Source organism: Nerophis lumbriciformis, linkage group LG07 (genome assembly GCF_033978685.3).
Source record: "Nerophis lumbriciformis linkage group LG07, RoL_Nlum_v2.1, whole genome shotgun sequence".
In the NCBI taxonomy this organism is placed as follows: domain Eukaryota; kingdom Metazoa; phylum Chordata; class Actinopteri; order Syngnathiformes; family Syngnathidae; genus Nerophis; species Nerophis lumbriciformis.
This window is the reverse complement of record NC_084554.2, coordinates 30,913,460-31,057,638: the sequence shown is the minus strand read 5'-3', so window position 1 is coordinate 31,057,638 and position 144,179 is coordinate 30,913,460. Positions and strand designations below refer to the sequence as shown.

Below are 144,179 nucleotides of genomic sequence, written 5' to 3'. Positions count from 1 at the left end.
TTTAATCATCATTAATATTATTTTATAGTATTTTTTTTTAAAACAAAATGCAATTGTATTCATTTACTTAGTTTATGTTTTGCGCTATTTCAACAAATGTATCTTTTTTTAATATCTTCCCTTTAAAAACTTCAATAAAAAATAAGTAAAGGGGAAAAAAAAGATATCCATGTATACAAAATATATTAGCATTACCCTATTTAGTGACAAGATAGGTGGAAAATATGCAGTTTTACACCACTGCAAACTACAGCAGCAAAAGAAAATTGTCATTGTAAACGCGGGTGTACTTAATGTTGTGTCCGTTGTGTGTTGTTATGTATCTATTTCGATGTGTGTCCAGGACTTTGAGGCCCTCGAGATGGAGACAAAGCGCTTTGAGGACCTGGAGTTCCAGCAGCTGGAGAGAGAGAGCAGGCAGGACGAAGAGAAGGAGACGCAGACGCAGCAGCTTCTCCGGGAGATCGCCGACTACCAGCGGAGCACCGTCACTCGCAAGGTTCTGTTCATATTTTCAGTTTTGGTCTCCATGTTTTATTCATTCATAGGCTACAGCGTCCTTACAATTTGTTTCGTTTTAACACCAGGAGCGACTGTTGACCCTTAAGAAGCAGGCGGCACAGATTACCCAGCAGGCTGAGCGGGAGAAAGAAAGCTTCCTGATGGAGAGGAGCACCCTGGAATCCATGCTGCAGAGGGTACAAAGATCTCCATTTTTTATTCAAACATACTTTGTCCAAATGTTGTACTTATTTGTAATCGTTTTCCCTAGGAGAAAGAAAACCTTGCGCCGCTTGACCGAAAATATGCCGACCTCACTGGTGGCCAAAGTTACACATTAAGAGAGGTAGGTTTGATTGACACCTGACACACACCACATATTTTCCTCCATTTTCTGCTGGATGTTCTTCCTGTGCTAGGATCAGTCTTTTAGCAGCGGTTACCATGACGCCGCTGCTGCTTCTCCTCCTCCAGTCCCTTTGCGTGACCTCCCGTTCTCCCTCCTTTCCTCTCTTTTCCTCAAGAATGCCAAGGTACTATTTGTTTCTATTAAATCCATCTCTATGTGACTCACGCTATGTCTCCACGTGATACAAGGGCTACGTCACAGTCGGTGAACTCAATGAGCTATACTCACAGTTTGGGCTGGACCCTAAACCCAACCCTGAGTCCCAAATAAACCCCTCCCCTGACAACGGCGCGGAGGATGAGGTGTGTGCAATGGTAGCGCCTTTTCCCTTAGTTTCCTGTCCTCTTGACGATGTTCTTTTCCACTTTTCCAAAAGCTCTGTCACTCTTCCTCCCCTGCCTGCGACTGTCTCTCTTCCTCCTCATCTTCCTCCTCCTCCCATCTCAATCCACGCGCCTCCTCCAAAACCATCTCTGTGCACTGGCCAGAGATCATGGTGACATATCGAGAGCCTTCCCCCCAACCCGACTCTCCCCCACCTCCACTCCCTGTCAAAAAACGCCACCGCCGACACAGGCAGGTAACTTTATAGCGTGTGCGTGGACCAAAATGTGTTAAATGCTGTTTTATTATTATATTGCTTATATCGAAGTGAGCTCCCAGACCGTGTCCTATGTCGCAATAAGTTGCATTTACTATCACACTTTTACTGGTACCATTTACTTAAAGGGGACTTATTATGCAAAACCAACTTTTCTTACCTATTTGTACATGTTTTTGTGTATTCGGGATCTGCATAAGTCCCAAAAATTTGAAATCAAATCATAGAGGCATGGTGGAGATAGTAAACAATTTTCCTTTCTTTCATGCTTCCTGGAAGGTCCGTGTATGTTTTGGTATTTTAATTTTATTTTCATAAATAAAAATGAAAAAACTAGTTTTTTTTAATTACGTTTTAAAATGTAAAAAAGGAAATTGAAAAGCAAAGCGTTATTCTTTTTTTGGTTTTGAAAAGAAAAATGAAGATCCCCAGAAAACAAAAACGGAAAAACAGACCGAAACGGATGGTTGTTCGTAGTTTGACACCGGAAGTATTTGTTTCAAAGTAAATGCGGGGCCTACACAAAGAGGTCTGACGTCTGCATATACAGATATCTATAAGCACATATAATACAAAAGTAGAGGCAAAAAGAGATTTGATCGTGCATCATAGTACAGATTTTCTTACAGGACAGTCCGCGGTCCAGTCTTTAAAATCGCTACATCTGGTTCCGGTGTCAGAATATGAAAACACATTAATTTTGTTCTGCTTTTCAGTTTCATTTTTCAGAAATATCTACACACACATATCAACATAAACTGAAAAGCAAATCAAAACTCATGTGTTTTCATATTCCGACACCGAAATCGGAAGTAGTGATTTTAAAGACAAGACTGGCCTGCAAGAAAATCTGTACTATGATGCGCAATCGAATGAATCACCATTCAATTTTCTTTAAAACAATTTTCAGTTAACTTTTGTTTTGCATTTAAACTTATTAATGTGGAGCAGTAAATAGTTTAATTATTAACGTTAAGAACAATAGTGGAAGTCAGTACAACAAAAGGCAAATAAGTTCTAAAAAATGTAAAATAAAAATGGCCTAAAACTACTCTCTTGCGGCATGCCACAACAAAGAGTTTGTACATCAGAATGATTTCGGTAAGTTGCACATTAATTTTTAAACAATATTTTTGATTATTAAATGTGTATTTGTACATTACAGTATTTCATATTTACGTGTTACTGATACATTGTAATTTTAATGAAAATCTGTGGTGTTCCTGAGTACCACTACAAGGTACCTACGTAGCACCAGCGATACTTGTTCCAATTTGGGAATCAGTAAAACAAATGGTACTAAAATGTATAACTATGACTTTAGATGGAACCCAAGGAGACTTTTTAAACCATGAAATTGAACTCTGCAACTTCAATTAAAACAATGCTGATAATCTCAACGTGAGGTTTAAAGTATACAAACCTTTTTGTCATTAATGTGTGCTTGTTTGTTTTTGATCAGCATTTTCGGCTGCTGGAGGAGAGGAAGCGATCCGACAGAGATGGTACTTCCCATTTTAGCGACACGTTACCCAGAAAGAAAACAACACCCGCCATGACGCCCCAGTTTTCATGTGCGACGCTTGGACGCAGTTTCCCAACAAAGGTACACCCTCATAAATGTCTTGCATATATAAACTAGAAAAGCACTCTGAGAGCATAGACCTGCGGCAGGCGCTTTATTCCAATAGAAAATAATATTTTTTTAAAATCCTGAATCCAGATGATGATCCGGCTTCTCCCTCAAAATCTAATCACTTTCTGACATTTCCTCACCGCCTATAACTTTTTGAGCTTTGTTGCAATTGCTCTGTCGCGGAATGAAATAAGCAGAGGGACCCTCTTGTCAGTCATCCACTTGTATTTGTCTCTGTGGCTGGAAGCAGGGCCGCTAACACAACACACATAGAAGTTCAGCCTTGTAATTTAAACGTAAGGTAACATAGTAAAAAAAATTATCTGGAGCACCCCCGAAATCTCATCACTTGTTCCTTATCCCATTTCTGGCATTCCCTCACTCCCATATAAGATGAGAGCTGCTCCTTTTTTCCCACGTTTTTAAAAGGCGGTTAAAACACATTTGTTTTTGCGTGTTTTCCAGTAATATTTCTGTAATATTCCATTATTTTTTATATATTTGTAATTTTATTTGCTATGTTTCTGTTGTTTCATCATGCTACATGCTGATATTTGTTTCTACTGTTTGTATTTTAACCATGTGAAACACTTTGCGCTACATAAATAACATGTACTTATTTACTTACCTAATGCACAAAATATGTTATTACATTGTGTGGAAATACATTTGTTTGTTCACAGCCCCACCCACCATTGATACAGAGCACAAGCTGTGGCAGCATTCTTCCCAGAATGCTCTCCTTATCCAACAAGGAAACAGAATGCCGACGTCTGCAAAAAGGTACACACGCATTAATTCGCATCAACCACTATCGGTGACTACATTTAAATAGGGGTTCAGACATTTTTAGAATGTTTTCTGGAATAGTTATGGCATTTGCATGGTCCCTCAGTCCCATTTGGCCTCTTGATCTGGCTCATCAGATGGGTGTGTCTGCTGCAAGTAGCAGATGCTATCAGTTTGTGTATTTCTGTCTTCTTCCTGTACCCAGAGGCAGAGCTTGTAAATGTCGTTATTTCTCCCCCTGCTTCTGAGCATGCACACATCCTTTAGCTCATGTTCCTAAAGTAGTATTTTTTTGGTGGGAGGACTGCACTGGAATATTAGCCACAGTGGCGGGACTTATTGATGCAAAACTGAAGCCATCTGGGCAACAAAGTGTTGTCCAGGAGGGAGTGACGCAGACAGGTACTGTGCTGCATCGTATAGGCGTTGTGGTGCTGAAGCTAATACCGGTAATCTTTTTTCCTGTGGGTGTTCAGGTCAGCCCAGCTCCCGGGCATCGTCTCAGACCAACGTCTACCTCGATGCCTTTGGCTACAGTGACAACCAGGCGTTTGACACTATGAGCGTGGACAGCACTGACTCCATTGAGACCAGCATCTCTGCATGTTCTCCTGACAACGTCTCAAGGTCAGCATTTAGAAAATAAAATGTGTGTGTGGATCTGACTGCTGCTTACACTTTATTGGGGGGGTTGGATTGAATTTAAAATGTTATACATATACTTGAAGACTAATCTTTGTGTTATTGTTAACTTATTAGTTAAGAGTTACAGATATGGCCCATCATATAATTTAATGTAGCCCGCCACATTATTTAAAGCATAATTAATGTGGCCTGCGAAAGGCTGGAAATTTTTAAGCAAATTCTGGTATAAAAAAGTGCTGCATGCAATTGCATGTTTGACACTTAAATATTATTTAATCATGTACTGCAACAAAACAAAGATTTAAAAGCACTTTATCCATTGATCTGTAAAACCTATAATCCAAAATCGTTGCATGTGCAAATTGTGTAACGAGGCTATTATATGTTTATGTATATTTATATTTACTGTTACAAACGGCCCTCTGAGGGCAGCCGCAATTGCCATATGGCCCTCAATAAAAAACACATCCTTTAAATGTGGCCTGCCACATTTTCAGAGAGGGGGTTATTGGTTTATGGATAGTGTGCACTATACATTATTCATCCATCCATCCATCCATTTTTCACTGTGTGTCCTTTTTGGGGTCGTGGTGGGGCTGGAGCCTAAACCAGCTGCACTCGGGCGGAAGGCGGTGTACACCCTGGACAAGTCGCCACCTCATCACAGGGCCAACACAGACAGAAAACCATTCACACTCACATTCACACACTAGGGCCAATTTAGTGTTGCACCATATTCAGATATCAGCTACAGTAGATAAGGTTGTATTTTCACCATTCCTGTGAGAATCCTGCATGTGACTGAAGTATTGAGTGGGACTATCCAGGACTAGCTGTGGTGTGCTCAAACAACCACCTGATAGTATCTGTGAGCAGATAATCCTGTATCATCTCTTTCGGATTTACAGATCTTATCAGGTTGGTAGTGCATTCTTCTTACATTCTTAACTCATGCTTAAAGTGAAGGATGAGGTAAAAATGCAACCTTACCTGTAATTTCTGGAGTTTCTGTGATTAGCTGGCCATGTCATTTAACATGGCCTGCGAAAGGCTAGAAATAATAAAGCACTTTCTGGCTGACTGTATCTGTTCTTTCAATTTGGACATAAAATGTGCGTCATGCAATTACATATGTTCTACACTTTAATATTACTTGATCCTGCAAAAGGCATTTTGTTAGTAAAACATATAATCAAAAACCGTTGCCTATGCAAATTGTCAAACAAGTCTATTATACGTTTATTTACATATATATATACACTGTTACTAACGGCCCTCGGAGGATAGCCATAATTTCAATACAATTGAATTTGACACTCTTGATCTGGAACAACAAAAATAATCCTATACTTGTAGCTTGATATGCTAACTTCAGTGCATTTAATAGTGTTTCTCCGAACTTGACTGTTAAGGAAATGTCTCCTCAAAATTCCTGTGCTTCGTCTCATGTTGCCATTTTAAATTGGACATTTTCATAACAGCCATAGTCACGTGGGATATTAAGCACATTGGCCTTGTGTTTATTGGATTGAGAATACATTCAAATGATTTAGCCCAATTTTCATGGAAATTCCAATTTTCACTGTCCACTTTTCTTTTACTCTCAACATTTTTGTGCTCTGACAGCCAGCAAAGTTTTGATGTGCAGGTGACTCCAAAAACAAAAGTGAAACTTGAAGTGTACGCGGCAGTGAACTCTTTAGTGATGCAGTTACAGGCAATCAGCATAGCTTTCGTACGGGCACAAGCCCCGGGAAACTTGTGCTCACCCAAGCAACATATAGTGACGGGAAACTTGTGCTCACCCAAGCAACATATAGTGACGGGAAACTTGTGCTCACCCAAGCAACATATGGTGACGAAATAACCGTCCGGGGGCCCCCATGTTGAGAGTGCCTGACAAATTTGCATAATTGGCCATGGCACATTTGCATGTAATTGTAAAGGACGCTTTAGGAGAGAGGAATGACAAAAAGTCTTCTGTCGCTTCCTGTTGTCGTTTTTTTTAATGTTGCAAATGGAACCGCTTTTGAGTACTTTTTAGATGGGGTAAAGGGGCCGCAGCAGTACTGTTGTTGAGAAGGGTCAAGAGTCTCCATTCACAGACAGTCCCATTATAAGGTGTTTATGAGGTAGCGCCGAATCTATTTGTGTCAGCAGAGATAATGAACGCATGGAAAACATTGTGTCTAACACGAAACACCCTCCCTCTGTAGAGAACAGGATTTGTACAACTGTGCATGTTTTAGATTACCGTACTCTGATTGGCGTTACACAGGTCATGTTACGGAAGATGGAAAGTGTGTGTGTGTGTGTGTACCGTTCTAGTCAACCGCCTCAGGATCTGATGCACTGAACCTACCAGTATGATTGTGCATTCAGGGGTCCGGCCCCCCTATCTGAACTAAAACCATGTGTGTTTTCATTCCCTCCATTTTATTCAAACGTTCAAACTGTCCCTCCTCTTGTTTCATGATATAGTCTTTTTCCAGCACATTCTACACATTTTAACCGTTTGCCAATCTACACTTATGGATGATTGTTTTGCTGTTTCTTTTTTTACAATACACAAAAATGTGGTCTTGTAGTGTAAATTCTAAAAAAGAGAATGAGTGTGATTCCATATCATTGACTAAGGTAAGACCTTAAAGTTCTCAAAATGATTCCCATTTCTCTTTCTTGTACTGTACTTCACTCACTCTCCTCCTCTCCCCAGTTTGTTTAGACTTCGTCTTGATGTGCACCCTTTATCTTAACACTGTAATGACATCATCATTTCCCTTACGGATAAGAGAGTATTTGCACGTTTGTGTTCTTGGGACGGCAGAATTCTGCAAGAGGGCCTAATACATATAATAAATGTATATAAAACATTCATAACGTTCCTTTTGTTGTGTGTGTTCCAGTGCGAGTACTTCTAACGTGGCCAGGCTGGAGGAGATGGAGCGTTTGCTGAGAGAAGCCCATTTAGAGAAGAATCAACTCCTTGAGCACAAGGTGATAAGTCGCAAATAAAAAATACTGCATAAGGTGTCACTTTTCAGCAATTATTCTGTTATATCTATTCAGGGGACAATAAACTTGGATATACTTTGTAGTCAGTGTACAGCTTGTGTAGCAGTATAGATGTACATACTGTCTACGGTAAAGTACTCGAACTCACAGCCATATTGTCTAAATAGCTGGCAACACAAGTGAGTACCAAGATAGTTGTGTCAAGCATTGTAAGTGGTAGTATCTTGGACTGCATAAGTACTGCCAATAATAGGGAACTGTGGTTCATTGAGGGGATTGTAAGTTATATTAGGTAACACAAAAAGCCCACTATGAACAAGGAATGGGTAACAAATTTTGTATTTTTATTCATGTAAAATCAAACATTGCCATATTTTAATACCTTCGTTGGACGTGACGTCACGTTCGGTTGCAAACAAACAGACTCAAGCACTTGGCGGGGAAACAAGTAGTAAAGCGCTCAGCGCACACTCAACCGGACTGCCTCTAGATAATGTAACAAGTTTCAATGCCAACAAAACAAGAAGAAGGCGCTCAAAAGTACAGTAAGGCTCCACTTTTTAAAATGTGCTAACTTGATGCTAATTTAAGTTGGAATTGCCATAGACATGCTAAAGATTAGCATTAAGAATTTTACATGGTGATTTTAACACTTTCAAATTGGGTAATTAAATCAAAACTGCAACAAAAATGCACGTTACAAACAGCTGGTGTGTAACAAGTACAATAATTGTAGTGTAAACACTTTTTAAGACTCAACAAAAGAAAAGCACATTCAACTTAACGGCAAAGACTAATTCCTGGCAAAAGCAAGACACTGTAGTCTAGAGTTGTGCATAAAGAGAGTATTGCCAACTAAACAATAGGCGACATGACTGCTATCAAGGATGTGTGTGGCTGTGCCCGAATGCATGCAATTGCTGTCGTTTTAATGTTGCCCTCATTTTTTTCAAAATCTTCTTTGGCCTTGGACCAACAATCGTGGGGAAATTGTGACATTTGTGTGAAGTATGTCAACTGTGGTGGCTGCCATCCAATGTATTTGTAATTACTGTATTTATCACTCATTATGTATTCCTGATCTTTCTTTTTTATAACATGCTATAAGTGAGTAAGTGTACTTTTGTACTAATTTCCCCACTTTTCTGCACAATCACTCAGCTATGGTATCACTGGCGAACAGTAGAGAATATGGAGTGATTTTTCATCCTGAACATATTTTGATTAATTCATTATTGACATATTTCTTGCCACTTTGTGTTGTATATTTTTAATGAGATTTCCAGTTTCATGTATCATCTATTATTACACACACAATTTGGTGTCTTTTACTCTTTCAAAGTCTGTCTATTTATATTTGTTTATGACTTTCTCTTCTACTGTAAACAATTATTTTAGCTTTACTGAGATTCAAAGATAGTTTGTTTTTGTCAAAACATCTCTTTAATTTGTTCATGTCTTCTGTTATGACTTGTATTGGCTTCTGTGTGTTCTCTCCTGAACCTAACACAAACGATGTATGGTGTGTTTATCTGGCATAACACGCTGTAATCGGTGGCTCTCCAGTGTTGTTCGCAAACCTTCACTCCCATACTTGTCTTTTTCCGTCGTTGGAAAGCGATGTAAAAGCTTTCCACAATTATCGCAGGTGGAGGAGCCCCTCGCTGCACAACAGGGCATTTTTACACGTTGAAAAGGTAACGAGGAAGCGCCGCAAACACATAGCATCAGTTCAGAGTTGGTAGCAGTCATGGCATCCTGTAGTCAGGTGAGTGCCTTTTGACCAATTATTGAGGAGATTGCGTGAAACCGAGTTGGCCATATTCTCTTTATACACGACTCTGCTGTAGTCTATACTCTACTGCCATCTCACGTCTTGGAATTGCAACTGCATGCCAAATCTACAATATAATTCAGTCCAGTACAGTACTTGCAAATGAGTAAACGTTAAATAAAACAATTGAGAATTGTTGTCTTTTAATTAACATTTATTAGCACACACAAAAGTTTTTTGTACAGTTGAGTGTGGGATTGGTTCCCAAGTTCTTAGAATTAGTACCATATCGATTCAATTGTGATTAGTACCCATTCCTACTGTGAACATGTTCACTGTGAAGCGTACTCACTTGAGTTGCCAGCGAATGTTTGTATTTACTCATTTCAAGGTGAATCTACTGCTAAACAAGCTGTACACTGACTACTCTAAATCAAATCTGAGTCTCTTTTCTATAGTATTATCAAACTAAAATTGAGGGGTGTATTCACTTTAGTGAGATTAATTATTCAACCACCATCATCCTTTCTATAACTGATGTCTTATACCAATACCCTCGTCAAGGAGAGAGAGGTGGAAATGCGCAAACTGGCGCTGGAGGAGGAGAAGAAGAGACGGGAGGAGCTGGAGAAAATGCTCCAGGAGGAGACAAGCAGGCGTCAGAAACTCATCGACCGCGAGGTGAAACTACGAGAGAAACAGCGGGTGCAGGTATCTACTCTGTCAACTTCTCTAGACAGTGATAAACATTGCCCTGTAAGCTCATTTTGGATGATTTCCTCTAGTCCCGCCCACTTACCCGGTACCTGCCAGTGCGAAAGGATGATTTTGACTTGCGGTCTCACATTGAGTCAGCGGGCCACAGCGCAGACACGTGCTTCCACTTGTCCATCTCTGAGAAGACGTGCAGGGGCTACCTGGTCAAGATGGGGGGCAAGATCAAAACCTGGAAGAAGCGCTGGTTTGTCTTTGACCGCAACCGACGAACACTCTCCTACTTCTCAGGTTGGAACCACAAATGTAAAAAAAAATGAATGGTTATATTAGGGCTGGGTGATAAAACAATATCGATTAATATAGCAAAATACAAATTAACTGTTCTTTGATAACAAAAAGAGACAATTTTAATTAATTTGTCCACGTTCTAAAAGACGCAAGATTAGCCTGCTAAAGAGACTGCAGCACAAATATGGCTTTGAATAGTGTGAATAGAACAAATTGTATCCAACAAAATTTGAACTATCTTTAAGACATGTCAGAATTGTATTTATTGTTTGTATAAGTATGAATATTGTCTTGTTTTTAGCACAGATTAGACCAGACCTGGGCAATTATTTTGACTTGGGGGGACACATTGAGAGAAAAAATTAGCCTTGGGGTCGGTGTGTATAAAATATAAATATATGTATATACCTGTAAAAATATGCTGTACAGTATGTGGGCTTGGATCCCTTTTTTTAGGAACACAAATACACAAACTCACAATAATGTCTGATAAAATGCTAAAAACGTTATGACAGACAACCTCAAAAATCGGAATGAAATTAAAAATTTTTTACTGAATCACACACCCAGAATGTACATCACAATAAAGAATGTAGGATTTATAATGTTAACTATGATTGATAAAACACTTAATATGAACAACATACCTGCTTGGCACTCAGCATCAAGGGTTGGAATTGGGGGTTAAATCACCAAAAATGATTCCCGGGCACCACCGCTGCTGCTCACTGCTCCCCTCACCTCCCAGGGGGTGATCAAGGGTGATGGGTCAAATGCAGATAATAATTTTGCCACACCTAGTGTGTGTGTGACAATCATTGGTACTTAACTTAATATCAACATCATTCCTCTTTACTATTCAGACCACCTCCTCGGTCAATGTTTTTTACAATTAAGCAAAACTCGACAGAAATGCAAGAACACAAAGGGTTAAAAAACACCTACAATCTGAAATATCACTCTTTTGCAGAACTTTGTTGTAAAAATTTGCTTTCGCGTCTGTCCCTAACACCCGCGTGTTAGGTTGGCCGCGCTGGAAACAAACCCTGCCGACACTGCTTGGTGACTTGTCTGAGCTGCTGTGACGCAATTACCCTAATAACTTGTATGTCACTCAAAAGCCCAGATTCCAACCATTGAAATACTTTCTATAGTTCAAGACTTACGGTAATTTGAAAATAGCAATGCACATCATAATGGCGATCTACAGTTTTGATGTTAAAGGTCTAAAAAATTATTTGGAAATGTCCGGCGGGTCGGATTGAAAATCTTAACGGGCTGTAAACAGTTTGTGGGCGATAATTGGCCCAGATCTGGATTAGACGGTGCTTCTTTTTTGAAAATGGCAAAATGCTGTCACTTCCGAGTGTTTCCCCAACATATGTCATCTGTAATGCAATGTACAGTAATGTGTATATCATATCATATTTAAAATCAGAGCACACTTATATGGAGGAGAATGTTATTTGAATTGCTGCTAGACAAAATGAAACACACATTCATAAATAAATAATTTCACGTTTTGTCATTAAATAAGGTTTAAAACATGAGATAATTTTGCAAATTGCTGTTTTCGTCTCTGAAACTGTGTTTATGTACAGTATGTGCGTGTACACGCGAGAACCGTGAATGAAGCTCCTGTCTTTCACCCATGTTCATGAAACGTACACAATAAGAATAGCTTTAATAATGTTAACATACAGATAGACATAAGGAGCTAAATGGTAAAAGGGTTATACTTGAATAGCGATTTTCTACCTTCAAGGTACTCAATGCGCTTTGACACTATTTCCACATTCACACATTCACACACACACAGCTGCCATGCAAAGCCCTCAGGACAACCCATCACTACCCATCAGGAGCAAGGGTGAAGTGTCTTGCTCAAGAATATAACGGACGTAACTAGAATGGCAGAAGCCGGGGAATCGAACCAGAAACCATCAGGTTGCTGGCATGGCTGCTCTACCAACGGAGCCACTCCGTGAGCAAAACTCCATTTGTAAAAAAATATCGGCAGTGTGTGTTAATATTATACAGTATAAATACTGTACATGGCGCCTACATGTTTAACTCCTGATAAAAATATGTATTTCAAACCAAAATAACCTTCTGATGTCTTCACATCTCTTATAACATTTAAACATGACAAAAATAGAGATTTCATACATATTGTCATACATATATCGATATTGACTGATAAGGAAAAAAATACTGTGATCATTTTTTGTTCCCATATCACACAGCTTTATTACGGTGGAACGACTTGCTAAAACATGGTTGGCTGCTTTTGTCAACATCAAATTTGACACCCAAAGGAGTCATTTCCATGAAGCATAGGTCCATTATTCAAGGATTCAAGGAGCCTTATTGTCTTAATAGCACACAACCGTACCCGAGGGCCCAGATTTATCCCAACAACTTCCACGAGAAAATAGTACGTACATAATAATTTCAATAAAGTAGGATATAAATAGATTTCAAACATAATACATTGTGATCCTGTAGTGCAAATAGAACACAGGAGTAGCTGGGACTACCTCACTGTAATAGATTCCTTCCGTATTTTCTAGACAAGCATGAGGCCAAGCTGAAAGGAGTGATCTACTTCCAAGCCATAGAAGAAGTGTATTACGACCACCTGAAGAATGCACATAAGGTAAGAAGAGGGAAAGGCTTCACATGCTCATATTCTGTCAGTCTTATTTCAAATATTGACTTTTCTCCTTTAGAGCCCCAACCCCTCGCTCACATTCAGCGTCAAGACTCACGACAGGGTCTACTACATGGTGGCCCCCTCCCCTGAGGCCATGAGGATTTGGATGGATGTGATTGTTACAGGCGCTGAAGGGTACACACAGTTCATGTTGTAGTTTTAAAAAAAAAAAATTTAGTGGAATATCTATCTTCTACATGGACAAATAGCCTTGATGTACCAGTATAAGACATATATTTTTTACTTTTAACCTGCTTCATTTTGCAAGACTATACTACTACTGTCTACCTCCATTTTCACATGGCAGTAAAATACTACATTGACTTGGAAAATAGGCAATTGGTTATTAGTCTTTTTGTGAGCACAAAATCTAGGATTTTGCTAAGAACATCTTATCTTGTTATTTTTCTACTGGTACCCTCAGGTGTTAACTGTGTACAATAATGTGCGTCATGTATATATACTGTATATAGACGTGTGAATTTATGCACACATGTGCTCCAAAGTGCCTCTATGAGTGTATGCATGTGCGAATTACTGTGAGCTTCTAATGCAGCTCCAAAGGTGCTTCTTTCTAGTATTGAACAACACATGCACAGTATTCCACGAAGGATATAAAGCTCACCCTCACTTTTACTATTTTGTTATTTCTAATCATTTTAATCAACTAGGATCCTATTTGTGCCTTGTTTAACACTCATATACGTGTAACAGTATTTTTATATGCTTATATTTTTAAGTGCTATTTGTTTCTATATACTCTCTGTAGTATCGCCTGTGCTGAGAAAATAGTGGTCTATTACCAACCACTCAAAAGGCCAAACATTTAAAAAAATGATGGTACGTGTGTAATATAATATAAAAACTGGTTTGTATCTTGCTGATTATTGTGAATTTTGTTTTTGTTTTATTAGCACTAATTTAATGTTTATATCTGTGCACTATAGCAACATTTAATAGTTTCTTGCTTGTAATATTGTATTGGTGCATTCACATCAACTTTACTCATGGAGTTCTTGACCAAAGTTTATGTACGTAAATAGTGCGTGAGGTTGCTTTTAAGTGTTTTTATTGACTGCAATAGGATCCAAATATCAATTTTTACACGTTCCAAGCACATCTCAATGTTCCTGTCATTTTACCTTGTAATTGCCAACATGATTGCATGTATGTTCATTTTTATATCACGATTCAATTAATAAACATATCCATTATTCTTGTTATGATTCCAATGTTTTAAAAACCAAGTCTCTTTAAAAATGACTTGTTCACCTCTCCTGTAAAAAAATATAAAATTGGTTGATCATGTGGTTAATCAAGGTACTGTGTTGTGGTTTTTGCAATATACATGTCATATATCGTTTGGCTACTTGCATGCATAAACAAATGTTAAAATCCATCCATCCATCCATTTTCTACCGCTTATTCCCCTTTGGGTCGCGGGGGCGCTGGAGCCTATCTCAGCTACAATCGGGCGGAAGGCGGGGTACACCCTGGACAAGTCGCCACCTCATCGCAGGGCCAAATGTTAAAATGTGATTTAAAAATATCCAGACAGAAGGATTTCGACATCAGACATGCGCTGTAAGTTGTTACCTAGAGCAGTGGTCCCCAACCTTTTTGTAACTGCGGACCATTCAACGCTTGAAAATTTGTCCCGCGGACCGGTGGGGGAGAGGGGGGTCATAAAAAAATACAATTATGTGTGCTTGCAGACTGTATTGATCTATATTGATATATAATGTAGGAACCAGAAATAATAATAACAGAAAGAAACAACCCTTTTGTGCAAATTAGTGTAAATGGGGGAGGGAGGTTTTTTGGGTTGGTGTATCTTGTGTTTTTTTATGTTCATTTAATAAAAAATATATATAAATATATATTTTTTTATTTCTTGTGTGGCCCGGTACCAATCGATCCACGGACCGGTACCGGGCCGCGGCCCGGTGGTTGGGGACCACTGACCTAGAGAACTGCCATTAACTCGAGTCATGGGCGTGAGGTTAATTGCTTAAGAATTATCCACTTTGTTCAGTTACACAATAATAATAGGAAATGACATCGCAATTGAATTTAATATATTTACAAAATGTACTACATATCCGACTTCTGTGGTCATTTAACCCGGTTTGTCCAAATGCAACACAACTGCTAACAACCGGATGCTACATTCATGTTAAGCTAGATGAGGCTTCTTGGCAGTGCTTTTACTGCTTGCCAACCTCGACTAACAAATCTAACAATACAAAAATTGAGAACACCTTAATGTGAACTTTTAAATGTTACAGAGTTTCTTTGTACAACGTCACTATAACGTCCTGTAGGTCACACTGTGACACAGGTGTTTTGTATGGGCACACAATATGACGTGTTTCTCTTCCCCGCCTATGCTTTGGCGTTGTCTTAATTCTAATTTGTGCAAATTAATCGTTTTTATACGTGTTACTGAGTATGAAGTACTGCCACGTCGAGAAGAGGACTGATTAATTTGGACTGGTGAAGAACTCGACCGCGTTAAAACTATCACTACATATCCCAGAATGCATCTGCAACATCCTGTTGTCACTTCACTCTTCCTGGCTTCTCTGGTGGCAGTCACTGGTAAGTGCTCAAGTTGCTATTTTGTGTCATATTTAAGTGGCAGTTTATTGACGGTGGTGTATTGGTTGTGTTAAGACAAAAGTTAGGCGTATAATTGTTGTTAAAATACTGTTAGCTAGGTCACGTGGACAATCCCGAAAGTCCCAAAGCTCCTGGGTACGTCAGTCTTTGAGGGTCAACAGATGTAAAGCTTATATTTAAGCGTTTTTTGTAGGAGGTCCTTATAAAGAGCAGAGTGCGTTTGTCATAAAGGTACTGTAGTGATTGTTGACAAGCATTCTTATTCAGTGGCTTTTGGTCCCTAAAAAGAGCGGAGTGCTTCTGACACAAGACATTGAAACAACGTTAAGAACTTGTTGAATTAGGTACTGATGTTGAGCAAGTCAAACAACTTTGAAACATGTTTTTTATGACATTTAATCAATGCCAGGTTCTGACGTTGATTTGACCATTGCATTTTGGTCATATGTCAACTAGAGATGTCCGATATTATTGGCCGATAAATGCTTTAAAATATAATATCGGAAATTATTGGTATCGGTTTCAAGAAGTAAAATGTATGACTTTTTAAAACGCCGCTGTGTACACGGACGTAGGGAGAAGTACAGAGCGCCAATAAACCTTAAAGCCACTACCTTTGCATGCCGGCCCAATCACATATTATCTACGGCTTTTCACACACACACACACACACACACACAAGTGAATGCAAAGCATACTTGGTCAACAGCCATACAGGTCACACTGATGGTGGCCGTACAAACAACTTTAACATTGTTACAAATATGCGCCATACTGTGAACCCACACCAAACAAGAATGACAAACACATTCCGGGAGAACATCCGCACCGTAACACAACATAAACACAACAGAACAAATACCCAGAACCCCTTGCAGCACTAACTCTTCCGGGACGCTACAATATACACCCCCCCCCCCCCCCCCACCTCAACCCCGCCCCTCCCAACCCCGCCCACCTCAACCTCCTCATGCTCTCAGGGAGCACATGTCCCAAATTCCAAGCTGCTGTTTTGAGGCATGTTAAAAAAAATAATGCACTTTGTGACTTCAATAATAAATATGGCAGTGCCATGTTGGCACTTTTTTCCATAACTTGAGTTGATTTATTTTGGAAAACCTTGTTACATTGTTTAATGCATCCAGCAGGGCATCACAACAAAATTAGGCATAATAATGTGTTAATTCCACGACTATATATCGGTATCGGTTGATATCGGAATCGGTAATTAAGAGTTGGACAATATCGGAATATCTGATATCGGCAAAAAAGCCATTATCGGACATCTCTAATCTCAACCAATATTCTACAACACGAATGCAACATTGAAACAACATGCTTTTTGACAACGGTTACTTAATGTCAGGTTCTGATGTTGATTTAATCATTTAATTTTGGTTATTTCCCAACCAACAACGTTGATCCAACGTTAGACATCAATTTTACAAAGAGAACGGTTTTGCAATGTTGTTTGGAAGTTAGCTTGAAAGGCCGTGTAGGGATAATCAACATTGGTCTTTTGCCTGCTGGAGAGGCTCTTTGACTAGAGCAGGGGTCCCCAAACTACGGCAGGATACGGCCCGCCATCGTCCAAAATCCGGCCCGCGGGAAGTCCCAAGTTTAAAAATAAAAAAACATATATATATATATATATATATATATATATATATATATATATATATATATATATATATATATATATATATATATATATATATATATATATATATATATATATATTTTTTTTTTTTTTTTTTTTTTATCTGTCCTTTCTAATCCATTTTCTACCGCTTGTTACTCTCGGGGTCTAGACTCTCAGGCAAATCATATTGTCCAAAAATGCATTTTCCCATTGATAACGTGACATCGCGCTTGCGCCGCAGTGTGAGTCAATTAGTGCGCGAGGAATTTATATATACAGACCAGCCCCCGGACACATTTTTTTAACCCAATGCGTACCCCGAGTCAAAAAGTTTGGGGACCCCTAGACTAGAGTTTCTATCAGTGTGTCCTTAAAAAGAGCAGAGATTGATTTCCTATGGAGCAGGGGTGTCAAACTCCTTTTAGATCGGGGGCCACATGGAGAAAAATCTACTCCCAAGTGGGCCTGACTGGTAAAATCACGGCCCGATAACTGAAAAATAAAGACAACTTCAGATTGTTTTCTTTGTTTAAAAATAGAACAAGCACATTCTGAAATTGTACAAATCATAATGTTGTTGGGGTTTTTTTTACACTTACGTGTTACGGTTAATAGTATGTATACTTTATTTTTGTCGTTATTTATATTTTTTTAAGAAATTATGTGATAATGTTCATCAGTCAACTCATTGGTGTTAATTTTTAATGTATCAAGATAAAAAAATTATATCAAAATCAAATTACAGGATGTTATTTATGTAGTTCAGGGATGTCAAACTGGTTTTCATTGAGGGCCACATCGCAGTTATGACTGCCATCAGAGGGCCACTTGTAACAGCGAATCATGTATGAATTCGCCTCTAGATTTCATTATTAGTTACCGGTATATATATACTTTTAAGTAGACTGTTGATTTTACAGTAAAACCTAACATTTACCAAATTTACTGTAAAATATGGTGTTTTTTCTGTTTTTTTACAACATTTTACGATAAATAGAGAAACAGTACCACTGTTTTTTTGGGGGTGTTTACGGAGAAAGCTGGCAGCTTACTAGCCAGAATTTTTGTGTTAAATTTACATTGGTTTTACAACATTATATTGTTAATGGAAAAACAGTTCAAGTTCTTTTTTTATTCTGGCAACTAAGCTGCCAGTTTTTCTACCATTAAAACAAATGTACCGTCTTTCCATTTACAGTAATACACCGTTAAAAACAACAACCGTAGATTTTACAGTCAAAAACTGGCAGCTCAGTGAACAGAATTTTTATGTAAAAAACAGTAGTCATTTTTTTCAATTTACAGTAATATGCTGTAAAGAACAATGTAACATTTATTGTCATTTGTATTAATTTGATTGGTAGTTTGCTGTAAAGTGAAGTATTTATATTTATTTTTATTTAGACAAAAACATGTTTGGAAAGTATGATAATATACTGTAATATTTGTTGCAATATTGGATACTATTAAAGTTTAAAAGGTATGCAGTTTTAAGCAGTACATATATTTTTTCTGTCAAAATGAAAAAAATCTATTACATTTAGTGAGAAAATATTAAGTACCTTATTGACACATATCATTTCCAGGTGTTTGCGGGTCAGATAAAATGATGGCGCGGGCCAGATCTGGCCCCCGAGCCTTGAGTTTGACACCTCTGATGTAGTGTGATCATTTTCCTTGACTGATGTACTAACATCATGTGGTTTATTTTTTACATATGTAGCATCATCTACAAAGATACAAATAATTGCTACTGTGACACATTTAGAACAGCTATTTATATCATTAAAAAATTTCAGGTTCATTTTTATACTTAGCAAACTCATCCCGCGGGTCGGATAAAACCTGTTCGCGGATTTTGGACTTTAAAAAGTGTAGAATGCTGCTGACATAGAGTATCTTTAAAAAGTGTTTTTGTGCAGTCTATCGTTAAAAAGTGCATAGTTTTTTTTTCATATAGAGCAGTGGTTCTCAATGTAGGCGACCCTCTCGGGGATGACCTTCAGCAAAACAAAAGTGACAATAAATGTTTGCCACAGCGATCTGGTAGAAGAGCTGCTATTGCATTTCCTGGTGTGAAATTAAACAAAACAGTAAAAATGGGAAAAAATTACAGCAAAAGAAATAAAGTGAAATTACTGAAATGTTATAGATAACCAATAACTAACAATAACACAAAAATGTTATTAACCAATGAGTCTTGATGTTTGTTTTAGTTTTATCCTTACACATAGATCTGTTTTGATTCTAAAAAAACACATATTTGACTGCAAATAATGTTATTGTCTGATTATTGTCACACAGTATATATATATATATACAAACCCCGTTTCCATAGGAGTTGGGAAATTGTGTTTTGATTCTAAAAATACACATATTTGACTGCAAACCATGTTATTGTCAGATTATTGTCACACAGTATATATATATATATATATATATATATATATATATATATATATATATATATATATATATACCGGTACTGTATATACAAACCCCGTTTCCATATGAGTTGGGAAATTGTGTTAGATGTAAATATAAACGGAATACAATGATTTGCAAATCATTTTCAACCCATATTCAGTTGAATATGCTACAAAGACAACATATTTGATGTTCAAACTGATAAACTTTATTTTTTTGCAAATAATCATTAACTTTAGAATTTGATGCCAGCAACACGTGACAAAGAAGTTGAGAAAGGTGGCAATAAATACTGATAAAGTTGAGGAATGCTCATCAAACACTTATTTGGAACATCCCACAGGTGTGCAGGCTAATTGGGAACAGGTGGGTGCCATGATTGGGTATAAAAACAGCTTCCCAAAAAATGCTCAGTCTTTCACAAGAAGCGAGGTACACCCCTTTGTACACAACTGCGTTAGCAAATAGTCCACCAGTTTAAGAACAGCGTTTCTCAAAGTGCAATTGCAAGAAATTTAGGGATTTCAACATCTACGGTCCATAATATCATCAAAAGGTTCAGAGAATCTGGAGAAATCACTCCACGTAAGCGGAATGGCCGGAAACCAACATTGAATGACCGTGACCTTCGATCCCTCAGACGGCACTGTATCAAAAACCGACATCAATCTCTAAAGGATATCACCACATGGGCTCAGGAACATTTCAGAAAACCACTGTCACTAAATACAGTTTGTCACTACATATGTAAGTGCAAGTTAAAGCTCTACTATGCAAAGCGAAAGCCATTTATCAATAACATCCAGAAACGCCGCCAACTTCTCTGGGCCTGAGATCATCTAAGATGGACTCATATGCAAAGTGGAAAAGTGTTCTGTGGTCTGACGAGTCCACATTTCAAATTGTTTTTGGAAATATTCGACATCGTGTCATCCGGACTAAAGGGGAAGCGAACCATCCAGACTGTTATCGACACAAAGTTCAAAAGCCAGCATCTGTGATGGTATGGGGGTGCATTAGTGCCCAAGGCATGGGTAACTTGCACATCTGCGAAGGCACCATTAATGCTGAAAGGTACATACAGGTTTTGGAACAACATATGCTGCCATCTAAGCGTCGTCTTTTTCATGGACGCCCCTGCTTATTTCATCAAGACAATGCCAAGCGACATTTTGCACGTGTTACAACAGCGTGGCTTTGTAAAAAAAAGAGTGCGGGTACTTTCCTGGCCCGTCTGCAGTCCAGACCTGTCTCCCATCGAAAATGTGTGGCACATTATGAAGCGTAAAATACGACAGCGGAGACCCAGGACTGTTGAACGACTGAAGCTCTACATAAAACAAGAATGGGAAAGAATTCCACTTTCAAAGCTTCAACGATTAGTTTCCTGGGTTCCCAATCGTTTATTGAGTGTTGTTAAAAGAAAAGGTGATGTAACACAGTGGTGAACATGCCCTTTCCCAACTACTTTGGCACCTGTTGCAGCCATGAAATTCTAAGTTAATTATTATTTGCAAAAACAAAATAAAGTTTATGAGTTTGAACATCAAATATGTTGTCTTTGTAGTGCATTCAATTGAATATGGGTTGAAAAGGATTTGCAAATCATTGTATTCCGTTTATATTTACATCTAACACAATTCTCCAACTCTTATGGAAACGGGGTTTGTATATATATATTGTGTATATATATATAGTAGTATATATATGTATATGATGGGGGAGGGGGGCACAAAGCCATTCTAATAGGCCAAAGGGAGAACCACTGATATAGAGGATCTTTGTCTAGTGATTTTTTCAATGTGTCTCTAAAAAGAGTGAAGTCATTCTGTCATATAAGTACTGTAGTGATTGATGACACGCATTTTATGCAGTGGCTTGGTCGTTAAAAAATTGCACAGAGCTGCTCTCATGAGGCCTTTGTCCACCAAAAATTCAGGAATTTTAGGTTTCTGGAACATTTCATTCCTGGAGCTAAAGGTTCTTGTAGAAGTGTGTGGTTTGTGTTTTTACCACATTTCACAATTCAGGGTAGTTTATATAAATCAGGCTAAGGACGTATGGAGTGATACAATATGTTTATACACAGATACTATGTAAAATAAACACTTAAACAGACAATATTAGGCCATAATTATTTGTACTTAAATGTAATAAGTAAATGAAATACAAAGCAATAAGATACAAAACTACATGGTTTTAAAAACAGTGTACCGGTTTTACATAAGATGTCAGGCTTTAATCGTCTTGGCAGTCAGAAAGTAGTCCTCTCAGTAAATGATGAATTAATGAGAGTTAGGCGTGTCCTTATGGTCCATTTATAACCATTTATAAAGAATTGATGTCAGTGTTTATCTCACGGCAACAACATAAATGCACCAGTTTTTGCGTCAGTCTGTCAGCATTAGGTTCACTTGGGTTGAGACGATTAACAACACAAATGGCGTGTCACTGACTACTTTTACAGAATGTAACTAAGTAAATAGTGAATATTTGATGTTATTTAACTTTGTTCCATTCGTCCTTCATTTCACATTTCTCTTTCAAACTACGAGGTCGGAGTCCCAGCTCACAGCTCGCCTCGTTGCTTCAAAATCCGGCTGAATATTTTATATTCCTTTGTAAATACATTTAAAAGAGTCCATCCACTTCACGTAGGTTTGTGTATTGAAATGGCATTGATAAAAGTTCTTGAACAACAATAAACTGCATAGTTTTAAGACTAAGGCTAAGTGAAAACACTGCAAGATAGTTCCAGAAGAATGCTGATTAGCAGCATTCTTCAGCACATAGATGCTCCACAAAAGTTCCTGCAATCGAAAGTTCCTTTCGTTCTGCTTTCTATCCTTTGTCAAGTATGTTGTAAAAGAAATAGAAAAGAAATAAGACATAAACAAGTTGTCCTCGCATACTGTAATGGCGAATAAAACTTTGTGTAATAAGTTTTAGAAACGGCCCAACTGTGTTCAACCATCAGCGTTTCTAGGGTTCCTGGGAACTCTCGAAAGTCCCACCTCGCTATTAGGAACTAAAAATTGTTCCTAAAGAACTAAAGGGACACATACTGACTGGGACTTCACGTGTAGGTGCGAAAATACTGAAAACCGAACAGCATTCTTCAGCACATAGATGCTCCACAAAAGTTCCTGCAATCGAAAGTTCCTTTCGTTCTGCTTTCTATCCTTTGTCAAGTATGTTGTAAAAGAAATAGAAAAGAAATAAGACATAAACAAGTTGTCCTCGCATACTGTAATGGCGAATAAAACTTTGTGTAATAAGTTTTAGAAACGGCCCAACTGTGTTCAACCATCAGCGTTTCTAGGGTTCCTGGGAACTCTCGAAAGTCCCACCTCGCTATTAGGAACTAAAAATTGTTCCTAAAGAACTAAAGGGACACATACTGACTGGGACTTCACGTGTAGGTGCGAAAATACTGAAAACCGAACTATTTGAGTAATCAGACTAATTTAGTGTCACCTGAGAAAACACTTGGCTCTCCAACATTGTTCCCTCTAAGGTGCACGCCTGTGCAATTGCGCACTGCTCAAGCGTCCTCTGCGCACGGCAAATCTATGCCACGCACAAAATCAAATAAAAAGATAAGCGCATAACAATTTTTGACACGACACGGACACGACAGAGAAAACAGTTTTCGTCATCATTGTTCAAATATTGTAACGTCTGTCGAGACGCTTTGAGGACATGAATTCAATCGATCACTTTACTGAACAAAACTCTTTATTGTCGGCCATAAACACATCACCAAAACATTAGTAAAAAAAAATTATATCTAGCAAAACTGGTCATTTTCTGCAGTACAAACCAGACCAAAACCAACTTTGTTATATCAACAGCAGCCGTTCGCTCTTTCTCACTTGCGCCAACACATGCACATACAGTATGGCACTTAGCCAGTGATGCGTTTACAGCCACACAAAAAGTCGGACAACTCCAACACCACACATCCATCCATCCATCCATTTTCTACCGCTTATTCCCTTTGGGGTCGCGGGGGGCGCTGGAGCCTATCTCAGCTACAATCGGGCAGAAGGCGGGGTACACCCTGGACAAGTCGCCACCTCATCACAGGGCCCCAACACCACACATAAAGTGTAATTCCAGGTTGTTACACTATGATTTACCAATCAAATGTGTGCTTATTCTAGTGTCATTTATTAGGAATCTTAATTTATAAATATTAATCATGAAATGCTGTTAGTATATTAAATAAATACTAATAAAAATATATTTGTTTACAAACAGGAAGTTGCAGGAATGTACACATGATCCTCTGCTTACATCTCATTGTGCAACATGTGAATGTTTTAATGGGAACTAAATGCAATGTCTGAAAGGGGTACAAATTATTTCCAAAGGAGGACCTCCACCCAGACAAACAATACAAGTACACAGTTCATGAAAAACAATATTTATTGTTATTGTCATTGTAAGTGGGCATAAACACTTATATTAGAAAATAACCTCATGGAAATGACTGCTGTCATTTGATTATAATAATAAGAGAATGTTGTCTGTCTATCTCCCCACCATCTACCATCCTAGTCATGTCCGTTGTGTCCTTGGGCAAGACACTTCACCCTTGCTTCTGATGGGTGCTGGTTAGCGCCTTGCATGGCAGCTCCCGCCATCAGGGTGTGAATGTGTGTGTGAATGGGTGAATGTGGAAATACTGTCAAAGCACTTTGAGTACCTTGAAGGTAGAAAAGCGCTATACAAGTATAACCCATTTATCATTTATTTATTATCTGTGTTGGCCATGCAATGAGGCGGGGACTTGTCCAGGGTGTACCCTGCTTTTCGCCCGAATGCAGCTGAGATAGGCTCCAGCACCCCCCGCCACCCCGAAAGGGACAAGCGGTAGAAAATGGATGGATGGAGATTTAACTTGTTATTTAGTCAGGTTTGGGACAGGTGTGCTCACATGGGCTCCACTGAATGCTCAGGGAGTTTTTGCGTTTGCTCACACACATGAAAAATTAGAGGGAACATTGCTCTCCAAGTACCGTGATAATGACCAACAATAACATACAGTAGTGTAGTAGCCCTTAAGTATTCATTAACAACAAGGCAGAGGTTTTTAATTTAACAAGTATATTTAATATGTGCAGCACGGTGTGGTAGAGTGGTTAGTGCGTCTGCTTCACAATACGAAGGTCCTGGGTTCGATCCTGTGCTCGGGATCTTTCTGTGTGGAGTTTGTATGTTCTCCCCGTGACTGCGTGGATTCCCTCTGGGTACTCCGGCTTCCTCCCACCTCCAAAGACATGCACCTGGGGATAGGTTGATTGGCAACACAAAATTGGCCCTAGTGTGTGAATGTTGTCTGTCTGTGTTGGCCCTGTGATGAGGTGGCAACTTGTCCAGGGTGTACACTGCCTTCCGCCCGAATGCAGCTGAGATAGGCTCCAGCGACCCCGAAAGGGACAAGCGGTAGAAAATGGATGGATGGATGGATGTTTGGCCACTTTAACTTTACATCATCAACAATGATACTTCATATACAGTTCATATTTACAGGCTTCTTTGGCGTACCACTAGATAGAGCTTGCGTGCAGTTTGAGAATCACTGATTTCAAGGGTCTTTGACTAGTGTTTTACAGTAGATCATGCCTAAAATGACCCAAACTATATAGAGGATCTTTGACAAGCATATTTTTGAATTTGGTGTCATAAGTAGGATCTTTGATTATCTTTTTTTTTTTTTTTTTTTTTGCAGTAGGTACAAAGGAACTCCTGTAATATAGAGGATCCTTGCTAGTAAAGAGAATAAAAATGAGACATATATGAATGAAACTAGATAGAGTTGTGTTTGTATGACCTTAAGTGCTTCCTATTGAGAGCAGTGGGCCATGTTTTTGTTAGAAGTTAAAAAGGGGTTTCTATAAATAGTGAGGTTCCTGGATCCATGTTGCTTTAAGAACGCTGTTGTAACTTGAGCTCCATGAAGCATAGGCCAAGAGGCGGGGCCTAAACAGCAACAGACCAATCACAGTCACGCCCCGTGAAGAAAAAAAATCGTTCCTGTAACCTCTGCAAATATGTATGTTAGCAGTCTGCAAGGTTTGTGGATAGACACAACCGGGCTGCAACAGGCGGGGATCTCCAGGCCCGCCGCCTTTTAGCTAGTGTGTGTTGTTGTTGTTGTTGTTTACCTAGCATGGACCGACATGATGGCCGTGGTTGTGTCACGGAGCATGCACCTCTGCAGCCAGCCGTGGGAGCCTTAAGAAGAAGCTGAGGGAGCCCCCAAAAATAAGGCAGGGCGTCTTCATGAAAGTCGTAAGGTGAGTAAACGTTTCTTCAAGGTGTTCCAACACACGGTGGTGATGGTGCGTGAGTGATGCATGGCGGCGCGCGCGCTCGCTTTGTCGAATACAAAGTGAAAGCAGCCCCGCTGCAGGTGAGACATGGATGGGTGTATGCTTGCAGGAATTCCATGTATAAAAGGCGAAGTTCTGTTTGGGGGCGGGGGGCATAGTTGCCCCTCGACACGTCTTACGCAAGCGCCTTTTTGGCCCAACATGCATCCTGTTCCTTCTGCCCGAAGCAAGAAAAATGGCATTTGTTTTTACTTAATCAACAGCCATAACTTTAGGTGTACCGTGCCTGCTCAATCTAATACAGACGTGGGGTTGCTCAGCATCAACCATCACAAATTTAGATTTAACTCTTGTCTTGAATCTAGTTAAACTGTACACATAGCATTCTCCTAAAGCTGGCTTTGAAACAGCAGCATTCAGTGAAAGAGTCCCCATTCCACTAAAATTACTATTAAACAGTAACAATGAATGGGCATGATAATTTAACGTATTCTTTAAAAAATAGAGTCCAAATTGATATTAGCAGCATTAAATTCCGACTTTACAACAGGAGTTTAGAACATTCAGTGATAGGTTTCCCAACCTTTTGAAACTAATAGTACATGGTAACAATGGCTGGACATGATAATCAATGATTGATAGTTAAAATTGTGTGGAATTGATACAGGCTTTAAAACAGGAGTTCACAACATTCAGTGATAGATTCACACATGCTGTTCAAAATGATATAAACAATGAGTCGTTGACTGTTAATTTTCATCACATATGCACTTGTCTGTTCATAAACCAACAAAATGTCAGTGGGACATCTCTGTATAAACAAAGGTCTTTAATCTGTTTAAAACCAGAGGTAGACATGTCTTCTAATAGTAAATGTGTTGTTTTTCTGTATATTGTGTCATTTTATGGTGTTATAGAATGACAAAATAGGATAAGAAAACATTTGATTACCTGCAATGACACTTTTGTTTTGTTTTCTTAACATGTTAAATCCGTCAATCAATTGAGGTTGTAATTAATTGTCAACCTTTTTTTCTTTTTTTTTATCTGTCCAATAGGTCAGGGTTCCCCAACCTTTTTTCCACTAGGGACCTGTTTAATGTATGCATTATTTTCACAGACCGGCTTTCAATCAATCAATCAATCAATCAATGTTTATTTATATAGCCCTAAATCACAAGTGTCTCAAAGGGCTGCACAAGCCACAACAACATCCTCGGTTCAGATCCCACATACATTTCTACGTTAGGCAGATAAAAACAGCAAATGAGCCTTTGGCTACAATCTGGCACATTAACATTTGATATGTCCATTAATGTGCATTATCCCATGTATTATAACAAATGAGTTGTAATATACATCTGTTAACAAGCTTATTGGTGTGTATAGCGGGACATGCGAGAGTTAAGTCACAGAAAATGCGGTAGTTTATAAATTAATTATTGTTTCTGTGCAGCCCGGTAGCGAATGCGTTACGGATCGGTTGTTGGGGACCACTGCAATAGGTGACCACTTGTCCTTGGTAACATGATCCTTGCCAACCATGTGTGTGTGCGCCTAAAACAAACCTTCACACCCTCTCAATCCTTAAAAGCACAACTGAAGACATTTGTGTAGAAATCCTGAGGGTCTTTTCCAAAATATCCCTGCTCTCCATTAAATACAATTTCCAGTTCCCACTAATGCTTGCTAAAGGAGACTTTGTGTCTAATACTATAACAAAGGCAGGTATAAAATCACCACTGGTGCCACCCCCAGGGAGTGTGTTTGTGTATGCTTTTAACATATATACACAGCAGGCCCTTTGCCCTTTGGATTGTAAAACAACATTCTTTCTTTACTGGCAGAGCCAAGCCTGTCCAATAAACCAATGCATGTTTTTCTTGAGATAACAAAAATAATTTGTGTTGTATTGCATGGACACATAAACCTTAGCTGTCGATTGGAAATAATGCAAGTGTGGTAAAAATCAGTCCTGCCATACAATGTACTGGCTGGAGTCTAGCCTTGTTGTGGTTCTTGCTTGTTTCACAGAAATTGATCCAAATATAGACACAATTGATAGTTTTTTTGTACCATGGGGAAGGGATCGATCTCTGCTTCAGAAGCTAACATGTTAAAATTCGCTCAACAAATCGCAGCTCTTCAGTGCTGACGGCACTCTGGCAGCCCCAGACCATGACACTACCACCACCATGCTTGACTGTAGGCAATTATCTACATTAAGTTGATCCACTTACATCGACAACTATGGATATAACAATTATTAATGATTACTTTTACCAATAATAACTCCTGATGGTTAGTGTTACAGTTTAAGATTACATTTAGCATGAAACAGCAATTGATAACTCCACAGTTAGTTAGTTCTTAGTTGTTATTTCTTAATTTTGTCTCAAAATAATGCTAACAATATTGTTTATCAACAATAGTTTGTGGGACAATATGTCCAGCATTATTTTTCATCGGCCCAGGCCTTGTTTGGGTCTGTGTGTTAATGTAGCTTGTCATTCCATTGCAATACAGTAAATGGCATTGTAACTCTGCATTGTAACACACTTCATACGCACCTCGTCTACCAGAGAATACAAAGACATAGCAAGTGGGATCAATGTTGCTGACTTAGCGAGTCGTCTTAACGGCCTTTTTTAGAGACTTACCGTAAACGCATGTAGTGTTCTTCTCAACAACAGCTAATCCTGCTATGCCCCACCCCTTTCCCCAAATAAAAACACTCTGTCTTGCTTCTGAGACAGAAGAAAGTTTATTTGTGTTTTGCTTTTTGTGTTTTTCTGCTCACTTATTGTCACCCTCAGCATCCATAAATAACGCTTCTGTCAACATAAAATTTGAGACCCCAAGAGGTTGTTGTAAAAAAACTGAAAAAAAGCATGGCACTCAAACCTGGATTCTACCACAGCAGTAGACAAAGGTGGGCGAATCGGTACAAATATCACCAAATATAATATAATTTTATTGTCAATACTACAGTGGTTAGATCGTTATTCTTATCATCAAAAAGTATTTTGTTGTTTTTGTTATTATTTACAAACTCAGGAAAAAAGTCCTTAGACACAGGGGAGCTTTAAGGACAATAGCCATGGGGTTTCAATCAGATCCAATAGTAGGAAATCATTTAAATATTGAATTGATGTTATTACACCACCATTCTGTGTTTTCGTCCGATTATTATTGTGATCAAAAATGTAATCATATAATGATCTTGAACATTTGAAGTATCACTATCAGCATTGGTAGGACCAATACTGCCCCTGTAACTACTTGGTATTGGATTGATACCAAAATTTGTAGTATAACCCAAATCCATTATCAAGTATCCAAACAACAGAATAGGATTTGGTTATTACATTTTAACAGCATTGCAAATAGAAATGTTACCACAGAAAGTAACCATATAGTAAAAGTAAATTAGCAAGGCGATTAATAGTAGTTTTGAGGGAATAATACAACTAAAAATGACGCAATACGTCTGCAGCCAAATACATGCCTTTTTAAGCCATTTTGAAATGGTTCTATTTATATACTGAATAATACTGTTTATCTTTATATATATTGTTATCGCAGGAGGCTGCAATATTTATCGCAATATAAATTATAGGCCTTACCGCCCATTCCTACTTCATGCTATTGTTCAGTGTTGTTCCTGCTGCCGAGTCAACGGAATAACAGGTGAACAGCAGGTCCAATGTGGCGCTTTCACAACCCAGCAGACAATGTGTGAAGACAAGACAGGCTGTTCCGTCCCCACATTGTCCTAATCCAACTATATCTAGACCCGATGATAGTCAGACATGCTTCTTCTGGCTTCCACAGTGGGCTCGGGCGGCCATGGACCCATTCAGCCAGCTCATCCTCACCATCTCGGTGACCAGCTTCTTCACCTTTCAGTGGCTCTTCCACAAAGTCAGCCCCTGGGTGTCGGTGCGTGTCAGCCTGGGCTTCCTGGGTCTCAGTGACAAGCAGAAGGTGGAATGGAATTCGAGGTAAGCGACATGCTCGTAGTATAAAAAAACCCACAATGCGTGAATCAACAGGGCCATGATTACTTAACGGGATTCAACAGCCAAATATGTCGTCATCCTGTTATGAGAACATTGCAGAGAGGAGCGTACGTCTTGTGCCGAGATCTTTAGTAACGTCGCAGAGCAGATTGGTGGGCAGATACGATTCTTGCCAGCGTGCATGAGTCATTTTCATTTTCACTCATTCTTGCTTTATTACTCATGAGAGCACTTGTGAAATTGAAATAGTGGCATGGTTTATGAGGGGCAAATGGAATGCAATGATGAGTGCTTATGGATCCAGGGCAGTGGTTCTTAACCTGGGTTCGATCGAACCCCAGCAGTTCGGTGAGTCGGCCTCAGGGGTTCGGCGGAGCCTCCACCACGGAGGTCAAGACACACCCGACTCATCGTGTAAATAAAAACTTCTCCCTATCGGCGATTTATGGATACCCTCAAACAATGTTCCCTCTAATTTTCCACATGCGTGAGCAAACGCAAATACTCCATGAGCATACAGCGAAGCACATGTGAGCGACGTCAGACGTGCAAATGTACTGTGGCCACACCAGCAGCACACCTGTCCCAAACCTGACTAAATAAAAAATTAAATGTTTTATTATTATAATCAAATGACAGCTGATTGATAATTATTTTCTAATATAAGTGTTTTGGCCCACTTACAATAACAATAACAACAAATATTGTTTTTCTTGAGCTGTGTACTAGTATTGTATGTCTTTGGAAATCATTTGTACCCCTTTCAGATATCGCATTTAGTTCCCACTAAAACATTCACATGTTGCACAATAAGATGTAAAATCATGTGTACATTCCTGTAAATTTCTGTTTGTAAAATATATATTTATTAGTATTTCTTTAATATAATAACATCATTTCATGATTACGGTTCGAGTTTGGTGAATGCGCATATGAAACTAGTGGGTTTCGGTACCTCCAACAAGGATAAGAACCACTGATCCAAGGACATCAGGGCCTCCCATGACTTTGCAATAAGCGACATCGCTGCTATGTTGAAGCTCGCTATTTTAATTGCTCTGGATCTGCGCAGATCTGATATATTAGACTTTAAACCCACGTAGCAGCAGCAGCAGTAAAATCCACTTAATGTCACAATTATTGCATTGTCTTGTTAATTTTTAAGGACGGTGTCAACTCTTCACGCATTGGTGGTTGGAATCTTCTGTCTCTACATTTTGTTCTTCGACGATGCCGTCAATGAAGATCCAGTCTGGTGAGAAGCTCTTTTATGTTCAATATTCAGTGGTACCTCGGGATACAAGTTTAGTTGGCGCTGTGACACAGCTCCTATCTTGAAAAATGTGTGTTGCCAGTGAAAGGAATTCAAATTAGGGCTGTCAAAGTTAATCCCATAACGAGTTAACAAAAGTTTCCTTTAACAGCGTTATTTTGTTTTTTAATTGCGAGATTAGTCCATACAGTAGCGGTTGCAAAGCAGTGGCATTCTAGCTGATGGTGAGTCACAGCAGCGAATAGAGAGAAAAAATGTGTATATAGGGATGAAACAATAAAAACATTTCATATCACGATTATCATGACCGAAATATTAAGGTTATCATCATTATTGTGGTATCGATGTAGCTCAAAAAGGTTGAAATATTTTGGCCAAGTTATTAAGACAGACAGACAGAAAACCCACTATTGTTTTGTTTTATTTTTCTTATGCTTCACTGATAATGTTTTAGTCTTTTTATTTCATCTGTTTAAATGTCTAAGCTTTTATTGTTTTAAATAGTGGTTTGTACTACACCACATTCAGGTTTATTTACAAAACCCAAAACCAGTGAAGTTTGCACGTTGTGTAAATCGTAAATAACAGAATACAATAATTTACAAATTCTGTTCAACTTATATTCAATTGAATACACTGCATATTTAATGTTGGAACTGAGAAACGTACATTTTTTTGCAAATAATCATTAACTTAGAATTTAATGGCAGCAAGAAAAATAACAAAGTTAACCAGTTCGAACGTTAAGTATCTTGTCTTTGCAGTGTATTCTGTTGGACTGTTATGTGACTTAAAGCATAACAATTAGCCGCAACTTAAATCATAATATAAGGTTTCCGCAAGTCATTAAGTAGTATTAAATCATTAAATGTATTTTGAGAGAATTAAGGCTTTAAATGGCATTAAAAACCATTAGAGTCAATGTGTATAAGGCGTTGACCGATAATAATAGTCAATAATGTAATTAATGGAGCAATAAATAAAAATGAACTTGGAAAATTTGCAGTCATTGATAAATTGCTACGTCTGTGTGTTTCTCTCTCTCTCCGTCTCTGGCTTTCAAACTGGATAAAAGAGGTCTCACTCTGTGCATCGCCCTTAGCACTTTTATTCGACAGTGGAATTAGATGAACAGAGTAAGCCTCTTGTCAGCTATCCACAATCTTTGTTTCGGTATGAGCAGGCAGGACTTACTTGTAATTCTCTTCCACTTTTTTTTTTGTGTGTAGTAGTGGTAGCAACACTCACTTTAATGTTGGAGCTGGAACTAATCAATTGAATACAAAAGTCATGTTTAATGTGCACATTGCTTCAAAACCTTAGGAGAAGATGTTCGCGAAGGTGGGCTGTGTGAACCCTGGAAATGATGTCGTAACAAGCTGACCAATCACAGCTCTTTTTTTCACCCTAACTTTATTTCAACAATAGTGAAGTGAATTACATTTACCGTATTTTCCGCACTATAAGGCGCACCGGATTATTAGCCGCACCTTCTATGAATTACATATTTCATAATTTTGTCCACCAATAAGCCGCCCCGGACTATAAGCCGCGCCTACGCTGCGCTAAAGTGAATGTCAAAAAAACGCTGCGCTAAAGTGAATGTCAAAAAAACAGTCAGATAGTTCAGTCAAACTTTAATAATATATTGAAAACCAGCGTTCTAACAACTCTGTCCCAAAATGTACGCAAATGTGCAATCACAAACATAGTAAAATTCAAAATGGTGTAGAGCAATAAATAGCAACATAATGTTGCTCGAACGTTAATGTCACAACACACAAAATAAACATAGCGCTCACCTTCTGAAGTTATTCTTCATTCGTAAATCCTTCGAATTCTTCGTCTTCGGTGTCCGAATTGAAAAGTTGCGCAAGCGTGGGATCCAAAAATGGCCGGCTCCGCCTCGTCGAAGTCATCGGATTCAGTGTCGCTGTTGTTGTGCAGCAGTTCTGTGAATCCTGCCTTCCGGAAAGCTCGGACCACAGTTGTGACCGAAACTATCTGCCCAGGCATTTACGATCCACTGGCAGATGTTGGCGTATGTCGACCGGCGCTATCTGCCCGTCTTAGTGAAGGTGTGTTCGCCTTCGGAGCTGTGTGAAAAAAGCCACCCGGCCTCTTCGCGTAAACTTCCCTTAACCACTCGCTCATCTTTTCTTCATCCATCCATCCCTTCGAGTTAGCTTTTATGATGACGCCGGCTGGAAAGGTCTCTTTTGGCAAGGTCTTCCTTTTGAATATCATCATGGGTGGAAGTTAGCATGGCAAGCTAGAACCACAGTGAAGGATGACTTCTCATTCCCTGTGGTGCGAATATTCACCGTACGTGCTCCCGTTCCACAGTGCGGTTCACAGGAATATCAGCTGTGAAATACGGTAGTAATCCGTGTGCGGATGGAGAGATTGCGTCTTTTTATGAACCGGATCGCTTAGTAGGAGCCATTTTGTGGTCTTTACAGATGTAAACAGGAAATGAAACGTACGGTGATATCCGCGCGTTTTTTCTTCTTCTTCCGGGGGCGGGTGAAGCGCTTCCTGTTCTATGGAGGCGGGTGCTTTCCTTGGCGGTTGCTTGCGTAGAAGAAGAAGCGCTTCCTGTTCTACCGGGAAAAAAGATGGCGGCTGTTTACCGAAGTTGCGAGACCGAAACTTTATGAAAATGAATCGTAATAAAGCGCACCGGGTTATAAGGCGCACTGTCAGCTTTTGAGAAAAATTGTGGTTTTTAGGTGCGCCTTATAGTGCGGAAAATACGGTATATAGCGCTTTTCTCAGGTGACTCAAAGCGCTTTACATTGTGAAACCTAATATCTAAGTTACATTTTTAAACCAGTGTGGGTGACACTGGGAGCAGGTGGATAAAGTGTCTTGCCCAAGGACACAACGGCAGTGACTAGGATGGCGGAAGCGGGGATCGAACCTGCAACCCTGAAGTTGCTGGCACGGCCGCTCTACCAACCGAGCTATACCGCCCCCCATATGAAATATGAAACACAAAATTTAAATACTTACATACATATTAAACTTTTTTTGTGTCTTTGATTTAAATGGTCTTTATAATGTCTTTTAGGATGTGGGAAATTTTAATGTCATCATTAGTGAACGCTGGTTAAAGCCTGTCGATGGTAAACCCAGAAAGGTGTTCTGCAATGTGGGCAAAAAGACCTCCACACTTTGCTCATTGGGCATGAACGTGGTGAAATCACACATGCTATTAGCTAAACACAAGTCGGCGATTAAAGGCAGGCAGCAGTTAAGTGTAAACATTTTTGGGGGTGACCAACAAAGCAACTTCTGCTGTATAAAATAAAAAAATATATAAAAAAACACTCATATTAAACAGTCTTGTGAGCCAATTCTAATTTGCTAGATAGTAGCAGTTAATGTAAACTTTTAAACTATTCAATATTATCATTGTGAAATGCTTACAATTGTGTCTATACAGACAGTTGTAAGCTTTCGACTGTATATAATAACTATCCGCATTAGGACATGGGCATTACATTTATTTTAAGTGGAATTAAAAAAGGCATTAAAAATCATTAAATTAGCCTTGTTGATACCTGCACAAAACTTGTAACAATCCCCCAAAAGACAGCTCGTATCCCAAAAAACATGTACGCTGGGGCACTCGTAACCCGAGATACTACTATAATTTACACTTATTTGTTACAATCTATCTGCAATGAGGTGGCGACTTGTCCAGGGTGTACCCCGCCTTTCGCCCGAATGTAGCTGGGATAGGCTCCAGCACCCCCGTGACCCCGAGAGGGACAAGCGGTAGAAAATGGATGGATGGATGGACATATATTAAACACTGTTCAATCTCATAAATGCTTGAAATGTCCTCCTTCAACATTAGAACATTCTTTTTAATTCCAATTTGCACTTTTAGCCCAGCCTGTATTTAATTATAACTTTTTCATAATTGTCTTATTATCCATTATTATTATTGTCTTTCTGATTACATCACTGATTGGCTGGGATACAACCCACCTTATACAGACAGGCCTCCATTACGATTAATCTTACCTTTTATGGGTAATAGTATTGTCAAGATCCCTTTCTTGTTTTCCTTCCTTTCATATAAGGCCACAAGTTATTGGACTTCAGCTGAAGTAACTTAAAACTAGGTTCAGGGAGAAAGAGGGAAAACATTGTGGTTCATACTTGGACCTACCGTGCATACCTTCAACATTAATAATCGTAGTAATCATACAGTTGTGAAATGTTCAAATGCAATATAACCTCTTATGTGCATGATCTGTTTTCCCAACAGGGGAGATCCAACATTAGTAAAGACTAATGTTGCCATCACAACAGGCTACCTCATATCTGGTAAGCCAAACATGACTTGTAATAATTAATGAAAAGAACACACCTAATTTTATTTTACATTTCTTTAACCGAAACATTTCTCTCCCTTTTTTCCAGACCTGCTGCTAATATTTTACTATTGGAGGGCAATAGGAGACAAGTTTTTTGTAGTACACCATCTGGCAGCGTTGTATGCTTACTACTATGTACTGGTGAGTTCCCTATTGTCCAATAGCAGAACGTGCAGGCAAGATGGGAAGGAGACGACCATCAAGTGTGAACAGCAGTGCTCTGGAGGATAATGTCTTTGGTCAGTCCCAATATGATACAGATAAGTCTATTATAGTCCCTATTGAAACAAACAATACTATTGTTTAGCATAAAGGCAATTATTGCTTGTAAAATGTAACTTCAAAAACAATGTAAACGTGTAAGGGCCATTGTGTTAGTTCAATTACTGCCTAATTAGCCAATGTGTGTTTAAAAGGTACTATAATGTATTTTTTCTGAAGGTGCCGTTAACGCACCAATAAAGAAAAATAACTTCAAATGTATTTTTGCTGTCAGTTAGTTAAACCAGGATGTCATGCACTTATTTGCATTGGAAAATGTCTTGTTAGATGTTTTTTTTAAATCAACTTCAGGTTCTGATGCAAACGTAATATTAAGGGGCAAATGGGACACAATTAAGCTAATAAATACATTTTTAAATATTGACTTAGAAGTGTTTTAATTAATTAAATAAAACACTAAATGATTAAATTGTGAAATAATTAATTCATGAAAATAATGAAACCAATTAATAAAATCATATGATAATTAAATTTAATTTTACATTAAATAAATTAATGACGCATTTATTAAAAACACATCAATTATAATTAACTGTCAAGTAATTATTTAACGGTGTACAGTGTTTATTAATTTCATTTAGTTCTATTTGGCCGTCCATAGTATCTTTCCTTAGTTATGTCAGTGGATATATCCATATACGGTAATGGTTTATCCAAAGAGCTTTGCGGGAGTCTGCCATTTTTATTCATTGTAGTCCATAAGTTATTTATTTTTCTCTATCCTCTTGTGGGGCAGACTGGCTCATACATGCACATGCATCCTCAAATCCCCCGCTGTTACGTACAGTTCCAACTTAAATCTGTCTGTAGACTCTATAGGGAAGCGCTAAAAACTACACCATGGCTCGAGGAGTGGAGACGCAGTCAAAGAGGGTTGGCCTGGAGGAGGACATGTAAATAAGACCACCCACATAAAGGCGCATCTGAAAGAGACAGTCAGAAAGCGGCTTGAAGATTAACTGTAAAACATAATCCATGCAAAATTTGGACCAAAACACCACCATTACATGTTCTGCAGACCACAAGGAAGTCTTGTAAATGTAGAAAAAAAAACATCATATGACACCTTTAAGTGTTTGCGTGAAAAGAAAACTCCTGCCTACAGAGTGTGTATAATACTTTTTTTAGGGCCATTGTGCTGTTTAGTGTCTTCCATAATGACTTGTTTACTTCTGCAGCCTGTCACTACCGCATCAACTGCATATTTACAAATTACTTTGACAAACCGCCTGAAATGCGTTGCCAGAAACGACATTGAGATGTGTTAATCTCGTTGAATAGGCTTATTTGATTGATTATGATGATGGATTAATCCGCATTAACTGGTTGATTTTGATAGGCCTAGTTATCATGAGATCATCCTCACGCCCTCACTAAGACCTTTGAGCCTTTTAGGACATTTGCTGTTCACTCTTGGTTTGTTCTCTCTCACGTAATTATCATTGCTAGGTAAATGACGACTATGGGTATTTTTTGCATGGAATGCGCAACAACGGTACTGGCTGTTGAACCTCCCTCCCTCTCCCCTCCCCTCTCTCGCTCTTCTAGTTCCTGTTCTTTCTGTTGACCTCTCCCCCATCCTACCTCTCTCTCTTTCTCGATGTTGTAGCGTTAACACCTGCCGTGCATGCTGACGGCCCCTCATAGGGTTTTAACAACTGGCTGCCTATCTGTAACACCCTTTTGCCATTTGTTTTTGTGCCTGAGTCTAGTGTTGCCCCTTTTCTCTCTCGCTCTCTCTCACTCTCTACCCTGAGATTTCTCTGTAAAGGGAAAACTGTCAGCACCACTTGGACGCAAAAGCATATTCTCACATTAACTTGACTGTTTTTCATGTTAATTTTAGCTGTAGTTTTTTGTTGTTGTTTAAGGCTATACAGTGTGCATTGCTCTGCCTTCAGTCTTTTTGGATGAAGTTCCTTCCTAAATGACATTGTTTAACCAATGTAGTGTGATGCACACAATAGTCTCATCTATTTTGTTGCCTTTGTTTACAACATGTTCTTCTAGGGCATGTGCTTGCATGCTGGTTAGGCTGTGATTTCACCTGTAGCCACTTGGGGGCGGTAGAAACACCCTGGCGTAATCTATTTGTTTATTCAAACCAGCAGGCTTTGAGATCCACTTGCATACAAACAAGTTTCAGAACATAAATGGAAGGGTTGCGTAATGCAATTTTAATACATTATTACCCAATCTTTGTCATTTTAAATTCACCTTAGGTCTTATTTCGGGAAAGCAGAACAAGCACCTGTATCAAAGGAGGCCATCCATACTGTCACTGGACACTCATGACTGTAATGTGAAATACCTTAAAAACAACCAAAGTTGGCCAAAATGTTTATTTCATGTGAGCCAATTGAGGCATTTTTTTAGTGTGCGTGTTTGTGTGTGTTCATGTCATCTCATTTACCTTTAATGAACACCAACATTTGTTTTTATTTGAGTGTCAAAATGTTTGTAATGCATTGTTTGAGTTAGTTTTCATTAAGAGTGTTTTTAACCTGCGTAAATGACAAATAATATTGAATAATCCTCCTACGTGACTTTTTAGATGCATGCCTGATTCCACAGTGTTGTCGCTTCATATTTGCTTCCTGTGTGTATTTTTCTTCTAATCTTTCCGTCCGTCTCTGTGTGTCTTCTGCTCACGTTTAACACTTTACTTGCCCCGACTTCAAAAACCACCAAGTATGCTGGTTTCAGCAAACTTCATGCAAAAACTACCAAAAAAAAGGTTTTTACTGTATGTGTCAATTATGGACTCAGATGACTATTTTTTTTAACTATTATTATTTGTATTATTATTATTATTTAATTCCTGTCTTGTCTGCTGTTATTGCTGTTTGGTTGCACTGAACAGATGTGATGCCCAGTCACAGTATGGACTTACCAGTTCCTAGAGGTACGAGCATTTGCATGCTAAGTGGGAAGTACACTGAATTTACACTGCAATGTGTTTTTTGCATCGCTTAGTAAGTACCTTTTTTAATCAGCAGCTTTTATTACAGCGCTGCAGGTAAGTTTCCTTTCTTAAGGCAGTGTTTTGAAAGTCAGCCCACAAGTCTTAATGCAACCACGAGACACAACATTTGGTACACATGTAAAATGTAAATGGACGCAATACTGATTTTTTTTTTTTGCATCCTCCTGAGGTGGTTCGAGTTTTCCTTTTAGCTCAATATAGAAACAAATATAAAAACCCAGTATGAAGCTGTGCAGTACTGCAAATGCGGTGTCATTCATAACAGCAATATCTGATTTTTTTTGTACCTAATATTGTGAACATTGAGTTAAACATCATAGCTTCGGTCTGTGCGCTTGAAATTACGTTTCTCAGCTGGTTATTTTTGCTTGGATAAAGCATTTTATGATTTAAAAAATACACTCAAGGATTAGAATTTGGCTTCTGAAAATGACAAATCATCATATTTAAAAAAAAAATGTCTGCATGGCTTTGATTGCCCCTGTGACAGAATGTATAGGTGTGTAAAAAACCTGTGTCCATATTTGCTGGCAGCCTTGCTGCAGTTCAGTCTTCGGCCACTTGAGGGCAGCAGAAACCTATTGCTGCTTGTCTGCTGACAGATGACAGCAGCTGTCAGAATTCGGTGTTTCAATCTCATTTTTGTTTAAATGTAGTTCTGTGGGTTGTTTGTGTACCTTTTTATGCCTTGTTGTTGTTGTCCCCCCCCCACTTTCCTCTGCAGGGCCATGGCATGTTGCCTTACTTTGCTAACTTCCGTCTACTCGCCGAGTTTTCTACTCCATGTGTGAATCAGCGGTATGTACCACCATATTGACAGTACTAACGATCATTTTATTCCAGAACAACTAAAGCACATGTGTCAAACTCAAGGCCTATTAAAATTGACCTGCCACATGTATTTATTTTGGTTTATGGACAGTGTGCACAATACATTTACAAGGAATCGATGGGTTTGCCAGCTTTAGCTTTTAGCTAATTTTCATCTGTACGTCACCTCATTTATTGTGGCCTGCCACTTTTTAGTTATTTTTAGTGCTTTATGGACTGTGTGTATATAAATTATTTGCAAGGAATCAATGGGTGCACCAGATTTAGCTAACAGCTCATTGCCATCTATTGTCCACAGATTAAAAGTGGCCTGTCACATTATTTAATTTGGCCCACTACATTCTTAAATGGCCCACCACCTCATTTTATATGGCCATCCTCATCATTTTTTTGGCCTGCAACTTTTTTTTTATTGGTTCATGCACAAAAACATTATTCACAATGATTCAATGTGTGCACCACGTTTAGCTATGAGCTCATTTCCATTTATAGTCCACATCATTTAGCCACATTATTTCATTTGGTCCGCCACATCATTTCAAATCGGCCTGCGACTTTCTTTTTTGTACATGGACTGTGTGCACGATACATTACTCACAGGGAATTGATAGGTGACCAAGATTTATCGTGGCCCGCCAGTTTTTTATTTACTATATTGCTTTACGGACATTATGTACAAACCCCGTTTCCATATGAGTTGGGAAATTGTGTTAGATGTAAATACAAACGGAATACAATGATTTGCAAATCCTTTTCAACCCATATTCAATTGAATGCACTACAAAGACAAGATATTTGATGTTCAAACTCATAAACTTTATTTTTTTTTGCAAATGATAATTAACTTAGAATTTCATGGCTGCAACACGTGCCAAAGTAGTTGGGAAAGGGCATGTTCACCACTGTGTTACATCACCTTTTCTTTTAACAACACTCAATAATTGATTTGGAACTGAGGAAAGTAATTGTTGAAGCTTTGAAAGTGGAATTCTTTCCCATTCTTGTTTTATGTAGAGCTTCCGTCGTTCAACAGTCCGGGGTCTCCGCTGTCGTATTTTACACTTCATAATGCGCCACACATTTTCGGTGGTGCAGGCGGACCAGGAAAGTACCCGCACTCTTTTTTTTACAAAGCCACGCTGTTGTAGCACGTGCTGAATGTGGCTTGGCATTGTCTTGCTGAAATAAGCAGGCACTTAGATGGCAGCATATGTTGTTCCAAAACCTGTATGTACCTTTCAGAATTAATGGTACCTTCACAGATGTGCAAGTTACCCATGCCTTGGGCACTAATGCACCCCCATACCATCACAGATGCTGGCTTTCGAACTTTGCGTCGATAACAGTCTGGATGGTTCGCTTCCCCTTTGGTCCGGATGACACAATGTCGAATATTTCCAAAAACAATTTGAAATGTGGACTCGTCAGACCACAGAACACTTTTCCTCTTTGCATGAGTCCATCTTAGATGATCTCGGGCCCAGAGAAGCCAGCGGCGTTTCTGGATGTTGTTGATAAATGGCTTTCGCTTTGCATAGTAGATCTTTAACTTGCACTTACTGATGTAGTGACCAACTGTATTTAGTGACAGTGGTTTTCTGAAGTGTTCCTGAGCCCATGTGGTGATATCCTTTAGAGATTGATGTCGGTTTTTGATACAGTGCCGTCTGAGGGATCGAAGGTCCCGGTCATTCAATGTTGGTTTCCGTGCAGTGATTTCTCCAGATTCTGTCAACCTTTTGATGATATTATGGACCGTAGATGTTGAAATCCCTACATTTCTTGCAATTGCACTTTGAGAAACGTTGTTCTTAAACTGTTTGACTATTTGCTCACACAGTTGTGGACAAAGGGGTGTACCTCGCCCCATCCTTTCTTGTGAAAGACTGAGCATTTTTTGGGAAGCTGTTTTTATACCCAATCATGGCACCCACCTGTTCCCAATTAGCCTGCACACCTGTGGGATGTTCCAAATAAGTGTTTGATGAGCATTCCTCAACTTTATATCAGTATTTATTGCCACCTTTCCCAACTTCTTTGTCACGTGTTGCTGGCATCAAATTCTAAAGTTAATGATTATTTGCAAAAAAAAAAAGTTTATCAGTTTGAACATCAAATATGTTGTCTTTGTAGCATATTCAACTGAATATGGGTTGAAAATGATTTGCAAATCATTGTATTGCGTTTATATTTACATCTAACACAATTTCCCAACTCATATGGAAACAGGGTTTGTAGAAAAATCATTCACAAGGAATCAATGGGTGCACCAAATTTAGCGATCAGCTTATTTCTATATATAGTCCACTTAGATTTAAACATAATTTAAAATGGCCTGCGAAATGCTTAAGTAATTTAGTGCGAAATGTATTTGTTCTTTAAATCTTGACAAAAATGTGCTTCACACAATTGCATATGTTCTAAACTTTAATTCTTTCTGATCATGCGATTAACATTTTTTTTAAGTCATTGAAAATAATTACTTAAATATCTTCTTGCCACTTTGACTTATGATTTCAAAGCAAGTTATCCAATGATCTGTTAGGCAACAGTTTTTGATTATCATGTTTTACTGTGTACATTGAGGCTATTATACGATCATATTTATAAATATCCTGTTACGAACGGCCTCTGAGGGCAGCCACAATTGTGACGTGGCCCTCCATAAAAACGAGTTTGACGCCCTTGAACCAGAGTTATATTTACATGCTTGTAAATGCATGTACGTTGTAAAAATAAATAAAAATAAAACACTGATATTTACACCAGGCCACTATTTGGTAAACACTACTCATCTTTTGAATACCCTTTATCAGTGTATAAGATAATACTATAGTGTATTTCCTTAGTGGTTGCCATCACTTCATAACAACACCTGGGGCCGTATTTATCAAGCGTCTTAGAGTGCCATTTTACACTTAAGTCCTGAGAATTTGCGAAATTTAGTCCTACTCTCAAACTTAAGAATAAAAGCTATCTATCAACTTTCTTAAGTCTAAGAATCACTCCTACTCTCCACGATATTTAAGAGACCTTCAGAAGTGTCCTAAGTGGTTAGGAGTTGCCAGCGGGGGATGGCAGTAAGGAGAGAGACGTGCGCGAACATTCAGGGAGCGGAAGGATGTCCTGGCTTTGTTTGATGACGAGCAGCTGATCAAACGGTATCGTTTAGAGTAGACAGAGCGGGTATTATTTTTGTCACAGATTTAATAAGGGGCGTCATCTCATCAGCAACATCACGCAGCAGAGCTTTCACAGCAGAACTAAAGGTCATCACAATGCTTCGATATCTCGCCACTGGGAAAATGAATTGGAAAGAAAAGGAAACATTTATTTTTGATTCATTGCCAATATTGTTTGTTTTGTATTATTTTGTAGTTTATTGTCAAAATATACACTCCCATTGTCCACTTAAATAATTCTAAGATATTTCTTTATTCTTAGACAAGGGATTACCTTCCGTGATTGGTCATTTCTATGGACACAGAAATGACGTCACCTAAAATTCCGTTTACGGCACATAGTAATGTCGTAATTCAGCTCTGAGTGTGGAACTGAAGATTCAGTCCTACACTTCGCTAAAAGTGTGAGTAAGACGCTTGATAACTAACTTTTAAGTGCGGCTTTCAGCGAAGAATTTCTTTACTCATAAGTCAACTCTTAGCAGACTTCCATCCATCCATTTCCTACCGCTTATTCCCTTTTGGGGTCACGGGGGGCGCTGGAGTCTATCTCAGCTACAATCGGGCGGAAGGCGGGGTACACACTGGACAAGTCGCCACCTCATCGCAGGGCCAACACAGATAGACAGACAACATTCACACTCACATTCACACACTAGGGCCAATTTAGTGTTGCCAATCAACCTATCCCCAGGTGCATGTCTTTGGAGGTGGGAGGAAGCCGGAGTAGCCGGAGGGAACCCACGCAGTCACGGGAAGGACATGCAAACTCCACACAGAAAGATCCCGAGCCCGGGATTGAACCCAAGACTACTCAGGACCTTCGTATTGTGAGGCAGATGCACTAACCCCTCTGCCACCGTGCTGCCTCTTAGCAGACTTCTTAGGAATAATTCTAAGACGCTTGATAAATACGGCCCCTGGTGTTTATTAGTATTATACAAGGTGGCATTAATTGGTAACAACCTTTTTTCTTCCATGATTGAATGTGTCTGTAATAATGTTGTTTGCAGCTGGTTCTTCGAGGTTCTAGGCTACCCCAAGACCTCGCGGCCCAACATGGCGAACGGCGTGGCCATGGCGGTCGTGTTCTTCGCTGTGCGTGTGGCCGTCATGCCCGTCTACTACGCACGCATGTATGCCGTGTACGGCACCGAGGCCTTCTACTTGGTGCCGTACGGCGGGCGCATGACGTGGATCTGCTCCAGCATCTGCTTGGACGTCATGAACATCATGTGGATGCACAAGATCGGCCGCGGATGCTACAAGGTGCTGCAGTCGGCGCGCAGGAGCAAAGCGACTCAGGAGAACGGGAAGTCCAACTAACGCGGGGGAGGACCCTAACTTGTCCAAGGGGCACCGATACAGGAGAGAATGTACTTTTGAAAGTGGGCACAGTAGCTGAAATATGATGGACCATCTGACGGACCATCGTTAAGTGTGTGTCCATGGCCTATTTCTTTTTTAATAAGCGACTGCTTGGATGGACAATTTGAGCCAAAACCGAAACATTTAATGGTTTATTTCCACACATACACTGGTCAAACTGACTGCTGGCTGATGAAAAAGAAGAGGAGTACCTCACCGATGGTCAGTGCCATTAAATCCTTGGAGAGAAGGTCAGCCATATTTTTTTACATGACTACAGGGCCAAGAAGAAGAAAAATGCTAAGATAACTTACATTTCACAACTTCATTGGAGTATTTATACATGATGGCTGATGGGGTTTTTTGGAGGAGAAAGCAGTACCTTTAAAAATGCTGAAAGGGGAAACTGAATGTCAATGCTTGGTCTTACTATGAGGAATTTGATGACAACAAACACGCACAGGTTCACCAGTGAATTTATTCAAGCATCAGAGCAGGGGTGTCCAATAAAATAGTTTGTGTATTAATAAGCTAAAACCAACCAAGTGTCATTGAAGATATGCCAAGATTCTAAAACCTTTAAACCTAGGTAGATACATTTGAATTCAATTTGAACACATTGTTAGTTCATGCATTCATTTTAAAACTAATTGGGGCTATAGATTTCATGTAGATATTTGTGATTGAATTTTATTGGTGGGCGCCAGTGTACAGTGGTATTTTGTCACTCATGACACTTGTATTTGAAATCTCCCACTGAAATAAATCAAATTTATCTGTGCTTGGCTCCCCAAATCAGCACTATTTTAACATGTAACATGCCTTTTAAAAATACAACATTTTTAGGCTAGAAATATGGTAACAAAACAGTATAATAAAATGCAGTTTAAACAACTGCAGTAGTTTTAGGAATTACTCTAATAATGTACAGCATTTTACATTAGCGAGTGCACGAGGGTATCTTTGAGCTGCTTGTCCGTCAAACACACTATCAGCAGCTTTTCCTTATTTTCATGGACAAATGTTTTCCGTTTAGATATTATTTTAACATTCTTGGCTGCCGTTAAAATCATTCTGCATAAATGTGGTGCAGAGTAGCGGTGCTACACTTGAAGTCGGCGACACGCTCGGTCATGTTTCTGATTATTTCTTTAATCCTCTGAATCTGATCCACTACTACTCAGCGCTGTCCTTTGCACTCATTTTCTTCCTTCCCATAGTTGAAAAAATAAAAGTAAGTCAATCCCTAGCTATAAGCTAATGCTAGCAAGTAAGACCGGATGTTGGGATCTTACAGGGTTCACTGTGACATTTGCTACTCCAACTTAAAACTATCTGGTGCAACTGGAGTCTATGTGCAGTTCAGTATATTTAAATAAAAACAGCCTCCGTGTCATCTTTTTCTCATTGTATACTACTTTTTATAATTCTGTAGGCCGATAAAAAAATAAGTATGTTTGGACACCCCTGATTATGACAGGAAAAAACCCTAACATTTACTTAAAAGCACTTCCCTCCTGTACTGAGCTGCATTGTTTATTTCTAAATTATGATATGGGAAAATTATACAGTATTTAGTCACAAGGACGCACACAGTGATATTTATTTTTTTATTCATTTGTGTTGCCTTTTCTGAAACATTTTTAATTGCACATTTTCTTTCCCAGATGACTGTCAGCTTATTTTCGGCCTTTCTCCGTTTTGTTTTCTTTACCAAAAACAAGTACCGTATTTTTCGGAGTATAAGTCGCACCGGAGTATAAGTCGCACCTGCCGAAAATGCATAATAAAGAAGGAAAAAAACATATATAAATCGCACTGGAGCCCGGCCAAACTATGAAAAAAACTGCGACTTATAGTCCGAAAAATACGGTAGTCTTTGTTACTTTTAACCTGTGGTAATTTTTGCTCGGCAGCAAGTTGCATCCACAGCGTCGTGTCTATTATGTGTGACGGGGGCTCACCTGAAGAGCATCAAAAGTTACCAGTTGGTGAGTAGTATTATTGGATCTACAAGGGGAAATATACTACCGGTAGTCCTTCTGCATGTACGCATGAAGATACAAAGCATTCTACATTCTCATCGCCATAGCACATGTACACAATGTTTACCTGTAAAGTGTCATATCCAGCACAGAAATACTTGAAAGAATCAGCACAGTTTATGAGAACAATCTGGGCAGTTGCAAATACCAAACCCTCTTTCTGGAATTGTATTATGTGTTTTTAAATAATTATGCTGCCCTCGGTTGGTATATTGTGTCGAGAAGAGAAGTGGGAGCGGTTATGTGACATTCTGTGAATGTGTAAGAGCAAATATTGACCATTACATTTTTGTTTGTTCCTTAATAATAAATGCCAAATAAACTGATGTGATGCCTTTTCATTCCTTAACCTCCTTTATCCCACTTTCTCTCTCTTCCATGTGTGGGTCTGTGGTTGCCAAGGTAGTTAAATCGCTCCTTGGTGGCAGGGCACCGGGGGTGGATGAGATCCGCCCAGAGTTCCTTAAGGCTCTGTATGCTGTGGGTCTGTCTTGGGTGACAAGACTCTGCAAAATTGCCTACACGTCAGGGGCGGTGCCTCTGAATTGGCAGATCCAGGTCTTGGCTTCTCTCCTTAAGAAGGGGAACCGGAGGATGTGTTCCAACTTTCGTGGGATCACACTCCTCAGCCTTCCCGGTAGGATCCATTAAGGTGTGTACTGGAGAGGAGGCTACGTCGGGTTGTCGAACGTCGGATTCAGGAGGAGCAGTGTGGTTTTCGTCCTGGGCGTGGAATTGTGGACCAACTCTATACTCTCGGCAGGGTCCTTAAGGATGCATGGGAGTTTGGCCAACCAGTCTACATGTGCTTTGTGGACTTGGAGAAGGCATTTGACCGTGTCCCTCGGGAGTTCCTATGGGGAGTGCTCAGAGAGTATGAGGTATCGGCCTGTCTGATTGTCCTTTTCGATCGGTGTCAGAGCTTGGTTTGCATTGCCGGCAGTAAGTCGGACTCGTTTCTAGTGAGGGTTGGACTCTGACCGGGCTGCCCTTTGTCCCCAATTATGTTCATACCTTTTATGGACAGAATTTCTAGGCGCAGTCAGGGCGTTGAGGGGACCCGGTTTGGTGGCTGTAGGATTATGTCTCTGCTTTTTGCAGATTATGTGGTCCTGATGGCTTCATCTAGCCAGGATCTTCAGCATCCACTATTCCGAGTCTATGGTTCTTGCCCGGTAAAGGGTGAAGGGCCATCTCCGGGTTGGGAAAAGATTTTTCCCCAAGTGGAGGAGTTCAAGTACCTCGGAGTCTTGTTTACGAGTGAGGGAAGAGTGGATTGTGAGGGTCGGTGCGGCATCTGCAGTAATACAGACTCGGTATCGATCCGTTGGTTGTGGTGAAGAAGGAGCTGAGCTGAAAAGCAAAGCTCTCAATTTACCGGTCGATATACGTTCCCATCCTCACCTATGGTCATGAGCTTTGGGTTATGACCGAAAGAACAAGATCACGGGTACAAGCGGCGAACATGAGTTTTCTCTGTCAAATGACGGGGCTCTCCCTTAGAGATAGGGTGAGAAGCTTTGTCATTCGGGAGGAGTTCAAAGTAAAGCCGCTGCTCCTCCACATCGAGAGGAGCCAGATGAGGTGGTTCGACCATCTCGTTAGGATGGTCCCCGGATGCCTCCCTGGGCAGGTGTTTAGCAAACGTCCAATTGATAGGAGGCCACATAGAAGACCCAGGACACGTTGGGAAGTCTATGTCTCCCAGCTGGCCTGGGAATGCCTCGGGCGGGAGGAGCTGGACAAAGTGGCTGGGGAGAGGGAAGTCTGGGCTTCTCTGCTTAGGATGCTGCCCCCGCGACCCGACTTCAGATAAGCAGAAGAAGATGGATGGATGGATGGATGGGCAACAACAGCGCACAGTATCATGACATCACAAATAGGCAACCGTACCGTAAGGAGATGAGGGTTTGAGAGTCTAGGCTGCAGCAAAGCCACAAAAGACAGAGTAACGAGAAACACGAAGATAGCATTTATCGGCTGATTTTATTGGTTAATTTTTCATTATCGGAATTATCAATGTGACGTCATAATTGCCATTGTCGGGCTGTCGATAATATTGTGCATCCAGCGATGTCGCATAAAAATGTAATGTACAATAATAAACAACATATTTGCAACATGTCAGAACACGCCTAAAACAATGCGGTAGGAATACATTCTAATATTCAATATTCAAATTAAGAACTGAAGAAGGTGAAACATCAAAAAACTAGAGTCCAGTTGTTTCGATTCAACCTTTTGCAGGTTACCATGACCTTAATCACTGAGAATCTACACTCACAAATGTTTGGGGTGCAGGTTAACACACAACGACACTAAGTGACAGTAACACCTTCCTGTTCCCGTTCCGTCACAGAGGTCTACAATTGCAATGGGTGAGTAGTTTTTGCTTTAAAAGAAAATACTCCAATTAATTCCCTACAATTTGACTACTCCTTTCGTCGACAAGTGTCAGTGGTTTACAAAAGCAAATTAATAACTTCATTTGAAATATTATGAGTGATCGCATTACCCAATATTTTTATCTACCTCTAAACGCGCTTTAAAATAGTGGTTGTGTGGACACTCATGCATTGCTTCAAGACACTAATGAAACCGCATATTGCAAATAATTCTGACGTAATAATGCATGTTCTGAAAGTAGACTATAATCTGTGAGGGCAACGTACACTTTTATGACAGCATGCTTAGACCCAACATGGGATTAAGTGTCAAAGATCAGTAGAAGTTAATGGTTATGTAAGATTTAAATTTACATTTTCATGCCGTTTAGAGGAGCTCTATGTCAATGTGAGGAAGTCAACTGACCTTTCTAATAATCTCCAGACAAACCGATTGCCTGTTGTCCAAATATAACTGCAGCGTGTCGAAGGCTTTCTGTCTTATGTTACACCTATTTCAGCACATAGTCTTGTTAATCAACAATCAGCCTTTACCTTTTAGGACAACATGTTTTACATATCATTCTTTTGACGTTCATTTTAGCCCTTTTTAGCTTTATTTAAAGGAGGCAAATTGTTATTGTAAAATATTTGTCCATCAGATGGCGATTCTTTTTTGCCATTCAAAGCATGTAGGAAAATGTGATTTTTTTTTTTATTATTGTTTTTCTGCAAGCATTTCTTGCTCCTAAATTGATAAGTATGTGACTGTGTTACTATTGATGTTGGATAATGGTCTGTAATGCAAAAATTAAATACATTTAAAATTGTTATTTAAACACAGTACTGCCATTTAACACTCTGGGGACATTCAATTTTAAATATCCTCAAAGCCAAAAAGATGTACAACTGGTAAATTCTGAAATCACCAGACTTTGGGGATGTTAATTCAATTGTGTCATTGTGTAGGAAAAAAAAGCAGATAACAGACATGACGCATAAGTATAGTCATTTCAAATTGCATCTTTCTGGCTTTAGGAAACACTAAAATAAATCAAGCAAATATATTGTGTTTCTTTTTTAGATCAAGCAGAGTGAAACAATTATGGAAGTGCTCAATTCTGAGGAAAACATTGTGTAATCATGAAAAACAAACAAAAAAACACAACACTCATATGTTGTTGCCCAACCTCTGGCTTTTATAACCATTTGCCGTCTCTGAGGCATGTTTTTAAGGCGTGACGAACAATACTCTTTACCATTGTTGCTCCAACTTTCTCTGATTGCTGTGGTCAGATCAGCTTTGCAGGTTGGAACAGTTGTTTTTTGAGATTCCTTGTTTTATTTATCAATAAAAAAAACTTGTAAACAAACAAAAATATAATGAATATTTGATATGCATATTTCAGGCTGAAGTAGTTTTAAAAGTGTTTTAAAAAAAAATGATAACACTTTGAGAAGCTGCCATTTTTAGGGGCTACATTAGTATCGATATTCAAGGATTTCTTAATTCGTAGTTTTCTGTGTGAACTGAGACAGCAGAGTTAAAAGTAAGAGTTAAGTATTACATCTTTTGTAAAGAATGGAACACACTGTATCTTGTGTGAGGCTGCCAACGAGCACACGCATGAACCGTATTTAGTTTTGGAGGGTATCAAGTGTCTTTCCTACACGCCTTCCAGGACATCTGTGTTAGATTTAATGGTCTCCTAGTCCAACTGTGCACTTGCACACAGCCAAGCATGAAAAATATGCAGAATCTTGCTGTGTATGCCTTTTAAAGTTTACGTCTGAATTTTTGTTGTGTTGTGTTTTTGTGCAACCGGTATCTATACAGCACAGTGAAATAAATGCCATGTTACAGGAAAAAAATAGCTTTTATAACAGCCTCCAGAACAAGGGTGACTAAACTTTTTCCACTGATGGCCACAGGGCCATTTTGGTAGTTTTTACCTTCAAAACCAGTACAATTTGTCTTCCCAAAAACTAGAAAATGCACTTTTGTTAGAAATTTTGCACGAATGTTGAAAAGCCAAAGCCTGACAGGCTAACAGCTAGCAAACTGGCCAGATAGCGTCAAGTAACAAAAAATATGAGCAAAATGAGCTTAAAAAAAAACACTAAAATGCTAACCGTACTATGTTAACAATGCTAACAATAGCATGCTTGCAGTTGACATTAGTAAAATACCAAAATATTTGACACTGAGATGTATACCTGATAAATTAGCTAAACAAATCTAGCATGCTAATGTGCAAAATATGACTGAGGTGTATACCTACAAAATTAGCTGAAAAGACGCTACAAGATACTAATATTCGCATGCTAACAGGTATCATTCGTCAAGTAACAAAATATTTGACACTGAGGTGTATACCTGATAAATTAGCTAAACAAATCTAGCATGCTAATTGATTGATTGATTGAAACTTTTATTAGTAGATTGCACAGTACAGTACATATTCCGTACAATTGACCACGAAATGGTAACACCCGAATAAGTTTTTCAACTTGTTTAAAAGCCTACTGAAATGCGATTTTCTTATTTAAACGGAGATAGCAGGTCCATTCTATGTATCATACTTGATAATTTTGCGATATTGCCATATTTTTGCTGAAAGGATTTAGTAGATAACATCGACGATAAAGTTTGTAACTTTTGGTCGCTGATAAAAAAGCCTTGCCTGTACCGGAAGTAGCAGACGATATGCGCGTGACGTCACAGGTTGTGGAGCTCCTCACATCCGCACATTGTTTACAATCATGGCCACCAGCAGCGAGAGCGATTCAGACCAAGAAAACGACGATTTCCCCATTAATTTGAACGAGGATGAAAGATTTGTGGATGAGGAAAGTGAGAGTGAAGGACTAGATTGCAGTGGGAGCGATTCAGATAGGGAAGATGCTGTGAGAGACGGGTGGGACCTGATATTCAGCTGGGAATTACTAAAACAGTAAATAAACACAAAACATATATATACTCTATTAGCCACAACACAACCAGGCTTATATTTAATATGCCACAAATTAATCCCGCATAACAAACACCTCCCCCCTCCCGTCCATATAACCCGCCAATACAACTCAAACACCTGCACAACACACTCAATCCCACAGCCCAAAGTACCGTTCACCTCCCCAAAGTTCATACAGCACATATATTTCCCCAAAGTTACGTACGTGACATGCACATAGCGGCACGCACGTACGGGCAAGCGATCAAATGTTTGGAAGCCGCAGCTGCATGCTTACTCACGGTACCGCGTCTGTGTATCCAACTCAAAGTCCTCCTGGTAAGAGTCTTTGTTGTCCCGGTTCTCCACAGGCCAATGGTAAAGCTTGACTGTCATCTTTCGGGAATGTAAACAATGAAACACCGGCTGTGTTATCCGGTGCAACACCTGCCCCAATACACCGCTTCCCACCTACAGCTTTCTTCTTTGCTGTCTCCATTGTTCATTGAACAAATTGCAAAAGTTTCACCAACACAGATGTCCAGAATACTGTGGAATTTTGCGATGAAAACAGACGACTTAATAGCTGGCCACCATGCTGTCCCAAAATGTCCTCTACAATCCGTGACGTCACGTGCCAGCGTCATTATACCGAGACGTTTTCAGCAGGATATTTTGCGCGAAATTTAAAATTGCACTTTAGTAAGCTAACATGGCCGTATTGGCATGTGTTGCGATGTTAAGATTTCATCATTGATATATAAACTATCAGACTGCGTGGTCGGTAGTAGTGGGTTTCATTAGGCCTTTAAGTCGGGGTCTACGTTAATCAATTCATGGTACAAATATATACTATCAGCATAATACAGTCATCACACTTAGATTTAGACTTAGACAAACTTTAATGATCCACAAGGGAAATTGTTCAAATTTCACAAGTTAATCATCAGAGTATATACATTGAATTATTTACATTATTTACAATCCGGGGGGTGGGATGTGGAGGGGGCGGTTGGGGCGGGGGGGTGTTGGGTTTAGGTTTGGTTGATATCAGCACTTCAGTCATCAACAATTGCATCATCTGAGAAATGGACATTGAAACAGTATAGGTCTGACTTCGTAGGATATGTACAGCGAGCAGTGGACACCGTGAGTTCAGAAAGCATAAGAAAAAGTATATACATTTGATTATTTACATTTGATTATTTATAATCCGGGGAGGTGAGATGTGGAGGGGGGAGGGTGTTGTCGAGGGTTGAGGTGGGATGTGGAGGGGGGAGGGTGTTAATCCAGGGTTGAAGTTGTAATGTGCAAAATATGACTGAGGTGTATACCTACAAAATTAGCTCATAAGACGCTATAGCATACTAATGTTCGCAGGCTAACAGGTATCATTCGTTGAGTAACAAAATATTTGACGCTGAGGTGTATACCTGCAAAATTAGCATAAAAGCTAGCATGCTAATATTAAAATGCTAACGATTGTGCCGCAGGCCATTAAAAAGAATAGCTACGAGCCTCACTTTGAATACCCCTGCTCTGGAAAATACATATAAACTAATAGTTAGAAGGGATTATTTAAACCAGTTGACTTTCGTGGCAGGAGATTATCATAGTGCTTATTTTTCTTCCATGCAGCCGTCTTTTTTAAGACAATGACTTAAAGGCCTACTGAAACCCACTACTACCGACCACGCAGTCTGATAGTTTAGATATCAATGATGAAATCTTAACATTGCAACACATACCAATACGGGTTAGCTTACTAAAGTGCAATTTTAAATTTTGCGCGAAATATCCTGCTGAAAACGTCTCGGTATGATGACGCCAGCGCGTGACGTCACGGATTGTAGAGGACATTTTGGGACAGCATGGTGGCCAGCTATTAAGTCGTCTGTTTTCATCGCAAAATTCCACAGTATTCTGGACATCTGTGTTGGTGAATCTTTTGCAATTTGTTCAATGAACAATGAAGACAGCAAAGAAGAAAGCTGTAGGTGGGAATCTGTGTATTGCGGGCGGCTGCAGCAACACAAACACAGCCGGTGTTTCATTGTTTACATTCCCGAAAGATGACAGTCAAGCTTTACCATTGGCCTGTGGAGAACTGGGACAACAGAGACTCTTACCAGGAGGACTTTGAGTTGGACGCGCAGACGCGGTACCGTGAGTACGCATGCAGCTGTGGCTTCCAAACATTTGTTCGCTTGCCCGTACGTGCGTGCCGCTATGTGCATGTCACGTACGTAACTTTGGGGAAATATATGTGCTGTATGAACTTTGGGGAGGTGAACGGTACTTTGGGCTGTGGGATTGAGTGTGTTGTGCAGGTGTTTGAGTTGTATTGGCGGGTTATATGGACGGAAGGGAGGAGGTGTTTGTTATGCGGGATTCATTTGTGGCATATTAAATACAAGCCTGGTTGTGTTGTGGCTAATAGAGTATATATATATGTCTTGTGTTTATTTACTGTTTTAGTCATTCCCACCTGAATATCAGGTCCCACCCGCCTCTCACAGCATCTTCCCTATCTGAATCGCTCCCACTGCCCTCTAGTCCTTCACTCTCACTTTCCTCATCCACAAATCTTTCATCCTCGCTCAAATTAATGGGGAAATCGTCGCTTTCTCGGTCCGAATCGCTCTCGCTGCTGGTGGCCATGATTGTAAACAATGTGCAGATGTGAGGAGCTCCACAACCTGTGACGTCACGCTACTCGTCTGCTACTTCCGGTACAGGCAAGGCTTTTTTATCAGCGACCAAAAGTTGCGAACTTTATCGTCAATGTTCTCTACTAAATCCTTTCAGGAAAAATATGGCAATATCGCGAAATGATCAAGTATGACACATAGAATGGACCTGCTATCCCCGTTTAAATAAGAAAATCGCATTTCAGTAGGCCTTTAACAATATACCAATATGTTCCAAATACCCGTATGCGTTTATGCAATCTTTACTATCTACTCCTAAACCGCTGCATACAAATAAGTGAAACCTTGCCAAAACATGCCCAAACACTATGTTGCCTGTGCTATTATTTTAATGATATACACACTACATGGCGGTGCTAAACTTGTGTCAGTTGACTTAAAATGTATACACAGCTCAAGAACGCTGTACAAACCAGCTCAGTGGCCTTGTGGTTAAAGTGTCCGCCCTGAGACTGAGAAGTTGTGAGTTCCGAGTCATACCAAAGACTACAAAAAAAATGGGATTCATTGCGTCCCTGCTTAGCACTCAGCATCAAGTGTTGGAATTGGGGGTTAAATCACCAAATGATTCCCGAGCGTGGCCACTGCTGCTGCTCACTGCTCCCCTCACCTCCCAGGGCGTGAACATGGGGATGGGTCAAATGCAGAGGACACATTTCACCACACCTAGTGTGTGTGTGACTATCGTTGGGACTTTAACTTTAACTTTAAAACACCCACAGTAACCTACGGTATTCACCGCAACATTTGATACACACCTTTTGGGCAGTGAAAAGCACATAAGTGTAAAGGCCATGAAGGAAACATTAGAAACTAATCGCCTATCTACTGATTATAGAACAGTGGTTCTTAACCTGGGTTCGGTCGAACCCTAGGGGTTCGGTGAGTCGGCCTCAGGGGTTCGGCAGAGCCTCCGCCGCAGCGGTCAAGACACACCAGAGTCATGAATTGATTAATGTGGACCCCGACTTAATTAAACAAGTTGAAAAACTTATTCGGGTGTTACCATTTAGTGGTCAATAGTACAGAATATGTACTGTACTGTGCAATCTACTAATAAAAGTTTCATTCAATCAATCAATCGTGTAAATAAAAACTTCTCCCTATCGGCGTATCTGTACTGTAAAGTTAAAATTTCAATGACAATAAAAAAGAAGTCTAAGTATTATGGATACCCCCAAACAATGTTCCCTCAATTTTCCATCTGCTTTGCAAGTGTGTAATTTGTTGTGAGTTCATGCACTGTGTTGGTTTTGTTCTTTGAACAAGGTGATGTTCATGCACGGTTCATTTTGTGCACTAGTAAAAAAAACATATAACTTTGTCTTGAATTTGAAAAAAAAATTATATATTTTTTTATCTCTAAAGAAGGGTTCGGTGAATGTGCATAGGAAACGGGTGGGGTTCGGTACCTCCAACAAGGTTAAGAATCACTGTTATAGAACTTTGATGTTACATGTATGTAATCAGGCTGAAGGGCTAGTTTCCGACAGTCAGTGAAGGCGCCTCACTGAAGTCCGTGAACGTGTGTGAGAGTGAGAGTGAGAGTGTGCGTGTGTGTGTGCGTGTGCGTGTGCGTGTGCGTGTGCGTGTGCGTGTGTGTGTCAAAATGAAAACGCAACAGGCTCAACTGTCATTTGTGTCTGCGACTTACCGTGAAAAGACTCCACATCTCTTCTCTCTCTGTCACGTCCATTTCCCCCACGACCGGTAAAAAACAAACCAACAAAAAACTCGTTTATCGACACGCGTTTCCGCTGAGTTTGACAGTTTCTCCTTTATTGTTTTTTGTTGTTGTTTTTTTAAGGTGACTACAACAACGCCGACAAGATGTCTCAGAAGGCATTGGACGTGCTGTCTAGCCGGGGGAAGGTGCTGACTTTGGACACCATGAACCCGAATGTGAAGAAGGTGGAATATGCGGTCCGGGGGCCCATCGTTCAGCGCGCGATGCAGCTGGAGAAGGAGATCAAAGCGGTAATTAACAGTCACGTGAACGCTCGCCATTTCGATACATTGTGTGATTAAACCAGTGTTTTTCAAACCACTGTGCCGCGGCACACTAGTGCGCCGTGAGATACAGTCTGATGGGCCGTGGGAGATGATGTCATTTCACCTATATGGGTTGAAAATATTTTTTGCAAACCAGTAATTATAATCCGCAAATAATGTGCCGTTGTTGAGTGTCAGTGCCGTCGAGAGCAGTGTTTTTCAACCTTTTTTGTGCCAAGTCACTTTTTTTAATCAAGAAAATATGAAGGCACACCACCAGCAGAAAACGTTAAAAAATGAAACTCCACCAGGTTGTCGTGCCTTATTTTGAGTTTGTTGTTGTTTTCCCGTGTGTAGTGCTTTAGTTCCTGTCTTGCGCTGTTATTTTGGTGTCTTTTCCTGTTTTGTTTGGGTTTTCCCGTAGCAGCTTCATGCCTTCCTTTGAGTGCAATTGCCTGACCTGCTTTATATTGGCAAACAAGACTATTTCAGTCACGCTTTCCTTCTTTGTGGGGACATTGTTGATTGTCATGTCCTGTACGGATGTACTTTGTGGACGCCATTTCTGCTCCACACGCTGTAAGTCTTTGCTGTCGTCCAGCATTCTGTTTTTGTTTACTTTGTAGCCAGTTCAGTTGTACTTTCGTTTTGCATAGCCATCTCTATGCTTCATTGCCTTTTCCTTTTCGTTTTGTTCATTTTTGGTTTAAGCGTTACATACCTTTTTACCTGCACGCCGTCTCCCGCTGTGCTCTGCATATTGGGATCACGACAAACCATCCTCGACGCGTTCCGACTTCTACAAAGCAATTAACTACCTGCTGTCACCTACTGATATGGAGTATTACATGGTTACCCTGCCGAGCTCTATACAGCACAGACACTCAACAACGGCACATTTGCAGATTCTAATTATTGATTTGCAAAAAAAATTTTTTTGACCAATTAGGTGAAGTTGCATCATTTACCACGGCACACCAGACAATATCTCACGGCACACTCGTTGAAAAACACTGGTCTAGAGCTTGGCAGAATAACCGTGTTATTCTCTTCCATATAAGTAGGTGGCAGCAGGTAGCTTATTGCTTTGTAGATGTCGGGAACATGGTTTTTCATGATCACATTATGAAGACGACAGCGGGAGGCAGCGTGCAGGTAAAAAGGTATCTAATGCTTAAACCAAAAATAAACAAAAGGTGAGTGCCCCTAAGAAAAGGCATTTAAGCTTAGGGATGGCTACGCAGAACGAAACTACAACTGAACTGGCTACAAAGTGAAGAAAAACAGAATGCTGGACGACAGCAAAGACTTACAGCGTGTGGAGCAGCAGACGGCATCCACAAAGTGCATCCGTACGTGACATGACAATCAACAATGTCCACACAAAGACGGATAGCAACAACTGAAATAGTCTTGATTGCTAAAACAAAGCAGGTGTGGGGAATAGCACTCAAACGAAGACATTAAACTGCTACAGGAAAATACCAACAAAACAGGAAAAGCCACCAAAATAGGAGCGCAAGACAAGATCTAAAACATTACGCAAAGGCAAACGCCAACAAACTCAAAATAAGTCACGGCGTGATGTGACAGGTCGTGACAGTACACCTACTTTGAGACAATAGCTATAGTGATGCATGGTTGGTTATGGTTTAAATTCATTTCCAACAACTGCAACAACGACTTTTTATTGTCTACTGAGTTTCATTTTGTAATGATTTCTGCTGGTGGTGTGCCTCCGGATTTTTTCAATGAAAAAAATGCGCCTTGGCTCAAAAAAGGTTGAAAAACACTGCATTAAACCACATAACTTTCATTTTTTCTAATCATAATTGATTCTTGCCACACATAAGCTGTGGTTTAAAAATAGTTATTTCCTATTCTTATGGTGAATGCTATTATAGGAATAATGCAAATGTTAACGTTAACAATGTTAAATTAGCTTGCTCGCTACATCATCTTATCAATGCAAATACATCCCGAGTGGCTGTAACAGCACTCGTACGATTATTTTGGACAACAATTTCACTATATGTACAATTATTATTTTAAATTTTTTTTATAATGTAAGATCATTTAAATGGCTGTTAACAAACATCTTTTTGATGTTGTGTCCATGCCTCTTTGTAACCAGGTGGATCGCTGTTCTGCCATTAGCTCCTTCTTCACAACTGTGAAGCTTTTGTACGTAAAGGTAACATTTTAAAAATGTATTTAAAGGAAATAATAATTTTCATCAAAGTACAATAATTTCAAGCTTCAGTTTTTCTAAGTCCGAAGTGAAGTTGTTTTTCCTGCAGTGCAAACATCTCACATTACTTTGTGCTGTGGTTATATTGATCCGCTGTACTTTGCAAAGTAGGCGTCACAGCGAGACTGTAATGCATTCTTTCGTCCTCTTCTTCACTGCACACAGCAGCGATGGCCCCTTAGTACTTTATCCTGATTTGACTGCCGGGTGTGTGTACCTTGGATAGTTATTACATAAGGAGTGTGGGGAGCACTCGCTGTACTCTTTTGTCTCGCTCTCCTCCCCGCAGTGGACACAACCCTACTGGCAATGAGGCCCATACTTTTCTCTGCACGGAGTACTGAAATAGCACTATTTAACATAGTTCAGCATATCATGGCAATTTCTTTTAAAAATGTTTTTTTACATTTTTGTTTTATTTTTTTGTATTAATAATGTAACTTTTTAATCATTTATCTATATATTTTGTTTTTGAGAGGTCATGAAGGTTTACACTCATCCACTGAGAGGAGTGCTTCCTGACTGGAACACCTTTACTGGCAGCGCAGCAGATTTGAGTGTGATGGTGACCCATAAATGTGTCTGCGCTGCACTAATACACACACTTGGACGCCCCGTTATCTGTGGACATTTTTAAGAGGAGCGGTGTGGAAAGTGCTTGATAGTCAAATGTAAATGAAGCGGTGTTGTTTTCTGCTTCACAGGTCTACGTTGTGCAATCAGTGCCTGGTGGCTCCTGTACTTTTTTCTTTTTTTCTTTTCTTTTCTTTTTTTTACTGTGAACAGCAGCCTCTTTGTTGCACGGCTGAAGAACTAAAGAGGAAATGCGATGCGTCCATTCAGTTTAATTGCAAACTCCTTTTAGGAGAAACTGTTCATCAAGAGCTGTAGTATTCAGCCTGACTCAATCATTCAAACAATGCTTAATTCCCATAGAAAACGTAGAAGAAGAAGCATATGAGTCATTTTGATGAACAGCAACAGTCCCACTTCTGGAGTTTTCTTCTTGTACTGAGAAAACAAGCCACATGTGATTTGAGGTCAGCCGAGGCCAGCATCACTTCCTGCTGAGACGCAGCTGAGAAGTACATTGTTACCTCAGCTCTACACCGTCTTCCTTAGAATTACCCGGTGGTATAAAATGCACAGCAAAACAAATGAACTACAAATGGGCGGAAAGTGGAGCCGCAGTCCGTAATCAAACTGTAAGAAAGCACCTATAGAAAATGGGATTTAAATACAGAAAAGCTAAACGAAAGCCGTCAACACTGTTAAAACTAAGGTAACAATGGGCTATGGTAGTGTTTTTCAACCACTGTGCCGCGGCACACCAGTGTGCCGTGAGATACAGCCCAATGTGCCATGGGAGATTATCTAATTTCACCTATTTGGGTTAAAAATATTTTTTGCAAAGCAGTAATTATAGTCTGCAAATGATGTGTTGTTGTTGCGTGTCGGTGCTGTCTAGAGCTCGGCAGCGTTAACCATGTTATACCATACCAAATCAGTAGGTGGAAGTCGGTAGGTAATTGCTTTGTAGATGTTGGGAACACGTCGTGTGAAACGACAATGGTTTGTCGTGATCGCAATATACAGGCGACAGCGGGAGGCAGTGTGCAGGTAAAAAGGTGTCTAATGCCTAAACCAAAAATAAACAAAAGGTGAGTGCCCCTAAGAAAAGGCATTGAAGCTTAGGGAAGGCTATGCAGAACAAATCTAAAACTGAACTGGCTACAAAGTAAGCAAAAACAGAATGCTGGACAACAGCAAAAACTTACTGTGGAGCAGAGACGGCGTCCACAAAGTACATCCAAACATGACATGACAATCAACAATGTCCACACAAAGAAGGATAAAAACAACTGAAATATTCTTGATTGCTAAAACAAAGCAGGTGCGGGGAATATCGCTCAAAGGAAGACATGAAACTGCTACAGGAAAATACCAAAAAAAGAGGAAAAGCCACCAAAATAGGAGCGCAAGACAAGAACTAAAACACTACACACAGGAAAACAGCAAAAAAGTCCAAATAAGTCAGGGTGTGATGTGACAGGTGGGGACAGTACACCTACTTTGAGACAAGAGCTATAGTGATGCATGCTTGGTTATGCTTTAAAGTCATATCCAAAAATTGCGACAACGACTTCTTACTGTCAACTGAGTTTCGTTTTTTAATGATTTCTGCTGGTGGTGTGCCTCCGGATTTTTTCAATGAAAAAAATGCGCCTTGGCTCAAAAAAGGTTGAAAAACACTGGGCTAAGGAACAGCAATTGTCCACTATGACTGACTGGATGATATTCAGTGATGAATCGCGAATCTGCATTGGGCAAGGTGATGATGCTGGAACTTTTATTGGTTTCAATTAGATTTATGAAGACTACTGCCTAAAGAGAGCATGCAAATTTCCACAGTCATTAATGCCAGGTAAGGACACTGGGAAGATGGCTCTCATTACATTTTCAATAAATGTTTTCATCAATATCATTAAGAAACATTTTATACACTTTTTTTTTCCACCAATCTAAAGTATGTTTGGAGATGATGACATCATTTTGCAAGATAATGGATCTTGCCATAGAGCAGTCCTTCTCAAATAATGGGGCGGTTTCCCTTGGAAAAGGGACGCGGTGCGATGCCAGAATATGTAGAGTATGTAGTACTTGGCTTCACTTGAACCACGGTGGAAGACGAGGAAAGACCGGTGTGTTGTTTACTTTAATATTAATAAACTTACAATGTTATGCACAAGTATGGTTATAACAATTTTATTGACAAATTATACTATTTATACTTCTATATTTTCTACTTCTTAGGGGGGCGTAACAGAAAATAATTTAGGAAGCACCGCCATAGAGCAAAAACTGTAAAAACTTTCCTTGCAGAATGATACATACGGTCAACTTCATGGCCTGCAAATAGTCCAGCTGTCAATCCAGTTGAAAGTCTGTGGTGGAAAGTGAATAAAATGGTACATGACAAGACTACAACCTGCAAAGCTGATCTGACAACAGCAATCAGAGAAAGTTGGAGCAAGAATGAGAGAAAAAATAATTTGCCAGGGATTGTATAGCTGTTGATAGAAGCTGTTCATTAATATAGTCACGTGGTTAAAACGTGATTTACAAGTGTGGACCAGCCTCACCCAGACTCTATCGCCAGCGGCCCCCAGGTTTGAGACCCTGATTTAGAGGGGTCTGATTACTCTAAGTCTTGCTACGTCTTCTTATTCTTCTGGCCGACCATGTGCATATGAGGTGTGTCAAAAAGTGGAATTCCGATGCACCTGCTGTAAAGAGTTTTAACGACAGGTTACTTTTACAGGCAGCCCTGTTATAATGTGTTCATCAGCAAGGGGGAACATATGGCACCAAATCTAATGTATGGGAAACAATGTCAACACATTGTGTGCCTGCTTAACAATCAATAGAACTCAAAACACAGCACTGTAAAAGCTTGACACAAAGAAGCAAGACCTTAATGGCTTCTTGTACTTCTAAAAAAATAAACCGTCTGCCATCGTTGTCCGCAAGACAAACATACATTGCCGTGATCTTGACAAGTGTTTATGTTCACTATAATAACCGTATACGTGTCAGAAGTAAGCTGCCCAGTCTATTGTCACATTGTGTCATCTGATAAACGACGACAGCTGCAACACGTTGCAAACCATAAGCAGACAAGCAGGAACCAAAGCAGAGCTTGCCTGCGCTAATCAGGTCGGCAAGGACAATAAATGAATAACAGTGGGCTCAAGATCAATGCTAAGTGGCTGGAAATTGTTTGGATGGGGAGGAAAATGAAACCATAAAGGATTATTTGATTTGGTTCACCACAAGGCTTTGTTTTTAAAACCAAAACTGCAGCTGTGCTTGAAACTGTGCCAAACAGACGCTGCCGCCGAGGTCTTAAGAATCCCTAATGGCGCCATTGAAAGAAGATACATGCACGTGATTTAGATGAACTGTGTCTGGTTGCTTTGGCGCAGTGGGCCAGTTTCTGTGTTTTGCTTGTTTCACTGACAAAGTGCAGCTGTCGCAACATTAGCCATTAGCGCTAAGTGCCTCCGCTGCAATGACCTTCACGATTTGGAGCTCCATCCTCCAAAAGCCATTTTGGAAGATTGCGGGCAATGTCAGGAATCACATTAATTTGATTTAACAGTGGCCTCCGTTTTAACAAAGAGACCACCCATCCTTTTGAATAACCGCATCATCTGATGTGTTGTGATAGACATAATTCCTACAGCACACAACATGGCATCTGTAAAGCTGAAACTTACAGTGGCGTTTAAAGAGAAAGGGTTCCGATCCAGAGCAAAAGTTTCATCCATCCATCTATTTTCTACCGCTTTTTTTGGAAAAATATATCATTTAGTTGAATTAAATTGAGGACAAACCCAAACATAAAAAACATATTTATCTAGTTTTATGACAATTATTTTAATATAGTTTTTAACCCAACATATATATTTAATATAATGATAATTACACATATTTTATTTTATTTATATAATTAAATGTAATCAAACAAAGCAATAACATCATTCAATTTAAAAAGTAATACAAAAAAGATATTTCGGAAAAGAGGAGTAAATATAAACTAATTTGAGTTTGTAATTTATTTATCCAAACTATATTAGATGACATAAGTGGGTTTAGTCTTGTGACTATATATGTAAATTAATTTAAATATAGTTATACTGTAAATATACTTAACATTGTTAAATAGCAGGTGATTATATTGTGTTAATGATTAAGAGTCAGATTACCTGAGGGATTGGGCAGTACAATATAAGCTTTTGCTTTCTCCTGCTCCATTTTGGACACACTCCATGTTTCTCTGTTTTGTTTTGTTTTCTTTCATTTTTACTATTTTTTTTTGCATATTGAGATATTGTATTGGAGATGCCTTTTTTCTTTGAATTGTGTAGAAAATGTGTTGCGTTGCAAATAAATTGGGGAACTGAACTATAATTTAGTGGTGTCCCGATCACATATTGCGTATCATTCCAATATGAGTATTCGTCAGCGTGCATCTTAAAAGGTCCGATATAAGCATTCCTGCAGCGTGTTTACTGGTGCAAAGCTGGACAGCCAGTTAACATCTAAATGTCCTCCAGTAAGCACACAAATCTGTTCTTTTCTTGTATTTAACTGAAGACATTTACAAGAGGTAAACTTGGTTACTAGGAGCTAGCAGCTACACAACAGCTAAGCACACAATACGTAAAAAGTGTCCTTAATTGAACTATATTGGAGTCCAAAGCACTAAATTGTTCAATATAAACAAGTATCAAATAATTATAGTTGAATGTTACTTGCATATACAAAGTCTCCTAGACGGAATTGTATTAAAAAGTATCCTATAACAAACGTGTCCGCATCACTCATTTTTAATGCGACATGAGCTGAAATGAATAATTATTGTGGCCACTACATGTTGACAGAAAACAATTAGCACTCCACTTCAACTTAAAGACAGCATAAGTCCATTGCAGACAGTTAATAATACATTGATTTAGTCTTTTTAATACTGATCATTGTTCTCGGTTTGAGTAATTTCACTTGATCAAGCCTTTTTTAACATTCCACACCACACAATAAAAATATGTATGAATTGTGCTGATGTATCGTGTATCAGAAGTGGAAAATGTCCCTAGTAATAATCAATGTATTTTTACATCTTAAGGTTTCTGTTGTGTCTCTGCATTTAAGGAAAATAATGCAGATCCAGTTTTTTCCCTCCACTATGTACTTTTAGTGTTTACTGAGTAAGTGTGTAATTATTTGTGTGTTGTCATGTCAGCAAAGTAACAAATTATTCTGAGGCTCTGTTCCTACAAGCATGTCATACGTCTTCATTCCCAAGGTTTCTCAGCAAGACACCAACAGTTTGGCACAGGGAGGATATTTTTACCCTGTCTTTGTTGCAGTTAAGGCATTTCTTATCTTAATTCAACCCTATGTGTTTTTGATGCAGGGTGTCAAGAAACCTTTCACTGAAGTCATCAAGGCCAACATAGGGGACGCCCATGCAATGGGCCAGACACCAATTACATTTTTCAGACAGGTTGGACAACTATGCATAACATATAGTAGGCACATATTTTTAAAACTGCAGGGCTTAAAACAGAGCGTTTAATGTTTTCTTTGAGGTTCTGGCCCTGTGTGCTTACCCTGAGCTCCTAAAGGACAATGTATTTCCAGAGGATGCCAAGCAAAGGGCACGGCGCATTCTGGAGGCCTGTGGAGGCCACAGTTTAGGTCAGACAACTCCCCCCTCACTCAGCCAATCATTTGCTTCAACACACACAGACCCTTTGTAACCATTTGCCCTCTCATTAATAATTTATGAAGACACGGGACATTGTGCTCACTGAATAAACACGATTTTTCTTTCAAGGGGCCTACAGTGCCAGCCAAGGTATCGAGTGCATCCGTCACGATGTGGCACGCTACATCGAGAAAAGAGATGGCGGAATTCCATCCAACCCGGACAATATCTTCCTCTCCACCGGTGCCAGCGATGCCATTGTGGTATGAAGTCGTGTGGCTTTCAAAATGCTCATAATAATATTGTATGGGCGCTGATGTTGCCGCGGTTCACATTTGGCCCTGTTTTCAATTCAAGTTCCGTTAATGAAACACTCTACTGTACTTTGCACCACACTCAAGAAGAATTATCCTGTACTGTAATCCCATCTGGCTACTAAATTACTACTACACAAAGGATGTAAATTTTTTTTTTAAAAATTAAGTTTTCAGTTAAAAATATAATTTATCATTGTTGTCTCTTCACCTGTTGATCCCAGACCATGCTGAAGTTGATGGTGTGCGGGGAAGGCCGAACCCGCACGGGAGTCATGATCTCCATTCCCCAGTACCCTCTGTACTCGGCCGCCATCGCGGACCTGGGTGCTGTGCAGGTCAGCTACTACCTGGACGAGGACAAGTGTTGGAGCCTGGATGTGGCGGAGCTTCGCAGGGCCCTGGTCGCAGCCAGGGAGCACTGCACTCCTCGGGTGCTCTGCATCATCAACCCAGGAAACCCCACTGGTATGGTTAATTTCTTACGTGTATGCACAAATTAACACCTCGCTGCAGGTGCGGTGGCCTACAAAAGAAGATAACCAGCAGGCTCTCTAATAAAACATTGGCATTAGCTAGTGTGGCTGTAGTCTACCATCTCATTTTTATTAACTCCACAAAATGGCAGCAGTTGCCAGCAGCCTCGAAGTGTTGGGCTAAAAGGGGATGTTGTACCAGAGCCCCAAGCACAGTAGGGCGATAGTTGTTTTTTTTGCCGTTTTATTCTGCCATTTAAATGTGTAATTTATGTAAAAAAAAAAAAAAAAAAAAAAAAAAAAAAAGACATCATAAGTGTTAATATAAAATTAATATAGCTGTAAAAGTTCAAAATAAAGTTGTTTGAATCAAATTAAGAATGTCTAAGATTACCTACACCCCATGTACGAGTTTCACCTTTGCAACTCATTGCACATAACTGTGGTGAGTTCAAAGACCTTCGATTAAAGTTAGAAGAAGTATGGACCGGAAAGAAAAAAAACTTGATTTCCCGGCAAAAACGGGAAGGTCAACAGGTTTGGCGATAACTGAAACAGTGAAGAAGTACCGCACGATCGACGTCATGTTTGTTTGAGCTCAGACGGAAGTTTGCAGCAGGCTGTTTACAGCACGGCATGTTTAAAAAAAGGAGTGTTTTATTTGCTCATTCTGCACTTACAGCACAGTACGGGTAATCTCGACTCATTGGAGAGTTGTTTTTATCGGTTGTCAGTTATTTTTCAATTCACGTCACAATTCCTCATATCGGCTTGATATTAATCATGCACCTTTAATATATACTTTTTGATTTCAGTTTTATGTTCCTAATATCTGAAACAGTCTTCCAGAAGATGTGAGACAGGCCCCGATGTTGGCAAATGTTAAATCCAGGTGGAAAACTATTTTTATTTAACTGCATATGACAACTGAGAGTATTTTATCTACACTCTTTAATGTTGATTGAATGAATTCTGATTATTTTTATGATGATTTTATTTTTCTCATTAATTTATTTAGTTTCATCTTTTTCAACTTAGACTTGCCTTGCATATGAATTGTGCTCTAAAAATTAACTTGCCTTGCCTTGATAAAATCGTGTGTGGTCGAAGAGAGCTTTCCAGTTTCTCGTGCACACCAAATCAGTAAAGTTAAAAGAAAATGTATATAATGCTACATATTATTAGCTTTCAAATTATGGAAATATCCTTTTCTTTTTGGCTGCGTCCAAATAACGCCCATCCTCTGTTAGGGTCTAGGTCCTAAATAGAGCATTTAAAAAATATTTATTGTGTTATTTGTGGGTCATTTTTGATCTAGTGTATTTCAACGCATTGGTTATTCTGTGTTGTAGGTCAGGTCCAGAGCAGGCAGTGTATTGAAGACGTGATCCGTTTTGCGAAAGAGGAGCATCTCTTCCTTATGGCCGATGAAGTAAGCCATTGAGTCATTGTTGAATGATGAGTAGAGTGTGTGTGTTTTCAATGTTTGTCCCCCCAGGTCTACCAAGACAATGTGTACGCAAAAGGCTGTCAGTTTCACTCCTTTAAGAAGGTACTTTTTGAGATGGGACCAGAGTACTCGAGTACAGTCGAGATGGCCTCCTTCCATTCCACCTCCAAATGCTACATGGGGGAGTGAGTACACACTTTAGCTTTTTCTTTACATTCCATCAAAGCTCATGTTACAGCACTTGCTTTTTAGTTGTGTTGCTTCCATTCACCATTGTTGTCTCTGTGCTTTTCAGGTGCGGCTTCCGTGGGGGATATATGGAAATAATTAACATCGATCCGGAAGTGAAGGCCCAACTCATCAAACTGGTTTCAGTGCGCTTGTGCCCACCCGTCCCCGGACAGGCTCTACTCGACTTGGTGGTGAATCCCCCGCAGCCTGACGAGCCTTCCTACACCACCTTTATGAAGGTACAATGTTCAGTAAGATGCGTACCCCCTGCCAGCATGCAAACATTACATTCGCTTACACAAATACCAGCACCAGCACTATCCGCTCTTCCAGCTTTTAACCTGGCTTCTGAAAGGAAGCCGTTATCCATGTCTGAGTGCATCAAATCAATAGTAATTTGTGTGTCCATTAGTCCAAAGATGTGTCCGAGGCATTTTCCAGCTTCGAGTCGAATCCTCAATACTGTTCATAGTTAGTGTACAAGTCAATAATCATGTAAATGTCTACTTTATTTGGTGTGCCTTTTAAAGCAGGGTTTTTAACTTAATTGTTTTGAGGGCAGCATTTCTGGAAGGCTAAGGGCTAATAGTGAAGTGGCCAATAATGTTGTCACTATTAGTCTTATTTTGTAGATTTCATATAATCAGTGTACTCTACAGTAGTATTTGATTTTGGTCTATTTATTTTGTCAGCGTTGCAGTAGCGCAAACTGCACCTATTTTGGGAATTTTGCCTATCATTCACAATCCCTATGTGGGACAAACACACCTTTTTCTTTTTTTATGCATTCTAACGTGTAAATAAACACTATCAAGAGTCAGCTAAAAATGTAGGTACGTAATGGGATTCGCTCTCTTCTGCCTATAAAGCGCTCTAAAAACACATTCAAAAACCTCCAAATTTTTATATACACACTGTAGGTATAAATGTAATGTCGTTACAGGCAAATTCATAATAACATTTAATATTTCCTTATTTTGCTAATTTTAAGCATACAGCGGTGCGTTAATTTCCCAGATGCAACACGTTTGCCATTTCCTTCAACAACAACAACTGATACGACTAATTATTATTATGGCAGACTTCAGTGGAGCCAACAATGACCACTTTGGGACAAAGGATGATCCAGAACCTGAATATACAGAGGATGAGCTACAAGTTTTAGAAGCTGTGGGATAAGCAGATCCAGCAAGTGGCTTTATAGCTAAATGTTAAACAGGAAATACAAAGAACGAACATATTAAAACAATCACTTACTGTACAATGTCTGCGCTCATGGGGATGCTGACTGATGGGATGTTCATATCTTCCAGAATGAATCATAATCCTTACGCATACAAGCGTCTTTTTGTGTCTTTCTCGCAATCTCCAGATCCAAATTGAGTGTCAAAGTTGACCAATTTCTCAATTCATAGACACAGCCTTCTACTATCCAGGGAGAGGCATGATTTATTATCTTGAATTAACTTTTATGAACTGTGAGGTGATGCAGCAGCTCACTAGCTCAATATCTCAATAGTTGCATAGCACTTTGTGATCACGGCGCGGCTAAAAGTAATTAAATTGCGTGCGAGCTGATAATAACAATGTCGCTAATACTTCAGTGACGTGCGGTGAGGTTCATGACTGGTGAGGCACTGACTTCATCACAGTCAGATTTACAAACCCTAAAGAGTATCTTATTCACCATTTGATTGGCAGCAGTTAACGGGTTATGTTTAAAAGCTCATACCAGCATTCTTCCCTGCTTGGCACTCAGCATCAAGGGTTGGAATTGGGGGTTAAATCACCAACAATTATTCCCGGGCGCGGCGCCGCTGCTGCCCACTGCTCCCCTCACATCCCAGGGGGTGATCAAGGGGATGGGTCAAATGCAGAGGACATATTTCACCACACCTAGTGTGTGTGACAATCATTGGTACTTTAACTCATTGGCGTTGTTAGGCCTATTTTAGGGGGGCTCAAGCCCCCCTAAAATATTCTTAACCCCCCCTAAATAATTTGGTGTTTTTTTGTTTTTTTTTACAAATAAATGCCGACATATTCATTATAAAGTGGCCCAAATATGAGTTTAAATAAATAATCATATAACCTGTTATTATTCACTCAGTTTCCCCCCACTTTGTAGCATAAGGTAGAGAGCCCCTTTCGTGCATCGGTATCCAATCCATTCCACTTGTTCATATAGAAAATGCCCACATCACTCAAATTCCAGCCCGCATTTTCTCTGCGACCTTGCTTGCGGTCTAAAATATTCTTAAGCCCCCCTAAATAATTTGGTGTTTTTTTGTTTTTTTTTACAAATAAATGCCGACATATTCATTATAAAGTGGCCCAAATATGAGTTTAAATAAATAATCATATAACCTGTTATTATTCACTCAGTTTCCCCCCACTTTGTAGCATAAGGTAGAGAGCCCCTTTCGTGCATCGGTATCCAATCCATTCCACTTGTTCATATAGAAAATGCCCACATCACTCAAATTCCAGCCCGCATTTTCTCTGCGACCTTGCTTGCGGTCCTGCAGGTGTACGAAGCACATTATCTTCCTTTACAATGAGTGAAGCTGCACAAAACCTTGTGTGTGCAATTGTAAATCATTTATTTTTTAAGTTTTGTGTTTCTTGTAGAATCTATATAAAGTAATATACATAAGCCTATTGTTAAAATAATGAAAAAAACATCATTAAATATATTTGTTTTATTGTATTGTTACATTAATAGCTGTTTTATTATTATAGGATGGCTTGTTAAACATTTAATAGGATTTTCAGAGGGAGGAAAAACCAAGACATTTAATATAAAATGTAAAATGAATAAATACATAAAAAGAAAAAGAAAATATATGGTTAAAAGCCATCATCCCGGGGAGCATTTCATTTCGTCCCGTGCATTTTTTTAAAATAATAATAATAACAATGAATAATTTCTAAGTCTTTGTTAGCCATTTGTGAAGTTTTGTGCTCGTGCGTAACATTCGCTCGCATCCTGTGCATCTCCTGGGGGCAAAGCCCCCCCTGTCCTTAAAAGCTAGTGACGCCCCTGCTTTAACTTAACTTTAACTTTACACATACAAACTGTAGCACACAAAAAAGCACATTTAATAAAAAAAACTTTATTATGGTCTTACCTTTACTTATAAGTGCGGGTACAGTGGTGTTCGGTGTGGAGGAGTTGTGAATGAATGAAATATGAAATCCGTGCTGCAGTCTGCAGGTGTACCTAATGTAGTGTCCTTGCAGTCGTTCACGGCTCCTCCGGCGCGAGCAATGTTGTTTTTGCACTTTTTGGTTTCTTGTTAAGTGACTTTTTTTGGGTGGATTCGGTCTTGCACGTGGAGGGTTTGGGTGTGGGCTTTGGTTGGTGTGGCGTTCCCGTCGGTGGGTGCAGTCTGCGGCGAACGTGTCTTAAGCACCAGGAGGCGTGGTTACGCGTGCCTCAGCCAGTGCGTCTTCGCAGCAGTTTTATGATCGCTCAGCACAAGAAATACTTTACACACATACAGTTGTTGACAAAATACACTGTACATTATATCCCTCAGCTAACTAAACTATGGAAATGTATAATATAGTTCATATAGCAATACAGTCTCACTGCACAGCAGACCAGCAGTTAGCCTAGTCCGTCCATGTTGAGGCACTGAGTGACGCGCCTCGACTGGCTGCTGTTCACCGCACCGTCTCTTCTCAGTATTTGAACGGCAAATGTGAAAATTCAGCGATTTTGAATAAAAATAATCTAAAACTGGTGAAGTTAAATGGAAAATAACTTTATAGTATAATCACTGGATACATATAACAATTTAATAATTTTTTTTTCTTTTTACATTTTTTTCTTTCCATGATGGCAGGTGAGGCCCCGCCTCACCTGCCTCTAGTGACCGCACGTCACTGTAATACTTGGTTAATATTCAGGTCACGACATGTAAATGAGTATTGTTGCCGAGGTTTTTTTATGTTTTGAGGGCTTTATGACCGCAATGGGTGACTCCCATTACTGCATTGTTAGCATCTCGTACTTGCCATATATTACATATTAAAATGCATAAAAAAAGACAAACTTATGTCTTCTTATTTTACATAGGGTTTGTGAATGATAGACAAAACTAGTATAACTAAAGAAGTCGAAAAAATTACTACAGACTGCATCTGAAGTAAACCTTAGTTACATAATTCACAATAGGAAAACTAATTGGAAATGCTTAAAAGGAGAGGACTCAAAGGGGTGCCTCAGTTATTATGCATTTGAGTTTGTCACAAAATTGTTCTTAGAATCTTCTGAAAACATGTTTGGAGAAACAAAAAGCCAAAGAAGCTAGATGGCTAAATTTAACTGTACTAATGGATATTAGTAAATTATATGTGGAAAATGTGCTTTTGTAAGCTTTGCAAGCACTGCATTTGAGCACTGTAGTGTCTTTAGGAATGAACTGCTAAAATGTTTGTCTCCCAAGTTTTAAAACTTTTACTACATACACAAAAGACCTATTCCTTTCAAATATTGTTCACAAATCTATCTAAATCGATGTTAGGGAGGATTTCTTCTTTGCCAAGGTAATCCAACCCACCTCACAGGTGTGGCATATCAAGATGCTGATCATGATTATTGCACAGATGTGCCTTAGGTTACCTCTACGGCTAAGGTTATACAGGGTATAACCCACCTAACCTTATCCCTTATGCCATCGTTTAAGCTTTGGTTTAAGAACCCCACACCCCTCCATTTGCGGGCGCAACACGACCTAGTAGGCATGCGCGGAAAATGGCAGATGCGCATATAATACGTCATAGTCACCTCTGACCTGGAAGTGTATCCTTACCCGGCATATAAACATTGAAGAGATGGAAGCAAGATGTTAATTTCGATTTATCTGCGACTTGTTGTGCGAAGATACCGAAAATGGCTGTGAGTGTAACCCAGAAGAGGGATTTCTTTGTCTGGACCGACAACGAGGTGGAGTTGTTACTGAAAGTAACAAACGATTACAAAACCTCCATGGCGGCAAAAAAACATTGAATGGGAGTTCTCGCCATTGAAGTATGGGGACTTTTTGTCACGATTTCTGGAGTGCTACCCTCGCCGTTGGAGGCCAGCTCACAGACCAAATATTTTCCCCACCAAAAGGAGGAAATAACTAAAGGTATATTTTTGTAACAAGGTTATGCTGGCTTAATTTAACCACAATACAAAGTACACGCTACCTTTTTTTATCACATCCACGGGAGCCTGCATTCTTGTTGTGTCCCTTTTGACAAACGGACAAAGTTTTTCGCTAAGTAAAATCACAGCTGACCTGGACATTCGAAAGTTCTGTTGCCATTCCTATGGCACAACACACTCGTTGACAAACATATCCCACCAGGCTGCCGTTCTTCCAGGCCTAATCCAAAACCAACTTTGCTATGTTGCCGTCTGAGATGTGGTGTGTCCGAAATAGCTGCAATCGCGCGTTTTAAGGTACTCGTGTGATTTCTACAAGGGCCTGTACATGTAGAAGAAGGAGAAACACAGGCATGTCTGGATGATTCGCCTCCATTTTTCTAGTGTTTACCTCTGAGTGGAAACCGGTTGTTATGAAGCTGGCCGTGGCGCGTTGTTTCTGACGTCACTTCCTCTCCGAACTCAGTTTATAAATGATCATTGAGTCTATACCGAGCTAAGAGCCAGAGAGTCAAGGAATAGACGGCGCACTTACCCGTGTAAAAAAATTCCCAAGGAGGGGAACCTTTAACAATGGCTGACACGGGGTTTAGGCTAAATAGTTATTTGTTTAAGGAGTTATCCGGCTAAATATAGACAGGGTCTTAGGCTACCCACAATAAAAGTCCGCTCTGAAATGTGCAGTTTTATCACACGTCACAATGCCACAGTTGTCGCAAGTTTTGAGTGAGCGTGCAGTTGTAATGCTGACTGCAGGAATGTCACCAGAGCAGTTGCCCTTGAATTGAATGTCCATTTCTCTACCATAAATCGTCTCCAAAGGCGTTTCAGAGAATTTGGCAGTACATCCAACCGGCTTTTACAACCGCAGACCATGTGTAACCACATCCATCCAGGACCTCCACATCCAGCAGGTGCACCTCAATGACCGTCTGAGACCAGTCACCCAGACAGCTGCTTGGTTTGCATAACCAAAGAATTTCTGCACAAACTGGGGAAGCTCATCTGCATGCCCGTCGTCCTCATCGAGGTCTCGACCTGACTACAGTTCATCATCGTAACCGACGTCCGTGGGCAAATGCTCACATTCGATGGTGTCTAGCATGTTGGAGAGGTGTTCTCTTCATGGATGAATCTGGGTTTTCACTGTTCAGGGCAGATGGCAGACAGCGTGTGTGGCAGAGCGGTTTGCTGATGTCAACGTTGTGGACCAAGTGGCCCATGGTGGGGGTGGGGTTATGGTATGGGCAGGCGTCGGATATTGTCAACAAACGCAAGTGCATTTTATTAATGGCATTTTGAATGCACAGAGATACCGTGACAAGATTCTGAGACATTGTTGTGCCATTCACCCAAGACCATCACCTCATGTTGCAGCAAGACAATGCATGGTCCCATGTTGCAAAGATCTGTACACAATTCCTGGAAGTTGAAAACATCCCAGTTCTTGCATGGCCTGCATACTCAACGGTAGTGATGGGTTGATGAGGCGTCATGAAGCGTTTCGACACATTGCAAAACTGTATTGATACTGTGTCACTAAATACTGACATCTGCTGGACATTAAAAATCCCTACAGGCAACCGACAAACCGACTCAACTGACACTGATGTTATGACCTAGTATATACAATAATATAAACCAAGTCATTGTATTTCATTCAGGATTATTTCATATCTTCATTTAAATAAAAATATATTTTTATCTTTTAGATACAGTCAATAAATAATGTGAACATGTATCATAACATAGAAATCTAAGAGAACGTGTTGTGAATGAGGATGCTTGTGGACTGGGAATTTAATTTTTTTTTTTTTACACATTTTTATTTAAAAAAAAAACAGTTTTTCCAACGTATTAAATTTTAGACGATTTCTCTTCTTAGTTATTATTTCTCCGGCTGTAAAAAAGACCCGCTCACAGGGCACAGAGGAGGCGTCAGTGCGACACAGTTCGCGTATCGGTCACGTGACCAAAACAGCTCATGATCGGTCACGTGACTATCTAAAAGCGGTACGAGCACCGACACAGGGTTTTGCTCTATGAGCTCGACGCATGCGCCGATGCATCGGTGTTGCCGGACCCATCACTACTCAACGGACATGTCACCCATTGAGCATGTTTGGGATGGTGTGGATTGGTGTATACCACAGTGTGTTCCAGTTCCTGCCAATATCCAGCAACTTGGCACAGGCCACAATCAACAACCTGTAGTCATGCCCCCCCCCCCAAAAAAGGAGGGAGGGGGCGTGCGTAGTACAGTACAGTGCTAGTGATGGGATCGGCAGTTCTTTTGACTGTACTGAATCACTAGAATCAGTTCCTTAAATGTATTCTTTCAAAAAATTCGTTCACCGAATCACCCCCCCCCCCCCCCCAAAAAAAAAAGGGAGGGAGGGGGCGTGCGTAGTACAGTACAGTGCTAGTGATGGGATCGGCAGTTCTTTTGACTACTGAATTACTAGAATCAGTTCCTTAAATTTATTCTTTCAAAAAAATTCGTTCACCGAATCACCCCCCCCCCCCCCCCCAAAAGGAGGGGGGGGGGACGTGCGTAGTACAGTACAGTGCAGACATTCGCGGGAGAAGCAGCAAAAAGGGTGAACGCGAGTCCCTACACAGCTCTGTGCATGCAGTACACCAGGCAGTGAGTGACACAGTCAGCACAGTTCAGTACGTGAACGTGAATCACTTCTGCAGCAGCAGTTCTGTGCGCAGGTCGGCGAATCACCGAATCACCTGTGCAGTACCAGTTCTGTGCGCAGGTCGGCGAATCACCGAATCACTTGTGCAGTAGCAGCTACAGTTCTGTGGGCCAGAGGGCGACAGACGTGAATCGCTCTCTGCCCTGACAGACTCCCCTTGACGTTCGCAAATTAACAGACATTGCAGCTGTAGAGATTCCGTTACTTTTAAAAACACTGTGCGTTTCCGGCCTGTCCAATAAACAAAATGTGACTAAATGTCTTGGTTGTTAAATATGTTTTATTGCACTGAAATGAAAATAAGAAATAAATAAAAGTGGGAAATAAAAAAAATAGTAATAGCCTACTAAAATGCTTGCAATCAACAGTTAAATAAATAGGCCTCGTTTGTTTAGTGCAAAAACAAATATTAAATTATGAAACGCTTAACAAATGCCAACATAAAAACTAAATGTTCTGTAGCAAAGAAAATGTAAACTTAAATATGCAAACAAAAAGAAAATAAATACCTTCAAAATAAAACAAATAAATTAAGAGCCAGAAATGCCAACATAAAAACTAAATGTTCTGTAGCCTACGTTTAAAAATATAACAAAGAAAATATTAACTTAAATGTGCAAACAAAAAGAAAATAAATAGGCTACCTTAAATAACACAAAACAAATATTAAACCAAGTGCCAGAAAAGCCAACATTAAAACAAAAATTTCTGTAGCTTACATTTAAAAATATAAAAATGGAAATATCAACTTAAATATGCAATAAAAAAGAAAATAAATAGCTTAAATAATATAAAAATCAAGATAAATAATAGCCCATGTATATGTACATACATTAGTTATTATTTTTATTTTAAATCTTCTCAAACAGCCTGCCCTACACTTTACCCCCCGCCCCTCCCCCTCGCGTCGCTGCTGCTCAGCCTTGCCCTGCACTGACTTTCTTTCTGTCTCCTCTACTCTCATAACTTTATGTGTTGAGATAATGTGTGTGTTTGTTTTCATGTGGCTTGAGTCAACATTAGCCGTTAGCTTGGAGAATGAATGGAGAGCGGATGCCAATGGCATGAAACATATCCCCGCAACGGGAGGAGAATCACCCGCGGCATTGGGGCAAGCAGAGCAGAGAGCGAGAGCGTTGTCGTTCACTGAGTGATTCATGTCGTTAATCCGCGGTGAAAGAATCGTTCGCTCAGTCCCTCCCCCCGCCCCCATGATGAGTAGCTGGCTGCGTCGTTCGCCGACGTCACAGAATGCGCCAGTTCCACTCATACCGGCATGGTCGCGGCGGAGCTCAACTGAACGGAGAAAGGAACTAATCAGTTCATGAAGTGATTCGGTTCAGTACGTTCACTCAAAAGATTCGTTCGTTCGAACGACACAACATTAACAACCTGATCAACTCTGTGTGAAGGAGATGTGTTGCACTGCGTGAGGCAAACGGTGGTCACACCAGATACTGACTGCTTTTCTGACCCCTCTACACCCCAAATAAAGCAAAACTGCACATTTCAGAGTGGCCTTTTATTGTGGGCAGCCTAAGACACACCTGTGCAATAATCATGCCGTTTGATCAGCATCTTGATATGCCACACCTGTGAGGTGGGATGGATTATCTTGGCAAAGAAGAAGTCCCCACTAACAAGATTAAGACAGATTTTTGAACAATATTTGAGAGGAATAGGTATTTTTTGTATACAGTAGAAATTTTAGATCTCTGAGTTCAACTCATGAAAAATGGGAGCAAAAACAAAAGTTGCGTTTATATTTTTGTTCAGTATATTTATTCATGAAATTAATTATCCTCCCTCCTCAGGAACGGACGGCAGTGTTGGACACTTTGGCAGATAAGGCAAGGCTGACTGAGCAGATCTTCAACACGGTACCTGGCATCACCTGCAACCCCGTGCAGGGTGCCATGTACACCTTCCCCCGCATCACTCTACCGCAGAAGGCCATCGACAAGGCCAAGGTCTGTGTCCGCTATACTCCATCTTCATTTCTGTCTCTTTGAGATGAATTGGTATGTGGATGACAGGAGGAAGGCCAGGTTCCTGACATGTATTACTGCATGAGGCTGTTGGAAGAAGAGGGCATCTGCCTTGTGCCAGGCAGCGGCTTTGGGCAAAGAGAGGGAACGTATCACTTCAGGTTGGTACAATCACTTTTTATGTTGATTGGTTGGCATTAAAAGTGCCATATTATCGTATTGAGAACCGTCTTGTCGGTCACACAATTGTGTTTTACAAGTGTGTTGGCCAAAAGTTACACAGTTTAAAAGTGCTTTTTATTAATGGGAACACTCAGTTTTGTGTGTCTGTACCTTTTTAGTGCTGATGAGCTGCATTTCTAACTCCTGTTATTTGTCCACCCATGCGATTGCGCACTTTATCTACATTTTACATATACATTTCTAAGAATGTTCTCATTCATCCAGGTCATTGTAATCTTAGGGCATTCAATCGATCGCAAATGGACTTCTTGGTTTGTCTAAGAAGATGTTTCCCCTCTCATCCAAGTAGGCTTCATCAGTTCATGCTCATAGACTTAAATTGGTTAAGTTAAAGTTAAAGTACCAATGATTGTCACACACACTAGGTGTGGTGAAATGTGTCCTCTGCATTTGACCCATCCCCTTGTTCACCCCCTGGGAGGTGAGGGGAGCAGTGGGCAGCAGCAGTGCCGCGCCCGGGAATCATTTTTGGTGATTTAACCCACAATTCCAACCCTTGATGCTGAGTGCCAAGCAGGGAGGTAATGGGTCCCATTTTTATAGTCTTTGGAATGACTCGGCTGAGGTTTGAACTCACAACCTAGCGATCTCAGGGCGGACACTCTAACTACTAGGCCACTGAGTAGGTCAGATCTAGTCTAGCGGCTGGTGGTAAAACCTAAAATATTTATAGTCCAAAAAACAGGAGGTTGTGCCTGGGCAAGGATGGTTTTGCCCTATTGCAGTGAGGAAAACAACGGTTTTGATACAAATGAGTAATCCTACTGTCAAAGCCAACAACAGTCATTGAAGTGTAATTTCCCCTCGTTAGCATTGAGGTATTGTGTAGGAGAACGTTTGATGTGTATCGATTACTACCAGTCCAAAATAGTTGGAATCCCTTACGTTAGCATTCCATTCAGTTGTAAACAAATGGCACAAATGGCATTCTGGTCACAGAATCTAACTCCTGTTATTTATTGAAGGCTAAATTGCAGAGTATTTTAGGAATGGTTGAAAGGACAGTGTTGTATGTGGGAGATAGGTTGTGTTGCAGACCATCTCCTCTGTTCAGGGATGGTTTTTCAACTTTGACATAGATGGCTTCCCTCACTCCGCTTTCTTACCATCCGTCCTCCCTGTCCAGAATCTGTACATATGTGTTCTCAAAGGAGTGCTGTTTCTCCCTGAGGTGCAGGTAGACAGCTGAGTCTTGGCCTGAAGAGTTTGCCCGTCTATGCTGTGCCATGCGTTGACTTAGTGGTCGTTTTGTTTCCCCAATATAATAATCAATGCATTCATCATTACACTGGATAGCATACACCAGATTGTTTTTGTGGATGTGGGGTATCCGGTCTTTAGGATGTATTCGTCTCTGTCTCAGGGTGTTGCCTGGTTTGCAGTGTACTGGGATGTTGTGTTGGTTAAAAATTCTTCTGAGTTTCTAAGATAGACCTGATACATATGGAATGACAATATTTTTGCATCTGTCGCCTTTTTCCCCCTCATCCACTCGGTTCTTGTTATTTCTGGAAACGACCAGCTGGGGTGACCACAGGTTTTGAGGGCTTCCCTCAAATGCCTATGTTCTTTCTCTTTGGCCTTTGGGCTGGCAGGGATATTATCAGATCTGTGTTGTAAGGTTCTGATAACGCCCAGTCTGTGTTCCAGTGGGTGGTGTGAGTCAAAAAGTAGGTATTGATCGGTAGGTGTGGGTTTTCGGTAAATCTCGACATGTAGGCCCCTGTTTTCGCCAATGTGGACATCACAGTCCAAAAAGGGCAACTTACTGTCTTTGACACCTTCACATGTGAACTTGTGAAAGACAATAAGTTGCCTTTTTTGGACTGTGATGACAGATGCAAAAATATTGTCATTCCATATGTATCAGGTCTATCTGAGAAACTCAAAATATATTTTTAACCAACTAAACATCCCAGTACAAGTCAAACCATGCAAAACCCTGAGACAGATACTAGTGCATCCTACACCCCACACCCACAAAAACAATCTGGTGTATGCTATCCAGTGTAATGATGAATGCGCTGATTCATATATTGGGGGAAACAACCACTAAGCCAACACAGGCCAAGACTCAGCTGTCACCTCAGGGTGAAACAGCACTCCTTTGAGAACAAACATGTACCGATTCCGGACAGAGAGGACAGATGGTACCAAAGAGGAGTGAGGGAAGCCATCTATGTCAAGGTTGAAAAACCATCCCTGAATAGAGGAGATGGTCTGCGACACCACCTGTCTCCCACATACAAAACTATCATTTCAACCATCCTAAAAGCTTCTACAATTTAGCCTCCAACAAATAACAGGAGTTAGAAACATTCTGGTTACAGAAAGTGACCAGACTACCATTTGTTTACAACTGAATGGAATGCTAACGTGGGGTGGTTCTGACTATTTTGGACTGGTAGTAGTCGATCCACAGCGATCGTTCTGATACAATACCTCAATGATAACGAGGAGAAATTACACTTCAACGACTGTTGTTGGCTTTGACAGTAGGATTGCTGGTTTGCATCAAAACAGTTGTTTTTCTCACTACAATAGAGCAAAACCATCCTTGCCCAGGCACACCCTCCTGGTTTTTGGAGTATACATATTTGGGGTTTTGGCACCAGCCGCTAGACTAGATCTGACTAATCTAACTTTATGAGCATGAACTGATGAAGCAAAGTGAGAGGCGAAACGTCTTCTAAGACAAAGTAAACAGTCCAGTTGCGATCGATTGAATGCCCTGAGATTACATATACATTGTTACTCCTCACTTGTCCAACATAATACTGCAGATGTAACATTTAGGAGAAGTAGAGGACATGAGTAACATAAGCATAGTTATACTTTGAGCTAAAGTGCTAACAGTAGTCACATTTCAACAGCAACATCATGCTCGGTTAGCCTATTTACTGGGAAAAGATTAAAAAAAGAGTGTTTCCACATCTTTAGCTGACTGAATGCTACTGGCATTGCAACTACTGGTTAAATTGGGTCTCTAAGCCTAATTTTATTTGCAGGGATACGATTTTTATACAAACTTAAACCTGAATTTATTTTTGATGCAAGTTTTGTACTAAAATTAGTACATTTTTACAATGTAACTGAAACAAAAATTTCAAACCTCACAACTCTGTTCACGGATTCAAACCCAGTTTGACTAGTACCTCATATGGCCAGCATTAATGTTGTACACCAGTGAGAATGTATGGGGAAATTTTATCAGCGACAGAACAGGAAGGGGCTCGGAATAAGTTTAAAATGTTAAAAAAATTATTTGATACAAATATTTTGTGCTTCTTTACACAAAAGGGGTCTCACACGGATTGTTGGGCCCTACACATGCAAGATCTACTATAAGCATTTTATTTATGTATTTTTTAGTCCTGTCCAGCTTCTCAGGCAAATCATATAGTTGATGTAGATGCCCATATCAGCTGTACAGATTTACTTTACAAAAGAGAAGTGTAGAATACTTCTCTTGTTGCCTTATTTGTATTTGACTTTATTAAATGTATTTATATTATCATTTGGTGCAGCCGGGCCGGAGCAGGAGGGGATAGAAAGAGGGAAAAAAAGGAAGACAGAGGGGGAAATTGTGGGGACAAGAGGGAGATAAGACAGAGAGACAAAAACAACAACAGCAAACACAACAACAACAATAGAGCAATATCAGCAAATAGGATATGTACAAATATGATGGTAAAAGTGATAGCAAAGAAGCAGTCAGTGAAATAAATAATACAGAAATGACAATGAGTATTATTACACTACAGCAATACAAATACCAATAGAAATAGCACTATTGATAATGAATACTAATACTATAAGCATTTTAAAGATATGTAGCAAAGCCTGCTTCTTCTTTTTTTCAAAACAAAGCTCTTCTCAGTTAAGTGGTGGATGTACACACACGGAGGGTTAATCTCTTATCAGAGGTGTGTCCATGAATACAAGAGATCAGGCGTAATTTTGATCATGTCCTTCTCTGTCCAGGATGACGATCTTACCGCCCACAGAGAAGTTGAAGGTGGTGCTGCAAAAGATCAGCGCCTTCCACCAGAACTTCACTAACGAGTTTTCTTAACCGTCAACCGACACAGCGCTCGCTTCTGTAAAAGTGCCTTTTGATATGAAATTAGCAACTTTTTAGTCGCATGTTTTTTAAAGCATGGCATGTAATGATTCAGTGAATGATGCACTTTGCTGGCCAGATTTTAGTACTAATCTAACCGTCCTACTTACTAACGCTGCTATAAAAGCTCATACAGATGAAACTCATAAAATGTGAATATAGTGCTAATATTCATTCTTGTCAGCAATTCAACTTCAAATGTGATAATCTTATTACGTGAGATAAAGCAAGCCTGTTATAATTTTGATGATCATGCCTTAGGATAGGTTGATTGGCAACACTAAATTGGCCCTAGTGTGTGAATGTTGTCTGTGTTGGCACTGCGATGAGGTGGCGACTTGTCCAGGGTGTACCCCGCCTTCCGCCCAAATGCAGCTGAGATAGGCTCCAGCACCACCCACCACCCCAAAAGGGCCAAGCGTTAGAAGATGAATGGATGCCTATAGTTTTTGAAAAACCCAACATTTCTTGAGATTTTCATAAGCTGTAAGCCATAATAATCAAAAGGCTGGAATTATCTGGAGTTGCATGTTATGAGTCATGCCATATTAGTTTCAACTCGTAAACGTAATTGCTGGAGTATAACCTTTTTGTGCAATATTCAAATGTTGGGTTTCCACCTGTATACATCTTCCTGCTAATAGGCTAAGTACACAGACACTTCTTTAGTCAAACACAGCTGGTTGACTCCAACTTACAAAATAATGTCAAGCACTTTAAATTGTTGCCATTAAAAAGCATACATGTTCAATATTTTAAGTGTGAAAGTTCAACCGTTTAATACCAGGAGGTAACAGGATGGAGTTTACAGAGCAATACTGTCACCTACTGGCACTTTATTGTATTGCTTGCATTGATGCTGTTTATTGCACTTTACCATCAGTGACATCACTTAACAAATCAAAGAAAAACACTAAACACACTGAGCTTCAGTCTCACAAAATGGACCGTACTGTACTAAGATTTGTTTTGACAGCCATATTTTTTATCCAGAATTGTTAAACTTTGGTGGTTGAACTGTAGAAAAATGTAATGACCAGACTGTTTTATGTTGCCAATGAAACTTTTCTAAATGTGATTAAAGCACTTCTTGAAATATCCCACAATAAGTGTCACAATAGAGCGTTGACCCACAGAGCCGTCATTTTGTTTTATTTAAAAACCAACACAGCTCACATGCTTTTTGGAAGCACAAAGTAGGATATCTCTTCTTGGAATGAACGCAAACTAAAACGGTTGAACTCTGTCATCGTCAGTAACTAAATCTTTGTAGGCTGGATTGCTTCCCTTCACTTTCTCAGACTCTTCCCCAGCCCAGTTTAAGTTCTTTAGTGCCAGTGGGGGTTTTTTCCTCCATTTTTTTCAAAGCTCGTCTCTTTCGTGTGACAACTTTGTGGCGTGCTCTTCCACAAACTTACTAAAGCCGTCTACAGTCCTGTCCCCTCCTTCGAATTTGACCGGCTTATGTTTGCTGTTGCTGGGAGCAAAGTATATTGTAGGGAATCCTTCCACTCTGTAGTTGTCGTCCAGCACGTCGTTGGCGGTGGAGTCCATCTTGGCGATCACCAGGTTCTTCTCACTCTTATACTTCTTGCCTAGGGCCAAATAATCAGGCTCTAGTTTTTTACAGTGTCCGCACCAAGGAGCGTAAAACTCAATGAGGACGTCTTTTTCGGTATCCATGACGATATCCTCAAAGGTCTTTCCCACAACAACCTTTACTGGGCCTTTGTTGTTCTTTGGCACTGGCTGGGACTTAATGACAGGTTTCAGCTTTCCTGTGGATGATCATACACCTGATTACATTGTAATTCTTATATACTCTATATTTGCATTGCTTCGAAACTTGGGTTAGATATTTATTTCGTACATGCATATATTTAAAATATGGTTCATCACATATTTACCATTTTAACATGGCCGAAAAAGAGTAGAAAGAGGCAGAATTTATTTTCCATTACTTAGCAATCAACACATTTGTTGAATTCCTGTACTCAATATATAAACAAACAATAAGTAAACAATTCAATAAGGTTAACAATTAAATAGTGTTCATTCATAGAATGTAATTTACATAATTTGCTGACTATTTAATAGATCATTGGGTCTTAATGGATTTCAAGATGTGTGTGAGGATTCTTAACTACAAGCAATCACTACTTAAATTCCCAACTAAAAGTTTGTACATATTTAAAATAAATGATTTACAATGTGAGGGATTTAATTTGAAGTGCAATTACATCTCAAATATTTCTAATAAAAGTACGGGTTAACAAAAATAGCATTTAATCATTTCTATTACATACAAGTTTAAAATAGTTATAGTAAATTAGAAAGGCAGTTTTAATACATAAGTTAATACTTTATATAAATTACAGATATTGAATAATTTCTATTTAGTATAATTATGAAATTATATGTAAATTACACCCAAAAGATTTTATGTACTACATGAAATTATTTAAAAATTATATTAAATTGTTAGTTTTTTTTTCAAAAAATTAGGCAACATGTTAATACTTAAATATTTAAAATTCCTTGTATTTGACGTTGAAGTCGCTATTCTTACAAGCGTAACAAAAATTTACTAAATTGTTAAATATTGAGAAAACAATGGCATAAAGAAAATATTTAATGCATGTGTATAATAAGGCTGGCAAAGTTATAGCGATGCCATTGAACACAAAAAATAAATGCAATAATCATGTATTACATGCAGATTAATCACCCAATTTCTTTAGACCGCACATGCTCCTTTACCTTAACGGCGGATGGTTACCTGAAGTACGGCATGGGTTGTTAGTGATCAGATCAATGCAACGTTTGCAAATTTCACTTCAAAATAAATCTTACCCGGTACTTTAGATAAGTGTTTTGTGCAAATTGAGTATTGATTTTATTTTAAAGAATGACACATTCTGACAATAAAATTGCTTTTGTGTCAAAAAATGTTGGGATGTTTTTAAAAATGTATTTCAATTTGGCGAGCAAGTAATTTACTACAAATCAAAATTCAAGTGTGATTAATCAGATTTTTAAAAATGACATGTAAAATGGTAATATACCATATACTGCATAACAAAACCAAACCATCCTTTAAAATGTTGAGACATTTGTAAAAAAACATTGAACTCACCCTTTTTAAAAGCCGTGACAAAGTCCCTCAGCACGTCAGCATCCAACTCCTCGGGCTCCATGGCAAACTTTTTGCCACCTTCTGCCAGAATTCCCACGTTGACTTCCTCCCCGCTCTCGCTCAGGCCCAGACTTTTCAGCTCTTCGGCGTAGTCTTCCTCGTCGGCGATGGCGAACGTGTACTCTGGGAAGTCATGGGCCACTTCCAGCACCTTGGACCTCCAGAACTGCGTTGCTGTAAAAATAAAACTTGTCATGTTTGTTTGTGCCTGACGAGACCACGACGACTTTACCTTTCCTGTAGTCAAAGCTAAAATCTACTCCATAATACACGACCACCAGCGGCCTCTTGGTGTAGCGTTTGGCGTCGTTGCTCGGCTTCCTGTGGCCCACCAGTGGGATGGCGTGCTTTTTGAAGAACTCCTGCACATCGGACACTGACGTAGAGACCTGGAAGGTATATACACGATTAATTGTACAACTCATTTGATAATAGATTAATAAAAAAAATAAATTACCTTGACTGCAAGTGTGCGTGATGCTGGTTCGTATTTGGAGCGGAACTTTTCAGGCTGACTGATGATAACATGCCCGGGCGATGCTTTGAGCAGCTTGGCCACCTCGGAGCTGAAGGTGTGGCGGAAGGCGAAGTCCTCCCTGAGCGAGTTACCTGCCACACAAGTAAGAGTCAACGCCACTTTCAAAAAAGGTAAATACAAACCTCCATAGAGTCCTGCTTACAAGCCTCAATGTAGGTCTCATAGGCCGCATCCTCGCTGGAGAAGACGCCAACGATGACCGCATCGTCACCGTCCTTTAGGAGCTCTTGCACTTGTTTGACAGCCTGGACCTGTTTGGACGGAGGTCCCGCCTGCTCGTTCATGTAGTCCACAATGCCTGGAGGACGCAAGTACATTTCTTAAAAAACTATTCATCTTAAAAAGACCAAAGCAGCACAGGCGGCGTACCAAACTTCTCTCTGGGCCCGTTGTAGTCAAACATTTTGCCCCTCCTGAAGATCTTGAGGGTGGGGTAGCCGGAGACCTCGAAACGGGAGGCAATGTCGTTTTCCACAGTGGCGTCCACCTTGGCCAGAGGGATGGGAGGAGAGCGCTGGCTGAGCTCCTGGGCCGCCTTCTCGTATTCGGGAGCCAGACTCTTACAGTGGCCACACCTGGGGGTAAAATGACGATAGGTAAATTTTGTGCTGCGGACACGACCATGTATCCCAGAGAGCATTAGGGTATGTGTAGGTTAAGGAAGACAAATTAAACACTTGTTTTTAATTCCACTTGGATTTTAAAGATAAATGCTTGGAAGATGCAGCTAATAGGAGTCACCTTTGTAGCCTTCAAAGCCCTCTAAAACATCTTCCAAACCTTCCATCAACGTTTTTTTATACACACTGCAAGTCTATATACAATGTAGTAACAGACGTGTTCAAAATAAGATGTATTTTGTACAATATTTACCGCATTTGTTACTTTTTGCATTGCCGGAACTGGATTTCCTCACCGCATTTATTCCTGTTTCCATAGCAACACACTTCTGACTACCCGCAACAAATGTGTTCCTACTTCCGGAAACAAACGCAAGAGTGTTCTAACCATGGCAGATTTAGTAACAGACATCGAAGACAACTATTTTTGGACAAATAAGGAGTCACAACCTTATCTTTTTGAACCTGAATAAGGTTAAAAAGGATGAAGTGCTGGTTATAGAAGAGAGCACAAAGAGAGGCTGAAACGTTGGAGCAGACGGAAGCCAAGAGAGTGACATTGGTGTGACTTTGACAATGTAAATGTGGAACTTGGAGCCAAGCTATTTTGACATAAATGGAGTTATTACCCAAAATAAACCAGAAAAACGTCCCCGGCCTGCTGGACCAAACAACTGTCAATCGACTGAGTCACTAAATTACTGATCATGATACACGCAGCACATAATGTGTTTTATTACAACTACATACGCTGTCGAGCTGGCTGTGTACAAACTAACATGAAATGTGAGCTCACACTTTACAGATACCGGTACTATAATACGGGAGCGGGGGAGTTCCTCCGTGTTTGATCATTCAATAACTATGTCAATACAGTTTGGTTATTATTAGGGATGTCCGATAATGGCTTTTTGCCGATATCCGATGTTGTCCAACTCTTTAATTACCGATACCGATATCAACCGATATATACAGTCGTGGAATTAACACATTATTATGCCTAATTTGGACAACCAGGTATGGTGAAGATAAGGTACTTTAAAAAAAAATTAAGATAAGATAAATAAATTAAAAACATTTTCTTGAATAAAAAAGAAAGTAAAACAATATAAAAACAGTTACATAGAAACTAGTAATTAATGAAAATTAGTAAAATTAACTGTTAAAGATTAGTACTATTAGTGGACAAGCAGCACACACAATCATGTGTGCTTACGGACTGTATCCCTTGCAGACTGTATTGATATATAATGTAGGAACCAGAATATTAATAACAGAAAGAAACAACCCTTTTGTGTGAATGAGTGTAAATGGGGGAGGGAGGTTTTTTTGGGTTGGTGCACTAATTGTAAGTGTATCTTGTGTTTATGTTGATTTAATAAAAAAAAAAAATAAAAAAAAAAAACGAGACCGATACCGATAATAAAAAAAACCATACCAATAATTTTCGATATTACATTTTAACGCATTTATCGGCCGATAATATCGGCAGGCCGATATTATCGGACATCTCTAGTTAATATACAAATTAAGGAAGGTAAACACAGTATCGTTGGCAGTTTTAGAATGCATTTTAAAGTGATTTAGATGTAGAATTGATTGATCCCTTTAGCTGCATTAATAGCCACCTAAAACAAGCCGTTTTTTACAAGTTAGACTGCAAAAAAAAAAACTTTTCTCTTCTTGCCTCATAAGGATTGTGAATAGGCAAAATTCCCCCAAAAATGCAGTTTCTCTTTAAGAGTATATTGGTGACTTACCTGCGGTATTTTCCACTTGTTTATGATGCTATAGACGACAATGAAGGACAAGTCCACACCCAAACATACTGTATATATACCATGGTCCTTAAAAACTCGGCCTTTCAAAAAAAAATCTGGCTTCAGCGTGCCTGTGTGGATTGTGTGCTGTGTAAAACTGAGCTTTTTAGTTTGTCATAAATGTGACCTAATATTTTTAAAACCTGATTTAACAACATATTAAGTTATTTACTTGAGCGTGTGGTTTGTTTGTCCAACAATAGATGCGCGACTGCACACAAAAGGTGCCAAAAAAAACTTCAAAAGTTTCCTGGGCTTTACGTGTGCACATATTTTAAAGATAATGTACTGTCATTGTACTTTAATGTGTTACTATATGAATGACTAGAGACATTATGATTCGAGATGTTCTGATCATGGTGTTATGCTGCTCATTCTGATCGTCCATGAGCGAGATCTGCCGATACAATCACATATATTAACTGTAAATGTTTCAATGTATTTATGGTGAGTGCTGTTGACAGTGTGACACAATATTTGAACTATTTGCTTATTCTCTGTTAATACATACAATTGTTTGATCAAAACAAAGTCAATAGTACACAATCAGAACATTTTGAAATGAGCCGATTATGATAATTGCTGTCCAGTTGTGATCTTGTTTCATTATGACATTTCTGAGTCTCAATTACAGTTGCAAGTCCAAGATGTTCATATGGCAGTAGTGTATAGTTATTGGTGTGTTGACTAGTCGGTTCAGTATTTGCTGTCCTAAAAAGTGTTAATACTGTAAGTATTGTGCTTGGTACACCGCAGCTGTTTGATTTTAAAGTGCATCTAAGTTGTAATTTACATTGACAAATTTGGAGGTTTTGAAATCGCCATTGGAGTAGAGCAGCCGTGCCAGCAACTTGAGGGTTCCAGGTTAGATTCCAGCTTCTGCCATCCAAGTCATGTGTCCTTGGGCCAGACACTTTACCCTTGATGGGTCGTGGTTAGCGCCTTGCATGGCAGCTTCAGTCATCAGTGTGTGAATGGGATGTGTAATGTAAAAGCGCTTTGGATATCATTCCAGGTATAGTAAAGCCTTATATAAATATAAACCATTTACCATGTAAAATTGCTAATGCTTATCAGTAGCATGTTCATAGCAAAGCCATTTTTTTATTTTTCCATCAAGCTGGGGCATTTTTGGGAAAGTAGAACTTACTTTACTTACATTGGAGCATTTTTTTTTATCAATTACTTTGATGGCATTGAAAATTACAACATTACCTAGAGCTAGTTTGGCGCAGTCCAAGTGCGAAAAACCGAACAAGAAAATGGCACCGTTGGAGTTTACGTGTTTCGGTGCCCAGTAAGACCGGCGGGATTTGGTCGATGCCAAAAAAGTATCAGTTTTTGTACTGATCCCTACCTACTACTCTTAGATTTTTGCCCTCAAAGTCCTGTGTTCCAGAAATTATTCCCTGAGTTTGTACATAACTACAAAACATTTTGAGAAACTGAACAAAAATTGACCTATTCACTCTAGTATCAATCATATCAACACCACCAATTTGTGGATCAATCCATCTTCCACTACTGACACACCAACAGTTATAATACAGTCTCTCTAGACTCTTACTAACTTTTTGTTAATAGTTGCTTACTTTGTTGAACACCATTCCTTCTACACTTCTTAAACTTTACCAAGAACTAATTAGTGTTAAAAGCTAGCTTAGCAGTTGCCTTAGCTATTAGCATGCCTGCTCCTCACTTTCTCTCAGTGTGTAACATGTTTTGCCTTGTCCCTCAATGATAATTAAGATACTAAGAAATAGTTTATTTGTAGTAATGAAGGTGACTATTAGCTTAGGGTGTATGCAGACACATTAGCCGGGGGAATAAAAATAGTTTCAGCCAGAAGGGATTGACGTTTGTGATTGTGATTAATCGACAATGTCGATCACGTACTTACTTATAGGAAAAATCAGCCAATACTGAACGACCGGCACATCCCTAGTTATGATTCAACCAAGTCAGCTGGGCTTTAGGCCATGTCCACACGAACACGGAACACTAGATAAACGCATCCTTAAATCTGCGTTTATGTCTCTTGTCCACACGCAAACGCATACTACAGTCCTTAAAAAGGCATACTCTTGCAAGCGCTGGCCAAAGTGTATGCGTGTACACGGCACAAACGGAGACTTGTACTCCTGATGATGTCATTTCCAAAGCTCAACAACACTGCCTTGCTGCCTTTAAACACACTTTAAGAGAACTTACTGTACGTTTGAACGTAAACATGCTTCTATTTTCACTCTACATAGGCAAAAAAAGACTCATCAAAACAAGCTTTGCGACAATCCCACCAGTGACAATGACAGTCCGCTGTTTTGGATACGATTGCTGTCGGACCTCCATCTGATGGGACGACTTTGATAAACAAGACGTTTTGCTCTGTGTCATAAGAAAGATGCAACATTTTTTTAGTCCTTATTTAACAACATAATGAAGTTAACTTACGTGTGTTTGTGTATAGGAGCCGGGCCTGAGCGATTAAAAAAACGTGTATCTTCTTCCTTGTCAATGTTAAAAAGAATGTACCGGTACACCTATGCACATGTATCTCTATATTTACCAGTAAAGGCTTAATAATTCCAAAAGAGTTTTGCAGTGGCACACGCACGTCCTTGCGCTTCAGGCACTTAAACATGCGAAAGGGTTTCCTTGACTTGTTAGTGCGTGCTGATTTTAGAAATAATGTACCCTTCACTGTACATACCATATATCATTGTTGCTGAATAAACATGTTATAACTCCATGAGTGTTGGGTTTCAGCAACACAAAAACGCTTTAAACAAAAACAAATACATAATGTTCCCAGGGCTCTGTAAGTACAGGCTGATTTTAAAAATGGTGTACATATCATTGTACGACTAGTAGGGCTGGGCGATATATCGAGTTTGTAAGATATATCGATATATTTTTAAACAAGATATGAATTAATAAAATATCGATATAATTTTTTTCACGTTAAAATGACCAAACGCCGCTTATTTGTTGTGTTCCTTGTTCTCCCTCGCAAAACTCCATGGGCTACTAAACCTCTCCCTTTCCTCCTTCCAAGAGTGCTTGCACGTATAAGAACATCCATGATTGGTTGGTTGTTTACTATGATGAGTCACGATTGGTTGAGATTATGGCAAAACATTAGGTACAGGCCAATCAGAGGCAAGATAGGGCGGGTCATGGAACCAGGAAGGAAAATCACAACAGACATCCCAAATGACGACGAGAGAGTTGTAGAAAAGAAACAAGGAAATATTCAAGCGGGCGATTTATATACAAAAAAAAAACTAGTGGTAGATTGCAGAGGGATTTCTCTTCTTTACATTTTCTTTTAGCGATGTAGACAACGCCCAGGAAACCCACAATGCGTCTACTTGGCCACATTTGGACAAATGTATGCATCTGGATAAAACATTAATTTGAGTTGTTTACCATGTAAGCCCAAATCAAAGCTGTTCTTGAGTTGCCAAGCCGGGCATATTTCACACGAGAAATGCTGCAAAAAATGTATGCCGAAATGAGGAAGATCATAGCCGCACAATTAAGTAAAGTTACTTCCTTGGCGCTGACCAGAACCGTACGTGTGTGACAGTCAATTACATCGTCGACTGGGAATTAAAAAGTGCCTGCCTGCACATTTTTTGATACATTTTGTATTATTTGCACAGCTATGTTATTTATTTTACGTAGAAAGAATATTTGTCAATGTTATTTATGTTATGTAATTATGTGCTACTTAAACCGTTTCTTTTCTGTGCTGTTAATACCCATCTTGACTAACTGGGTTAATAAAAGTGCCACTGACTGTTTACAGTACAGTTGTCATTCACTCCAATTTCAGTGAATCTCGCTCAAAAAGGAATATCTTTATATGTTTACTGAGATAGATACATATCGAATTTAAGTAAAAATATATCGAGATACTTTTTCGTCCATATCGCCCAGTCCTAACGACCAGTATATCAAAATAAACATAACAGATGTGTAATGCCACCAAGTCAGCTGTGTCTGCTTTTCCAGGCTTCTGATTGAACCAAATGTGCACGACAGCAGGTGTATGCATTTGAGTGTAGATAAACAGTTTTGAAACTACACTTGTGTGGATGGAGATTGTCAAATATGGGTTTTTGTAAGAAACTGTGTTCGTGTGGACATGGCCTTAGATTGGACAAAATAAGCAGGACAGCCTTTGTTTACGTGTGGACAGATATTGTTTTTGAAAATATCCGTGTTCATATGGACAAGCCCAGACTCACCAAGGGGCGTAGAACTCTACCAGGATGATGTCCGCGTTGTTGACTGTCTCGTCAAAGTTGTCCTTGGTGAGCACCAGCGTGGCCTCGGGAGGCGGCTTCCAGTCAGGTTGAGCGACCTCTTTGACGCGAGCCACAATGGCTGCACAGGACAAACACGTCACCACCGATCCAACTCTTTTGGGTATTTCCAAACAAATACACAGAGTGTCCCTACCTTGTTCTGTCCTGTCGCCATCATAGGCCACTGGTTCGCCTTTTTTCAAGATCTTAATGGTGGGATAGCCAGACACGTCAAATCTGCTGGCCACGTCTTTGGCAACTGTGGCGTCCACTTTAGCCACCGGGATCGGAGGATCGTTCTCCATTAGGGTCTGTGCAATCTTTTCATACTCTGGAGCAAACTGTTTGCAGTGGCCACACCTACCAAACAAAAGCACCATCCTATTAAAAAAAGTAACAAACACACAAAAGTTTTAAAAAGATATGAAAAGTACCATGGAGCATAAAACTCAACGAGCACTGTGTCTTTGCCCTCCATGAAGGACTCAAAGTTGGCGTCTGTGAGAACCATCACTCCATTCTCCTCTTTGACTTCTGTGTCGTCATCTTCATCCTCCATGACGTCATCGCTCTCCTCTTCCTCAGGCTCGTCGTTTTCCTCTGGAAGAAGCAGGAAAACAAACAAAAAAAGGTACTTCCGGTACATCGAGGAAACATGGAATGTGCTCTTTAAAGTACGACTATCGACACTAATACCGCTTAAAAGCTACAATTTACATCAACACCTATATTGTGTGACTTGTGCTAGCTGTTAGCTAGCTAGCAAGTTTTAGTAACACCAACATTCGTCTAACTCAAGTCACCTAAGCTTTTAAACTATTCAAATAATGACTTGTATCAATAATGTGTTAGTAATGAGGCTCGCACTTACCATCTTCACACCTGCAAATATTAGCAAAGTGTGCAACGCCGAGCAGCACAATTAGCAGCAATGCAATCTTCCTCATTGTCCACAGATGACCTGCTCCCTGCTTAATAATAGCTAGTAAACCTAACAATTCAAGCGTCTTTTTGTCATTCAAATCGGTGTGAGCGGTAGCAAATTATTGTGTTCAGCTGGGAGCTAATAATCACTTGCTTTAATCACAGCGATCAACACAACAGTCACCACCGCCTTCTTGTCTGCTCTGCAACTTGTCTGACTTGCCACGTTCTGATTGGTCTGAGCCCTCGGCTGTCGTCCAATGGGAAGCCGCCACTCAGCGAACGAGGAAGGAACGTAGAAGCTTGTGATTGGTCGGTTTTGTTTGGCGTCCTCATGGATGCTGCTTGTGTTGCAAAGGAAAAGTGTAACTTTATTAAGACGTATGCAAAGACAAAGGTTGTTTTTTTATTATTAAACTGCATTTTTTAGGATTTGTGAACGTTAAAAATGTATAGTCACTACATAATTTGATGGGATCAAGTAAGCTGCATGTATTCCTTAATCAGAATCGGCTATATTGGCCAAGTATGTTTGACACAGAAGGCATTAGACTTGGTAAACTGTACTATCTTGTTCAATGTAGACAATAAATATTAACGATTATCCAAAAATACAAACAGGTACTTTAATTACTAATATGTGCAAGGCTATAAATATTAGTGCATTGGTGACTAGAAAAAGCAAAAAGATGATGACGTGAACATGAGTTGGTACATTCACAGTACAGATTAGATCCAGAGGTATTTCACAGGGTTCATCAGATTGATAACCTGAGGAAATAAACTGTTCTTGTGATGGGTTGTAACACCTGCCGGAATGGAGGAGTTTGAAAGTGATACTAAAGTATCCGTTATACTAGCATTAACTTTTTTTTAATGTACTTTCTATTTCCATCCATCCATTTTCTACCACTTTGCAGAGAGGCTGGTGCCTATCCCAGCTGCACTCGGCTGGGAGTCGCCACCTATGTTATCGAAAATGCATTCCTATTTAACTTGTTATATTTCTACTTCCACTTTTGACTACATTTTAACATATTTATTCCTTCCTTTTCCTTACCACTGCTCAAACTTCTTAACTTATTTGTTTTTTTATATTTTTTTCAAAAACCTTCCTTTCCCTCTGTAGACATGATATTAACTACATTCAAAGGACAAAGCCTAAGCAAATGATATGTAAAATAGTAGACATGGGAGTTAGATTTTTTTTTTTAATTCTTCTTTCTGCTCCTTTTTAGACGTGTGCAAAATGGAAACCACGTGATGCTCCTTTTAAAACAAATAAACCACACCATATCATTACAAAAAGGTTGATTCAGACTTGCTAACATATCACTACTTGACGCAGTGATGCGGCAGTGTGATAAAAATCAAGAAAAACATATTTTGCAAACCTACAGTTATGTTTCTGTTTAAATTCAGTAGAAAGTATTCAACTGGCGGCCCAGGGGCAAAAAGACAGCTGAAGAATGACATACCGACCACCCTGGGTTCAGCTCAATGCTTGTGAGACAAACTTTTTTGCAGCAAATTCCCAAAACCACCAGAGCGCTCCTGTTGTATAGATGAACTTTGCAGATCTTTGCTTTGACATTTTAGCCTTGATAGCAAACAGAACACCGGGGTCCAAACTTGTGATTTACAAAACTAAGGCATCCCTTTAAGTCCTCTCCTTTTTGGCAGTTACACATTTTTTTCATCATGTGATTTATGTAACCAAGGCCTTGGCCACTGCAGGTCAATTACGATTTTGTTTGCCCATATTAAAGTTAAAGTAGCAATGATTGTCACACACACACTAGGTGTGGCGAAATTATTCTCTACATTTGACCCATCACCCTTGATCACCCCCTGGGAGGTGAGGGGAGCAGTGAGCAGCAGCGGTGGCCGCGCCCGGGAATCATTTTTGGTGATTTAACCCCCAATTCCAACCCTTGATGCTGAGTGTCAAGCACGGAGGTAATGGGTCCCATTTTTATAGTCATTGGTATGACTCAGCCGGGGTTTGAACTCACAACCGATCTCAGGGCGGACACTCTAACCACTAGGATATGTGACCTGTATCGGATTTTTTCATGTCAATGTGAACAGTGCAATTCCACTTTTTTAAATCCAACCCAGGCCTCTTTTTGTATGTGGATATTAATCAGATATGTATCAGATGCAACTGCAGTCTGAACATTCAGAATGGTAAGTGTCACGATTATTCGCCAAAATAGACAGTTGCAAAATAAATAGTTTAAAAATGAGCAGAAAACAGGTAAAAATAGTGTTTTAAGAACTTATGTCAATGTTCCACCACTCCTGTCTGCGACTGCTTACCCACACGCTCTTTGGAACAGACGTTGAAGCAAATGTCCCACATACTGCAAGAGCCCAAACGCTTATTCTCCTCCTTTTTAATCTTCTACACGATATTATTTAATTCAGAAAATCTTGACTTTGATTGCATGAAATCCTTCAAATTGGCACTAATGCAGACCTACTAGAATCGAAGCCATGTTTTCTTTTGTAAACACTGCAGCACGTGTGACGTTATGACGTCACATGTCTGCATGCGGGTCAGATTGCGTTCACGTTAGAGATTGCATTTTTTTTTTTTTGTAATGTGAACAACTACATAAAAAGATCGGATTTGACAAAGAAGTCGGAATTGGACATCCTACCCTGCAGTGTGAACATAGCCTATTCAGGCCTACTCAGTGGCCTAGTGGTTCGAGTGTCCGCCCTGAGATTGGTAGGTTGTGAGTTCAAACCCCAGCCGAGTCATACCAAGACTATAAAAATGGGACCTATTACCTCCCTTGGAATTGGGGGTTAAATCACCAAAAATTATTCCCGGGCGCAGCCATCGCTGCTGCCCACTGGTCCCCTCACCTCCCAGGGGGTGATCAACGGTGATATGTCAAATGCAGAGAATAACACACCTAGTGTGTGTGTGACAATCATTGGTACTTTAACTTTAACTTTATAGCCAAAGGTGTTGTACCTTAATTGTTTACTTCAGATGCAGTGAGTTAGTTAGTTAGTTGTACTGGTGTTCCTGAAGGTTCCGTTTTAGGTCCTCTCTTTCTCATCAATGAGGCAGATGAACTGGTGGCCGCCTAGTTCAGTTCAAAAGACCTCGCTTTTTTTGCAGAGTATTCTTAAAAATACTAGAGTGCTATCGTAGTGATGATCATCGACTAGCTTTATTGCAGAAGGTCCTTAAAACGAAGAACTCTGACAGAATAAATATACCAAAATCAAATGTCTACTGTCAAGGATGCTGGTTCTTTGTAATACACAAAATAAAACAAATTGTATAGGCAAAAGTCCTTAGATTTCGTTGGGAAGGCCCCAACATGTCTGAGGGAAATCTCACTTTGCCCCATTGATTTGTGATCAAATACCTACTAAAAAATGCCTACAAAGGCTCTTGATGGATCAGAACTTCAACCAGCAACTCTCTATGTGTATCCTGAGTAGTTGTCCCGCTTTTCTTTGTATGTCCTGTGCCAGTGGATTGACTAGATTGTCTTTTCAAAGTACCACTTATGACTGACTGACACGCCTTGACCGGAGGGGGCAGTGTGCAGTGCAGGTTGTTGAGTTTGAACAGCAGCTCATCCACTAAACATTCACACTCCTCCAAGTAGTACGTCTGAAAACACAACACAATAGGCAAGATGGTAAAGACGCGAGTCAGTTTTTTTCTTTCCTTACCTTGCTCTCCACAGCAGACGTTGCTTCTCTCTTGCAAACTCTCCGTCTAATGTAGCTATGTAATTCGGCTAAGGTACACGCTTCCTTCCTACATTGGCGCCTTTTACAGCCTGACGAGATAGCCGTCATCTAAAAGAATAGAAGGTGTTGGAACATAGCAGTCATCTATGGACATGATAATGGGGCATGTGTACCACAACAGAGAAGAACAGGCAGAGGGCTCTGCAGTTGAGGAAAGATCCAAGATGGAGGGGACCATCGATGGCCTTGTGGTTCCCGATAGGAAGGTAGCATGCAACCACCAGCAGGATAAAACATGACATCTAGGAAATGAAAAAGGAAATAGATGCCGAAAATCACTTTATATGCACGTTCTACGGACCCTTTTTATATTTTAGTATACATATACATTTTTTTCCTGTTATTTTATTTACAAAAATCATACAGAATACTATTCAATCCATCCATCCATTCATCCATCTTCTACCGCTTGTCCCCTTCGGGGTCGCAGGGGGTGCTGGAGCCTATCTCAGCTGCACTCGGGCGGAAGGCAGGGTCACCCTCATCACAGGGCCAACACAGCTAAACAGACAACATTCACACACTAGGGCCAATTCAGTGTTGCCAATCAACCTATCCCCAGGTGCATGTCTTTATTCAATCCAATAAAAGAAAAAAAGCAACCTGAACTCAACACAATCCCAGCTTTAAAATACCTAGAAATGTACAAAGCAATTGAGAAATCATACAACTATACTAAATGCAAAATGAGGAAAACCAAAAATTAATAACAGCAACGGTATCAATATGAATAATATCAATAATAGAGATTAAAAACATTAAACAACAACAAACTCATTGAGTTTCTAGTAATTTCTACAGCTCTTATTTTTTGTGATAGAGTGATTGGAGCAAAAAAAATTCATGAGGTTTGGTTATTTTATGAATTTATTATGAGTCTACTGAAAATGTGACCAAATCTGCTGGGTCAAAAGTATACATATAGCAACATACATTATCAATTTTGGGGATGTAGAAAAGTTACAATCAAATCAAACTGGCTTCATGGCATGGCCTCCTAACTTCATGTAAGTGATTATGATTGACGACACCTGTTGACTTCTCTGAGCCCATTTAAATAGGGCTCATGTGATGCAGTATTTAGACTTGGTTACAAACGCGACAATGGGAAAGTCAAAGGAACTCAGCACAGATCTGAAAAACGAATCATTGACTTGAACAAGTCAGGAAAGTCACTTAGAGCCATTTCAAAGCAACTTAAGGTCCCAAGAGCATCTGTGCAGACAATTGTTCGTAAGTATAAAGTGCATGGCACAGTTTTGTCACTGCCACGTTTAGGAAGAAAACGCAAGCTTTCACCTGCTGCTGAGAGAAAATTGGTCAGGATGATCGAGAGTCAACCGAGAACCACCAAAACGCAGGTCTGCAATGAATTGGAAGCTGCTGGAACACGTGTCAGTGTCCACAGTCAAGCGTGTTTTGCATCGCCATGGACTGAGTGGCTACCATGCAAGAATGAAGATCTTGCTCCAGAAGCGAAACCGTAAGGCTCGTCTAAAGTTTGCTGCTGATCACATGGACAAAGATAAGACCTTCTGGAGGAAAGTTATGTGGTCAGATGAAACAAAAATTGAGCTGTTTGGCCACAATACCCAGCAATATGTTTGGAGGAGAAAAGGTGAAGCCTTTAATCCCAGAAACACCATGCCTACCGTCAAGCATGGTGGTGGTAGTGTTAGTGAGGGTTGGACTCCGCCAAGGCTGCCCTTTGTCACCAATTCTGTTCATAACTTTTATGGACAGAATTTCTAGGCGCAGTCAGGGTGTTTAGAGGCTTCATCCTGCCAGGACCTTCAGCTCTCACTGGATCGGTTCGCAGCCGAGTGTGAAGCGACTGGGATGAGAATCAGCATCTCCAACTCAGAGTCCATGGTTCTCGCCCGGAACTGTGTGGAGTGCCATCTCCGGATTGGGGAGGAGATCTTTCCCCAAGCGTCTTGTTCACAAGTGAGGGAAGAGTGAATCGTGAGATGTACAGGCGGATCGGTGCGGCGTATGCAGTAATGCGGACACTGTATTGATCGGTCGTGGTGAAGAAGGAGCTGAGCCGGAAGGCAAAGCTCTCAATTAACTGGTTGATCTACCTTCCCATTCTCACCTATGGTCATGAGGTTTGGGTTATGACCAAAAGTACAAGATCACGGGTACAAGCGGCCGAAATGAGTTTCCTCCGTCGAGTGGCGAGGCTCTCCCTTAGAGATAGGGTGAGAAGCTCTGTCATTTGGGAGGAGCTTAAAGTAAAGCCGTTGCTCCTCCACATTGAGAAGAGCTAGATGAGGTGGTTTGGGCATCTGGTCGGGATGCCCCCCGAACGCCTACCTGGGGAGGTGTTTAGGGCACGTCCGATTGGAAGGAGGCCACGGGGAAGACCCAGGACACTGACTATGTCTCCCGGCTGGCCTGGGAACGCTTCGGGATCCCCCGGAAGGAGCTGGACGAAGTAGCTGGGGAGAGGGAAGTCTGGGCTTCTCTGTTTAGGCTGCTGCCCCCGCGACCTGACCTCGGGTCAGCGGAAGAAGATGGATGGATGGATGGATGGATGGATGGATTTTTTATTTTATTTTTATTTTTTTAAGTAAATACAATGTAGTGGTTTTAGTTCAAAGTGGAAGACCTGAGTACAGCGGTAAAGAACTCACTTTATTTTAATTAAATTTTTTTTTTTTTATTTGACTGGAATATTTTCCTAGCTCTAAAGAACCCTGAACAAGATAAGTCTTATAGAAAACTGAAGGATGGTGTTTAATTTTATGGCAGTTTAGTGTAGTTAGTTTTTTTCCATAATTATATTTATTAATTTGTTAAACATTTTCTTAGCACACCTAGCACAACACAAATAACCAAAACAGAGAAGAAAATAAAAAGAAAACAAGTATTTTCTGTTCATTTTAGTTTGGTTAGTTAAGTTTATTTTACTGTATTTTAGTTGTATTCAATAATTACAAATATGTATTTTTCTAACATAGGAAAAACCTGAATTTTTTTTTTAGTTTCATTATATTATAATATTTTTTTAATAATTCTAATAAAAACATTTTAATTATGTGTGTATTTACCATAGGCAAGAATAAGTTTGGGAGTGTGCAGGATGAGATCGCTGCAGACTTCTTGTTCACCCTCAGCATGGTGCTACACTTTACGATGAGAAGGAAGACAATAACCCCAAGCAAGGAGCGAATGTTCTGCAAAGATACTGATTATCAGTACGATGTTTTTGCACACACAAAAATAATCACTTCTTCTTCTCTCACTTGTTCTGTAGCCGCCAGGAGCCGGACATCCACATGTGCCTTGCCGTTCTGGACAAGCTCCGCCACCTCCATGACCACCGCAGAGCGGTAAATATCATGATAATAATACACGAAGATCACAATCTGGAGTGTTATCTATTGGGAGGACACATTACTATGCATATCATCAGGAGTGTTTTTTATGTTACAAGGTTGCAGTACCCTGTTAGCCAGGTCACTGTGATCTGGTGTGTACATAAGAGTAGAATTCAAAGGTTGCATGTAAAATTCAAAGTTACACAATATTACTTGTGACTTACGTCCAGCCAGTTGCATGCTGCCGTGCAGTATCCCATCATGCCTTGCTGCCATGCAGTGCAGACTTGGAAACAAAGATTCAGCAGAGACAAGCTGAGGAATAGGAGCTGGATTTTTTTTTAAAGAAGATATATTTTATTACATTTTTATGAATATTCTTAGTTATATTTTTTTAATTACCTGGCAAAGAGCAGTGACATAATTCCAGATAGAAGGTGTGTTGTACACCTTCACTGAGTGGACTTCAGCAGAGGACCGCATGGGGTTGTTTTCAGGAAGCAGGGTCACGGTGGTGAACAGGTCAGGTGCAGGACTATAGAAGGTGAACTGGAGCTGCAGAGCCACGCAGCCGTTGGCCTGCAAGGCCATCAGTCTGTCGGTGGCGTCATACCTAAGAAAAACTTGCACTTAGGGAAATAACCAGAGGTGGGACCAACTCATTGTTTTGCAAGTCATAAGTAAGTCTCAAGTCTTTGCCCTCAAGTCCCGAGTCAAGTCCAGAGTCAAAACAGGCAAGTCCAAAGTCAAGACTGGAAAGTCTCAAGTCAAGTCCCAAGTCCTGCATTTTGAGTTTCGAGTCCTTTCAAGTCCGTTTAACCACAGACTAATATATTTACACAAATTGTGTATGCTTTTAAAACGCTGTATTTATTTATTAAAACAAGTGCATTTGAAATTGCAGGAAAAAAAATACCGCTGATATTGCACTTCATAATAGCACTATTAACCAGTCATTTTAAACATTTAACTAATTCCTTTATAGAATAAACACATTTGAGAAAACAAGTGCAACTGTACTTATTTGCACATAAGTGTTAACATTGTATTTCCATGGCATATTGCATTTTAACTAGTTCCACAGCAGTTTCTATCCCGTTCCTACCTTATTTCATTGATCTCATCTCATACTGTATGTGTGTTGATGTGTGCGTACACATGAAAAACATAACGAATACATGAACATAACAATGAACAGAGTTGTACTTTTTAGATGTCAGGGCCCTATGCAATATGTACACATATTCTTAATATAGTATACATTTTAACTGACCTTTATTTGACTATGTTTGTCTTTCTTGTAGGTGGCTAAAATATGCGGTGCTGCTGACCGCCGTCTAACGTTACGTTACTGTGTGTGATACATTGACTAACGTAACGTTATGTGTAGGTACTTCATGCAACCCTGCTTAAAAAAAATCACTTGACAAAAAGTATGAATAAGGTAGCGAACTGCAGTGGACGCAACAGATTGCCGTGTTTGCAATGACGTTATAACCATAGACATCTTATAGGTAGACGCAGCATTGGCTGCTGTGACGCGAGAAATTCGTCCGTCATCTTGAAATCGTGATGAGGAGCCGGCGAGCAGCCTAAACTGACAGTTGACAGGTAGGAAACAAAGATGCCGTGCTGGTGTTCAGCGTTTTTCTGCTCAAATGAGCGGACTGTTGAAAATAGGAATTGGGGGATTACTTTTCACAAGTAAGATTTAACATTAACTTACTATTAGTTGTATTTTGTGAAAAGAATATTACCACAGCGTTGAGAAGGAGCAAAGATCTTCAATATTTGTATGTGAAAATCACAAAGAAATATTCTGGGGTAAGATGACCCCCCTACAGGGGTTTGGTTTACAAACTTTCAGCCCCACCTAGAACAAAATTCACCAGCCACCACTGATTATGATGCATTCTCATTTTAGGCAAAGTATAAGATAATACTTTCTTAACAGTATAATTGTAACCAGGAATAAGTCTTCAAGTAACAATATTCAAATACTAACATTGTTGGGTAAGACAGAATTTTGTTTTATTCTGAATCCAGTGAAACAGATTGGTGATTTTAGCTGATATAAAGACTTTCAGGTGTTAATATATGTTTATGTTTAAGTATTTGGCAGACGCTTTTATCTAAATACATAAAAAATAGATAAAAAACAATCACTGTAAACATCATGGGCTTCACGGTGGCAGAGGGGTTAGTGCATCTGCCTCACAATACGAAGGTCCTGAGTAGTCTTGGGTTCAATCCCGGGCTCGGGATCTTTCTGTGTGGAGTTTGCATGTTCTCCCCGTGACTGCGTGGGTTCCCTCCGGGTACTCCGGCTTCCTCCCACCTCCAAAGACATGCACCTGGGGATAGGTTGATTGGCAACACTAAATTGGCCCTAGTGTGTGGATGTGAGTGTGAATGTTGTCTGTCTATCTGTGTTGGCCCTGCGATGAGGTGGCGACTTGTCCAGGGTGTACCCCGCCTTCCGCCCGATTGTAGCTGAGATAGGCTCCAGCGCCCCCCGCGACCCCAAAAGGGAATAAGCGGTAGAAAATGGATGGATGGATGTAAACATCATTATCATTATCAAGGGAAGAATGTAATACAAAATATCAATACAAAGTGTCAAGACAGAATAAATTCTCTGCTGCTGCAGCAACAGAGATACAGTCTATAGGTCCCTAAGATATATAGATATCTAATGCATTCATACATTGTTTATGTAGGATATATGCATGTATATATAACCTAATCATATTTTTTCTTGAATTTAGAAATAGCTGACCGTTTTTTCCCCCCTTCTCTGGGATTATATTCCCAGTTTTGATCTGGTCTGGTCACTTATAGCATATAAGAATATTATATTACTGTTGAGCAAACCATGAATAATAATACACGCCAAAACATGTGTCCTTTATCATAGCTGCACGTATGACAAAAAAAACGAGTGAAAATCAGTGGTCTTCAGTGAGGTAAATGATAAATGGTAAATGATAAATGGGTTGTACTTGTATAGCGCTTTTCTACCTTCAAGGTACTCAAAGCGCTTTGACACTACTTCCACATTTACCCATTCACACACACATTCACACACTGATGGAGGGAGCTGCCATGCAAGGCGCTAACCAACACCCATCAGGAGCAAGGGTGAAGTGTCTTGCTCAGGACACAACGGACATGACAAGGTTGGTACTAGGTGGGGATTGAACCAGGGACCCTCGGGTTGCGCACGGCCACTCTTCCACTGCGCCACGCCGTAAGTTGTAAGATGAATTAAATGCACTGACAGTTCATTGCTCCTGCCAAATGAATTTGCACTGAGTGGAGCGGATCACCACTCCAAGATGGCGGCCCTGCATCTCGTCAGCGCCAGTAGCCAGTAGTGCTCGATGCTGCCTACTCTAATTAGATGTCTATGGTTATAACGTTAGCAGTGAGTTTACAGCCTCACTGATTTAACTACACAGCAAATAAAAGTCACATTACTTAGCCAATAAACGTTAGCTTACATTCAAAACTTATCGTTCTTTGTACAACTTCAAATGTTGAACGAAGTTGGAAGTTGTTGCATCTCCGTCTGCAATCTTCGACCCGCATGTTTTGCATACTGCAATTCATTTTTTGTTGACCAACTCGTAGTTTTAATACCGGAACAAAACTATTTGTTCCTTAAGGCTCTGGATGCTGTAGGGCTGTCTTGGTTGACAAGACTCTGCAGCATCGCGTGGACATCGGGGGCAGTACCTCTGGATTGGCAGACCGGGGTGGTGGTTCCTCTCTTTAAAAAGGGGAACCGGAGGGTGTGTTCTAACTATCGTGGGATCACACTCCTCAGCCTTCCCGGTAAGGTCTATTCAGGTGTACTGGAGAGGAGGCTACGCCGGATAGTCGAACCTCGGATTCAGGAGGAACAGTGTGGTTTTCGTCCTGGTCGTGGAACTGTGGACCAGCTCTATACTCTCGGCAGGGTCCTTGAGGGTGCATGGGAGTTTGCCCAACCAGTCTACATGTGCTTTGTGGACTTGGAGAAGGCATTCGACCGTGTCCCTCGGGAAGTCCTGTGGGGAGTGCTCAGAGAGTATGGGGTTTCGGACTGTCTGATTGTGGCGGTCCGCTCCCTGTATGATCAGTGTCAGAGCTTGGTTCGCATTGCCGGCAGTAAGTCGGACACGTTTCCGGTGAGGGTTGGACTCCGCCAAGGCTGCCCTTTGTCACCGATTCTGTTCATAACTTTTATGGACAGAATTTCTAGGCGCAGTCAAGGCGTTGAGGGGATCCGGTTTGGTGGCTGCAGGATTAGGTCCCTGCTTTTTGCAGATGATTTGGTCCTGATGGCTTCATCTGGCCAGGATCTTCAGCTCTCGTGTGAAGCGACTGGGAGTGTGAAGCGACTGGGATGAGAATCAGCACCTCCAAGTCCGAGTCCATGGTTCTCGCCCGGAAAAGGGTGGAGTGCCATCTCCGGGTTGGGGAGGAGATCTTGCCCCAAGTGGAGGAGTTCAAGTACCTCGGAGTCTTGTTCACGAGTGAGGGAAGAGTGGATCGTGAGATCGACAGGCGGATCGGTGCGGCGTCTTCAGTAATGCGGACGCTGTATCGATCCGTTGTGGTGAAGAAGGAGCTGAGCCGGAAGGCAAAGCTCTCAATTTACCGGTCGATCTACGTTCCCATCCTCACCTATGGTCATGAGATTTGGGTTATGACCGAAAGGACAAGATCACGGGTACAAGCGGCCGAAATGAGTTTCCTCCGCCGGGTGGCGGGGCTCTCCCTTAGAGATAGGGTGAGAAGCTCTGCCATCCGGGGGGAGCTCAAAGTAAAGCCGCTGCTCCTCCACATCGAGAGGAGCCAGATGAGGTGGTTCGGGCATCTGGTCAGGATGCCACCCGAGCGCCTCCCTAAGGAGGTGTTTAGGGCATGTCCGACCGGTAGGAGGCCACGAGGAAGACCCAGGACACGTTGGGAAGACTATGTCTCCCGGCTGGCCTGGGAACGCCTCGGGATCCCCCGGGAGGAGCTGGACGAAGTGGCTGGGGAGAGGGAAGTCTGGGCTTCCCTGCTTAGGCTGCTGCCCCCGCGACCCGACCTCGGATAAGCGGAAGAAGATGGATGGATGGATGGAATTCATTTTTTGTTGACCAACTCGTAGTTTTAATACCGGAACAAAACTATTTTTGGCATAATTTTTCCTCACTGCCGCGTTGTTTGACAGCTCTTCTTCGTTGGTTGTCCTGCAATTTGATTGGATGAATGCTGTGGGATAAAAACAACGTGGATCTAATTTGATTGGATGTTGTACTGACAGGCAGCACACACACTGACAGACACACACGTACACAATGAAAGATACAGAGCGCTCCTGAATAAGGTTCTAATCTTTCGGTTTTGGGGAAAGTGGCAAGTCTTGTTAAGTCAAAAGGCTGAAGTCCAAGTGAAGTCACCAGTCATTGATGTTAAAGTCTAAGTCGAGTTGCAAGTCTCTTTACATTTTGTCAAGTCGAGTCTAAAGTCATCAAATTCATGACTCGAGTCTGACTCGAGTCCACACCTCTGGAAATAACTACATTACTTTTTTGTAATAGTGGGATCACGTGTTTCATGCTTACTTCGTGTGACCCAGTCCAGCTGCAGCACTGCAACACAGTGAAGAAGAGGATGCTCCCACCTGAAATAATAAAACATTTTTAAAACATTTTTGTTAATGCCTCAATCTTATACAAACATCACTTCATTTTTAGTGTATCGAATTCTAAATCTAATCTGACCTCTAAATTTTTTAATTCATTAGTCTGCAATGAAATAATGCATCTAAAGAATAACAGAATAATCTAACATTATATTTTTAAAGAATTCTAATATATATATTTCACATTTCAAATAATTCTAATCAATTTAGTTGGCTTTATGTTTATTTATTTGTGGGTAAAAGCATGCAAGTAAGGTCTATTTTTCTGTTAAACAGTACCCTCTATTGGTCATAAGAAATATGTAATTCATTGAAAATGTATATGTAACACCTGGAAATTATGTGAACAAATATTTTTGGGTTGCCATATCACCAAAAATAAAGTTTTTTTTATAATTACAATAGTACTACTGTTAAGAAATTATGCAATTCATTCTACTTACACTGCGGATCTCTTTCAGCCACACAATCGGCTCCCCAATCAACATGTGTGACTGTGGAATGATATCAGACTATTGAGATTAGAATGAGAGCCAACATCACATATGATTGCCATTTCTAACGTACAAAAAATTAGTTGTCTCTAAATTCACCTTTTTGGCAGCATTCCCATAGATTAAATTAAGCACACTGCTCTGTGTCCACTCCCACCAGTCTTCATTTGTCCGTAAGGACATGACACTGAAATAAAAACAAAATTATTGGAAAGGTGTGTTTTGCTGAGCATCAACAGTGTGTGTGTGTGTGTGTGTGTGTGTGTGTGTGTGTGTGTGTGTGTGTGTGTGTGTGTGTGTGTGTGTGTGTGTGTGTGTGTGTGTGTGTGTGTGTGTGTGTGTGTGTGTGTGTGTGTGTGCATTTATTACCCTGTAAAGCGTTGCCTGACAGCTTTATTGAAGCGGTAGTAGTCACTAAATGACCTGCCACTTGAAATACACATCATCAGGAGGAGCATAGCGACAAGGACACACAAATCCCTGGATGACAACGATACATTGTATTTAGTACAAAAATCCATACTTTATTAAATTTGGAATCATGATATTGAATATTGCAATGGAAATCAAAACATCATTGGAAAATGTAACAATTGTATTATCATCTCATATTCCTTTTTTATAATGCTAAACATACGTGAAAGCGTAAACATCCGGTTTTATTATGATAGAGAGGCCTCAACAGGAAGTGGCGAATCGGCGGTGGCTTTCTTCAGGTGTGGTGGGCGACTTGAACTACAAAACTGTCCGACATGTCTAAGTCACACATAACGTTTATAGTATTTGCTAGATAGTCCTGTATTAACACAATGGACACATTATTTGTGAGTATGGATAGTAAACACTGAGTTTTCTGTGTTTTTACTGCATTTTTAGCGTCAGTTAGCATTAGCCAATTAAATTAAATGGGCATTGTTAGCCATGGTATGGTTGACACTGTTATACATACTGTACTGCGTTTGGACAAATACGTCAAGCAGGTATCATACTTTGCTTTTAAATTACTTTTTATTCCATCTTTTTCATTACTGAACATCAAAATGACAATTTATTGAAGTCACCAGAGGTGTGGACTCGAGTCACATGACTTGGACTCGAGTCAGACTCAAGTCATGAATTTGATGACTTTAGACTCGACTTGACAAAATGTAAAAAGACTTGCAACTCGACTTAGACTTTAACATCAATGACTTGTGACTTCACTTGGACTTGAGCCTTTTGAATTGACATGACTTGACATGACTTGCTATTTTCCCCAAAACCCAAAGATGAAAAAGTTATTCGGGAGCGCTCCGTATTTTTCATTGTGTACTTGTCTATCAGCGTTGCGTGTGTCAGCTGGCGTGGTCTCAGTACAACAGCCAATCAAATTAAATCTACTTTGTTTTCATCACACAGCATTCATCCAATCAAATTGCAGGACAACCAACGAAGAAGACATGTCCAAACCACACGCCAGTGAACAAAAAATGATACCTAAAATAATTTTGTTTGGGCATAAAAATTACGAGGTGGTCAACACAAAACGGTTTGCAGTATGCAACACATGCGGTTCGAAAATTACTGATGGAGAGGCAACAACTTCCAACTTCGTCCGGCATTTGAAGTTGCACAAAGAACGGTAAGTTTTGAATGTAAGATAACGTTTATTGGCTAAGTAACGTGACTTTTATTTGCTGTGTAGTTAAATCAGTGAGGCTGTAAACTCACTGCTAACGTTATAACGTTATTGCAAACACGGGAATCTGTTGCAGTTCACTACCTTATTCATACTTTTTGTTCAGTGATTTTTTTTAAGCAGGGTTACGTTAGTCAATATATCACACGTAACGTTAGACGGCGGTCAGCAGCACCGCGTATTTTAGCCACCTAAAAAAAGACAAAAATAGTAAAATAAAGGTCAGTTAAAATGTATACTATATTATGAATATGTGTACCGTTTTAGCTAGCTTTCTGACATACTGTTGGTTGTTTACCTCAGTGGTCCCCAACCACCAGGCCGCGGCCCGGTACTGGTCCGTGGATCGATTGGTATCGGGCCGCACAAGAATTTTTTTTTTTTTTTTTTTTTTTTTAATTAAATCAACATAAAAAACACAAGATACACTTACAAGTAGTGCACCAACCCAAAACAACTCCCTCCCCCCTTTTGTTCTGGGCATTGAACATGAAGACTCTTCCTTCACTGTTCCAAGTGGCCATGAGAGTCTTGGCAGTGCCTGCCTCCAGTGCTCCAGTGGAGCGAGTTTTCAGCCATGGTGGCATCATACTACGCCCCCATCGTGCACAAATGACTGACAGACTCTTGGCTAATTTGGTCTTTTGCAAATGCAATGCAGCATAGGGCCCTGACATATAAAAAGTACAACTTTTTTGTTATGTTCACGTATATGTCATGTTTTTTCAATGTTAACACTTTTGTACAAATAAGTACATTTGCACTTTATTTTTCAATGAGTTAATGTTTAAAATGACTGGTTAATAGTGCTATTATAAAGTGCAATGTCAGCACAATTTTCTTTCCTGCAATTTAAAATGCACTTGTTTTAATAAATAAATACAGCGTTTGAAAAGCATACACAATGTGACGACCGGGGCGCATGGTGATGCGGGGTTCGTTCTCTCAGGAATGCAGACGGGCGTCAGACACAGCGTGCAGGTAAGAAAGTATTTATTTAATAATTAACTTATACTGGAATAAAGAAAAGGGTGCTCATAGCACATAAGGCAAAAACTAAAAGAGCTAGCATGGGAGCTAGAAGGTAAAAAAAGGAGTTTAGCGTGGAAGCTAACAGCTACAGAGCCAGAACAAAAAGTCGTCAACTGTTGCATGAAAACAAACTACGAAGCCAGAACGAATGACAGGGAGGACAGACTTAAATAATAATGTCAGTGATGACAAACAGGTGCGTGTAGGGAACAAACGCGGCAGGTGAAAATAATAAGCAGCCATGGCAACAAACTCAGGTGTACAAAACAGGTACTCAAGGAGTCCAAAACTAACCACAAACAAGTATCTTGAAAACGTAAATGAAAAATATGATCCGGGCAGCGGATCACAACAGTACCCCCCCCCCCCTTAAGGGACAGATTCCAGATGTCCCCTTGAAAAGCTAAAACCCCCCCAACTATAACAAAGTTCAAGAGTCCAGGGAGGGTGGAGGGAGGATTTGGCGGAGGGTCGCCAGGTCACATGTCCCCGAATCCACCGGGGACGAGTCAGGTGGCGGCGGCGAATGGAACGCCGCTGCCGGAGGCGAGGCGGGCGACCACGGAAAGGCCACATTTGTGGCTGCCGAGAAGGTGGGCGTGAGTGGCGCCAGAAGTTCAGCAGCCGGAGAGTTCTGCGACTACGTCTCGGGTGTCGCTGCTGTTTGCGCCACTGGCGTCCATACTCTAACCTCCGAGAGCGCCGCTTGCGCCGCCAGAACACCCGAGGTCGCTGAGACGACGAGGAGAGAGCAGACCTCGCCGTGGAAGCAGGAGGAAGCGTCGTCGTCGCCGTGGAAACAGGAGGAAGCGTCGTCGTCGCCGTAGAAACAGGAGGAAGCGTCGTCGTCGCCGTGGAAACAGGAAGCATCGTCGTCGCCGTGGAAACGGGAAGCGTCGTCGTCGCCGTGGAAGCAGGAAGCGTCGTCGTCGCCGTGGAAGCAGGAAGCGTCGTCGTCGCCGTGGAAGCAGGAAGCGTCGTCGTCGGCGTGGAAGCAGGAAGCGTCGTCGCCGTGGAAACAGGAAGCGTCGTCGCCGTGGAAACAGGAAGCGTCGTCGCCGTGGAAACAGGAAGCGTCGTCGCCGTGGAAACAGGAAGCGTCGTCGCCGTGGAAACCGGAAGCGTCGTCGCCGTGGAAACAGGAAGCGTCGTCGCCGTGGAAACAGGAAGCGTCGTCGCCGTGGAAACAGAAGGCGTCGTCGCCGTGGAAACAGGAAACGTCGTCGGCGTGGAAACAGGAAGCGTCGTCGCCGTGGAAACAGAAGGCGTCGTCGCCGTGGAAACAGGAAGCGTCGTCGCCGTGGAAACAGAAGGCGTCGTCGCCGTGGAAACAGAAGGCGTCGTCGCCGTGGAAACAGAAGGCGTCGTCGCCGTGGAAACAGAAGGCGTCGTCTCTGTCGGCGTGGGCGGAGCCAGAGGCGGAGCAGGCGGCTCTTCTGTCGGCGTGGGCGGAGCCAGAGGCGGAGCAAGCGGCTCGTCTGTCGGCGTGGGCGGAGCCAGAGGCGGAGCAAGCGGCTCGTCTGTCGGCGTGGGCGGAGCCAGAGGCGGAGCAAGCGGCTCGTCTGTCGGCGTGGGCGGAGCCAGAGGCGGAGCAGGCAACGGAGTATCTGCGAGTGGTGGATGTCTCAGCTGGGCTGCTGGGTTGGCCGTAGGGGAAATCATCACCTGCAGCGCGGTGAGAATACTTCCCAGCTGTCTCTCCAAAGCGTCAAGGCGGGCGTCTTGGCGTTCCGCCATGGCGTTGACGCAAGCCCCAAGAACGCCAAACTGTTCCTCCTGTTGTCCAAGTTGTTTGGCCTGTTGGTGCAATGCCCTTTTTACTTGGTCGGTCACTGCGGGGTCTCGTGTGCCCTGCAGCGATGGAGCAGGAGGTGGAGAGGATGGTGTTTGCAGGACCACCAGGGTTGATGGTGGCGTCAGAGTGGCAGGCGTCCGGGCTGTCGTTGTTGTTGCCGTGGAAACAGGTGCTGGTGCGGAAACCAGACTTGGAGTCGGTGCTGGTGTGGAAACCAGACTTGGATTCGGTGCTGGTGCGAGAACCAGCCTTGGAGCAGGTGCTGGGCGTGACTTTGGCGGAGGTGGCCTGGCCGGGGGTTGCAGCTTAGCATGCCGAAGGTCTGGTGGCGGAGGCCGGCATGGAGATTTGGGCTTGGCTGGGCGCAGCTGTGCCCGCCCACTAGCAAAGCACCCAGTACTAGCCCCCCCCTCAAGAAGCGGATCCCAGACGCGTCTTGTGCAGTCTGGAAAAGTCTTTAGGGGTGGGAGGGAGGAGGTGAGGAGGTGGGTAGGCTCCTCCCCTTTTGATTGTCCAAATTGACTATTCTGCTCTTCAATAGTGGACTGTAGGGACGACCAGGAGGGAGAAAACAGAGGAGTGGGCGGAGCTTGAGCCATAGGGGGTGGGGCTTGAAAACCAGAATGTGACTGGTACTGAATAGACTTATAATTAACAAAAATGTCCTGATAGTATTTAATTGTTGAATTAAAGTCATTTGGAGGCGGCTGACAGAAAGAGGTGACTGAATTTAAAAAAAAATGTCTTCGTCTATGACGTCATCACAAGTGGACGGGATGACGTCATCCACGCGGGTCTCCTGCTGACTGACAGCCCAATCAGTGAACTGTTTGGCAAAGTGAGTGATGGGATTACCAAACATCGGCGGGGGGGAATCCTGAACTGCTTGGCTGTGTTCTGGAGGGAAGAATTGCGGGGGTGGCGCGTCTCTGTCGCGAGCTGAAGCCGTCTTGTGCGACTTCCGCCTTCGCCGACGCGTGCGAGCGGGCTGGGAGCGGACCTCCCCGGGCCAGATGGAGTCGATCGGGACCAGAACACCTCCAGGTCCCCATATCATCTCCTCATCTGGATTGCAGCGGAGCGTCTCTGCCTCCATCGCTCGGAGGACCATCCACGCACCTTCTTCATCCACCTCCGTCAGGTCCGATGCGAAAGAACTCTTAGCTGGCTTCGTACTGTGACGACCGGGGCGCATGGTGATGCGGGGTTCGTTCTCTCAGGAATGCAGACGGGCGTCAGACACAGCGTGCAGGTAAGAAAGTATTTATTTAATAATTAACTTATACTGGAATAAAGAAAAGGGTGCTCATAGCACATAAGGCAAAAACTAAAAGAGCTAGCATGGGAGCTAGAAGGTAAAAAAAGGAGTTTAGCGTGGAAGCTAACAGGTACAGAGCCAGAACAAAAAGTCGTCAACTGTTGCATGAAAACAAACTACGAAGCCAGAACGAATGACAGGGAGGACAGACTTAAATAATAATGTCAGTGATGACAAACAGGTGCGTGTAGGGAACAAACGCGGCAGGTGAAAATAATAAGCAGCCATGGCAACAAACTCAGGTGTACAAAACAGGTACTCAAGGAGTCCAAAACTAACCACAAACAAGTATCTTGAAAACGTAAATGAAAAATATGATCCGGGCAGCGGATCACAACACACAATCTGTGTTAATATATTAGTCTGTGGTTAAAAGGACTTGAAAGGACTCGAAACTCAAAATGCAGGACTTAGGACTTGACTTGAGACTTTCCAGTCTTGACTTTGGACTTGACTCGGGGCTTGCCTGTCTTGACTCGGGACTTGACTCGGACTTGAGGGCAAAGACTTGAGACTTACTTGTGACTTGCAAAACAATGACTTGGTCCCACCTCTGGAAGTCACCCCATTTTTTTTACACAGTGTTCCTTTAATTCCTAGTCCAAACAGTATGTGTTGGGGTTGCCATGGCAATGACAGAGCTGTTGTCATTACAAGCCAATTATTGGTAATGACGATTCTGTTATTTTAAGGTCAAAGGACCCCGGATTGTTGGTTTAACACTCACCTGATGGTTTTATGCACTAATGCCTCTCGTCTGCTTTGTCCTCGAGCACGCCTCAGCTCTGCAGCAGTTGGTGGGCATACAAGACGAAGAAACCTGGCTCGCTGACGCTCCTCCAGAAGCTGGAAGTCAAAACAATGACCCTGTTTCAGACGTAGACCAGAGCAGGTGAGATGCGCAGGCTGTTTTCATCACCGTTGTCAGGTTTGAGGCGGACATTTTCTGCTGTTTGGCTTTCAATCGATCAAACGTTGTTATTCTGGCACGAATGAGAAAGTTTGCACTTCTTCTGTTCCAAAGTGAGGCAATCCCAGCAAACGCAAATATCTGCAACAGCAAACCGTTTTGTTGGAATATATTCTTTTGTATCAAGTCAGAATGGGGTGGAAAAAAAGCTATGTTACCACAATGGGCTGGATCAGGAAGATACATGACAACAAGGAGAAGAAAAGAGAATGCATCCAAAGTTGCACCTTGCTTCCATTGAACCTGACAACAGTGACAAAAAGACAAACACTGGTCAATAGGTACACCTACTCATAATAGTGAAGCAGCATGGAACCAAATGTGACACAACCTACTAGTTTTGTGTGTATTTCATAATACCTGAGTCCCAACACTGCAGAGAACAGCAGAAACACAAGGGACAAGAGAAGACACAGTATCCAGGCCACATAGTAACACCATACTCTCCTCCCGCTCAGCTTGTCAAAAACACAGAGACTCCTAAAGGCTGCCTGGTTATCTTTGGAAATACCTTCTTTTTTAACATTGTGTTTGTTCCTGTTGTTCTCTGCACCCTGCAAAGCATGAAGACCGAATGCTCAGAACAGAAGAGGAAGAAAAGAAAGAACGTGATCTGTTGGGAGATGCGACCTGATTGTTCTTAAAGGCCGCAGAGTCATCCGCTACGAAGTGAAGAACGGTGATTAGAACACAAATAAGTGTAAATTACTTTCTCTAGTCAATAAACTTCACCTTCACAATGCTCTTTGCCAGGTCGCGTGCCTTCCTCCTCCATGAACAGCTTTCCCTTGCGAAACAGGAACGTTATCAGTGTCGCTATGGGCAGCGCCATCACTGCACCGAATACCCCAGTTGTCACAGAAACCGCCGATTCAGCGTTTACCGCATGCTGTAAACAAAGAACCTGTACGATATTGATAAAAGTCATGCACAAGTATGTGTTTATTTAACAGACCGTGTTATCCATGTGTGATATTTTTAGTGCGTTGACACATGCATACGACGTGAAGAGCAGCAGGCACACGCTAAGTCTTTGAGCGTGCATGAAAGAGTGAGGCCAGGGGCAGCTGAACACGGACATCCACATATGGAAGTCAGCCATGTAATCACACAGCGTCAGACCTAACATCTGCAAGCACAGGTAGAATGTATGTCGGGAAATAGAATCATATTTTGATGATGTTATTTTGGTGACCGTGTACCTGAGTGAGGCCTATTGACTGGGTACAAACGTGTAGCATTCTCTCCACCTGGCCGTCACCTTTGCTCACTGACAGCCAGCATTGGCTGACGAAGAGCCATGTATGCTCCTCCACGTCAGCTTGGCTCACCTGTAGTCACACAATAATCAAAACAAAGCATAGTCTAGCACAGGGGTGTCCAAGGTGCAGCCCACTCACCATTTGTGGCCTGCGGCACATTATAGAAAAACAATACAGCTATCCCGAGCTGATATTTATATTGGATATCGGTCCGATACCAGCAACAATCAAGAATTGGATGATACCGGCTTTCATCTAAAATCTCCAATATAAGCAGTCATGCAGCGTGTTTGTTTATTTGTGCAAAAAAGCTGTACAGCCAGTTAACTTAAAAATGTCCTCCAATAAACACACAAGATTAGCCTTTTCTTGTGTATTAGTAGTCATTTACCAAAGGTAAACATGGTAGGCTACTAGCAGCAAAACAACAGCTGAGCACACAATCTAGTATGATGTAATAAATGTCTCCAATTAAACAATATTGCTGTCTAAAAGACATTTGTCAGTATAAAAAAGTATCAAATAATTATACTTGCATACTTAGTTTCCAAGGCAGAAGAGTATTTTAGGTGTCAAAAAACAAATGATCACTCCTCTTTGGAAGCATATATCTGTCATAAGGTTAGTGTATTTCGTACATGCTATTAAATAGTTTCACTTGCTCTAGCCTTCTCTAACATTCCACACTACAAAATAATAAAAGGTTGTACTCTGAAGTGTGCTGATATCATATCGGATCAATATCAGTATCGGCCAATACTCTAGGTTCCAATATACTAGTCCACCGTGCAACAGAGTATTCTGCAAGATAATTTATACACCCCTGGTCTAGCATACAGGTATATGAACCTTCTAAACAGTAACTTCCTTACCTCAGATACTTGCACTAGTGTGAGGTACAAGTGCGGTGAAGGTCCTGTGTTGTCATGCCAGATGTGGACCCCCCACACAGGACCCAGACTATCTGCTGCACTGTGGTGTCAGATTGCTACATCTTAAATTGTTGTTTTGTTGAAACTGGTGTTTGGAGAAGCTGACCTGAGTATGAAGGTATCTTGAGAGTTCCTTCTGAACAGAAAGCATCCTGGGACTTGTAGTTCTCGTGTTTGCGAGGCGCCGTCTTCCCCATGCAGCGCTATGTAAACCTGGATAACATTTGGTTTGTTACATCGGAAACCCCACTCCGAATTGACCTTGCCCTTGTTTACTCGGGATGCACAAAAAATCAGATCACATCCGAATCGCGATTCTTTTTCACCCAGATTCTAAATCGATTAATAATTTTCAAAAAAAGATTTTTAAAAATAAATAAATAACATTTTTAGAATTTTTTTTATTTTTTATAAATCAACCTTTTAGGTCATATCTATGCAACCAGAATGAGCTTTTCTAACCTGTAACCTGTTTTGAAAAAGTTTCATTATAATTATACCACATAATACATTGCAAGAATCGGTTTGAATCAAAAATGTATTCTGAATCAATTTGTCACCCCAGGAAGATTGAATCGATAGGTGCCCAAAGATTTACACCCCTATTGTTTACCTTTGCACTCAGCCTGTGGGTGGAGCAGAGGCCGGTGTGAATGGTGACCGCATAAAAGTGTGTGTCCTGTGGACAGTTGTCCCTCAGGTAGTGGACCCTGCGATTCAGCTCAGAAATGATGTCGGCTTTTCTGCATTGCACAAATGCTGGTACGTACAGACACACACACAGCGCCAGGACAACCAGGACAGTCGCATTAATAGATTCCCTGAAAGTAAAGGTGACAATTAGTCTCATGAAATGTTCTTTTCAAACCAACAGGGATGTCACCTGATGAACGGGTCCAGGTGGTCTGTGTCATGGCTGCTCTGGATCTGCTGTTGTACAACTGTCAGCGCCCTCAACTGGTGACAACTGAGGAATCAAAAAGCAAGTGATGCCTCCTTGTACATACGCATACACACACGTCGCCTCACACTCACCTGCAGTTCACCTTTCGGTCTGCTTGGTGCGTAATGCAGCCAAGACTCGTCCAGGCTCGCTTTTGGCGGTCCAAGGACAAACACTGGCTGGTGTCCACCGCCAGGTTGTAGTTGATGTGGCTGCTCAGGTGCTTGAGTCTGACTGGTTTTCCAAAGTCTGCATTTAAAAGCGCCAAGTAGCCAACTCCAGGAGCTACATTTGAATTCTCAATTAGTTTAGTTGACAGCAAAGGAACTGACAGCTGGACTTAAAACCTACAATTGAGGTAGGATGGCGGCAGGGTGATGCGTGTGGTGTTTGTCTCCCAAAGGTGAATCCTCTGCAGGTGATGCATGCTGGGAGTTGGCTTGGCAAACATCCTGCCACAACAAAGAGTCCTTATGTAGGTTTTCTCCCCAGCTACAAACAAACAAAACACTGCAAGGATACCTGAATAGCAGCATGATAGGGAATGTCGTGTTGGGTGGCAGCGTGAACACAACACTCAGTTGGATGGCCCGCTGCAAGTGCTCATGGGTAATGTTGAAGCTATGATAGTTGATGTGAGTACGCAGGAGGATGTAATGTCTGGAAGACACCTTGGAATGAGGCACATGTTGGTAGAAAAAAAAAGATTTTAGCAGGGATTAAGCATATGTCATTATAGTGGGACCTCGATTTTTAAAAAACAAACAAAAAAGTTTGCCCTGTTTTTGCCAAAAGTTTCTACCAAAACTTTCCGCCTTGTTTTTGTGTACCGTCTCTGCTATCGTACGGCCAAACATTGCATAAAAGAAACTTGTCCATTTCCCTAGAATTGAGCGCCAAAACAAAGAATCCTACACATCTCTGATTCTGTACTTTTTGTATTGGCCATGGGGCCAAAAACATTTTGAATACCAGTATTTCGATAAAGAAGGTGATAAACACTATTGAATTCGAGCAAAGTACAAATGGCAAAAATGAGGTCTTCCCCTCCCAACTTCCCTCTCCGCTCTCGCCAAAAAGAGTTTTCAACAAAGTTGGAAGTGATGTTAAATTATCCATTTCATTCATCATTTCAATATATTTATATTTTTTTCTGCATGTAATGCATGCTGCATTAAATATTCTTTATAAAAAATGATTTGTGTTTATATTTTCAAGTGTCTGGAACATATTAGTTGGATTTACATGATCTTTTTTAGGAAAGAATGCTGTGGTTCGTACAAATTTGAAACAACCGCAATGCTAATTTTTCTTAGCCTGTCAATGGGGTTATTCTTTGCATGTTAGCATTAGCGACATAAGAGTCAACCTTTATTCTGTATTGTTGCATTGCTTTATTTCAGGTTATACAAAACTAGGGATGTAATGATATACGGTAATAACCGTGGTAAAACTACCAATGGTTAGTATTACCATTTTGAATTAAAATGATCGAAAAACCATGTTTGATAACTGCACTTTGATAAACTCACAGACTGACTGGCGCCAGCTCGCTATCTTAAATGCTAACATGAAAACAAGAGGCATAAATGTATTTCCCCATTAACAAACAACCTATATCCTGTATTGCTGCATTGCTTTTTTTACTACCAAACTGTATAGTTGATTTAACATGATTATTACATGTATGTGCATTTAATGTGTATATTAATTTAAAAAAAGACATGTAGTAATCAATTATGCATTTTGATGCTGCGCCCCCACCGCCACAAATTGATTGCCAGTTGCATACTTTGTGTTGCCTTGTTTTTAGTTCAGTGATGATCGGGTGAACAAGAGATCGAAGAGAGATCTTTCTCCTCATGCTGCATTTATACAGAGTCAAGTCCACTATGGGTGCACTTATCTGGAAAACAGCAAATTAGAATGAGTCTTTTAAGTCCTCGCGAGGCGTAAACAACGGTTACTCACCCTGCCAGGATGGTGGTCCAGGGTCCAAGGGGAGTGTGTGAGTTCAGCAATAAGGTACAGCACACACTCTCCTTTGAGAGACTGGAGCAGGGCTCCCGGTGTGTAAAAGACAGCCGAGCCGCTGTTGATGACTGATGAGTTTTGGTGTGTTACATAGAGAGACATGAGGCCAACATGGATTCTGTACTCTTGGATGTTGTCAAAGAATATGTGCTTCTAGGAAACAGAAACAACACTATCAACAAATACAGTTAGATTTGTTTATTAAAGTTATCGCCTACCAGAATCAGGTCAGAAGCAGTCTGCAAAATATTGTCCACAAGCTGCTCCACTGTCCTGTTTTTGGTTAGAATATCATCACTGGAGTAGTCCGCTTGAAGGTCTGATTCCAACTTGTGTGTAACATCAGAGGTGAGAGCTGCCTCTAGGCTGTAAGCTAGCACAGTAACCAAGGTGTCCACCATCCTCGCATCTAGTGGGTGCCTCTTGTGTGCATCAGGATTAGAGAGCTGCTTGCACATAACCCCAACATGTGCAGCTACTAGTCTCACGCTCGCTAGTGTTACCTAAAAAGCATAAAGTGCTTATCAAAGCCCAAATGTATTCATGAGTAAGTTTGTGGAATGGCAAACTTACCTGCCTGGTAACTTGTAAAAGATCTTTGAGAATGCATACGGTGTCTGCCATCGAGTCCTGCTGTTGAGTAACACGATATTAGAATGCTTTAAAAGGGAGAGATTTGTGTACTCAAGTGCATCTCAATAAATTAGAATATGCAAGTTATTTCGGTACCAGGAGTTACATTCAGACTCAGAAACCAAGTAAACATTCAGGAAGTTTTCACAGTTGATTTGCTGATTAGAGTTTTAATTAGGGGTGTCCTGTTTACAAATGTTTCGCTTCACGACAGGGATATTGGACCCTTGAGTATTCGTTGATACCGATACTAATCTGATACAATATTAGCTCTAACCCATAATACAGTAAATACTTTTTATAATTTTGTAAAGTGGAATGTTTGAAAATGGTATGTATGAAAAACACTAACCTTATGGCAGAGGTATGCGTTTGAAGTGGAGTGTTAATTTTTTTTTGGCGACACCGAGTAGTCACAATAAGTCATTAAAATGAGTTTATGACGCAGTAAGTTGTATGATGCGGACCGAATACTTTGTAATACGTTTCAACCGTGGAAACTTTGTATTTATTTATATGTATATTTATGAATTCATCAAAATTAAAAGATTGTTTGATGTAAATAGATGATCCTTGAATACAGGTAAAACTAAATTTATACATTTTTGCAGTAGTAGGAAAGTGTGGATGCTTAGTTAGGTGTCAAAGGAGTTGAGATTCAAAGAACACAAGACATCAAATTTTTGGGTGTTATGATTGATGAACATTTGTCACGGAAATCACATATAAGTGACATATAAGCATCTAAAACTATTATTATTTTACACAAAGTGAAGGAATTCCTAAATCAAAAAGCATTGTATATTTTGTATAACTCACTGATAGTTCCATATCTAACATACTGCATTGAAGTGTGGGGTAGTGCCTGTAAAACATATTTAAATACAAACTTCCTTCTGCAGAAAAGAGCCGTACGAATCATTGCTGGAAATGCATACAGGGAACCCACAAACCCAATATTCAAACAGTTAAATTCATTAAAATTTCATGAACTGGTAGAGTATAATATCTTAAACATCATGTACAAAGCACACGCAACAATTCTACCAAACAACATTCAAAACAGATTTGTAAAAAGAGAAAATAAGTATAATTGAAAGGAACTGAGATCTTTAATACATCTACATTTAGAACAGTCACAATGTAAAGATGTATATCAATTAGAGGTGTTAGTTTATGGAACAAACTCGATAGTGGAATAAAACAATGTAAATCTCTTTCTGTATTAAAAACATTTTTAAAATCATGATGATGAAAAGATTTGACCATCATGTACGATAATTTGAGCCCTTAAATACATGACTATTAGCAAACACAAACCGGATAGATCCTGCACTCCACCTGATATTTGTGCATTGTCTCACAACGTCAGACATGTGTGGGCGATGTTCCCTACAATGTGGTTAGTTTATTTGAAGGTAAAACTGCATTATAAACTATAATATACATAGTCTGTGGAATTTTTGTCTTCAAAATACAGTTCTCCGGTACGATAATTTGTTTATTTTCAACCTGGCAACACTGGATTCTATAGAACAGTGGTTCGCAAATTGTTACCATTGTTTACCAAGTAACACCTCCAGATATAAAATGTAAAATACAGTAGCGTAGTAGGTCTAAATATTCATTAAAATAAGCCAGATGTTTTATTTAACAAGTACATTTAATATTTTTGGCCACTGTAACATTACACACAGTTTGATCGGTAACACTGTGTTTGAATATATATTTAATCAAGTGATTTTTGGCATACCACTAGGAGTAACACAGTTTGAGAATTACTCGAATAGAAGCACTGAACCACTGAAATAAACAAAATTTTTAAATATATACTAATGTATTGAGATGCAGGAAAACTGTGCTATCCATAAGTCGCTTTGTTGTTTTAGTGGTGTGTCCAACTTTTTCTGTTGTTTAGTATGTGATGGTGTGTCTGTGTACCTGCACACTTCTCTCCAGCTCGCACATTGTGCAAATGAGCACACTGCGCATGTGTCTCTGCCAGTGCTCGTCAGCCTGGCTGTCCAAGCTCAGTCTATTCAGAATGCTTGACAACAGACTGATGTAATTTCGTATTTCTGCACTGTTCCCACAAAGGACTAGCGCTGAGAGGTTCTTCAGACCTGACTGGCACCTGGAAACAAAAAGAAAAATATATTTTTTAAGAGGCTTTTCAGCAACATAACTCTTATTTCTGCCTACAGCTCCACATCAGGATTGTGAAAGGAAACGTCTCTGAAGAAGCTGGGCAGGACTTGAACAGTCGCTGGGCAAACTCTGGTGGAGGACCCGTACGTGCTGCTTCTGATTTTTGTGTAAATAGTTACTAAAGGAACAATACACCGTTAATCAATGGAAAAATGATGGATTCTAAACAATGACATTTATGTTTCACCTTTGTAGTCATCAACATTGTTTCCAGAAGGAAGGCTGAAGTAATACTGGAAGTTTCTGCCCTGGTACAACATCCTAGGTGGGTTTCTGCCAATAGTAAAGCTGTGCTCATACAGTAAGTCCTTCAGTAACATAAAAATAGCGTATTAGATGAACACAAAGATAATTAAACGATAGTAGATTATCATACCTCTCTACCTGAGGTGCAGAAGATGCTGAAGTGTGTGTACAACTCCATCCCTTTACTTGGTTGCACCTGGCATGTCATTCCTTTAGGAACAGGCTTTGTTCTCAAGAATAGTTGAGTCCGGCCCAAAACGCTACCCTGAGATTCTTACATAAAGTATACAGATGTCAACGTCTTGATGTTTTAGTAAAAAACTGATGAATATAAGACTCACTGGCGATGACTTCCAGCATGTATCTACTCCCTGCTCTCAGACTGAAAGGTCTGAAGTTGAGCGACGGGGAAGAAACTCCTGTAAAAGTGTGACCGTGTGATGACCGGAGCAATAAGAGGACATTTTCTGCGCCTTGTGTGTACCTGTGTCGGTGTAGGACGCAAACAACCCCGCCTCCACCGGGCCTCGAGGGAGATCAAGCAGGGTCATCTCCCGATTCGCTCGCCGACTGGAACTGGACTCCACTAGATTACTCCCTTCTGTGTCATGTGACCCTGGGTTCAAGTCATCTCCTGGACTCAATGTCTGACCATCCACACCTGTGAGAACACTATTAGTTAACACACTAATAGCTCCGTTTTTATTCCAAAAGGTTTGACGAAAATCAAATCGTATAAAAATTTAAGCAATCTTTCTTTCTATAAGAAATAATGAAAAAAACTTAGTCTGGCAGTTAGTAATAGACCCGTGCCGATAATATATGTTGCTGGACCATATTTTGTCCTACATATTTTTGCAGATAAACGATTGCAGCATCATTTTTTGTCACCAAATTGAGCACTAATGTAATCATCATGTATCAGTGACGTGTGGTGAGGTTCATGGCTGGTGAGGCACTGACTTCATCACAGTCAGATTTACAAACATATGAACCCTAAAGAGTATCTTATTCACCATTTGATTGGCAGCAGTTAACGGGTTATGTTTAAAAGCTCATACCAGCATTCTTCCCTGCTTGGCACTCAGCATCAAGGGTTGGAATTGGGGGTTAAATCACCAAAAATGATTCCCAGGCGCGGCGCCGCTGCTGCCCACTGCTCCCCTCACCTCCCAGGGGGTGATCAAGGGGATGAGTCAAATGCAGAGGACAAATTTCATTACACCTAGTGTGTGTGTGACAATCATTGGTACTTTAACTTAACTTTAACTTTACACATACAAACTGTAGCACACAAAAAAGCACATTTAATAAAAAAAACGTTATTATGGTCTTACCTTTACTTAGAAATTAAGTCCATGCGCCGCAACTAAAGCCCTCACTTAAACTTTCCACGTGCAAGATTGAATCTATTTAAAAAAGTGTAACCGAGGGTTTATAAATGTCGCCTATACTGTATGAAACTACAAAATAACAAACACGGAGGCTCCAGTTTACACGAGGACCACTTTATTTACCTTCTTTCGAAAACCTCCGCAACGTGACATCACTTCCGCTTTTAGCGCCTTCAAAATAAGAGCTCAAGGCATATACTGTATAACAGCGCATAACAGGAACTTAACATCACAAAGAGGAAAGCCCATGAAAATAGGTTACAAAAGTTATTTAATAAGAAGCCAAAAAGTGCAAAAACAATAATGTTCGTGTTGGAGGAGTTATGAATTAGGTACACCTGCAGTCTGCATGTGTATCTAATGTTGTGTCCCTGCAGTCATTCACAACTCCTCCAACACCAACATTATTGTTTTTGCACTTTTTGGCTTCTTATGAAATAATTTTTTAAAATAGATTCAATCTTGCACGTGGAAAGTTTAAGTGTGGGCTTTAGTTGATATAACAATTCTACGGCGGGGGTGCTGGAGGCGAGCCTCAGCCAGTGCGTCTTTTGCAGCCGTTTTATGATCGCTCAGCACAAGAAATACTTTACACACATACAGTTGTTGACAAAATACACTGTACATTATATACCTCAGCTAACTAAACTATGGAAATGTATAATATAGTTCATATAGCAATACAGTCTCACTGCACAGCAGGCCAGCAGTTAGCCGAGTCATTGCGCAATCCATGTTGCGGCACTGAGTGACGTGCCTCAACTGGCTGCTGTTCACCGCACCGTCTCTTCTCAGTATTTGAACGGCAAATGTGAAAATTCAGCGATTTTGAATAAAAATAATCTAAAACTGGTGAAGTTAAATGGAAAATAACTTTATAGTATAATCACTGGATACATATAACAATTTATTTTGTTATTTTCTTTTTACATTGTTTTTCTTTCCATGATGGCCTCTAGTGACTGCACGTCACTGTCATGTATAATAATAATAATGCAAGTATTCCTTTCAAACACAATAAACTTTGATTTCTCAGTACTTTTTTTATAACAAGGTAAAACAACTTTTAACTGTAGTAAGTATATAATAAATAAACAATAAATATAAAATTGACTCTCGATCTGTTAGCAAAAAAATACACTCAATAAATATTAAAAATTCTGAAGTGCAGTTTTTTTCCCCAGTTGGAAAAACTGGGTCTGGTGGTTTGTTTACTTTGTTTTGGTGCCATCACTTTCCAAAATATTCGGCATCTGGCTTGTTTTGTCTGTGTTGATTGGCTCATCTTTCTCATTTGGTTGAAAGAAAACATTCTCACAGAGGGACGTTTGGTTACATTTTTGTTACTTTGCGGTACTTTTTACTAGCGATAAAAGTAATGTTAACATCACTTTTACCTTTATTGAAAACGCTTGCTGGCAAAGACGGCGATGAATTATGAGGGGAAAAAGGTAGGAAGTACTATTACTCACAGTATACATACTTTTGTACTTTTCTTCAAGATCTTTCTTGAATTCAATAGTGTTTCTCACTTCTTCTTTTTTTAATCAAAGTGCTGGTACTTGTAACTTTTTTTGGCCCTGTGGTGGACCGTACTCAATAAAAAAAATTACAGAGACCTAATCACCAACCCATGCATTACTTTTTTCGGCACTAAATTCCCTGGAATGATAAGCAGGCAAATTGGCTAGTTTGTCACAAGCAATATTTGATTTCGGCAAGATTTTCGTGAGGGTTAGAGTGGGGTGGGTTAGGGTGCACAAAATGCGAGGTATTAGCCACAATATTAGCTACTTGTACCTGTGGGTCTTCCCGCTGAGGTTCCTGGGTCTCCTTCTTCTGCCATTTGGAAGGGTACATTATAATCTGTAGAAGAATATTGGCGAGTCTTAATATCTGACTCTCAGATAACAGTGATGGCGGCGCCTTGAAGGTACCTTGTCCGACAGTCTCAACAGCGGGAAACTCCCAGTCAGCAGAGGAGTCGTAATCTATAGGAGGCTTCCTTTCAAAATCAAAATGGATGCTACCATCATTCAGGACAAACTGAAGCTGTTCAGAAGAGTACGAAAATTCACTCAGGCTGAGCTCCTCTCCTACAAGTAAAAAGTATCAGCTGTTAAATAATTCATACAAAATCACCACTTCCATTCGGCCTGTGTGTAGTAATAATAATATACTGTATAAATCACTACCATTGTTAGATAATGTCTCTGTGAGAGATCATGTAGATGGTGAGTACCGTATTTTCCGGACTATAGAGCGTGCTGGTATATAAGCCTCACCTACTAACTTTTAGAGGTAAAAATATTGTTCATGTATTAGCTGCACAGTACGTGATATATACGTTGTGAAGTTAGTTATTTACGCAGAAAGCTTTTTGGAAATATGTATTTACATACCGGTACCTTAATTGTTTCCAAACAGTGCCTGTAACACGGCAGTAAAACAGCTGATGAAACAAAATAGAAGTCATCTTCATGGACCCACTAGCTGCAGAAGCTACCTGTAGCTCTCCAATCAGTTAAACAGACTCAATAACTCCACAGTAAAATATTTGTGAATTTACTGAGGAATTCGTGAAACTGAAACAATACAAAAGCATTCTGTTGTTAGTTAATGTTAACACAGACACTCGCAAACATGTTAGCATAATAGCTAATGCTAAGGACGCTTGCTTGATTACATTATGATAGCACGTACAAATATGCATGAGAACGCTCCTAAAGACGTCACACATTGGACGGTTTAGTCAGTATGAATAGTTTTAGTTAAACTGTAAGACTCATAAACGTTGCTTGGAATGATGAATGAAGAAACCATATGAGTAGAAATGCTATGGACGACTAGAAGACAGAATGGCACTTGTACTTTCGATTCACGGCACTGAACTGAAATAGTGTAGATGTTCAAGCCACAACACCTGCAGTGAACAAACTCGTCCAAAGGATGGCGCCATAGTACAAACAATAACAATCCTTTTCAGTGTCTCTGCTTGTGTTTTATGAAAATTATTTGTTGAATACAAAACATTATGGCCAATTCGCGAATCAAAATCCATAAATTAGTCCAAAACGTAGGAAAACAGTATTGGCTTATAGTCCGGAAAATATAGTACTTCTGTGGAGCTTACCAGATCTTCCTGGGTTAATGCTGGCAGTTCTGCCAAACCTTCATCAGGAGTGGACTTTATATGATCAGCATTGTATAAAATGTTTACCTACCAGCAATGTGAACCATGCTTTTGGTCTTTCTTGCCGGACGAAGAGGTGAGGATGTGTTCTCTTTCATAGTGGATGGAGCACTGAGATCCACCGTAGAACAAAACAGGACTAGGGGATAACACACAATAAAAGAAGTTAGTTTAATTAAAATAACCTTAACCCTTTCCTTAAGAGGATGAATGTATTTTACACTCTTCCACGGGTTTGGAGGACGCATTGATCAAGTACAGAGTCCAAGAGTATTGGATCTGGTCTGTGGGAACCTCACAGTCTTCACACAAGGCTTTGATGGCGAAAGACTCATCCCAGTTGATTTGGTCTCCTTCGCATTGAAGGCACGACACTGTTACCTTGCTGGAGTGGAAACATTCACATAATTGTGGCGACCAGGATTAACGTGCAATCAGTTCACAGTAATTGGTGTCATTTGCCGCCATTTACCCGATGACATTCGGCATTAACGTGACAAAGGTGTCTGATGAAGCTGATTGCTCCCCACTGTAAACGGTGAGTGTGAATCGATACTGATCAAAGTTGTATTTCAGGAAGCTCACTGGAAAGGTGAGCACAGCGGAAGAAGTAACGACATGATGGTCAAAGCAGGAACTCTTGATGGAGCTGACTGGTTCACACATCCACTTAAAGCTATGATTCAATTAGAAATTAGCAGAAATAAGCATTTAAATGTGTATATGATCATACTTGAAGGGTTGAAAAGTTACTCCACCTGATTTGATTCATGGGGAAGTCAGGATTGTATGATTTCCGCCCATCCAGCGTCACCATGGTGACGTTACTGTTGTTGATGAAGAAGTTGGTGCCACCGTGGATGGCGGCCACAGGAGCGCTGGGCATCACTTCAACTCTCACACTGTAGTTACTGTACACCACACTGCCAACAACCTGGACCTGCTCACCATCAGCATCATAGTTGAATCAGAAAAATGCATGTTCCCACAGTTTTGTCCTAAATTGGGATTGTAATGTGTGTATTTGCAAAATGGATATGCTGATATTATAAATATGATAAATGATAAACGTCAGACTTGAACGTGTTTAGTTGACCAAATACAAACCCTGTTTCCATATGAGTTGGGAAATTGTGTTAGATGGAATACAATGATTTGCAAATCATTTTCAACCCATATTCAGTTGAATATGCTACAAAGACAACATAGTTGATGTTCAAACTGATAAACTTTTTTTTTTTTGCAAATAATCATTAACTTTAGAATTTGATGCCAGCAACACGTGACAAAGAAGTTGGGAAAGGTGGCAATAAATACTGATAAAGTTGAAGAATGCTCATCAAACACTTATTTGGAACATCCCACAGGTGTGCAGGCTAACTGGGAACAGGTGGGTGCCATGATTGGGTATAAAAACAGCTTCCCAAAAAATGCTCAGTTTTTCACAAGAAAGGATGGGGCGAGGTACACCCCTTTGTCCACAACTGCGTGAGCAAATAGTCAAACAGTTTAAGAACAACGCTTCTCAAAATGCAATTGCAAGAAACTTAGGGATTTCAACATATACGGTCCATAATATCATCAAAAGGTTCAGAGAATCTGGAGAAATCACTCCACGTAAGCGGCATGGCCGGAAACCAACATTGAATGACTGTGACCTTCGATCCCTCAGACGGAACTGTATCAAAAACCAACATCAATCTCTAAAGGATATCACCACATGGGCTCAGGAACACTTCAGAAAACCACTGTCACTAAATACAGTTTGTCGCTACATCTGTATATGCAAGTTAAAGCTCTACTATGCAAAGCGAAAGCCATTTATCAACAACATCCGGAAATGCCGCCGGCTTCTCTGGGCCCGAGATCATCTAAGATGGACTCATGCAATGTGGAAAAGTGTTCTGTGGTCTGACGAGTCCACATTTCAAATTGTTTTTGGAAATATTCGACATCGTGTCATCCGGACCAAAGGGGAAGCGAACCATCCAGACTGTTATCGACGCAAAGTTCAAAAGCCAGCATCGGTGATGGTATGGGGGTGCATTAGTGCCCAAGGCATGGGTAACTTACACATCTGTGAAGGCACCATTAATGCTGAAAGGTACATACAGGTTTTGGAACAACATATGCTGCCATCTAAGCGCTGTCTTTTTCATGGACGCCCCTGCTTATTTCAGCAAGACAATGCCAAGCCACATTCAGCACGTGTTACAACAGCGTGGCTTCGTAAAAAAAGAGTGCGGGTACTTTCCTGGCCCGCCTGCAGTCCAGACCTGTCTCCCATCGAAAATGTGTGGTGCATTATGAAGCGTAAAATACGACAGCGGAGACCCCGGACTGTTGAACGACTGAAGCTCTACATAAAACAAGAATGTGAAAGAATTCCACTTTCAAAGCTTCAACAATTTGTTTCCTCAGTTCCCAATCGTTTATTGAGTGTTTTTAAAAGAAAAGGTGATGTAACACAGTGATGAACATGCCCTTTCCCAACTACTTTGGCACGTGTTGCAGCCATGAAATTCTAAGTTAATTATTATTTGCAAAAAAAAAATAAAGTTTATGAGTTTGAACATCAAATATCTTGTCTTTGTAGTGCATTTAATTGAATATGGGTTGAAAAGTATTTGCAAATCATTGTATTCCGTTTATATTTACATCTAACACAATTTCCCAACTCATATGGAAACGGGGTTTGTATATATTTGCTTTGTGAATGTAAATAAAATCTTAAAATGTGAATAATTTTAAATTATCCATCCATCCATCCATTTTCAACCGCTTGTCCCGTTCGGGGTCGCGGGGGTGCTGGAGCCTATCTCAGCTGCATTCGGGCGGAAGGCGGGGTACACCCTGGACAAGTCTCCACCTCATCGCAGGGCCAACACAGATAGACAGACAACATTCACACTCACATTCCCACACTAAGGCCAATTTTTAGTGTTGCCAATCAACCTATCCCCAGGTGCATGTCTTTGGAAGTGGGAGGAAGCCGGAGTACCCGGAGGAAACCCACGCAGTCACGGGGAGAACATGCAAACTCCACACAGAAAGATCCCGAGTGCAGGATCGAACCCAGGACCTTCGTATTGTGAGGCAGACGCACTAACCCCTCATCCACCGTGCTGCCCACAATATAAATGGGTTATACTTGTATAGCACTTTTCTACCTTCAAGGTACTCAAAGCGCTTTGACAGTATTTCCACATTTACCCATTCACACACACATTCACACACTGATGGCGGGAGCTGCCATGCAAAGCGCTAACCAGCAGCCATCAGGAGCAAGGGGTGAAGTGTCTTGCCCAAGGACACAACGGACGTGACTAGGATGGTAGAAAGTGGGGATTGAACCCCAGTAACCAGCAACCCTCCGATTGCTGGCACGGCCACTCTACCAACTTCGCCACGCCGTCCCTAATATAAATTATATAATATTCCAAAAAAAACTTTACTCCATTGTGACTACAAAGAAACGTCAGACTTGAAATAGCCCTATTGTTTAATTTAGTAAAGATGTTTGCTTTATTAATGTGGGTTTTTTTATTTTTATAAATGACAAATGTGAATAAAAACGACATAATATGGTAAAAAAAAATTAAAACATTAGTTTTTTTGTGACCATTCATCTATCCATCTTCTACTGCTTGTCACTCTCGGGGTGGCGGGGGGGCGGGCTGGAGCCTATCCTGGCTGCACTCGGGCGGAAGCCGGGGTACGCCCTGGACAAGTTGCCAACTCATCACAGGGCCAACATTCACACTCACATTGTGACCAATCTGCATTACGCAACAATTTTCACGCTATTGCGCATGCTCCAAGATACATCGCTGGAAAATTGGAAACAGGAAATTCGAAAACGGGCGGGAACCGACAGACTAACAGTCCGTCAACATTTTTGCTTATTTATCTTCATTAAGTAAAAATGAATACTAACAAATATCAACCACTAGTGCACGGAGAAGCGTCAAAGCATTGCTGGAAATGTGGACTCTGAAAATCTCAAGTTTACCGAGGTAAGTCATTACCGCTTCTAATGGCGGCACCTGTTGACGTTTGTGTTTCATTACCCTCGAAATAATTCCTTTCAAAATGGAATAGTCGAGTTTAACCTGTCAAAAATGTAGCTTTACAACTCACTTCATTTGGGTGAATATTTTAATTCGTCGGCGTGAGAAAAAAATACAGGAAGGAAAGTCCAGGTTTTGTGTTTCAAGCATGTCGGCGTATGTGACGTTCGCGAACGTGTCGAGACTTTTGAACGGTTCTTTTAAGTGAACGATGAGAACCGATTCCGAGTGGTTAGCCCTTTCTTTTGCGCGCCATTTCTATATAAACGTTGCCAACAACAAATTTCCCCCTCGAAGAAAGGTAGTGTTATCAAAATCTTGTCTGTTGCGAGCCATTTTTTTAAATCCTGGAATAGTTTTTTTTAATCTGTAAAGTGGCCACTATGTCAAAATTAGCTGCAATGATACATGATGTTGCTAGATGTAGTGTCAGTGGTTATGTGTCTACTTTTAATTTGTAACACATTTTTTAGCGTCATTATTTGTGACGACCAATTTTTTTCATGTTACTATTAAACAATAAAAGTGTAGTGTTTGTGGAAAAGGTTAATAACACCATGTGGAGTGTTTTAAATCATTGTGTAAATCATTAAGTAAATGTTCCCTACTTTACAAAAATTAATCTACCACAGGGCTCTGGATAGCACTTAACTCTTGCGATAATCGAGGGAACAGTTTTCCGTATGCTCGTTTAGGAAATGTTACATTTTTCTGCATGGATCCTGCAAGATTATCTGCTATATTTTATTATCATATATTTGTTGATTAATTACACATTAAAGTATATATAATTGAATTAATCGAATCCTGCATTTTATTAAATATTTTTTTTGTTTCATTATGAAATGTAAAAAGTAAAAAATGTTTTGATTTTAATTATACAATAAAATATATTTGTAAATTTATGCAGCTGAGATAGGCTCCAGCACCCCTCGCGACCCCGAGAGGGACAAGCGGTAGAAAATGGGTGGATGAATGAATATATATATATATATATATATATATATATATATATATACACACAGCATAAATGTCACGATTAGGGCTGCAACTAACGATTAATTTGATAATCGATTAGTAATCGGATAAAAGAGACAAAATAAATTTCTCTCCTTTCCAGTATTTTATTGAAATAAAACAGCATACTGGCACCATATTTATTTTGACTATTGTTTCTCAGCTGTTCGTACATGTTGCAGTTTATAAATAAAGGTTTATTTTTAAAAATTAAAATAATAATAATAATTGCCTCTGCGCATGCACATAGCATAGATCCAACAAATCGATGACTAAATTAATCGCCAACTATTTTTATAATCGATTTTGTTGCAGCCCATGTCACGATACAATTGTATAATTTATCAAGTTAAATAAAATTAATCTGTGCACAATATTTAAAAAAAAACAGTTGCTTGCATTGGAACAGTTATAAAAACAGTTTTCTTGCCTGTTAAGGCCTGATGTGTCTTTAAGGAAAATGATGTTGGGAATGTTGTTCATATGTACATACAACCTCTACAATCTAAAATCACACTGTTCATTCAATGGGATATTTTCACATTTGTGCTTTACTTAAGTGCTGTAAATGTAACTGCTACTGAAAACAAATACTGTATTTACTGTTACTCTGCAATCGCAGTGTTAAAAAAATCCACTTTTTGACTTTCTTGTAAAGTCTATCACAAACAACAAACCTCAGTAATGCCCACCGACATCAATATACAAAACAATAGAATAGAAATGTGTACTTTGCTTCTCACCTTGGCTATGGCTGTGTAGGTGTCGTAGTGCAAAAGATGACCTGGCACGATGAGCCTCTGGTGATGAGCGTCCGCTACAGGCAAAATGTGTCCTGCAGAATCGAGCAACGTCCATGTGTAACGGAGGCCCTTTGACACGTCACAGTCCATTTCATCCTCATAAGTCACTCCCAGACGGATGGACTCGTGTCTTCGTACCTGAGTGGCGTAGATGTAAACATGAATATGCACAAGAAAACAAGTAAAGTATCTTACTTGTAGTTTGTGAGGCCCCATGTTTTTGACAGGTGGAGGCTGACATGGTTTCTCCACGACAAAGATAATGCCCCTCAGGGAGGCAGAACTGACTCTGTTGGACACGGTTACTTCTAATTGGAACTCTCCAGTCCTGCAACCAGAAACGGTAAGGCCAACACTTCATGTTTGAAATACTAGATATGAGTTGTATTTCTGAATCCTCATCCTTCCGAACCTTAGGAAAACGTGCTGCTCTGTGCTCTGTCCCGTCCTCGTTGTACCGTCGCCAAAACGCCACAAGAATGTGACATCAGTGCCCGTGTTGACCCTGCAGGTCACCGTGGTGGTGTGGTTCTGAAGAACAGACGCCTGGTGGACCAGCTTGTTGAGCTTCACTGGTTTTTGCACATGTAAGGGGAACACCCTGGAGGTGAGGGAGGTGCGACCATCAGACAGCACCACTGTTATGTTATACCTACATAGGAACAAATATACATACAAGCTGCATTTGATATGACTTCATATGAACACATGCATGTCATGAGGTCATTATATTGGTAATGAATGAGGAATGTATGACAGTTTTCTAACATATCCAATATATTGACTATGTTGAATATATGACTTATTCTGATGGCAGCATGTGGATACTTGGTTAACTATGTACTTACTGCTATCTAGTGGAAGGGCAATTGTTGGATTGTCATCACAGTATGCGTAGATGAAAAAAAATGTAGAAAACATTGTAAGGACAAATTAGGGGAAATTAAAAATACCACACAAATGTGCTACAGCTCTGTGGTTGGGAATAAATACTATTTTTGACAAATTAGGGCAAATTTAATTAAATATTTTCCACTCATGTGCTGAGGCACAGTGGTTGCGGAATAAATAATACTTTTTGGACAAATTAGGGAAAACTGAAAAATTTCACACCAATGTGCCACGGCACTCTGGTTGGGAATAACCACAATAAGCTATCGCTCTCACTTCCATTAAGTCAGCTATTCCGTGTGCAAAACATGCACCTTCCAGGGTTGTTGTATCTTTTTGTGACATTCTTGGTGGTGGTCCTAACAGAAGTCGAGTCTCCAAAATTCCACAGAAGCTCCACAGGCTCCCGCATGTCGCCCACAGCCTCAAAGGTCACGTCCGTATTAGTGGGATGAGCTTGACCTGCTGCATCAATGCTTACTGCTAAACAGATATCAAAAAGCAATTAAGTTTTGACATTTTTAAATCTGAACAAACAACATACTAATGTTGGATAATATGCACACAAATTATGATGTCATTATTTCTGAAAAACAGCAGCTTCAACAAGGAATTTTAGACAAAAAATAAATAAATGTGTTTTAAAGGTTGAAAGCTTTATTTACTCTTTTACATTACTTCAGTGGTTAACCTCTTTTTACACTTGTGCTACAGTTAATGTTAAAACAAATGTTTTACATCTTTGTCATTTTAATTGTGGGGTCTTTATGGTTTTACATTTATATGACAGGTCATGTTAATATTCTGGTATTTTCGGACGCTTAACAAAAATATTTTACGATGGCAACAGTTTGACCCTGCTGAACTTGCAGGTTGCACTGTAGAAGAAAGAGAGTGACTGCAGGGGGTTCAGGATATTTATTTTTGACTTTTTTTTCTGAATTATATTTTTTATATTTCCCCCAAACCTCAATTTGTCCACAAATCTGAATGTATTTAACCCTCTGGGGTCTTTCAATTTTAATTAAATTAAAAGCCAAACAGTCCTTAAGTTTGTGAAGGGCATAAAAAGATTTCAATTTTTTTTTTTTTGTTTACTTGTTTTGTGATTTCTCAATAAACTTTAGTCCTAATCAAAAATATAAAAAGTTTTTATTTTTAACCTTCTGAATACCTTTTGATCAGATGTCCCATGTTTAAATTAGTAAGATAACTTTTGTTATACAAACTTATACTAATTGAAAACTTCAACATAATTTTGATCAAAGGGCCTTCAAAAGGTTCAAATAAAAAAAAAACATTACATGTTTTATATTTTTGTTTAGGGTACAAGTTTATTAAAAGATTTGAGAAAAAAAATTAATTAACATGCTTTTATAGACTTTGAAAAATTAAGGACTTTTATGTCATGTCTGGCTTTGGGATATTGTATAATAACTGCCAGTGTGTCTCGTGCACCCGTGAAAAATGCTTGACATGGACATTTTCAAATTTAACATTAAAAAAAACCTTTTAGGAAAAATAATATATAATAGATACGTTTAAATTTAAATGAGTTAACTCATGTGATTAATCTAAAAAAAAGTTATCACATTAATTAATGTATGAACGCGGTTTGATCACCCAATTCATTTTGACCGTACATGCTCCTTTTCCTTAACGGTAACCGTGTTACCTGAAAGGCGGCACGGCTTGTTATACAGTCAGTGAACAGGTCAATGCATATGGCAGCACAAAGATGAGTGAGAAGACTCTGACTGGTGTTCTCGCTGTTTAAATTCACTTCAAAATACACCCTAACTGGACTTTAGATAATACTGTTTCCAAGTTTTAAGGAAATAAATTATGTTTATTTAAAAAATGGATGGATGGATAGTAAACATGTTTGACAGTAAAATTGCAATTGGGTCTAAATAATGTAGTATTTTTAAAGTTAATTTAAAATTTGCAAGCCAGTAATTTACTGGGATTAATCACAATTAATGACAATTCAAAAGTGTGAATAATCTGATTTAAAAAAAATATCAGTAATAATGGAGTAACACAACAAACATGATGCCCAAAAATACATAAGCAAAGATTTACTGAAGAAGTAACTATTAAATACACATTAATATTTATCCAGCACATTGTAGTGCAGGTTAAGCTGTACATGGCCAGCCTACACACTCAGGTTTAAATTGAAAACATGACTAATTATTATAATATTATATTCATGTTAGCATTTAAGATAGCTAGCAATTGCTGCTTAAAGTTGCCAGCTAGTGATAAGCGGCGCTAGTTGCCAGATTGGTGGCACATTTTTTTAAGTGTATTTGAAATAGCTTATTGTTGCACAATAACAAGGTACCTCTAGGACCAGTTTAATTTAAACCACAATTTATACTGGATATCTAAGTGGGGGGTCCCTGTGTGCATCTGTTTGGGGGTCCTCATGCTGGAAAACATTGAAGCCCCCTGTTGTAAGATGGACCAAATGAAATATGACCTGCTCAATGACATTATTCTTACCTCTGTCAATCCTGTTGGTATTGCAGGCTGGAAGACCAGCTTGACTCTCTCTAAGGTCAGCGACTGTTGGACGCCCAACTACCTGTAAGTATACATACTAGTTGTATCTTAATCGGTTTGTTTTTAATAATACAAATTATGTGTATCAGTTGTTTTCATCCCAAAAAACATTTCTAATATTTCCTTTGAAGCTTGTAGGCTATTGTTGTAAATAAGTAAATATTAGTTCAAACAAACTATATACTCACAATGTCAATTATCCTGTGTGTCCATCCACAATTATTGGACACATTTACTGACCCTGCATGAACTACTACTCTTTTGCAGGTCCAGATCTGGGATAGTTCCTATAGGTTTAGAAAATAAAACCATTTATTTAATTGTAAATAGACATACCATTGTTCTACTCATCAGGCGTGAATCCTCTGCCCCCCCTTCTGTGGCTCAACAAGCATTACAACTGTGCTCAGAGTCCATCAGACACGTACGGCTGCAGTGTGACAGGATCACCCACATAGCCAGCCTGCACGCCGCTTTGGAAGCTTGTCTGCAGAAGGGGGGTGCAGAAATCAAACCTGAGCCGGCCTTATAGCAAAGACTGCAATTGGATGCAGGGGTTCAGGAGGTAAGAGACCGCCACCGAACTGTATAATTATCTTAAATAAATATAGCATAGGACTTACATTTTCTTTTTCATTACTGTCTTTATGTTGGTCCAAAATCCATTGAAACGACGCAGCAAAAGAACCATCATCCGACACATTGACCTGCTGTGAACTTTGACCCCCAGAGGTCACGCAGTAGAACTCCTCTGTGACGTAAGAGAGGCTGTGTTCACTCACTCCCACAATCCCTAAAAAAACACATAATCCAGAAAAAAATTATGTGGCTCCTCAAATCGTTTTCTAATCATGTCAGTAAATTCTTTAACATTTTTCAGTTTTTCATGTGAGATTAATTTGTATTCTAACACAAACATACATCATTATTGTGCTTTAAAAATACAACATATTGTAGTTAATTAAACTAAATGAAAATGTTTCAAATATGTGTAAATATTTTAAGTATATGTAAGTATACATTTAAAAAAATCGATTGCTTATTTTTTTGTTTGTTTGTTAAATGGGGCCCGGGGGCCACTTTTTGGGCCCCCCGCTAATATTTTGTACAGGTCCTTGACATATTCTAAAATATATTAATTATGATAATGAGATATTACACTGACATGAATTATTCATCACGAAAACACAAAATTAATATGTGGATGTTTTGTTTGGTTCTACATTGGATTTTTTTTTAATTAGTGGTGTCAAACAGCAATTTTTTGTTAATCAAATGTTTTACACTTTTGCAAATTTTTATTAATCGCAATTAATATCAGCAAATTACTTGCTTGCATAATTTGAATAAACTTTTAAAAAGACCCCAATATATTTTGACACAAATGCAATTTCATTCAGTCAGAATGTCAAACAGTAACATTTGCCTAATGTTTTACTTGAATGTACGGCATTTATTTGTTCAATACATTTTTTTCTAAATATTCTGTCGGGGTAACCATCTGCGGTTAATGTAAAGAAGCATGTGCTGTCAAAATAAATTGCGCGATTAATCTGTGTTTATACACGATTAATGCGATAATGTTTTTTGATTAATCACATGAGTTAAAGCAGTAAATTTGACAGCCCTGATCTACATGATTTATTGTATCTATACATTGATTCAAAAATGATAAAGAAAAAATATATTCTGAACAAGTCTGTTACACATTTGAATCAATTAAGCTTTCATTTGGTAACATTTTATTGTTATAATATTTTTTGTAAAAATTATTTCACAATAAGCCTCTCACCTGTGGCCTGCTTGGGACGTGCAGCCAGATTTCCACAAACTTTCAGGACAAAACGTTCCCCTGCCTGAAAATTCTCTGCTTTTGACGCATTCATGCAGCGTAGAATTAGTCCTTCCGTCCTGTAGAGCGACAAATGAGTAAACAGGCAAAGAAATCACAAAAAACCTTTGAAGGAGATACATTCAGACTTGTAATGTTTAGGCTGAAAAACATTTAAACTGTAAAAAGTAATTGTTTTCATTTATAACAGAACTGTCTAAAAGTTTATCACAACGTAAGTGTCCATCCTCCTGAGAACACACATGTCCACTAGAAGGACGCTGGTTCTCATGAGGATTTATATTCCCTCACCCTTCATCCAGGCAGAGGACACAGCATGTTGCCGGGTCAAGGTCAGCATGGACGCACTCGACTGGGTCCAGCAGGCTCCCGGCGCACCCCAAGAACCACTTTGGGTCCCGTTGAGCTGCTTCTGCAGCCCCTGTGGACCAGTTAAGGAGAAGAAGACACCAGGTCAAAGCAGCCATGGCATGAACTAATGAGAAAGCACACATGTATGCGCTAACCATACTAGGAAGGAAGGAAGGAGGGAAATGATGGCGAGGAAAAGGGGTGGAATACAGGTGCATGTATATAGAACAATGTTGATTGTATGCAGGTAAAGGTGGAAAGCGGGGGAAGGCTTTCAGTCAAACACAAGGAAAATCTAAGAATCTTGAATTTTAGCCAACTTGAATGGAAGTGCACCTTTGCAAACATAGCAGCAGCCATTTTGTCATCATTCTTATTAGCATTGCTATTAATTAGAAAACAGCATCGTTAAGCAAAAAATATATAGTGGTATCCAAAGTGCAGTGAACAATTAATTAGGACATATTCTATACATGGAATTAACCATTATGAAGGATTAGGGCCATGTTGAAACACTCACATTAAAAAATACGTCAATATATTTGCTGTCGCGTGATTCATTTTTCAAATTAGATTAACCACAATTTTGAATTTGTATTAATCATCATCATTAACCACAGTTTTGAATGTATCTTGCTTGATACAAATTAACTTTAAAAAGACCTCAATATTTGGTTTATGGTTTAAGTTTATTTCGTAAATACAATATTATACATTACAATTTCCACTTTATCTTTTCAACATGTTCTAAAAGGAGTAAGGAGCAGAATTTATTTAATCTTGCCCCTGTTCCATTTTATAGAAACTGCTAGTACTTATTTACTTCCTGTTCTCAATTTGTACACAATTTACTCCATAAATAATAATAATAAAACAACAGTAAGTTCTATTTCATATAGTGAGATAAATATGATTATCAGTAAGTTATCAATATTTGGACACAAATGCAATGTCAGACCTTCATTTAAGAACATTTAAAAAAATGTTTTAGGCTGCTTGAATGCACTACATTTATTTGCTCCTAACTTGGTAACAGTCACACCAGTTGGAGTGTCTACACTCATCTTTGCACTGTTGTATGCATTAACCTGACCACTGACCATGCATCCACAGTTAAGATAAAGGAGCAAGTACAGTCAAAATAAATTGTGTGATTAATCTGCGTATATATATATATGATTAATGTCATATATTTTATGATTGATCTCTTGGGTTAACGTGTTATTTTGGACAGCCCTAAATATAACAGTTTAACCTGCCTTTAATTACATTGGAGTAGTTTAATAAAATATGAAACATAATAAATAAATGTGAATAATCAAATCAAAATGTGTTAATTTTGCGATATATGTGGTCTGTATGTGAAACCCCTGTTTCGAGCTGTATAACGTTTATTTGAACATAGCTAAGATATTATATTTTGCTCAAATTGCATTAAAGTATGAACTCACCTTTAAACCATGACTTTAAACTAATATGTAGGTATATGTAGATATACGTCATCATTTTAGCTGAATACCACGTAGTCCAACACACTTGTAATTTTGGACAGGAACCGTTGTCAAATCAAACAAAATGGCATGTTGAGCCTTCTACGAGAACTCGCCCGGTCCACCTTAAAAAAAACTCATGCAGTTTCACCGACGTCCCCTTTAAGAGGCGAGTCCGCTTCTCCTGTTGACCGGCAGGTGGCGCAGTGAGACTGCAGCATGTCTCCCTGTCTGCAAACAGTTCAAACAGACGTGCGGAAAGAGAATCATACCCATTTTCTCTCCGGTTTTTTTTTTACTCACAATAATCGCATAATTGCGCGAATTCGTTTTGTCTTCATCGACAGAAGCTCACACAAACATGGCATCAACGCGCATGGGCAGCCACGAAAAGCCCAAATATCTGTATGTTTAACTCCACCACATAAATACAAAGAAGAAAAAACGGTGATGTGTAATTGATGCATTTTGATTCTGACACAGAAAAAAATACATTCTAAAGTGACGGTGAAGTAATTTTCATCAAATTTCAAAGTACAATTTGCCTTAACAAAATGAAACGGTTTCTTTTGTTTTTTTTAAGAGCCACGCGGACATATGCACCTTTTTAAAACATATTCACTCACACCTTTTTAAGCATCAATGTAATAGTATTTAACTTACTTATTGGAATTGATGGATGAGGGTGTCAACGAAATATAAAAAAAAAAAAAGAGGGGGGCAATGAGAACGAAAGTGCTGGCTCAGCGTTTTGGGGTTTTTTTGCACCGTGAGGTAAGAAGAAAAATAAACATCATATAGACCTTACTGGTTTAAATTGATTTGAGTTATTAGAAAGACGACAGTGGATGCAGTTGAGCTCTTTAACAGATTTAAACCCAAATGTATTTTTTATCCCCAAGAGAATAAATATTTTTATTTATGAAGAGGAAAGTTAAAGGTCACACACGTGTTGTTTCACAGACACAAACCATTTTAAAGACATGCTTTACGTGTTTTTGCCCGTTCATAACCAAATGATATTTTTATTTTGAAAGGTATAAAATTAGATTCTTAACGTACCCATTTTGAATTGGCTTAAATTATCCAGTATGTAAATGTAAAATTAAAACATTCCCACCATGACTTGCCTTTGAACAAGACTCATAAATATAACAGTATGTTATATTTTACAACACATTTTTAGTTTTAGTTCTGTGACATAAAAGACGTTGATTCACTACTGATGACATTACAGGGAACATGATTAAGTCATTCCACGTTTTCAAATTTAGAAGTGATTTCCTAATGGAGATTTGATTTTTCATAACTTAATCTGTATTTAAAATATATAATATTGTGTTTATTGTAAAAAATAAAACGGCAACATTGTATTTGAAGAAAAGCAGCTTTTGGAAGAAGTTGTCTCTGAGCTGGGAAAAGAAAATACGTGAGCCAGTCTGATAATACACAAATACGATAGAATATACAACAATAAGAAAAAGAAAAGTTAAAAAAAAATTATATTCATGTATTTATTTATGCTTTTGGCGATTTTTATTTGCTTGAACTGTAATAATGCTGATAATATGATACAATTACTGATTATGACTTTCATTCATTTCAAAATAAAAGCTTCATGAAACATCACACATTTATTGAAGTTGTTGTGAAAAAACACCAGATTCTTCTCACAGTGTCTTCATAAGGGAACTTTTTGTAAATGCCAATCAGTTAAAATCATACCATAATATAATGTAGAAAAACACAATACGTGGCTTAATTTTAATGTTTGAATATCATTTTTACTACAACCTCAATAAAACAGATTCAATTATTATAGATGAGTCTTGATCGTCCTGTGATATACTTTCTTATTCAAATGTCCGTTTTTCCCTGGGGGTGCAGAACAAGAGGGGGTAGTTGCAGTGAGCACTCAGATTACACTCCGAACAAGCCTCAGTTGGACCCATTTTTTAAATAAAGACCCCACCTCTGACCACAACAAATATAAAAACAACGTCTAGGAGAAACAGAGCATCGGTTTATATGATTCATGCAATTGCAGCCTTAATTGGCCTAATATTAAAGAAAATGTGAAAGGACATGCACACGTCCTCCCTTTCTTGTGGCCAAATAAAGCATACAATGACAATCCCCTCGTTTTCCCCTTTGACTCACATCCTGAATAACCTTATCTGACATCCCATCACCCCTTCCACTGCAAAGAATGTGTCTTTAAATTAGAAATACATCAAATCAACACATGTCTCCTTTATAGGTGCACTCTGCAGCAAGCAAGCAATATGTGACAGGTAAGAGGTATTGTGTGTGTGTGTGTGTGTGTGTGTGTGTGTGTGTATATAAGAGTGTGTATGTGTGTGCAAATCGATGATCAACAAGCTGAGTGTGTGCTGTGTTCAATGTCATGTTGTGTTCAATTGCTCGCAACATGAATGTATAAGAATAATTGTACTCTATAATGAAGCAATGCAAGGATTCTTTCACCACCACACGCATGCTAGGCCTAACTCCCTGGAATGAGGCAGGGGTCAAAGGTCACCGCCGCTTTTGGCCGTGTTCAAAATCCCCCTTTAGACGTAATGCTCTCAAGTGACCTGTCTTTTTTTTTTTTTTTTTTTTTTTTTTTAAACACATAAGATATTTACTTGCAGGCCAAATGGAGCCTCATTTGACAAACATCTTTAATTAGCAGATTGGTTCCAAGAAAACGCCTAATATTCCAGTATTTAGCAACAATACACACTGTCAAACTGTTGCAACATTTAAGTTATTTTCTTAATTTTCAGTGGTAATTTTGCCATTTAAAAATAGTTGTTACAATAGCAACGTGTGGTTAATTATGTAAATATTATTCCAAAATGTCAAAAGTATTTCCGTAACATTAAAACGTATGTGTTAGCATTTTCCCTAAAAAAATTTTTTTAAAAAACATTTTAAAGACATATTTTATAGTTTTACAGAAAAAAAACCTAAAATGTATAAATTATATATTACAATATTATGTATTGTAATATTCTTTTTTTTTTTTTTTTTACAAAAAATTATTAAAAACTACAAGCATCGAGCCACTTAACGGTGTGCGTAATGCGTTTAATTGTTAAGTATAACAGTGTGTAAATTATTCTCGTCCCGCCTGATGAATAATTAATGAGCAAACCTCGGCTATATTGGAGCCGTTGTGAGCCATTGAAGCGCCACAGCAGCATTTAATCGCAATTTAAACACACTGCTCTCACTAAAAAAATGTCATGCTATAAACATACAGGTCGTTTTATTAAATGCTGCCCATCTTCTCCGTATGTCTTGAGTAGATGTTTGTTTCTATGGCACAGAAAAGCCTGAACAAATGCAGTTGAGCCCCATGACGGAGCAGAAGCCCTCCAAGCTGCTTTTCCCCTTCCTCTCCCTGGAAAAAAAGTCCCTCCTTTCTGCTTGTGTTCTTTCGGCCCTTTTTGAAACCCCAAAGCATTCCAATGAAAGTCATCCAAATAGGTGTTTACAAGCTATTTAAATCGTGTTTCTATATTGGCACGTGTCGATATTTTGTGAAGAATATATTGAAAATATGTGACGTCGTCTAATAATTCATAAACAGTCGTAATCATGCCAAAGCTTGACACAAAACGCGGCCATTCGACCCCGGCTCTGTGCGAGGGGAAGCCAGGTGAAAACCCACCGCGGGCTCCCCTATTATCCCCCCTTGACGGAGGGTAAAATGGTAACATCAATTTAAAGTGCTAGATACCTCATCAGACTGAGCAATGTGTGCTTTACATGTACAATGTAATATGAGATATTTCCAGTTGTTTCATTACAGCATGTTAAGTGTAAATATTTTTTTTCCAGTATTTGAAATTCCCTGGGTACATTAAGATATATTTATGAGTTCTGTCACATTAAATAGTTTTGTTTACTGAAATGCATTTAGTCAAACATCAGAAATATTTCAAAATTTCACACTTGTTTTGTACAAGAAGGAGTTTGTTAGTGTGGTTATGGAATAATTGCATATATTATTTCACGTTTTATTGCCAATTTTCACAAAATAACACAATATTGTGGAAGTTTGCATGCAGCACAAACACTCAGTATTTGTGTGTTTGCTTTGTGAGGTCACCCTGAGTCCATTGTTTTAATCCACCTTTTTTTTTTTTTCTTATAGGTTATTTTGCATGTCATGGGGGACGTGTGCAGTACACACACACACACACACACACTTCACGCTTCATGATTGTGTGCTCACACACATTCATTCACATGAGAGGAGAAGCGGAAATGTACTGATGCCTGCAAAACACATGCACACAAAAACCCTCATGTGCTTGCAACACATCACCATTTTCAATAATAGTGTGTAAAGCAAAATATTATGTGTTTGTGACTGGCGAGTGAACTATAATCTACTTTCCAGTTGAGGAATTAAACATACTTCCTCCCAAGCTTTTAACTCTTTTAAAGATCAAATGACCCACATTCAGTTGATATAAAATGTATCTTTGCAATAACCTGCTATAAAGATTAATCGCTCACTTTTCTCTCGTTCTATTGTTATTCTATAGGAGTTACAGTCTGCTGGTTTCCAATCCGCAATGGAATTCAGCCGCTTGACTCTTTCATTTGGGCCCCTCTCATGCAGGCCCCTGCAGTGGCGGTAGAAGCGGGGCCAACCAGCCAAGGCTGTCTGCGGGGTTCTTGGAGCACACACACACTGCAGAGAGCCTCATTCATCAGTGGAATATAATGTCAAACATGGCACGTAAAGCAGGTCTGGTCAATGTTTTTTACTCTCTTTTATGGCGCTGTGTTGCACCCATATGCTGTTTAAGTGTGCGCACCTCACTTTAATTCACCATTATATGCATAATTATCAGTTCATTATGGAGAATGATGGTTTTATGTTGCTGACCTCCCTGTAATTGCAAGGCAATTGTTGAGTGTTGCCTTGCAGCACATTGCAGTACCATTGTACAATGCACTTCTAAACTCAACAGTTAACCAAATGCAAGGTGCTTATAAACCAGATCATTAATATTCAA

At 40.0% G+C, this 144,179-nt stretch overlaps 5 protein-coding genes across 9 annotated transcripts in view; 3 read left to right on the top strand and 2 right to left on the bottom strand.

Annotated features, from left to right (window-relative positions):
• The window catches only part of phldb2b (pleckstrin homology-like domain, family B, member 2b), an 88,231-nt gene extending 73,920 nt beyond the window's left edge, over positions 1–14,311 (top strand). For 3 of the 4 annotated variants that reach the window (XM_061965470.2, XM_061965471.2, XM_061965469.2), the window contains 11 exons: positions 344–499; positions 588–698; positions 773–847; positions 2,974–3,117; positions 3,831–3,930; positions 4,413–4,563; positions 7,488–7,578; positions 9,935–10,081; positions 10,156–10,375; positions 12,949–13,034; positions 13,108–14,311. In XM_061965470.2, coding sequence (XP_061821454.1) covers positions 344–499; positions 588–698; positions 773–847; positions 2,974–3,117; positions 3,831–3,930; positions 4,413–4,563; positions 7,488–7,578; positions 9,935–10,081; positions 10,156–10,375; positions 12,949–13,034; positions 13,108–13,248 — 1,422 coding nt within the window. In that variant the 3' untranslated portion in view covers positions 13,249–14,311. Of the gene's footprint in view, positions 1–343; positions 500–587; positions 699–772; positions 848–920; positions 1,035–1,098; positions 1,213–1,286; positions 1,491–2,973; positions 3,118–3,830; positions 3,931–4,412; positions 4,564–7,487; positions 7,579–9,934; positions 10,082–10,155; positions 10,376–12,948; positions 13,035–13,107 lie in introns of all 4 variants that reach the window. The other variant, XM_061965472.2, reaches the window with a different exon arrangement.
• Positions 14,312–15,218: 907 nt separating this feature from the next.
• Positions 15,219–46,829, top strand: tlcd4a (TLC domain containing 4a). Of its 2 annotated transcripts, XM_061965478.2 has the most exons (8): positions 15,219–15,692; positions 25,960–26,087; positions 29,958–30,127; positions 31,311–31,400; positions 35,701–35,759; positions 35,856–35,950; positions 39,802–39,875; positions 44,104–46,829. In XM_061965478.2, the coding sequence occupies exons 3-8, from the start codon at positions 29,973–29,975 to the stop codon at positions 44,414–44,416; spliced, it is 786 nt and encodes a 261-aa protein (XP_061821462.1). In that variant the 5' UTR covers positions 15,219–15,692; positions 25,960–26,087; positions 29,958–29,972; the 3' UTR covers positions 44,417–46,829. The 2 variants fall into 2 exon arrangements, with proteins under 2 accessions (XP_061821462.1, XP_061821461.1); XM_061965477.2 differs by lacking the exon at positions 15,219–15,692 and having other exon boundaries at positions 23,888–26,087.
• Positions 46,830–56,117: 9,288 nt separating this feature from the next.
• On the top strand, positions 56,118–82,511 carry LOC133609665 (alanine aminotransferase 2-like). Its single transcript, XM_061965475.2, has 12 exons — positions 56,118–56,262; positions 56,360–56,529; positions 64,776–64,865; positions 64,951–65,059; positions 65,199–65,332; positions 65,608–65,851; positions 67,212–67,291; positions 67,358–67,494; positions 67,605–67,779; positions 77,221–77,376; positions 77,443–77,555; positions 81,622–82,511. Exons 2-12 carry the CDS (start codon positions 56,383–56,385, stop codon positions 81,710–81,712), a joined length of 1,476 nt encoding a protein of 491 aa, XP_061821459.1. The 5' UTR covers positions 56,118–56,262; positions 56,360–56,382; the 3' UTR covers positions 81,713–82,511.
• Positions 82,512–82,880: 369 nt separating this feature from the next.
• pdia4 (protein disulfide isomerase family A, member 4) lies at positions 82,881–93,385 on the bottom strand. Its single transcript, XM_061965474.2, has 10 exons — positions 93,119–93,385; positions 92,682–92,847; positions 92,402–92,607; positions 92,188–92,326; positions 85,864–86,069; positions 85,637–85,792; positions 85,414–85,565; positions 85,189–85,345; positions 84,897–85,130; positions 82,881–83,538 (listed from the first exon to the last, which is right to left on the bottom strand). Exons 1-10 carry the CDS (start codon positions 93,192–93,194, stop codon positions 83,123–83,125), a joined length of 1,908 nt encoding a protein of 635 aa, XP_061821458.1. The 5' UTR covers positions 93,195–93,385; the 3' UTR covers positions 82,881–83,122.
• Positions 93,386–96,416: 3,031 nt separating this feature from the next.
• On the bottom strand, positions 96,417–137,333 carry LOC133609124 (polycystin-1-like protein 1). Its single transcript, XM_072913409.1, has 48 exons — positions 137,240–137,333; positions 136,136–136,240; positions 133,191–133,359; positions 132,398–132,637; positions 132,181–132,313; positions 131,926–132,123; positions 126,854–127,035; positions 126,568–126,771; positions 126,317–126,480; positions 126,127–126,234; positions 124,840–124,998; positions 124,703–124,768; positions 121,993–122,169; positions 121,850–121,927; positions 121,639–121,781; positions 121,450–121,570; positions 121,257–121,380; positions 120,996–121,188; positions 118,995–119,051; positions 118,640–118,924; positions 118,359–118,574; positions 118,180–118,293; positions 116,910–117,058; positions 116,739–116,839; positions 116,480–116,672; positions 116,328–116,411; positions 116,058–116,265; positions 115,551–115,657; positions 115,385–115,484; positions 114,453–114,581; positions 114,206–114,379; positions 113,983–114,154; positions 113,881–113,912; positions 113,611–113,804; positions 113,409–113,493; positions 113,200–113,331; positions 113,008–113,126; positions 106,827–106,937; positions 106,557–106,644; positions 106,407–106,457; positions 105,884–105,942; positions 100,686–100,896; positions 100,508–100,612; positions 100,209–100,343; positions 100,014–100,139; positions 97,071–97,199; positions 96,877–97,005; positions 96,417–96,814 (listed from the first exon to the last, which is right to left on the bottom strand). Exons 1-48 carry the CDS (start codon positions 137,331–137,333, stop codon positions 96,578–96,580), a joined length of 6,690 nt encoding a protein of 2,229 aa, XP_072769510.1. The 3' UTR covers positions 96,417–96,577.
• Between the last annotated feature and the right edge of the window lie 6,846 nt (positions 137,334–144,179).

Bases quoted from the DNA above. Each gene is read 5' to 3' on its own strand.
- tlcd4a (XM_061965478.2), top strand. From the start codon at position 29,973: ATGGACCCATTCAGCCAGCTCATCCTCACCATCTCGGTGACCAGCTTC. The intron at 30,128-31,310 runs GTAAGCGACATG...TTAATTTTTAAG, and splicing joins AAGGTGGAATGGAATTCGAG to GACGGTGTCAACTCTTCACG. The intron at 35,760-35,855 runs GTAAGCCAAACA...CCTTTTTTCCAG, and splicing joins AACAGGCTACCTCATATCTG to ACCTGCTGCTAATATTTTAC.
- LOC133609665 (XM_061965475.2), top strand. From the start codon at position 56,383: ATGTCTCAGAAGGCATTGGACGTGCTGTCTAGCCGGGGGAAGGTGCTG. The intron at 65,333-65,607 runs GTATGAAGTCGT...TGTTGATCCCAG, and splicing joins GTGCCAGCGATGCCATTGTG to ACCATGCTGAAGTTGATGGT. The intron at 77,377-77,442 runs GTCTGTGTCCGC...TGTGGATGACAG, and splicing joins AGGCCATCGACAAGGCCAAG to GAGGAAGGCCAGGTTCCTGA.
- pdia4 (XM_061965474.2), bottom strand. From the start codon at position 93,194: ATGAGGAAGATTGCATTGCTGCTAATTGTGCTGCTCGGCGTTGCACAC. The intron at 86,070-92,187 runs GTGAGTCTGGGC...TTTTACCCCCAG, and splicing joins GTAGAGTTCTACGCCCCTTG to GTGTGGCCACTGTAAGAGTC. The intron at 85,793-85,863 runs GTACGCCGCCTG...TGCGTCCTCCAG, and splicing joins CGGGCCCAGAGAGAAGTTTG to GCATTGTGGACTACATGAAC.
- LOC133609124 (XM_072913409.1), bottom strand. From the start codon at position 137,333: ATGAATGCGTCAAAAGCAGAGAATTTTCAGGCAGGGGAACGTTTTGTC. The intron at 118,575-118,639 runs GTAGGCGATAAC...TCTGTTTCCTAG, and splicing joins CTGCTTCTGACCTGATTCTG to AAGCACATATTCTTTGACAA. The intron at 100,897-105,883 runs GTAAGCATGAAA...AGTTTTTCTTAG, and splicing joins GCTGGACTGGGTCACACGAA to GTATGACGCCACCGACAGAC.